This window comes from Leptodactylus fuscus, unplaced genomic scaffold (genome assembly GCF_031893055.1).
Source record: "Leptodactylus fuscus isolate aLepFus1 unplaced genomic scaffold, aLepFus1.hap2 HAP2_SCAFFOLD_112, whole genome shotgun sequence".
NCBI lineage: Eukaryota > Metazoa > Chordata > Amphibia > Anura > Leptodactylidae > Leptodactylus > Leptodactylus fuscus.
Genome location: NW_027439945.1, coordinates 187,569 through 302,500, shown reverse-complemented (window position 1 = coordinate 302,500; position 114,932 = coordinate 187,569). Strand labels below are relative to the sequence as shown.

General features: G+C 50.6%; 1 protein-coding gene across 3 annotated transcripts; it reads right to left on the bottom strand.

The window, feature by feature from the left end:
* Positions 1-10,820: 10,820 nt before the first annotated feature.
* On the bottom strand, positions 10,821-77,221 carry C2CD2 (C2 calcium dependent domain containing 2). 3 transcript variants are annotated; one of them, XM_075261328.1, is made up of 15 exons: positions 77,206-77,221; positions 47,937-48,654; positions 39,841-39,939; positions 35,435-35,554; positions 34,629-34,736; positions 34,371-34,487; positions 34,035-34,152; positions 33,684-33,786; positions 28,813-28,877; positions 26,478-26,593; positions 26,106-26,286; positions 25,446-25,559; positions 25,229-25,356; positions 22,524-22,827; positions 10,821-13,249 (listed from the first exon to the last, which is right to left on the bottom strand). In XM_075261328.1, the coding sequence occupies exons 2-15, from the start codon at positions 48,186-48,188 to the stop codon at positions 13,029-13,031; spliced, it is 2,046 nt and encodes a 681-aa protein (XP_075117429.1). In that variant the 5' UTR covers positions 48,189-48,654; positions 77,206-77,221; the 3' UTR covers positions 10,821-13,028. The 3 variants fall into 3 exon arrangements, with proteins under 3 accessions (XP_075117429.1, XP_075117427.1, XP_075117428.1); XM_075261326.1 differs by lacking the exon at positions 77,206-77,221 and adding an exon at positions 76,499-76,580; XM_075261327.1 differs by lacking the exon at positions 77,206-77,221 and adding an exon at positions 76,423-76,461.
* Between the last annotated feature and the right edge of the window lie 37,711 nt (positions 77,222-114,932).

Here is a 114,932-nt window from a genome sequence, read left to right as displayed (position 1 = left end):
TATATATATATACACACTGCGGGGGAGGGGGCCTGTACCTATACTATCTATACTGTGCCCTGACTGACGCTCATATATATATATATACACACACTGCGGGGGAGGGGGCCTGTACCTATACTATCTATACTGTGCCCTGACTGACGCTCATATATATATACACACACTGCGGGGGAGGGGGCCTGTACCTATACTATCTATACTGTGCGGTTACTCTGACGCTCATATATATATATACACACTGCGGGGGAGGGGGGCCTGTACCTATACTATCTATACTGTGCGCTGACTGACGCTCATATATATATACACACTGCGGGGGAGGGGGCCTGTACCTATACTATCTATACTGTGCGCTGACTCTGACGCTCATATATATATATATATATATATATATATATATATATACACACTGCGGGGGAGGGGGCCTGTACCTATACTATCTATACTGTGCGCTGACTGACGCTCATATATATATATATATATATATATATATATATATACACACTGCGGGGGAGGGGGCCTGTACCTATACTATCTATACTGTGCCCTGACTGACGCTCATATATATATATATACACACTGCGGGGGAGGGGGCCTGTACCTATACTATCTATACTGTGCGCTGACTGACGCTCATATATATATACACACTGCGGGGGAGGGGGCCTGTACCTATACTATCTATACTGCACGCTGACTCTGACGCTCATATATATATATATATACACACACTCCGGGGGAGGGGGCCTGTACCTATACTATCTATACTGTGCCCTGACTGACGCTCATATATATATATATATACACACTGCGGGGGAGGGGGCCTGTACCTATACTATCTATACTGTGCGCTGACTGACGCTCATATATATATATATATACACACACTGCGGGGGAGGGGGCCTGTACCTATACTATCTATACTGTGCGCTGACTGACGCTCATATATATATATATATACACACTGCGGGGGAGGGGGCCTGTACCTATACTATCTATAATGTGCCCTTACTGACGCTCATATATATATATATATATATATACACACACTGCGGGGGAGGGGGCCTGTACCTATACTATCTATACTGTGCGCTGACTCTGCCGCTCATATATATATATATATATACACACTGTGGGGGAGGGGGCCTGTACCTATACTATCTATACTGTGCGCTGACTGACGCTCATATATATACACACACTGCGGGGGAGGGGGCCTGTACCTATACTATCTGTACTGTGCGCTGACTGATGCTCATATATATATATACACACACTGCGGGGGAGGGGGCCTGTACCTATACTATCTATACTGTGCCCTGACTGACGCTCATATATATATATACACTGCGGGGGAGGGGGCCTGTACCTATACTATCTATACTGTGCCCTGACTGACGCTCATATATATATATACACACTGCGGGGGAGGGGGCCTGTACCTATACTATCTATACTGTGCGCTGACTGACGCTCATATATATATATATACACACTGCGGGGGAGGGGGCCTGTACCTATACTATCTATACTGTGCGCTGACTGACGCTCATATATATATATACACACACTGCAGGGGAGGGGGCCTGTACCTATACTATCTATACTGTGCCCTGACTGACGCTCATATATATATATACACACTGTGGGGGAGGGGGCCTGAACCTATACTATCTATACTGTGCCCTGACTGACGCTCATATATATATATACACACACTGCGGGGGAGGGGGCCTGTACCTATACTATCTATACTGTGCGCTGACTGACGCTCATATATATATACACACTGCGGGGGAGGGGGCCTGTACCTATACTATCTATACTGTGCCCTGACTGACGCTCATATATATATATACACACACTGCGGGGGAGGGGGCCTGAACCTATACTATCTATACTGTGCCCTGACTGACGCTCATATATATATACACACACTGCAGGGGGAGGGGGCCTGTACCTATACTATCTATACTGTGCCCTGACTGACGCTCATATATATATATATACACACACTGCGGGGGAGGGGGCCTGTACCTATACTATCTATACTGTGCCCTGACTGACGCTCATATATATATATATACACACTGTGGGGGAGGGGGCCTGAACCTATACTATCTATACTGTGCCCTGACTGACGCTCATATATATATACACACACTGCAGGGGGAGGGGGCCTGTACCTATACTATCTATACTGTGCCCTGACTGACGCTCATATATATATATACACACACTGCGGGGGAGGGGGCCTGTACCTATACTATCTATACTGTGCGCTGACTGACGCTCATATATATATACACACTGCGGGGGAGGGGGCCTGTACCTATACTATCTATACTGTGCCCTGACTGACGCTCATATATATATATACACACACTGCGGGGGAGGGGGCCTGAACCTATACTATCTATACTGTGCCCTGACTGACGCTCATATATATATATATACACACACTGCGGGGGAGGGGGCCTGTACCTATACTATCTATACTGTGCCCTGACTGACGCTCATATATATATATATACACTGTGGGGGAGGGGGCCTGTACCTATACTATCTATACTGTGCCCTGACTGACGCTCATATATATATATATACACACACTGCGGGGGAGGGGGGCCTGTACCTATACTATCTATACTGTGCCCTGACTGACGCTCATATATATATATACACACTGTGGGGGAGGGGGCCTGTACCTATACTATCTATACTGTGCGCTGACTGACGCTCATATATATATATATACACACACTGCAGGGGAGGGGGCCTGTACCTATACTATCTATACTGTGCCCTGACTGACGCTCATATATATATATACACACTGTGGGGGAGGGGGCCTGTACCTATACTATCTATACTGTGCCCTGACTGACGCTCATATATATATATATACACACTGCGGGGGAGGGGGCCTGTACCTATACTATCTATACTGTGCCCTGACTGACGCTCATATATATATATACACACTGTGGGGGAGGGGGCCTGTACCTATACTATCTATACTGTGCCCTGACTGACGCTCATATATATATATATACACACACTGCGGGGGAGGGGGCCTGTACCTATACTATCTATACTGTGCCCTGACTGACGCTCATATATATATATACACACTGCGGGGGAGGGGGCCTGTACCTATACTATCTATACTGTGCCCTGACTGACGCTCATATATATATATACACACTGTGGGGGAGGGGGCCTGTACCTATACTATCTATACTGTGCCCTGACTGACGCTCATATATATATATACACACTGTGGGGGAGGGGGCCTGTACCTATACTATCTATACTGTGCCCTGACTGACGCTCATATATATATATACACACTGCGGGGGAGGGGGCCTGTACCTATACTATCTATACTGTGCGCTGACTGACGCTCATATATATATATATACACACTGCGGGGGAGGGGGCCTGTACCTATACTATCTATACTGTGCGCTGACTGACGCTCATATATATATACACACACTGCGGGGGGAGGGGGCCTGTACCTATACTATCTATACTGTGCCCTGACTGACGCTCATATATATATATACACACTGTGGGGGAGGGGGCCTGTACCTATACTATCTATACTGTGCGCTGACTGCCGCTCATATATATATACACACACTGCGGGGGAGGGGGCCTGTACCTATACTATCTATACTGTGCGCTGACTGACGCTCATATATATATATACACACTGCGGGGGAGGGCGCCTGTACCTATACTATCTATACTGTGCGCTGACTGACGCTCATATATATATACACACTGCGGGGGAGGGGGGCCTGTACCTATACTATCTATACTGTGCGCTGACTGACGCTCATATATATATACACACACTGCGGGGGAGGGGGCCTGTACCTATACTATCTATACTGTGCGCTGACTGACGCTCATATATATATATATACACACACTGCGGGGGAGGGGGCCTGTATCTATACTATCTATACTGTGCCCTGACTGACGCTCATATATATATATATATATATATATATATATATATATATATATATATATACACACTGCGGGGGAGGGGGCCTGTACCTATACTATCTATACTGTGCCCTGACTGACGCTCATATATATATATATACACACTGCGGGGGAGGGGGCCTGTACCTATACTATCTATACTGTGCCCTGACTGACGCTCATATATATATACACACTGCGGGGGAGGGGGCCTGTACCTATACTATCTATACTGTGCCCTGACTGACGCTCATATATATATATATATATATATATATACACACTGCGGGGGAGGGGGCCTGTACCTATACTATCTATACTGTGCCCTGACTGACGCTCATATATATATACACACACTGCAGGGGAGGGGGCCTGTACCTATACTATCTATACTGTGCACTGACTGACGCTCATATATATATATATATATATATATATATATATATATACACTGCGGGGGAGGGGGCCTGTACCTATACTATCTATACTGTGCGCTGACTGACGCTCATATATATATATATACACACTGCGGGGGAGGGGGCCTGTACCTATACTATCTATACTGTGCCCTGACTGACGCTCATATATATATACACACTGCGGGGGAGGGGGCCTGTACCTATACTATCTATACTGTGCCCTGACTGACGCTCATATATATATATATATATATATACACACTGCGGGGGAGGGGGCCTGTACCTATACTATCTATACTGTGCCCTGACTGACGCTCATATATATATACACACACTGCAGGGGAGGGGGCCTGTACCTATACTATCTATACTGTGCCCTGACTGACGCTCATATATATATACACACTGCGGGGGAGGGGGCCTGTACCTATACTATCTATACTGTGCCCTGACTGCCGCTCATATATATATACACACTGCGGGGGAGGGGGCCTGTATCTATACTATCTATACTGTGCCCTGACTGACGCTCATATATATATATATATACACATTGCGGGGGAGGGGGCCTGTACCTATACTATCTATACTGTGCCCTGACTGACGCTCATATATATATATACACACACTGCGGGGGAGGGGGCCTGTACCTATACTATCTATACTGTGCGCTGACTGACGCTCATATATATATATACACACTGCGGGGGAGGGGGCCTGTACCTATACTATCTATACTGTGCCCTGACTGACGCTCATATATATATATATATATATATATATACACACTGCGGGGGAGGGGGCCTGTACCTATACTATCTATACTGTGCCCTGACTGACGCTCATATATATATATATACACACTGCGGGGGAGGGGGCCTGTACCTATACTATCTGTACCTATACTATCTATACTGTGCCCTGACTCTAGGCCAGGCCATTTAACCCTTTTGACGCCGCTGTCCATAGAAATCGCAGCATCTGAGTGTTACTGTGTGTACGGGGTCCTAGACAGAGAGGGGGAGGGGTTGCTATGGCAGTGCGCCTGACCACTTAGTGCAGTGACCAGGCCCTGCCCGGGGTCTTAGTGGCAGCCATGACACCACAATACAGAAGTGCTGGGCTCAGGCCTGACTATAGGCCGACCATAATGACTGTGCCGGATCCCCCGCGGCCGCCCCTGACCTGTCTGTAGTGTGACCTGAGCCCACTGCTCTGACCGTCTCTCCAGACTCCTCTATCCACAGGCGAGGGGGGGCAGCTGGTCCCATCGAAATCAGTAGCCCCCCCCCTGACAAGAGGCTCCGGCAGACATCATTGGCACCGCTTATCCGTCAGATGGTCCAGTCCCAATCTAGTGCCTAGACATGATCTGCAGTACCGGGCCCCGCCTTTATACAATGAGGCGCTGTGGCCCCCAACAATCTGCGGCTCGAGGCGATGTCCGTGTTGGGGTGAGCGCCATTTCTGCTTCACAGGCGGCCGGTGACGTCACATTTCTTGTTTGTAGCTCAGTCCCACTGAAGTGAATGGGGCTGAGGTGTAATATTAGGCACAGCCATGCTATAATGTGTGGCGCTGTGCGTGATACTCAGCGCGGAGGTCGCAGGGGTCACTAGATGTGTTGGGGTCACTAGATGTGTTGGGGTCCCGGCTGTCAGATCCCCCCCCCCCCCCCCCCCTCAGATATTGATGACCCCTCGGTGAACCATAGAAGTTTAAGAAGGAGAGAAATAGTAAAAAAATAATAAAATGCTGAAAAATTTATATAAAAAACAATAGTCCCAGATCCCTTTAAGGCTGCGGCGCCTCCTTGTGGAAACCATGAGGATTGATTTATTTATTTGCAGCAGATTTTGTTGCAGTTTTTGAGGAAAAGATCAGGAAATGGAATAAAAAGGGAAACGTAAAGGAAATTCGCTGCCGGAGCGCAAAATCTGCACCCAGGAAAGCGGAGTACCCGCAGCGAGGCGCCGCAGCCTTAAAGGGGTATACACTACAGGTTGTGCTGTGGGGTTTTGGTTTGTGATAGAAGTGTAAAAAAATAATCCACAAAAAATGGTGAAAAATGTATACAGAAAAAAATGATTTAAAAAAGTTCATCAATGTTTTATTCCTGGAAAGCCCATCCCCCGCTCTGCAATGCGCTGATCCGTCCGGCACTTGTCCGTCATACAGAACCGGGCCCTGGCGGGAGATCAGAGGGTGCACCACCATGTGTGGAGAGCGTCAGACAAACGAAACAGCGGCATCAATAATAAAAGGGGAACCGGGCCCAGAAATAAGGAGCCCCGACCACAACACTGAATACGGAGACCCCAGGAAAGTGTAATATACCCATCTCAATCTGGGGTCGCCGTCATCGTAACGTCCGGCCGGGCAAAGCTGTCGCGTACAATGCAGAGGGAACGCAGACAATGAGGATGGAGTCTGGGTCAGGTCACTCGGAGCCCCAAAATGGCGGCAACTGAAAGTACAAGGAACGAGCCGTCACGTAGCGATGGGACAGGGCTAGGACAAAGGCAGAGAAGTCCGGGAATAGCACAAGAATTTTTTTTTTTTTCTGTGATTAAAAATTAAAGAAACAAAAAAAACTAAATTTAAATAGAAAAAAAAAAACTAAAAATAATAAACAAATCTAAAGATAAATGCAGGTCAGTAAGTGTCAGTGCGCATTGCCGCAGAGGCCGCGCGCAGCGGTGACGGATTCTTTATTACAGAACATTTATCATCTTATCATGAGAGAATCGTTAGAAACAGAGAATAAAAAACATGTGAATGTAAACGAGACGGCCGCGGCCTGGCTGAGCCGAGAATGGACGCCATGTTTTGCATATTCATCTCATATGGCTATTAGAACAAGTTCACCCAGCAGGAGCGTTAACCCCTTCTTAGTGAGCGCCAGCAGCTGAGGGGTTAACCAGTGCCGTCTCCTTCCTGTTCCCAGAAGTCGATACCCGCTTTATAAGAAGATCTCTCACCCACCTCACTCATCAGTCATTCACACGTCAATCACTACAGAACGCCAAACTCGCCGGCGCTCTAATGCCCCAGGGCCGGCGCACGGGCGCTGCCTTTACACATTGCGGGCAAAATTCTCAAATTCCTGTCATGTAAAAAATGATCCCAAGTGATTGGTTGTGATCTGTCCGGAAACTTGGTGGTAAGTGCTCAATGTCCCCACAGCGCTCCCGCAGGTGAAATGGAGTAGTGCAGTGAGCTGCCTGCTCTCATCTAGTGTATGGACGTGTATACGTCCAGTCTATAGGAAGGGGTCCACTATGTAAGGGGGCACTCTAGTAGGTGGGGTGTGGCGTAGACATTGGCCGTCCTTCCAGAGAGGAGACTTCACGCTCACACAATGCAACATCAACTAGACAATAGTAGACGGAGTTCCCCTTAAAGTGCAGTAGTCTGAAATGTAGTGTGACAGGGACCATCCATTCACCCCCCGCAATGAGTAACGCGCACGTGCTGCCACCTCGAGGGTCCGGGCGCACTATTTTATCATCACACCTAGCTGCTTTTTTTTTTTCCTAAGAAAATACCCAGTAGTGATGCAGCTTCCTGCAAGTGTGAACGCGCCCCTTTAAGAGAAGCCGCCCCTTTAAGAGAAGCCGCCCCTTTAAGAGAAGCCTCCCCTTTAAGAGAAGCCTCCCCTTTGGCCAAGCGTCAAATCCAGCATGTGTGTAAGCTATGGTATTCCCTTCTGTGCTTCACCTCTGCTGTAGAGAGATGGAGACCATCAGCATGGAGGGCCGCGGCCACATCAGCGCCGTTTTAGCATTTGAATTCATTTTTTTTTTTTTCGGATAAGCACAAGGCCTTTACGGCGGTCACCTGGAAACTGTCAGCAAGAGAACAAGAGAAGAGCTCGCCGACGGCTTCAGGTAGCAAGAGTCTGCTTAGTCACTAAAATCAGGACAGGCGTGGCTCTAGCGCCCCCCGGGTCACATGGGCATGCTCAGTATTGGCGGGGTCACCTGGATTTACACCCCATGGGCACCAGCTCTCACAAATCCTTCAGACCTCTGACTGTCGTGAGGGATCTGTGAGAAGGGACAACATGGTCTGCTGGTGTGAATGGCGCCCAATCACAGACCGCGAATAGAATACGGCCATTAAATATCTATAAAACATAAGCCCCGAGCTGCCAAATCAAAAAAACAAACCCTAAATCTAAAGAGAACTCTGGGTAACAACATCAAACTAAAACCTTCTCCTGCCGCCGCCACCGCCGGGAAACCGTCAGCAAGGAGACAGACTGAGAACAGCAGGAAAGTCACAGAAATAGATTGGAAAGTTGCTGGATTTGATCTTAAAGGTGGAGCTTCCCTTTAATACGCCGAGCGCAGGAAGTTCCTATAAAAGCAGCGAACGCGACGTCACATGTGCACTTGTTATTGTTCCCACAGATCCATTGTCTGTCCACACAGAGCCCAGGCGGCCATCTTGTAGGGAGAAAGCGCCGTAGGCCTCAGTGTTGTCTCCAGGTTCTAGGAAAGAACCCAAGAAATGGAGGCCGAGGAGGTGACGGGGTCTACGGAGGAGGTGACGGGGTCTGCGGAGGAGGTGCCGGGGTCTGCGGAGGAGGTGACGGGGTCTGCGGAGGAGGTGACGGGGTCTGCGGAGGAGGTGACGGGGTCTGCGGAGGAGGTGCCGGGGTCTACGGAGGAGGTGCCGGGGTCTGCGGAGGAGGTGCCGGGGTCTGCGGAGGAGGTGACGGGGTCTACGGAGGAGGTGCCGGGGTCTGCGGAGGAGGTGCCGGGGTCTGCGGAGGAGGTGACGGGGTCTACGGAGGAGGTGCCGGGGTCTAAAGAGGAGGTGACGGGGTCTGCGGAGGAGGTGCCGGGGTCTAAGGAGGAGGTGACGGGGTCTGCGGAGGAGGTGACTGGGTCTGCGGAGGAGGTGCCGGGGTCTGCGGAGGAGGTGCCGGGGTCTGCGGAGGAGGTGACGGGGTCTGCGGAGGAGGTGACGGGGTCTGCGGAGGAGGTGACGGGGTCTGCGGAGGAGGTGCCGGGGTCTGCGGAGGAGGTGACTGGGTCTACGGAGGAGGTGCCGGGGTCTGCGGAGGAGGTGCCGGGGTCTGCGGAGGAGGTGACGGGGTCTACGGAGGAGGTGACGGGGCCTGCGGAGGAGGTGCCGGGGCCTGCGGAGGAGGTGACGGGGTCTGCGGAGGAGGTGCCGGGGTCTGCGGAGGAGGTGACGGGGTCTGCGGAGGAGGTGACGGGGTCTGCGGAGGAGGTGCCGGGGTCTGCGGAGGAGGTGACTGGGTCTACGGAGGAGGTGCCGGGGTCTGCGGAGGAGGTGCCGGGGTCTGCGGAGGAGGTGACGGGGTCTACGGAGGAGGTGCCGGGGTCTAAAGAGGAGGTGACGGGGTCTGCGGAGGAGGTGACGGGGTCTGCGGAGGAGGTGACGGGGTCTGCGGAGGAGGTGACGGGGTCTGCGGAGGAGGTGACGGGGTCTGCTGACGAGGTGCCGGGGTCTAAAGAGGAGGTGACGGGGTCTGCGGAGGAGGTGCCGGGGCCTGCGGAGGAGGTGACGGGGTCTGCGGAGGAGGTGACGGGGCCTGCGGAGGAGGTGACGGGGCCTGCGGAGGAGGTGACGGGGCCTGCGGAGGAGGTGCCGGGGCCTGCGGAGGAGGTGACGGGGTCTGCGGAGGAGGTGACGGGGTCTGCGGAGGAGGTGACGGGGCCTGCGGAGGAGGTGACGGGGCCTGCGGAGGAGGTGCCGGGGCCTGCGGAGGAGGTGCCGGGGCCTGCGGAGGAGGTGCCGGGGCCTGCGGAGGAGGTGCCGGGGTCTGCCGAGGAGGTGACGGGGTCTGCGGAGGAGGTGCCGGGGTCTGCCGAGGAGGTGCCGGGGTCTGCCGAGGAGGTGCCGGGGTCTGCGGAGGAGGTGCCGGGGCCTGCGGAGGAGGTGCCGGGGCCTGCGGAGGAGGTGCCGGGGTCTGCGGAGGAGGTGACGGGGTCTGCTGACGAGGTGACGGGGTCTGCGGAGGAGGTGACGGGGTCTGCTGACGAGGTGACGGGGTCTGCGGAGGAGGTGCCGGGGTCTAAAGAGGAGGTGACGGGGTCTGCGGAGGAGGTGACGGGGTCTGCGGAGGAGGTGACGGGGTCTGCGGAGGAGGTGACGGGGCCTGCGGAGGAGGTGACGGGGCCTGCGGAGGAGGTGACGGGGTCTGCGGAGGAGGTGCCGGGGCCTGCGGAGGAGGTGCCGGGGCCTGCGGAGGAGGTGCCGGGGCCTGCGGAGGAGGTGACGGGGTCTGCGGAGGAGGTGACGGGGCCTGCGGAGGAGGTGACGGGGTCTGCGGAGGAGGTGCCGGGGTCTGCGGAGGAGGTGCCGGGGCCGTCATGCAGTCGCCATCTTAAAGTGCAGGCAGGGCTACAGGCAGTGCTTTGGTGTAAACTACATGTGGGGTAAAGCTGGGGGTGCAGCCGGGACTTACCTAATGGCTGCGCTATAGGGGGGCAGAGGTAGAAGCCAGGGCCGCAACAAACTTACAGAAACCCACATTTTTGGCACATTTGCATAGCCCCGCCCCTTTGGGCGGAGCACACGGAGGTTATGACCTTATACGTGGCCTAGTTGCCCCAGGAGTCTGCGGCTGAGCCTGGGTGCACTGGTCAGTCGGGCTACAATGGCGGCTACAATGGCGGCCATGCTGGTGGTCACCGGACTGCACCAATTACATCAGGCCGCAATGCAATGGTCGCTATCGGCAACACTGACAGGTTTAGAAAGCTGTGCCCATAGCAACCAATCACAGCGCAGCTTTAGCTCCTATATAATGACAGGGATGGGTTGCTATGGGTAACAAGGCCTAGTGTCCATAGCAACCGCTCCAATCACCAGTGGAATTAGCGCCATATTTACTGACTGGTTGCTATGGGTAACACGCACTACGTAGCAGATCCCATTGTGTGCACAGGGCCCTACACGAGGACACGCGGTAACCCCGGAGATACAGGAAGATCCATCCCATAATCCCATCATGGAGGCCGATCATCCCGCGATCCTGCGGAAAGGAACGAGAGGCGGGAAATTCACCTGAACACAGAAGATGGGAGTGGCCCTGCCCACGAGAGGCGAAACGTGGCGCAAAAAACGAAAATCTGCTTCAAAGTTTTTCTGCTTCACCAATTCCTCCTCAGATTTGCGCGTCGGGATTCGGTTCAGAGTTTGCGGATTCCACCGGCAACCAAACTAAGCGCCATGTTGGATCCTCGGGCAGATGTCGCCTGATCACTGGTATTAGGCAGAAAATACCGCCAGACTGGCGCAGAATGGACAAGAGGAAAAATCAGCTTCAAATTCCGGAAATTTTCCGCCGTGTGAACAATCCCTTGGGCCGGGATCACACGGAGATCTTTGGACTGGATTGTGACGCAGAATCTGCTCCAACAAAAACCGCCTCCCATAGACTTCCCTGAGAGCCGGACACTTCTTCTTTGCGGCGGATTCTGCGGTGCGACACCTCCCTGCTGACTAGGCTCATGGCTTGGGGCCTAACCCGGAGCAGAATGCCGCACATCGCGCCCCGCACCGGCATCCAGGCACAGCTAGCGGGTTTTTTGGACCGGATTCTGAGGCGGCCTCCACGTCCAAAAATCTGTGTGTGGCCCCGGCCTTACAGTGACGCACTTACGGGTGAGGTCGGGCTCACCTCTGCGCCATCTGCTCGCGGCCAAGGGTTCGGTCACATGTCTGACAACAGGAAGAATAAACGGTTGTCTGTTTCTAGGGGCAACCAGCAAGATTCTGGAAGAAGTTCTGTCAGTGAATGGAGGGAATGGCCGACGCTTTATAAGGAGTAACTGTAAGCTCTTGGGCCCAGGTACAAAGTCTCTCATGTGCTGGAAGGACTTTGGGGCCCTCGCGCGGCTTCCACCTCTGCACCCCAATCGCTGCACCCCTGGTTTCCTATAGTAACGTGGGGCCCAGTTACTTGCCGCTTGCTTGGTAACTGGAATTAGCGCAAATCTTTAAGATGACATCATAACTCTATAAAACGTCCGTTATATACAGGATTAGTGTTGAGGGCGGTCTCGTGCTGTGCGGTATACGTATACATGGCACTAACGGATATCGTAGGAACTGCGGCCCCCACGCGGAGGTAGCGCCCACAAAACCATCCGCTCCCAGTGGCTCCAGCGCTAGACCGAGACTTTTACCATAGAAATGCATCGAGTGGCTCAGAGATACATGCGACTCCATGACAAAGCGCACATGTCAAGGCAAACCTACAATTCGTGGGCAACAGCGGACGCCATTTTGTAGAAAAATACACATACCCCGAGAAGCAGTAATACCACCGAGGGATGAGGTACACGGCCAGCAATGGCCACCTTAGTCTTGCACACGTATTGGTGTACTTCACAAAATGGCCGCCTCTATTTCCATGAGTATTGCATTAGCTGATAAAATGGCCGCCTCCATTGTGCATTAGTCAGGAAACCTTAAAGGACTCCTCCGACAATCTCACAGTGTTGAGCTATAAGACAGATAAGCAGGACTTTACAAGTTCTGGTGGTCCATGAGGACCTTCACGTAGGCCGTACGCCATATTGGCCGCGCAGGACTCTCCTCCCGCGCCGTCTTGGCCAATTATTCCTTTTCAGTTTCTGGTTTATTTTTGTGTTTAGTTTTGGGGAGAAACCTCTTGTTCTTGCTGAGGAGTCGGGAGAGCGTGGCGCCCTTCTTGCGATGCTCCGTCGTCCTTTGGTTCTCCAGGTAGGACAGGTCGTTGTGGGACTGACTCATGCTGGGGTCTTTCTGCTGGTGTCTCCGCCGGAAAAATAGCTTGGCCCCTTTGTGTAAAAGTCCACCTGCCAGAAAATGGAGGAGGGTTATAAAGGGCGGCAGTGAGACAGAGAACTGATGGGATCAGCGAGGGTCTACACGGAGTCGCCAATCTCTCAAGATCATGATGGGGTGTAGAAGTGGCGCAAACATCTCTGTACATGAGACCTAAAGAATCTTCATCCGCCCCTGCTGCCCCTTTCTTCATTCTAGACCCCCGTTTGATCCCTTATAAGATGGCCGCCATCCTCTCAGACTTCCCCAGTGTCACAAAGGTCCATCCGACTACCAGAGGATCCAGCGGTGAGCCGAGGCTCAAACACAATAATGGTCCAACAGAAGAGTATTACGGTGTCCTAGGGGTTAATGGCGGACTTTTATCTGGTGGACCCAAGGAGCCTCAGACTGGCACTACCTTCTCCCCCCAACCTTGGATGGACCAGTGACCACCATTGGGTGGTGTCATAGACATTAGTACGGTGCTTGGGGTGGGGAAGCCTAAGACTGTGGAGGCCATCTTAAAGGAGGACCAGAATGGAGGCATCAGGGATGTGGACTATCGAGGTGGTAGAGTCCTATTTCCTGGAAACTCTTCTCTACCAGCTCGTCCCAAAAAATAAAATTCTCTATTGTCCTACAAGTTCCCCAACCCTTAATACTCATCTCATTAAAGGGGTCCTAGCATTTAAACACTTTTTTCTAGTTGACACGTCGGAATAGCCTTAAGAAAGTCTATTGCTCTCCTTCCTTTATAAGTCGCCTCCGGCTCGCCATTCGGTAGAAATACTGGTTTTTACTGGAATGCAAATGAGTTCTTTCACAGCACTGAGGGCGGGCCCCAGCGCACAGACAGCACTGGGGGCGTCCCCAATGCTGCCAGAGAACTCTCTCCAGCGACGCCTCCATCCTCAACAGCAACCGCCTCTTCTGCGTCTTCTTCCAGTTGGGGTCACACTCTGGCGCCTGCGCAGTCAGCTCTATCATCGGGATGCCGGCAGGAGCAGAGTGCACAGGCCAGCGGCCATTTTTTTGGAGGCCGCTATGCGCGCATGCACTGTACGCTCCTGTAGTTCTATAGAGACCAGGAGCATACTGCGCATGTGCAAGTAAGCTGCCTCCATAAAAAATGGCCGCGGGCCGGCCTGTGCACTCTGTTTTGCCTGGATCCCGATGACAGAGCCGACTGCGCAGGCGCACAAGTCTGACCCCAGCTGGAGAAAGAAGATGAAGAGGTGGTTGCTGCAGAAGATGGAGGCGTCACTGGAGAGAGTTCTCTTGCAGTTTTAGGCCCGCCCCCACTGCTGCTTGAGTGTTGGGTCCCGCCCCCAGTGCTGTGAGAGAACTAATTTGCATACCGACAAAAAACGGATTTTTCGACGTGCGGCGGCACGGAGAAGACTGATAAAGGTAGGAGACGAATAGAGTTAAGGCTATTCCGACGTGTCAGCTAGAAAAAAAAAAAAAGTTCAAATGAGAGGATCCCTTTAACCCCTTCAACATCTAATATAGAAGGTCCAAAAATACTGATGACCAACAAAATCCAGGAACCTGCAAAACCCAACTGGAAATCCCCCAACTACAATCCCGCCCGTCGGTGCAGGGCTCGGGCGTAAGGAACGGAGACAGTCAGCAATACACAAGTCACACTCCATGTAATATGATCCTGATGATGTCACCACGCCAGGCAGTGACATCACCAACCCCCTTAACCCACAAAGACAGAGGAATGGAAAGGTCTGGACTTACTGTGAGAGCAATGAATGGAAGGTGGTGAAAAGATCCTCGGAAGGTGACAGAAGAGATGGAGAGAAAGACGGTGAGAAAGAGACAAACAGGAAAATGGCCAATGAGAGGCGATCGCACAGACAAGAGGGAGGAGCCACATCACAGGGGCTCCTATTACATCACTCCCAGCACCACCGAGAACATTTTTTTTTTACATTTTTCGGGTATTTTTTTGTAAAATTCTTTTTGTTTTAAAATGAATGTGTCAGAAAGGAAAAAAAAAGAAAAAATTCTAGAAAAATGACAAATCCGAGCATGCCGGCTCCAATCTTATTATTTGCCCCAACACTTTCCACAGCAGCCTGTAGTCGAGAAAGAGAGAGAGAAGAGGCAATGCAAGCGATGTAAGAAACCTCGGAAGAAGACGGTGCGACTTGTTGGCTCCTACCTCCAGGGGACCAGCGGCCAAGGATATCGGGGGGCTCCTGACCGGATGGCGGATTTATTGTGGACAGATGACCTGGATGGAGAAGGCAGGAAAAGCCTCCAACTATGGGAACCCCGAGGCTTATACAGCCTCCAACTATGGGAACCCCGAGGCTTATACCTGTGGGGGGGGGGGGGGGGGGGCAGCGGGTCCACATGAAGGCAAATACAGCCTCCAACTATGGGAACCCCGAGGCTTATACCTGTGGGGGGGCAGCGGGTCCACATGAAGGCAAATACAGCCTCCAACTATGGGAACCCCGAGGCTTATACAGCCTCCAACTATGGGAACCCCGAGGCTTATACAGCCTCCAACTATGGGAACCCCGAGGCTTATACCTGTGGGGGGGCAGCGGGTCCACATGAAGGCAAATACAGCCTCCAACTATGGGAACCCCGAGGCTTATACAGCCTCCAACTATGGGAACCCCGAGGCTTATACCTGGGGGGGGCAGCGGGTCCACATGAAGGCAAATACAGCCTCCAACTATGGGAACCCCGAGGCTTATACAGCCTCCAACTATGGGAACCCCGAGGCTTATACAGCCTCCAACTATGGGAACCCCGAGGCTTATACCTGTGGGGGGGCAGCGGGTCCACATGAAGGCAAATACAGCCTCCAACTATGGGAACCCCGAGGCTTATACCTGTGGGGGGCAGCGGGTCCACAGGGAGATTAACCCTTCACATGACAAGAGCTATGTCCATAGTGAACAGGATTATGGGGCATTGGACAAGACCATAGTATTTGGGGGGAACTGTTGGTGCCCACTTGGTATTGGGTAGGACTCAGTATTGGGAGTCAGTGGTGTAACGCGGGGGCCATATTGCTGGTTACAGGCTGAGCTGCAGCGTTGGTCTAGCAATGTTCTGATTTCCTCCAGGCAGGACCACACGTGAGCTCCACTGAGGACCTACTGGACCCTGAACATCCCAATAACAGATCCTCTCTGGCCTATCCCCCCACCATGTGTAGGCCGACCATCGTACGGTCACAATGCTACATGCACACCAGTCAGACCAGTAGCCGGAGCTTTGCTCTTCCTGGCCATGCCGGTCGCTGCCCCCGTGCTCCTGCCACAGCCCAAATTGCTCTTCCACTACCCTGTTAGTCTGGTTAGCGGCGCTCGGGAAGATTACCAGATCTGCAGCGTATCGGCAGAGCCTGAAAAAACTAAATGTAATATTTTTGCCATCAGAGAATAAAAACACTACAAAGACCTGTAATGTCGGGTGACCTAAGGGTGCAAGTACCACAGAGGAGACCATGGGGTCAGAGATGGGGCCTATGATGGGAGGGAAGCTCAAGCCTGTCCTTCTACCCCGGAACCTTCTCCATAATCACTGGAACCATTGCAAGGAAAGCAACGTATAGCCCTTCAGCAGTGACCGGCCGACATGTTCCCCGGCAGTAGCCACAGCAGAGGTGTAACGTGACAGGTCCCTATAGTTATGGCTGACCTCCATGGACAACAGGGACCTTCTGGGTGTCTATACACTGACTGTCTGCCGACAGCTGCTCCTCCGGACTCCCCTCAGACATATCACCCCTGGCGGCTGTTTATCTCCTCTGCGGGCAAGCTGGATCCAGGTGTGGACACTCCACAGGCCCAATCCTCCCCCGCTCTCACTTCTGGAGGCCCCTATAGTCATCGCACAGGATCACTGGGTCTGATGTATTTGGGGGCCTTTACTCCCTCGACCTAAAGTATATTCTCCTGCCCCGAACCAGACTGGTCCTCACTTGGCTCAACCCACAAACTTAGGGATTTACCAACCATCATGTGGGTGTCCTGACCCTCGCCCGATGACAGATGAGGAAGGAGAGAAGGATGGGGATGAATGGATTTCAACACATTGAGCCGTTCACCAAAAACACATGACAAATCGATTGTATATGGGGGGCCATTATGGGTGTGTATTGTGACCGATCACCGGGGTCAGACTGGTCCACCAGAGGATCCTGTGATGAGCCCAGGCGCTAATACAATAATGGTCCAGGGGGAGACACCCAAACCTGAAGGGTAACACGGTCTGTTTATTGTATAGTGGCCCCAAGAATCATCTGGTGGGCCCCAGGAATCATCTGGTGGACCCCAAGAATCATCTGGTGGGTTCCAAGAATCATCTGGTGGGCTCCAAGAATCATCTGGTGGGCCCCAGGAATCATCTGGTGGGCCCCAAGAATCATCTGGTGGGCTCCAAGAATCATCTGGTGGGCTCCAAGAATCATCTGGTGGGCCCCAAGAATCATCTGGTGGGCCCCAAGAATCATCTGGTGGGCTCCAAGAATCATCTGGTGGGCTCCAAGAATCATCTGGTGGGCCCCAGGAATCATCTGGTGGGCCCCAAGAATCATCTGGTGGGCCCCAGGAATCATCTGGTGGGCCCCAGGAATCATCTGGTGGGCCCCAGGAATCATCTGGTGGGCTCCGAGAATCATCTGGTGGGCCCCAGGAATCATCTGGTGGGCCCCGAGAATCATCTGGTGGGCCCCGAGAATCATCTGGTGGGCCCCGAGAATCATCTGGTGGGCCCCGAGAATCATCTGGTGGGCTCCAAGAATCATCTGGTGGGCTCCAAGAATCATCTGGTGGGCTCCAAGAATCATCTGGTGGGCTCCAAGAATCATCTGGTGGGCTCCAAGAATCATCTGGTGGGCTCCAAGAATCATCTGATGGGCCCCAAGAATCATCTGGTGGGTCCCAAGAATCATCTGGTGGGCCCCAAGAATCATCTGGTGGGCCCCAAGAATCATCTGGTGGGTCCCAAGAATCATCTGGTGGGCCCCAAGAATCATCTGGTGGCCCTAAGAATCATCTGGTGGGCCCCAAGAATCATCTGGTGGGCTCCAGGAATCATCTGGTGGGCCCCGAGAATCATCTGGTGGGCCCCGAGAATCATCTGGTGGGCCCCGAGAATCATCTGGTGGGCTCCAGGAATCATCTGGTGGGCCCCAAGAATCATCTGGTGGGCCCCGAGAATCATCTGGTGGGCTCCAGGAATCATCTGGTGGGCCCCGAGAATCATCTGGTGGGCTCTGAGAATCATCTGGTGGGCCCCGAGAATCATCTGGTGGGCTCTGAGAATCATCTGGTGGCCCCGAGAATCATCTGGTGGGCCCCGAGAATCATCTGGTGGGCCCCGAGAATCATCTGGTGGGCCCCGAGAATCATCTGGTGGGCCCGAGAATCATCTGGTGGGCTCCAGGAATCATCTGGTGGGCCCCGAGAATCATCTGGTGGGCCCCGAGAATCATCTGGTGGCCCCGAGAATCATCTGGTGGGCCCCGAGAATCATCTGGTGGGCTCCAGGAATCATCTGGTGGGCCCCGAGAATCATCTGGTGGGCCCCGAGAATCATCTGGTGGGCCCCGAGAATCATCTGGTGGGCCCCGAGAATCATCTGGTGGGCCCCGAGAATCATCTGGTGGGCCCCGAGAATCATCTGGTGGGCCCCGAGAATCATCTGGTGGGCCCCGAGAATCATCTGGTGGGCCCCAGGAATCATCTGGTGGGCCCCGAGAATCATCTGGTGGGCCCCAAGAATCATCTGGTGGGCCCCAAGAATCATCTGGTGGGCTCCAGGAATCATCTGGTGGGCCCCAAGAATCATCTGGTGGGCTCCAAGAATCATCTGGTGGGCCCCGAGAATCATCTGGTGGGCCCCAAGAATCATCTGGTGGGCTCCGAGAATCATCTGGTGGGCTCCAGGAATCATCTGGTGGGCCCCGAGAATCATCTGGTGGGCCCCGAGAATCATCTGGTGGGCCCCGAGAATCATCTGGTGGGCTCCAGGAATCATCTGGTGGGCCCCGAGAATCATCTGGTGGGCTCCAGGAATCATCTGGTGGGCCCCGAGAATCATCTGGTGGGCTCCAGGAATCATCTGGTGGGCTCCAGGAATCATCTGGTGGGCTCCAGGAATCATTTGGTGGGTCCCAAGAATCATCTGGTGGGCTCCAGGAATCATCTGGTGGCCCTAAGAATCATCTGGTGGGCCCCAAGAATCATCTGGTGGGCTCTGAGAATCATCTGGTGGGTCCCGAGAATCATCTGGTGGGCTCTGAGAATCATCTGGTGGGCTCTGAGAATCATCTGGTGGGCCCCGAGAATCATCTGGTGGGCTCTGAGAATCATCTGGTGGGTCCCGAGAATCATCTGGTGGGCCCCGAGAATCATCTGGTGGGCCCCGAGAATCATCTGGTGGGCACCGAGAATCATCTGGTGGGCTCCAGGAATCATCTGGTGGGCCCCAAGAATCATCTGGTGGGCTCCAAGAATCATCTGGTGGGCTCTGAGAATCATCTGGTGGGCTCTGAGAATCATCTGGTGGGCCCCAAGAATCATCTGGTGGGCTCTGAGAATCATCTGGTGGGTCCCGAGAATCATCTGGTGGGCCCCGAGAATCATCTGGTGGGCTCTGAGAATCATCTGGTGGGTCCCGAGAATCATCTGGTGGGCCCCGAGAATCATCTGGTGGGCCCCGAGAATCATCTGGTGGGCACCGAGAATCATCTGGTGGGCTCCAGGAATCATCTGGTGGGCCCCAAGAATCATCTGGTGGGCTCCAGGAATCATCTGGTGGGTCCCAGGAATCATCTGGTGGGTCCCAGGAATCATCTGGTGGGCCCCAGGAATCATCTGGTGGGCCCTGAGAATCATCTGGTGGGCTCCAGGAATCATCTGGTGGGCTCCAAGAATCATCTGGTGGGCTCCAAGAATCATCTGGTGGGTCCCAGGAATCATCTGGTGGGCCCTGAGAATCATCTGGTGGGCCCTGAGAATCATCTGGTGGGCCCCAGGAATCATCTGGTGGGTCCCAAGAATCATCTGGTGGGCCCCGAGAATCATCTGGTGGGCCCCGAGAATCATCTGGTGGGCTCCAGGAATCATCTGGTGGGTCCCGAGAATCATCTGGTGGGCTCTGAGAATCATCTGGTGGGCCCCAGGAATCATCTGGTGGGCCCTGAGAATCATCTGGTGGCCCCGAGAATCATCTGGTGGGCTCTGAGAATCATCTGGTGGGTCCCGAGAATCATCTGGTGGGCCCCGAGAATCATCTGGTGGGCCCCGAGAATCATCTGGTGGGCACCGAGAATCATCTGGTGGGCTCCAGGAATCATCTGGTGGGCCCCAAGAATCATCTGGTGGGCTCCAAGAATCATCTGGTGGGCCCCAAGAATCATCTGGTGGGCTCTGAGAATCATCTGGTGGGCTCTGAGAATCATCTGGTGGGCCCCAAGAATCATCTGGTGGGCTCTGAGAATCATCTGGTGGGTCCCGAGAATCATCTGGTGGGCCCCGAGAATCATCTGGTGGGCTCTGAGAATCATCTGGTGGGCTCCAGGAATCATCTGGTGGGTCCCGAGAATCATCTGGTGGGCTCTGAGAATCATCTGGTGGGCCCCAGGAATCATCTGGTGGGCCCTGAGAATCATCTGGTGGCCCCGAGAATCATCTGGTGGGCTCTGAGAATCATCTGGTGGGTCCCGAGAATCATCTGGTGGGCCCCGAGAATCATCTGGTGGGCCCCGAGAATCATCTGGTGGGCACCGAGAATCATCTGGTGGGCTCCAGGAATCATCTGGTGGGCCCCAAGAATCATCTGGTGGGCTCCAAGAATCATCTGGTGGGCCCCAAGAATCATCTGGTGGGCTCTGAGAATCATCTGGTGGGCTCTGAGAATCATCTGGTGGGCCCCAAGAATCATCTGGTGGGCTCTGAGAATCATCTGGTGGGTCCCGAGAATCATCTGGTGGGCCCCAAGAATCATCTGGTGGGCCCCAAGAATCATCTGGTGGGCCCCAAGAATCATCTGGTGGGCCCCGAGAATCATCTGGTGGGCTCTGAGAATCATCTGGTGGGCTCTGAGAATCATCTGGTGGGCCCCAAGAATCATCTGGTGGGCTCTGAGAATCATCTGGTGGGTCCCGAGAATCATCTGGTGGGCCCCGAGAATCATCTGGTGGGCTCTGAGAATCATCTGGTGGGTCCCGAGAATCATCTGGTGGGCCCCGAGAATCATCTGGTGGGCCCCGAGAATCATCTGGTGGGCACCGAGAATCATCTGGTGGGCACCGAGAATCATCTGGTGGGCCCCAAGAATCATCTGGTGGGCCCCAGGAATCATCTGGTGGGTCCCAGGAATCATCTGGTGGGTCCCAGGAATCATCTGGTGGGCCCCAGGAATCATCTGGTGGGCCCTGAGAATCATCTGGTGGGCTCCAGGAATCATCTGGTGGGCTCCAAGAATCATCTGGTGGGCTCCAAGAATCATCTGGTGGGTCCCAGGAATCATCTGGTGGGCCCTGAGAATCATCTGGTGGGCCCTGAGAATCATCTGGTGGGCCCCAGGAATCATCTGGTGGGTCCCAAGAATCATCTGGTGGGCCCCGAGAATCATCTGGTGGGCCCCGAGAATCATCTGGTGGGCTCCAGGAATCATCTGGTGGGTCCCGAGAATCATCTGGTGGGCTCTGAGAATCATCTGGTGGGTCCCAGGAATCATCTGGTGGGCCCTGAGAATCATCTGGTGGGCTCCAAGAATCATCTGGTGGGTCCCAGGAATCATCTGGTGGGCCCTGAGAATCATCTGGTGGGCCCTGAGAATCATCTGGTGGGCTCCAAGAATCATCTGGTGGGTCCCAGGAATCATCTGGTGGGCCCTGAGAATCATCTGGTGGGCTCCAAGAATCATCTGGTGGGTCCCAGGAATCATCTGGTGGGCCCTGAGAATCATCTGGTGGGCCCTGAGAATCATCTGGTGGGCCCCAGGAATCATCTGGTGGGTCCCAAGAATCATCTGGTGGGCCCCGAGAATCATCTGGTGGGCTCCGAGAATCATCTGGTGGGCTCCAGGAATCATCTGGTGGGTCCCGAGAATCATCTGGTGGCCCCGGCACCTCAGCCAGACACTGCTGATCCCCGTGTCAGTCACATGGATGCTCCTAATATAGAAGGGCTCCGCTCACACTGACGACGTCTCGCAGACTATCACTTCCAACCAGTAATGAGATGCGTCAGATTATCGCCCCATAATTAGGGCCCGCGCTCTCTATCATTAACCCTGCAGGTTCCGAGCACAGACCTTTGGATTTGCGGATGCTCCCGGTCTCCGACATGCTCAGGTTACTGACGGACACCAGTTCGGAGTCGGGCTCGTCCAATCCGTTTGCGTTCCACTCCCCTGATTGGCTGCCCTGGTCCCAGGCGTCATGGAGATCGTCCTCGGAGCTCATGGCCGCTCCGGTGGTCGTCAGTTCCAGTGTCAGACCTTTATCATTGGTGGTCACGTCATGGTAGGTGAGGGGCGAGTTATTGGCTATTGTGCTGTCCATGGAGGCGGCGTAATTCATCATGAGGGAAACCTCGTCATCCTGAGTCAGCAACGTCTGCCGAAACACAAGACACCAGTGTTATATCCCCTCCCCCGGCCTGGACAGGGGGACAATGTATTCCTTCTCCTTACAGGGTGGGAGGTCGCACACGGCGCTCTGGAAGCTTCACCTATAGAAGTCTATGCAGGGAGGTCGCCCGAGTACATTCCCATAGCAAGGGGATACGGGTGACTGCTGGGGTGGATTATAAGAGTCCGAAAGTGCACTGTGGTGAATAGAGAACATGTCTGACCCCACGGGTGCACCGAGGAGACGCAGCAGTGGTTATAGGGCCAGCAACTAAGGGGTCAATCATACTGACATCATTAGAATTACATTCATCATATACTGTGATGTCATACTGCACCAGGGGTCTATGTGTGTGTATTATCCTGTACTGTGACATCACTGTGTGTATTATCCTGTACTGTGACATCACTGTGTGTATTATCTCTGTACTGTGACATCACTGTGTGTATTATCCTGTACTGTGACATCACTGTGTGTATTATCCTGTACTGTGACATCACTGTGTGTATTATCCTGTACTGTGACATCACTGTGTGTATTATCCTGTACTGTGACATCACTGTGTGTATTATCCTGTACTGTGACATCACTGTGTGTATTATCCTGTACTGTGACATCACTGTGTGTATTATCCTGTACTGTGACATCACTGTGTGTATTATCCTGTACTGTGACATCACTGTGTGTATTATCCTGTACTGTGACATCACTGTGTGTATTATCTCTGTACTGTGACATCACTGTGTGTATTATCCTGTACTGTGACATCACTGTGTGTATTATCCTGTACTGTGACATCACTGTGTGTATTATCCTGTACTGTGACATCACTGTGTGTATTATCCTGTACTGTGACATCACTGTGTGTATTATCCTGTACTGTGACATCACTGTGTGTATTATCTCTGTACTGTGACATCACTGTGTGTATTATCCTGTACTGTGACATCACTGTGTGTATTATCCTGTACTGTGACATCACTGTGTGTATTATCCTGTACTGTGACATCACTGTGTGTATTATCCTGTACTGTGACATCACTGTGTGTATTATCCTGTACTGTGACATCACTATGTGTATTATCTCTGTACTGTGACATCACTGTGTGTATTATCCTGTACTGTGACATCACTGTGTGTATTATCCTGTACTGTGACATCACTGTGTGTATTATCCTGTACTGTGACATCACTGTGTGTATTATCTCTGTACTGTGACATCACTGTGTGTATTATCCTGTACTGTGACATCACTGTGTGTATTATCCCTGTACTGTGACATCACTGTGTGTATTATCCCTGTACTGTGACATCACTGTGTGTATTATCCTGTACTGTGACATCACTGTGTGTATTATCCTGTACTGTGACATCACTGTGTATTATCCCTGTACTGTGACATCACTGTGTGTATTATCCTGTACTGTGACATCACTGTGTGTATTATCCTGTACTGTGACATCACTGTGTGTATTATCCTGTACTGTGACATCACTGTGTGTATTATCTCTGTACTGTGACATCACTGTGTATTATCCCTGTACTGTGACATCACTGTGTGTATTATCCTGTACTGTGACATCACTGTGTGTATTATCTCTGTACTGTGACATCACTGTGTGTATTATCTCCGTACTGTGACATCACTGTGTGTATTATCCCTGTACTGTGACATCACTGTGTGTATTATCTCCGTACTGTGACATCACTGTGTGTATTATCCTGTACTGTGACATCACTGTGTGTATTATCTCTGTACTGTGACATCACTGTGTGTATTATCTCCGTACTGTGACATCACTGTGTGTATTATCCTGTACTGTGACATCACTGTGTGTATTATCCTGTACTGTGACATCACTGTGTGTATTATCTCTGTACTGTGACATCACTGTGTATTATCCCTGTACTGTGACATCACTGTGTGTATTATCCTGTACTGTGACATCACTGTGTGTATTATCTCTGTACTGTGACATCACTGTGTGTATTATCTCCGTACTGTGACATCACTGTGTGTATTATCCCTGTACTGTGACATCACTGTGTGTATTATCTCCGTACTGTGACATCACTGTGTGTATTATCCTGTACTGTGACATCACTGTGTGTATTATCTCTGTACTGTGACATCACTGTGTGTATTATCTCCGTACTGTGACATCACTGTGTGTATTATCCTGTACTGTGACATCACTGTGTGTATTACCCTGTACGGCCCATGACTATTATGGCTTTAGGGGCCCGGACCGTCCTGAGTCCCGCGTTCAGACAACCATCTGTATGGAGAGAAGCTGTAGGTCCGCACCAGACTCCGGTCACCTATGTGGCTCAGGTGGGTGTGGACGCCATTTACGTTGCGTAGACCCGAGCAGCAGGCGCTCACCTTGGAGATTCCTGATATAATGAGCGTGCTCTTCTTCCGAGGAGACTTCAGGGACTGTCTAGAGGACTCTCTCAGTTGTCTTATGGCAACTTCTGCAACTGGGTCGGAGCCGTTCAGCATCAGGAGCTCTGGATCCGAGACAACAACAAAGAACATGAGAAACTTTGTGGAAAACATAAGAAGTCGGAAAGAGGAGGGCAGGACTGTGAAGGGTTACCTGTGTCGGAGGAGGAGAGCGCCTTGCTGACCACACCAGTCTGGGAAGGAATGGCTTGTACTGAGAAGTCCCGCTCAATGACTTTTATTTTAGGGGGAGTCCTTGCGGGTGAATCTGTGAAGATAAAGGGGGAGGGGGGGGTTACAGGCTGATCTGCAGGGGGGCCGGGCGTCAGACCCTTCCATCAATTCATCTGTTCTAAGGAAAGCTTGTCCATTGCTAAAGCCGGAAGAACCTGCGACTGTCCTGAGGAGACGGGACTAGGACCCCTTAATACAAACCCTGCGACTGTCCTGAGGAGACGGGACCAGGACCCCTTAATACAAACCCTGCGAATGTCCTGAGACGGGACTAGGAGAACCCCTTAATACAAACCCTGCGAATGTCCTGAGACGGGACCAGGAGAACCCCTTAATACAAACCCTGCGAATGTCCTGAGACGGGACCAGGAGAACTCCTCAATACAAAACCCTGCGACTCTCCGGGGAACTACAACTCCCAGCATGCCTGAGCGCCCTGTGCCTATGGAGGAATGCTGCCTGTTATATGCGGACAGGAGTGTCTGTGCTCGGCCTCTTCTGATTGGCCGCTGTGTACGAGCCCCGGACACTCGCCGTCAGCGCAGACAAGCGCTACCTAATTATTATATGGGCGACGTACCCGAGGCCTTGTCCGTGTAGGCGGCCGCCAGGCCCTTGCCCTCTCCCCGTGGTTTGGAGGTGACAGAGGTGACGGTGGTGACGACGGTCCCACAAGGCATCACCGTCCGGTCCTTCTCCACTTTCTTGGCAGGGACCGGGACTGACCAGGACTTCAGTTCATTCGGCTCCACAAACAGGAACTGGAATGGATAATACGGATCGTAAGTCACCGGCGGCACGTCACCATGGCAACGCCCGGGCCTTTAAATCACCAAAGTCCAAACTTAAAGGGCTAGTCCTCCTTGGATGACACCAGGGAACCTCTGCTAGAAGGTCCCGCAGGGTGATCCAGGGGTGAATATAGTTATTGGGGTCACTACCAGGTACCTACCTGAGCGCTGATGGACCCAGACAAGGGGCTGTTAGGGGTCAGCGGGTAACTCTGCCTCCCTGAGGGGTTCTTCCTGAATAGATCCAGGGGCACCGTAGCGCAGGCCAATGGAGGACCTATAGTGAGAACAAAGCCATTAGGGGAGGGCTGCTCGGGGATGTCGGCCATGACCCGGGTAGCCCTGGCCTTATAGGAAGGGTTTAGGACTAAGGTACAGTTAGGTTTGTGCTGCTGTCACACAATGGCGGTGATGGGCTGGGGTTTGTGCCTGGAAGGGGAAGCTCACAGGCTGCAGATATGCTATAGAAGTTTCTAGGACTGTCTTATTCCTGGGGGCAGAGGCTGGGGACTCAGGGGATGCGGGGGGGGGGGCAGAGGCTGGGGACTCAGGGGATGGGGGGGCAGAGGCTGGGGACTCGGGATGGGGGGGGCAGGGGCTGGGGACTCGGGGGATGCGGGGGGGGGGGCAGGTGCTGGGGACTCAGGGGATGCGGGGGGGGGGGGGGCAGAGGCTGGGGACTCAGGGGATGCGGGGGGGGGGGGGCAGAGGCTGGGGACTCGGGAAGGGGGGGGCAGAGGCTGGGGACTCGGGGGATGCGGGGGGGGGGGCAGGGGCTGGGGACTCGGGGGATGCGGGGGGGGGGCAGAGGCTGGGGACTCGGGGGATGCGGGGGGGGGGGGGCAGAGGCTGGGGACTCGGGGGATGCGGGGGGGGGGCAGGGGCTGGGGACTCGGGGGATGCGGGGGGGGGGCAGGGGCTGGGGACTCAGGGGATGGGGGGGCAGAGGCTGGGGACTCAGGGGATGCGGGGGGGGGGCAGAGGCTGGGGACTCGGGGGATGCGGGGGGGGGGCAGAGGCTGGGGACTCAGGGGATGGGGGGGCAGAGGCTGGGGACTCGGGAAGGGGGGGGCAGAGGCTGGGGACTCAGGGGATGCGGGGGGGGGGGGGGGGCAGAGGCTGGGGACTCAGGGGATGCGGGGGGGGGGGGGCAGAGGCTGGGGACTCGGGAAGGGGGGGGCAGAGGCTGGGGACTCGGGAAGGGGGGGGCAGAGGCTGGAGACTCAGGGGATGGGGGGGGCAGAGGCTGGGGACTCGGGGGATGCGGGGGGGGGCAGAGGCTGGGGACTCAGGGGATGCGGGGGGGGGGCAGAGGCTGGGGACTCAGGGGATGCGGGGGGGCAGAGGCTGGGGACTCAGGGGATGCGGGGGGGGGGCAGAGGCTGGGGACTCAGGGGATGCGGGGGGGGGGGCAGAGGCTGGGGACTCGGGGGATGCGGGGGGGGGGGGCAGAGGCTGGGGACTCGGGGGATGCGGGGGGGGGGCAGAGGCTGGGGACTCGGGGGATGCGGGGGGGGTGGGGCAGAGGCTGGGGACTCGGGGGATGCGGGGGGGGCAGAGGCTGGGGACTCGGGGGATGCGGGGGGGTGGGGCAGAGGCTGGGGACTCGGGGGATGCGGGGGGGGGGGCAGAGGCTGGGGACTCGGGGGATGCGGGGGGGGTGGGGCAGAGGCTGGGGACTCGGGGGATGCGGGGGGGGGGGGCAGAGGCTGGGGACTCGGGGGATGCGGGGGGGGGCAGAGGCTGGGGACTCGGGGGATGCGGGGGGGTGGGGCAGAGGCTGGGGACTCGGGGGATGCGGGGGGGGCAGAGGCTGGGGACTCGGGGGATGCGGGGGGGGGGGCAGAGGCTGGGGACTCGGGGGATGCGGGGGGGGTGGGGCAGAGGCTGGGGACTCGGGGGATGCGGGGGGGGGGGCAGAGGCTGGGGACTCAGGGGATGCGGGGGGGGGGGCAGAGGCTGGGGACTCAGGGGATGCGGGGGGGGGGGGGGAGGGGGCAGAGGCTGGAGACTCGGGAAGGGGGGGGGGGAGGGGGCAGAGGCTGGAGACTCGGGAAGGGGGGGGGCAGAGGCTGGGGACTCGGGGGATGCGGGGGGGGGGGGCAGAGGCTGGGGACTCAGGGGATGGGGGGGCAGAGGCTGGGGACTCGGGAAGGGGGGGGACAGAGGCTGGGGACTCAGGGGATGCGGGGGGGGGCAGAGGCTGGGGACTCAGGGGATTCGGGAAGGGGGGGGGGGCAGAGGCTGGAGACTTGGGAAGGGGGGGGGGAGGGGGGCAGAGGCCGGGGACTCGGGAAGGGGGGGGCAGAGGCTGGGGACTCAGGAAGGTGGGGGGGGAGGGGGGCAGAGGCCGGGGACTCGGGAAGGGGGGGGGCAGAGGCTGGGGACTCAGGAAGGTGGGGGGGGAGGGGGGCAGAGGCCGGGGACTCAGGGGATTCGGGAGGGGGGGCAGAGGCTGGAGACTTGGGAAGGGGGGGGCAGAGGCCCGGGACTTACTCCCATCAGGTCTCCCAGGGTCAGAGATCAGCAGCTGCAGTTCTCGGGATTTTGCATTCAGTTCACTGCAAGAAAAGAGAAAAAGATGGAGGAGATAATGAGCGAGTGCAGAGCGATAACACGGAGGCGGCCATACTGCTGGACTAATAGCAAGTGAGCGATCCTCAACAACCCGCAGCAGGTTACAGGATGGTTTACACAACCTGGGGTACGGACTGCACCGGCTGACCCCATAAAGGGAGTGAGCTGGGACTGAGCTGTTATATGGACACTAGTATACAGTATATGGTAGTATATGGACACTAGTATACAGTATATGGTATTATATGGACACTAGTATACAGTATATGGTAGTATATGGACACTAGTATACAGTATATGGTAGTATATGGACACTAGTATACAGTATATGGTAGTATATGGACACTAGTATACAGTATATGGTAGTATATGGACACTAGTATACAGTATATGGTAGTATATGGACACTAGTATACAGTATATGGTAGTATATGGACACTAGTATACAGTATATGGTAGTATATGGACACTAGTATACAGTATATGGTAGTATATGGACACTAGTATACAGTATATGGTAGTATATGGACACTAGTATACAGTATATGGTAGTATATGGACACTAGTATACAGTATATGGTAGTACATGGACACTAGTATACAGTATATGGTAGTACATGGACACTAGTATACAGTATATGGTATTACATGGACACTAGTATACAGTATATGGTATTACATGGACACTAGTATACAGTATATGGTAGTATATGGACACTAGTATACAGTATATGGTAGTATATGGACACTAGTATACAGTATATGGTAGTATATGGACACTAGTATACAGTATATGGTAGTATATGGACACTAGTATACAGTATATGGTATTATATGGACACTAGTATACAGTATATGGTATTATATGGACACTAGTATACAGTATATGGTAGTATATGGGCACTAGTATACAGTATATGGTAGTATATGGGCACTAGTATACAGTATATGGTATTATATGGACACTAGTATACAGTATATGGTAGTATATGGACACTAGTATACAGTATATGGTATTATATGGACACTAGTATACAGTATATGGTAGTATATGGGCACTAGTATACAGTATATGGTATTATATGGACACTAGTATACAGTATATGGTAGTATATGGACACTAGTATACAGTATATGGCAGTACATGGACACTAGTATACAGTATATGGTATTACATGGACACTAGTATACAGTATATGGTATTACATGGACACTAGTATACAGTATATGGTATTACATGGACACTAGTATACAGTATATGGTAGTATATGGACACTAGTATACAGTATATGGTATTATATGGACACTAGTATACAGTATATGGTAGTATATGGACACTAGTATACAGTATATGGTAGTACATGGACACTAGTATACAGTATATGGTAGTATATGGACACTAGTATACAGTATATGGTAGTATATGGACACTAGTATACAGTATATGGTAGTATATGGACACTAGTATACAGTATATGGTAGTATATGGACACTAGTATACAGTATATGGTAGTATATGGACACTAGTATACAGTATATGGTAGTATATGGACACTAGTATACAGTATATGGTAGTATATGGACACTAGTATACAGTATATGGTAGTATATGGACACTAGTATACAGTATATGGTATTACATGGACACTAGTATACAGTATATGGTATTACATGGACACTAGTATACAGTATATGGTAGTATATGGACACTAGTATACAGTATATGGTAGTATATGGACACTAGTATACAGTATATGGTAGTATATGGACACTAGTATACAGTATATGGTAGTATATGGACACTAGTATACAGTATATGGTATTACATGGACACTAGTATACAGTATATGGTATTACATGGACACTAGTATACAGTATATGGTAGTATATGGGCACTAGTATACAGTATATGGTATTACATGGACACTAGTATACAGTATATGGTATTACATGGACACTAGTATACAGTATATGGTATTATATGGGCACTAGTATACAGTATATGGTATTACATGGACACTAGTATACAGTATATGGTATTACATGGACACTAGTATACAGTATATGGTATTACATGGACACTAGTATACAGTATATGGTAGTATATGGACACTAGTATACAGTATATGGTATTACATGGACACTAGTATACAGTATATGGTATTACATGGACACTAGTATACAGTATATGGTATTACATGGACACTAGTATACAGTATATGGTAGTATATGGACACTAGTATACAGTATATGGTATTACATGGACACTAGTATACAGTATATGGTATTACATGGACACTAGTATACAGTATATGGTATTACATGGACACTAGTATACAGTATATGGTATTACATGGACACTAGTATACAGTATATGGTAGTACATGGACACTAGTATACAGTATATGGTATTATATGGGCACTAGTATACAGTATATGGTATTATATGGGCACTAGTATACAGTATATGGTATTACATGGACACTAGTATACAGTATATGGTATTACATGGACACTAGTATACAGTATATGGTATTACATGGACACTAGTATACAGTATATGGTATTATATGGACACTAGTATACAGTATATGGTATTATATGGGCACTAGTATACAGTATATGGTATTACATGGACACTAGTATACAGTATATGGTATTACATGGACACTAGTATACAGTATATGGTATTACATGGACACTAGTATACAGTATATGGTATTACATGGACACTAGTATACAGTATATGGTAGTACATGGACACTAGTATACAGTATATGGTATTATATGGGCACTAGTATACAGTATATGGGCCCAGATATACATGATATTATTATTATACGGACCCCGTTCTGCACCCCCATGTATACACTTCTCTCCAGAGACCCCTCCCCCCTGTATAATTCTACAGCCGCAGTGTTATAGTGACAGACTGGCAATCCCAGACAGGTGACGTCAGCGGGAACACTCCAGCTATTATATATCCAGCGAGACCCCCCCCCCCCCCCCCCAATCCATATACAGTCCTATACTGAACGTGCCGACATGAGCATCAAAGCGGAGGTCACACATGGACGGGCAGACTCTATATGTAACCGGATTACGAGAGATTACCAATACCATGGGGGCTATTTGTAGAAGGCGGCCTCCATTGTGCGGCTCTGCCCTCCTACAGTGCTGGCCTGAAATACTCTGTGCTGCTGTTTGAGAGGTTCTGGGCGTGCAGGGGATAATCCTGACTGTAGTGAGGTGCTCAGACAGGCCGGACATGTCTGTGACTGGACTGTCAGCAATGCCATGGGGTCTATTTGTAGAAGGCGGCCTCCATTGTGCGGCTCTGCCCTCGCTCACAGCTTTGGGGTGTCACATACAGTCAGCGGAGCACCGGCGCGGCACACAAAGTGTTAACCATGGTCCAGACACAAAATCTGAACAAACCAAAGAGCTGACGCTTCGTCCAGGTCAGTGACATCCATCAGCGGCACAAACCTCCTGAGCTGTGGGATCGTTACAATGTGTCAGGGCAGGGATGGATACTTAAAGGAATATTCCTGTCTGGCTCAGTGTATAACTCCGCCCTCATCAGCTGTGGGTGTGGCTATACACTGGACAGCCAATCGGTGCTTAGGGGAGCTGGCAGTGGGACAGGAGTGGACAGAACATCGATTAATAAGCCTGGACAATCCCTTTAAGGGCCAGGCTCGCCTGTCGCAGGATCGCTTCGCCTTTGTTGCTATAACTATATTACAGTTGGGGACTATGAAATGGGGTTTTAGGCCCCCAGAATATCCCTTTAAGCTCACATCGACCGGACGCAATTGTACCAAACCCTCAGCTGTGACAAGTATTAGGTCTGCGGAGGTTTCCAGGATCTGGATTTTCCTATTCTATAGGGCTGTCAGTCACCCCGACCCCAAAAAGTACTTAGAAGAAACTTGTATGGTTAGAGTCCCCCCTAATGCGGCCCGTGGAGGGAGAAACGTTCCTGACTTTTCCCTCTTTCCATCCAAAACTTTGTCTCAACGGAAACCTTAAAGGGATGAGACTCCTAGAAGTGACCCCACACCGGGCCTGGTGGGAACCATTAGTACGGCCTTATGTATTATTCAGATTCCTGGGATGTTGCCGCTACCCCCCCGAGACCCCCACACATATCTGTCATGTCCTATATACGGTGCCGGTCCCGGGGGGGGGGGTCTGGACTGCGCCTCTGTCCTACACAACGACCATAGACCGGCCCAGCTGGCTGATAACAGCGAGCAATAGACGCAGACACGCGGCCCCACTCATTATCTGCTGCAGACATTAATAGGATTCATCAGTAAAGTGTCGGGCCCCCCGATTATAGTGGGGGGCACTTACTGGATCCTTCCTCCTGCTGCTGACAGACTCCTCCCTACTACTGTCAATCAGTGACAAGTGGGCGGAGTCTGAGCAGAGCACAGTGCACTATGAGGCACCTGATTAAAGGGGTTTTACAGTCAATGTCCAGGAGTAGAGTAAAATAAAAGGCAACCCTCTCCCCCCCGCGGCCCCCGCTGCATCGTCACTCACCCCATCCCGTGTCTGTACTGACTGCTCCAGAAGTGATGTCACCGCTGTGATGTCACCAGGAATATGTCACCAGTACCCGACATGTGGCCCCTGAGGCCAGTGACTGGTCAGAGCGGTCACTTCTGGGGCAGTCCGGTCCTGTATATTATTAGTCAGACCTCGCTCTGTATGACCCCCATCTATCCCAATAACACGGGCGAGCGTTTCGGAAGCGCCATCACCCCCGTTATACTTACAAGACAAAGTCCTCCTCCCAGCTGGGGCTCGCGCCCTGTTGTATGGCCGCCGTTGTGAACCTCTGGACGGGGTCATTGAGCTGCGCCAAGCAAATCACCATCCCTGCCAGGAGATCAAAGACATAAAGGGACACTCTAGGCATAGGTTATATGTCCGGCCTAGTGCGGGGCCTGAGGGGGCAGAGCATGACAAGTATCGGGGGATGGACAAGGCTGCACTACTGAGACAGTGATGACATCACACACTAGGGATGTACACACATACACCGATACCTATGGGGGATATATTATATAGGGGGTCTGAGGTCGGGGCACCTCCTTAGCCTGTGCTATGAGCCTTCTAATAATTACCTGAGGTGTCGAGATTTCCTGTCAGCGCTGCTTTGACGTTGCGAACTTGAAGCTTTAGCTCATGGGCTCGGGGTGGCTTCGGAGGGCAGATGACTGGAGAATGGACACCAGGAATATTCTAGAAATGGAGAATAATGAGAGTTTTACCATAAGTGTTTGTTTGGATGGGGCTCCTGAGTCTCCTATTACAAGAAGGATCCTCATGGGCGGTCTATAATGGAGAGCTTGCCCCGCCCCTGCTTAGTCATAGTCTCAGAGAGATGGGCGGGTCTACAGTGGATCAGCTGGCCCGCTGCTGGACAATACCCTGAGCTAGGCCCCATGTATATAAAGTACCTGATACTCCTTCACATCCGTAGGTTTACTGCTCAGGTCTACTTGAGGCCGCACACAACCCATGAGGTTCTTCAGTATGTCCTCCAGAGTCTCCTTGATGGCACTCGCTCCGGGGCTCTGCCAACATGACACATATATGAGAGGGCGTCAAACATACAGACATACAAGTTTATAGTCTCCCGATTCTGCATCTGAACTTGGTTTAGTCATCGGAGGAAACAGTCAGCATGGAGGAGATAAGACAACTTACTGACTGACCTCCAGCTTAGTTTTTGGTTGAACCTGAAGATCGAGATCACAGAAGTTTCCCATGGACCACGTGACCTGGACGTCTTTCTCGTCTCCTTCTTTTACACGCAGCTCCAGCTGGGCGGAGAGATAGAAGATGGCGTCAGGACACAAACACTCATGTACTGTATGTATCCTATAGGGGGCGCTGCCGAGGAAGTTCTGCCGCTCTGCAGACAGGGGGCGTCAGTTTTGCCGCAGTCTGTGTCGGTTTAATTTGCACCAAATTGATGAAATGTTTATGTAAATTAGATGCAACACTTTGTGACTTTTTATAAAGTTGCGGTTGATAAATCTGGGCACGGGCCGGACTAACCCCGCCCACTACTGAAACCCCGCCCACTACTGAGAAACAGAGCAAGTGGTGCAGAAATCAAAAAGTTGCTCAAGTTTTGCACAAATTAACTAAAAGTTGGAAATCCTTGCTGTCTCGGAGTGCAGGCAGAGATTTCTTGCATCATGTACGCCAGATTTGACTTGAATGGGACTGAGCTGTAACCAGGTGACCTGTGAGCCCCATGGGTTAGCTGTCTGAGGCCGCAGCCGTGTACCATGAATACACTTCTGAGTCATAGGCCATGAGACGTCACATTCATCAGTCATACGGCCCGACTGCAGCTCAGTCCCAATCAAATGAATAGGCTGAGCAGCAATACCAAGCACAACCACTATACACTGAACGGCGCTGTGCTCACCCAAAAGTTGTGGCCTCCTCAAAAAGCTGATGGGGGGGGGGGGGATGTCAGAAAGATGTGACGGGCCCCATGCAGACTTACGTTTATATGTAGAGGGGTGATGCGCACACCGTACACCTGGCATCCTGAGTTGGCTGGAAGGGTCCGGGTAACCCGCACGGCAAATTGTAGACAGTCACCGACTACACTGCAGCAGACAACCTGGGAACCAATCACAGACCGGCTTATAGGACATCAAAAGAATAATAAAAGTATTAAAAAAATCATCATTAGAATTCTGCCTGCAGGCGGCCACCACAAGGGGGAGCTCTCCGGTATATAGAGGATGACTGGACCTGTATACATATATATGCAGCCTGCGCCCCCTAGTGGCAGCGACCAGCAGCCGTTCTGAGACTTGGGAGATGTTTGGACGATCCAGGCAAGTCGTCCAATAATGTAGAAGCCCTCTAAGCAGGGGAGCCAGAGCCGGCTTCAGATGAGGCCTTGTATTGCCGATCCTCATGGGCGGGGTTAGAGCAAGGCCTAGGCACTTAGCTACGACCTGGGACCACTGCTTGGTGACCACGAGCAGATCTTGGGGGCAATAAGAAATACAAAGTGTCCAGGGTCATACATAGATTAGGGGGAGTCCACAACAAAATGGTGCTCCCCCCCCAAGAGAAGAATGGTAGGAGCCCTTTCTCCGAGCTTAATACAGTGCATATGGATCAAACCAATTATGAGGAAGGGAGAGTGGGAGGCAAACCATGGCAGTCTCTCGGGGCCCCACATACCGCACAGTCCTCAGCCGTATCGCGGTACATGACGTGGTTGCAGGCCTAGTTTGTGGCCCCGCACGGCCCTTGGCGCACGGCCATTCACAGGGACAACAGATGTTGGGATCTCACATCTGAGAAGTTGCTGGTGATGGTCGCTGTCTCGGGAGGTCGTGAGAATTTTATTTCGGAGGGCAAAGAACATGTTTGAGGCCCTGATAAAAAACATCTAGAAAAACAAACCGCCACATATACTCCAGCCCTGACTGCGGCACCACAGACACATCACTCTACTAAATTTATCTAATCTCCCCCGATCCCACATGACAGCCGATCCCTGGGTCTGCACCTGCAAGCAAAGCTCAATCCTAAATAGTCTGCTCTGGGAATAGAATACAAGAATGACAGTAAAGACTGACACTTAAACAAACCAGACTGGGATTACATAAACCTACTCGTTCCAAGTCTCGGAGTGACGTCTTCTCCCACCGCTGACACGTACATGGACACAGGGTACGGGCAGTACCTGCAGCTGCCACTAAGGGGAGCTCAGTGCGTGCCTATACTAGCTGTATACATCCCAATGTAGGGGCTCCCCCTAGTGGGGGCTCCAGAACTCCCCCGTGTCAAACACTTGGTACAGCTCCAGTACAAACTAAAGCAACTCGGAGGATAGTCCGGAGGTAAGAGACCGTCCAGCCTTGTGAATAAGCCCCTGCTCACATCTACGTGTCTCCATGCCTAGAGGGCGGAGTCAGACTACACGGAGCACGTATGTAGTCAGCACCATGGAAACACATCAGTGTGCAGAGGAGACGTGTCCCGGGGTCACGCCCTTTAAGCTTCTACATCAGGCCGGAGAACAATGTGCGCGGCCCCCGCTCAGGATATCCTGGCCCTGTCTATAAGGGAAGGCGACCCTATAGGACACGCAGATATAGAAGACATATGTAAGGGGGGGGGGGGGGGGGGCGAGTAGTGCGCACCGCCATAGCAGGAGGGAGAAGACTAATGGACAGATGTATGGGGGGCCTGGAAGCCGCAGATATGGCAGCATTATATACCAGTACTGTCATGTCTACTTACACACGGCTACATGGCCCAGACTAACATGCAGGTCTCTACTACAACACACTTGGTTGGGGGCAGTATAGCGCTTACTGGGATTCCCTATTAGATAGTCCTGAGCTCATAAGGGGGACCTCTGCTCACCAGTGTGCAGTGCGGTTATAAAGAGGGTCTCGCTCTGGAGGACCCGACCTGTCCGACAACCCATTGACATGAATGGACATGGTGTAATGCCTCAGGTCACCTGTGGGGGCGCCGACTACCAGATGTCTATACAAGTGGGGAGACTCTCTACGAGAAAACGGAAGCGAAAAACCAGGACGAGAAATTCAGGTCAGTAATAAATGCGATAAATTCTCTTCAGGTTCCGGATTCTTCTTTCTGATGGAAAATCTTTGGCTTCAAAAGGAAAAACTAATCAACAGATCAGATGGGAAAAGCCGGAGCCAAGAGGAAGAGGGACGGGCGGGGGAGACGGGGCGACGGGCGGGGGAGACGGGGCGACAGTCAAGGATGGGAAAAAGGGGTTATAAAAAAGCAATGAAAAAATATAGAAAGAAAAAATTCTTTAATTCAAATTCTTCAAAAAATAAATAAATAAATATGGGGGGGGGGGGGGTGTTATAGAATAAAATGACTGCGGACACTGATACTATATGGACATACGCTGCCGTGCCGCCATATTGACCTGCTATCAGGACACCTGGGACCTAAAGAGTTAATGAATTCTGGGTAAATCAATAATCAGCATAATTAGGGTTAATAGGATTTTTGTCGAAGGATGTTCTGGCGCTTCAGAAACTCCACGTAATCCACTTACCGGGGTCTGACTGAGAGGCGGTGTGTTTTTAGGAACAGATGGGCGATTAGTATGGGGGGGGGGGGGCTCGGTGCTCTCCTGACTGTGCGGATATGGGCACCTTGCCAGACACTCAGCGCCATATACACAGCACACTGGTCACACACAAAGACCTGCCACAATGCAGGGTGGATAGTGCCATACAGTAATACTGCCATACTGTGCCCACAGAATACTGCCACACTGTGCGCCCAGAATACTGCCACACTGTGCGCCCGGAACACTGCCACACTGTGCCCACGGAATACTGCTACACTGTGCCCCCAGAATACTGCCACACTGTGCCCACAGAATACTGCCACACTGTGCACCCAGAATACTGCCACACTGTGCCCACAGAATACTGCCACACTGTGCCCACAGAATACTGCCATACTGTACGCCCAGAATACTGCCACACTGTGCCCACAGAATACTGCCATACTGTGCCCACAGAATACTGCCATACTGTGCCCACAGAATACTGCCATACTGTGCCCGCAGAATACTGCCACACTGTGCCCGCAGAATACTGCCACACTGTGCCCACAGAATACTGCCATACTGTGCCCCCAGAATACTGCCATATTGTGCCCGCAGAATACTGCCACACTGTGCCCGCAGAATACTGCCACACTGTGCCCACAGAATACTGCTACACTGTGCCCCCAGAATACTGCCATACTGTGCCCGCAGAATACTGCCACACTGTGCCCACAGAATACTGCCACACTGTACGCCCAGAATACTGCCACACTGTACGCCCAGAATACTGCCACACTGTGCCCACAGAATACTGCCATACTGTGCCCACAGAATACTGCCATACTGTGCCCACAGAATACTGCCATACTGTGCCCACAGAATACTGCCATACTGTGCCCGCAGAATACTGCCACACTGTGCCCACAGAATACTGCCACACTGTGCCCACAGAATACTGCCATACTGTGCCCGCAGAATACTGCCACACTGTGCCCACAGAATACTGCTACACTGTGCCCACAGAATACTGCCACACTGTGCCCACAGAATACTGCCACACTGTGCCCACAGAATACTGCCACACTGTGCCCACAGAATACTGCCACACTGTGCCCACAGAATACTGCCACACTGTACGCCCAGAATACTGCCACACTGTGCCCACAGAATACTGCCATACTGTGCCCACAGAATACTGCCATACTGTGCCCCCAGAATACTGCCATACTGTGCCCGCAGAATACTGCCATACTGTGCCCACAGAATACTGCCACACTGTGCCCACAGAATCCTGCCATACTGTGCCCCCAGAATACTGCCACACTGTGCGCCCAGAACACTGCCATACTGTGCCCACAGAATACTGCCATACTGTGCCCACAGAATACTGCCATACTGTGCCCACAGAATACTGCCATACTGTGCCCACAGAATCCTGCCATACTGTGCCCGCAGAATACTGCTACACTGTGCCCACAGAATCCTGCCATACTGTGCCCCCAGAATACTGCCACACTGTGCGCCCAGAACACTGCCATACTGTGCCCACAGAATACTGCCATACTGTGCCCACAGAATACTGCCATACTGTACGCCCAGAATACTGCCACACTGTGCCCACAGAATACTGCCATACTATAAGCATATACCAGTGCCATACTGTGCACCCATAGCAGCATAATACAGCAAACATATAACCCTACCATCCTGTGCCCACATAGTATAGCTATAACATAAAGCTGCTAGCACATGATCCCCTGGCCGGGGCAGGATGGCGGCCATTACAGGGCACTTGCCCCCTTGGTGCCTCCTCTAGCCCGGCCCTCCCGGCCGCTCACCTTATCATTGTGGGACTTGACCACGCTCTCCACTTGCTTCACGGACAGCTCTAGAGGTCGGGGTCCATTGTCATCTTCAAAGGCCAGCCGCAGAGAACCCTACAAGGCAGAGAAGATCTGATAAGTAATACCGCCATATATGCGTCCTGTCATGTGCCATTCATGTTAGACCAGAACTTAAAGGGAACCAAGAACTAAATTTAGATCTCAAGTCTACAAAATACAGATAAAACAATGGCAGAAATATTCGTCTACAAGTCACTGATATACCGAGATCTCACCGGGCCTGAGGCTGCACTACTGCAAGGACTACAAGTGACTGATATACCGAGACCTCACCAGGCCTGAGGCTGCACTACTGCAAGGACTACAAGTCACTGATATACCGAGATCTCACCAGGCCTGAGGCTGCACTACTGCAAGGACTATAAGTGACTGATATACCGAGACTTCACCAGGCCTGAGGCTGCACTACTGCAAGGACTACAAGTGACTGATATACCGAGACCTCACCAGGCCTGAGGCTGCACTACTGCAAGGACTACAAGTCACTGATATACCGAGATCTCACCAGGCCTGAGGCTGCACTACTGCAAGGACTATAAGTGACTGATATACCGAGACTTCACCAGGCCTGAGGCTGCACTACTGCAAGGACTACAAGTGACTGATATACCGAGACCTCACCAGGCCTGAGGCTGCACTACTGCAAGGACTATAAGTGACTGATATACCGAGACTTCACCAGGCCTGAGGCTGCACTACTGCAAGGACTACAAGTGACTGATATACCGAGACCTCACCAGGCCTGAGGCTGCACTACTGCAAGGACTACAAGTGACTGATATACCGAGATCTCACCAGGCCTGAGGCTGCACTACTGCAATGACTACAAGTGACTGATATACCGAGACCTCACCGGGCCTGAGGCTGCACTACTGCAAGGACTACAAGTGACTGATATACCGAGATCTCACCGGGCCTGAGGCTGCACTACTGCAATGACTACAAGTGACTGATATACCGAGACCTCACCAGGCCTGAGGCTGCACTACTGCAATGACTACAAGTGACTGATATACCGAGACCTCACCAGGCCTGAGGCTGCACTACTGCAAGGACTACAAGTGACTGATATACCGAGACCTCACCAGGCCTGAGGCTGCACTACTGCAAGGACTACAAGTGACTGATATACCGAGACCTCACCGGGCCCGAGGCTGCACTACTGCAAGGACTACAAGTCACTGATATACCGAGACCTCACCAGGCCTGAGGCTGCACTACTGCAAGGACTACAAGTGACTGATATACCGAGACCTCACCGGACCTGAGGCTGCACTACTGCAAGGACTACAAGTGACTGATATACCGAGACCTCACCAGGCCTGAGGCTGCACTACTGCAATGACTACAAGTGACTGATATACCGAGACCTCACCGGGCCTGAGGCTGCACTACTGCAATGACTACAAGTGACTGATATACCGAGACCTCACCAGGCCTGAGGCTGCACTACTGCAAGGACTACAAGTCAGCGTCTGATTCTGTCAGGCCCTGCACCGTCATGGAGACCGCAGCCTAATAGATCAGATCCTCACACTTACCCCTGCGCTGGGGGTGACCAGAGAGAGAGAGCCGCCATCTTGGGGGACGTTCCAAACCAACTTTTTGTGACTCAATCATGTGACTGTGCCCCATTTTGTGACATGAGCAGGACATGCTGTGCCCCCGAACCACAGAGATTAAAGGGGAACCCCTAGGCCACGGAGATTTGCCCACTCGTCCCGGGAGGACTCTGCTTATTTTAGGAACGTCACGCCACGGGTTCTACAACTAAACCAGCCGCGGAATCCACAGAAAGATCCAGAAGATTCAGGAGAGAAGCGGCCCCGATTGTGAGGCAGAATCCGCCTGTGTGTGAATAGACTCATAGCGGTCACAGTAAGGCCTCACAAGGTCTCCATGACAACACCAGAGAGGGCCATGTGATGAGAGCGGCTCAGTACTGCAGCCTCAGGCTTCGGGCCTACAACTTCAAGTGATTGTCTCTCAGCCTAGAAGTCATTTATTTAAAACCAGTTTTCACATTTTTATTTCATATATTTTTCCTTAAGTGGACGCAACAACCATCGAAACCGTCGTCACAGAATATCGGATTATAATAGGCCAGGAGTATTGCGGACACCTTTGTAACGCGGCCGGCGCGCCCTCACAGCTGCACAATCCTCCGCACTGCTGATGTGTGAACAGAACAAGCCCAGGGAGATGGCTGACCTAATTGGAGACGCTCAATAGAGCGCTGGCAAAAAGTATTTGCCCCCTTCCAGATGTCGGAGGATTTCATAGCGGCCACACTGAATGGAGCTGGAGCAGGACAGGAAGGTTATGGACACAGGTAGTGAAGGGTTAAAGGGGTGCACTAAAGCCCTCCTGGATTGGGGGTGACCCCGGCCATGACTGGATTGGCAGCACAGACAGTGATAACAATCTCGGCTCTGCTACATCTGCGCTATATAACACCCACACACCTTGACAGTAAATCCCCGCGAGCCCACACAAGGTAAACCCTCAGCCAAACTCCAGAGAAATTCCATCGATTCATTGCCCGTAACAAGGCGTCATTAACCCCTTCAGGGGGGCCGGCACAGACCCCAAAGGGGCCGAAACTACATACAAGGACATTATTAAGGGGGTGCTCATATCATAGAGGATACATAGAGAAGGCCGGCCGGGGCCTATAACTGGGGGGGGTCTCACCAAAGGTGGTGAATGGGGCCGTATGGCAAGGACCCTCCCCCTCCATTAGTCATGTGGGCGATAATCTACATCCAGCATGTGAGGGGGTGTCGGGGCATTTCTGCCAAGATCCCTGCTGGTCTAGAGGAGGGTAGGTCTGCAGTGATGAAGGGGTTAATAACGAGTCGTCATGCTGTTCCAGGGTGGTGAAGGGTTAATACCAAATATCCCTGGTGATCTAGTGTGGTTTATTGGTTATTACACTAACACATCTGGTGGTCTAGGTGGTGAAAGGGTTAATACCCAATATCTCTAGGGGTCTAGGGCAGTAAAGGGAGAACTGGATTTATAAAGATTGGAGGATTTATGCCAGTCTTCATATCCTGCGCACTGACCGACCGGGGGCGCACTGACCGACCGGGGGGGGGGGCGCACTGACTGACTGGGAGTGCACTGAGCGACCGGGGGCGCCTGCACTGAAATCTACGCCAGCTCACAGAAGAGATTTCCAGAATATGACTGTCTAGTATAAATGATAATAAAATGGGGTGCTGAGGCCGCAGCCCCCCCTTCTCCCCCAACATGCCCTTGTCACACCATTTCAAGGTGGCGCGGTCGATATAAAGTTTATGCCACAGCTGGTGTTTAAATCTGGCGTAGAATAATAATGATAAATCTCCACCAATATCACTGGTGGTCTAGGGCGGTGAAGGGGCTGATCACAAAGGTTCCTGATCATCTAGGGCGGTGAAGGGGCTGATCACAAGGGTTCCTGGTGGTCTAGGGCGGTGAAGGGGATGATCACAAGGGTTCCTGGCGGTCCAGGGCGGTGAAGGGGCTGATTACAATGGTTCCTGTTGGTCTAGGGTGGTGAAGCGGCTGATCACAAGGGTTCCAGGTGGTCTAGGGCGGTGAAGGGGCTGATCACAATGGTTCCTGTTGGTCCAGGGTGGTGAAGGGGCTGATCACAAGGGTTCCTGATGGTCTACGGCAGTGAAGGGGCTGATCACAATGGTTCCTGATGGTCTAGGGTGGTGAAGGGGCTGATCACAATGGTTCCTGATGGTCTAGGGTGGTGAAGGGGCTGATCACAAGGGTTCCTGATGGTCTATGGCAGTGAAGGGGCTGATTGCAAAGGTTCCTGATGGTCTAGGGTGGTGAAGGGGCTGATCACAAGGGTTCCTGGTGGTATAGAGCGGTGAAGGGGCTGATCACAAGGGTTCCTGGTGGTCTATGGCAGTGAAGGGGCTGATTACAAGGGTTCCTGGTGGTCTAGGGTGCTGAAGGGGCTGATCACAAGGGTTCCTGGTGGTCTCAGGTTTTCTAATATAGCACACCACATCCCCTGCATAGTCATAGAGTGAAGTGATAGAATTTTGGTTTTCATGCAGCCACCACTAGAGGGAGCTCTGTAACTCATAAGGAGCTCCCCATAGATCGGGGCAGTGGGGGGTTTGCGGCATTAAGTGCCCCCAGTGCAGGTGCTTCTGGATGTGAGAACAGATATAGCGGCAGAGTCAGCCAATGGCGGACACGCGGCGGCGTTACGTCATCCTGCTGCGGACACGGGACAGAGAAGGACGGCTGTGTAATCCCAACGCTTGGCTGAACAGCTGCGGCTCTGCTATACACAACACATCAGTCACCCCCTACCAAGGCCAAGACCACCCGGGGCGGGAAAAAACAACCTCCGCCATTGATTTCTTTTTTTCTCACTTTAATTCCATTTTCTCTCTCTTAAATATTCAATTTAGGCGACAGCGGATCAATGGCCGCCCCTCCTGTCCGGGCTGTCTGGCCGCAGGCTCGCCTTCTGTACAGACGCAATCATGTAGGAATCATCGCACGGCCGACGCTCGCCATAAATCTCGCCGGATCGCCGCGGCCTTTACATTTAACCTGACACTCAATCTCTGCTGCTAAATAAAAGCTCCATAAAAGAGGCGGCGGCGCTGCGTCCTGCGATCTGTCATTATAATGGAGTCCGCAGACGGCGGGGCCGCAGGATGGGACACACACCGGTCACAGGCTCTGATTTAGGAGCAGTCACCCCCAAAAAATGAAAAAAAAGTCTTTGTTGCCCACAGCAACCAATCACAGCGCAGCTTTCATCTCTCTTTGTGCTAAGGAAAAATATAAGCTGCGCTGTGATTGGTTGCTATAGTCGTAAGCCGCCATGTGACCCATAGCAACCTATCACAGCGCAGCTTTCAGTTTCCAACAGCACAAAGAGAGATGAAAGCTGCGCTGTGATTGGCTGCTATGGGCAACAGTTTTCCTTCTAAGTATTACCTATTCTATCCCTTTACTAATTGGAAGGCCCTGGAGGGGTCACCCAGCTTTCCCAGACTCGGAATGGCCAAGCTATGTCGCACTTTGTGTATAGATTATTGTAGAGTTGGGCTGAGCTGTAGTGTGGTTGTTGTTCTGAAGCCCAGGAAAGCTGAGTGAGCGCCGGGGAGGGGTTTGTCAGCAGCTCAGCTCAGATTTCCTAGGAGTTCTCACCCAGCTCTTCTTACATAGACAGCCATATTGGCCACCACTCAGCTTTCCAAGACTAAGATAATGTTAAGTTGTTAAAAGTTCTCTCCAGAATTCTTATAGATCTATCCGTTTCTGAAAAAGCTGGGTGACGAGCCATAGAGGCCGAGGCGCCGACTCCACAGCCTCACCTTACACTGCCCCCCGCCCAAAACTAATGTAAGTGTAAGGGTGTAACATGAACCTCCTGGGTCCGAATGCAAAATCTGTAACAGGATGCCCCACCCAACATGTACCATTCATAATACTACTGCCTTCTTAAAGGGAGTGTGTGACCAAAACCCTGCTCTGCATATGATATGCTGGTTCTGGTGACAGTAACCTATCTATCTGCAGGGCTGGGGTGATATGCTGGTTCTGGTGACAGTAACCTATCTATCTGCAGGGCTGGGGTGATACGCTGGTTCTGGTGACAGTAACCTATCTATCTGCAGGGCTGGGGTGATATGCTGGGTCTGGTGACAGTAACCTATCTATCTGCAGGGCTGGGGTGATATACTGGGTCTGGTGACAGTAACCTATCTATCTGCAGGGCTGGGGTGATACGCTGGTTCTGGTGACAGTAACCTATCTATCTGCAGGGCTGGGGTGATACGCTGGTTCTGGTGACAGTAACCTATCTATCTGCAGGACTGGGGTGATACGCTGGGTCTGGTGACAGTAACCTATCTATCTGCAGGGCTGGGGTGATACGCTGGTTCTGGTGACAGTAACCTATCTATCTGCAGGGCTGGGGTGATATACTGGTTCTGGTGACAGTAACCTATCTATCTGCAGGGCTGGGGTGATATGCTGGTTCTGGTGACAGTAACCTATCTATCTGCAGGGCTGGGGTGATATACTGGTTCTGGTGACAGTAACCTATCTATCTGCAGGGCTGGGGTGATATGCTGGTTCTGGTGACAGTAACCTATCTATCTGCAGGGCTGGAGTGATATGCTGGTTCTGGTGACAGTAACCTATCTATCTGCAGGGCTGGGGTGATATACTGGTTCTGGTGACAGTAACCTATCTATCTGCAGGGCTGGGGTGATATGCTGGGTCTGGTGACAGTAACCTATCTATCTGCAGGACTGGGGTGATATGCTGGTTCTGGTGACAGTAACCTATCTATGTGCAGGGCTGGGGTGATATGCTGGGTCTGGTGACAGTAACCTATCTATCTGCAGGGCTGGGGTGATATGCTGGGTCTGGTGACAGTAACCTATCTATCTGCAGGGCTGTGATGATATGCTGGTTCTGGTGACAGTAACCTATCTATCTGCAGGGCTGGGGTGATATGCTGGTTCTGGTGACAGTAACCTATCTATCTGCAGGACTGGGGTGATACGCTGGTTCTGGTGACAGTAACCTATCTATCTGCAGCGCTGGGGTGATACGCTGGGTCTGGTGACAGTAACCTATCTATCTGCAGGACTGGGGTGATATGCTGGGTCTGGTGACAGTAACCTATCTATCTGCAGGACTGGGGTGATACGCTGGTTCTGGTGACAGTAACCTATCTATCTGCAGGGCTGGGGTGATACGCTGGTTCTGGTGACAGTAACCTATCTATCTGCAGGGCTGGGGTGATACGCTGGTTCTGGTGACAGTAACCTATCTATCTGCAGGGCTGGGGTGATACGCTGGTTCTGGTGACAGTAACCTATCTATCTGCAGGGCTGGGGTGATACGCTGGTTCTGGTGACAGTAACCTATCTATCTGCAGGGCTGGGGTGATACGCTGGTTCTGGTGACACTAACCTATCTATCTGCAGGGCTGGGGTGATATGCTGGTTCTGGTGACAGTAACCTATCTATCTGCAGGACTGGGGTGATATACTGGTTCTGGTGACAGTAACCTATCTATCTGCAGGGCTGGGGTGATATGCTGGTTCTGGTGTCAGTAACCTATCTATCTGCAGGGCTGGGGTGATATGCTCGGTCTGGTGACAGTAACCTATCTATCTGCAGGACTGGGGTGATATACTGGTTCTGGTGACAGTAACCTATCTATCTGCAGGGCTGGGGTGATATGCTGGTTCTGGTGACAGTAACCTATCTATCTGCAGCGCTGGGGTGATATGCTGGGTCTGGTGACAGTAACCTATCTATCTGCAGGGCTGGGGTGATATGCTGGTTCTGGTGACAGTAACCTATCTATCTGCAGCGCTGGGGTGATATGCTGGGTCTGGTGACAGTAACCTATCTATCTGCAGGACTGGGGTGATATACTGGTTCTGGTGACAGTAACCTATCTATCTGCAGGGCTGGGGTGATATGCTGGTTCTGGTGACAGTAACCTATCTATCTGCAGGGCTGGGGTGATATGCTGGTTCTGGTGACAGTAACCTATCTATCTGCAGCGCTGGGGTGATATGCTGGTTCTGGTGACAGTAACCTATCTATCTGCAGGGCTGGGGTGATATGCTGGTTCTGGTGACAGTAACCTATCTATCTGCAGCGCTGGGGTGATATGCTGGGTCTGGTGACAGTAACCTATCTATCTGCAGGACTGGGGTGATATACTGGTTCTGGTGACAGTAACCTATCTATCTGCAGGACTGGGGTGATATGCTGGTTCTGGTGACAGTAACCTATCTATCTGCAGCGCTGGGGTGATATGCTGGGTCTGGTGACAGTAACCTATCTATCTGCAGGGCTGGGGTGATATGCTGGTTCTGGTGACAGTAACCTATCTATCTGCAGGGCTGGGGTGATATTTCCTGGGGGGGGGGGGGGTGTTTGCTCCTACAATCCTAAGACTCTTCCGCCACCTCCTGGCATTGAGCGTTTCGTATTCCCGCGAGTCTTCTCCGTGTTCCTTCGCCACTTACCCCTCTCTTCCCGGCCTCCTCGTTGAGCGCTGCGATCCAGGCCTTCAGCCATTGACTCCTCCAACTATTCAGTGATAAGATCCAGGACAGTAGGGCGTCGGCCTCGCTCCGCGCTCCGGTAAAAGGCGACTTCGCTTTACGTTTCCACCAGCCGTTCCAGACGTACTGGACAAGATATACAGCAATGGTCGCCAAGGAGGCGAAGAAGAGGGTCACCAGACCCAACCACTGAACTTCTCCAAACCAAGACATGGCTCCGCGCGGTCACAAGACTCCGAGCTTCATGAAGTCAAATATCCCAAGAGAGTCTCAGCGTCCGGCGGGGGGGCTCAGAAGGGGCCAAAATTATAAAACAGAAAGTGGGGAAGGTCCTCCATGTCCCATCTACTCGGCCGGGGATCTGAGGCAGCGTCACCTCAACTCTAAGACTCCACCGTGGACAGAAACGGGAATTCCCAGGCGGAAGGAGCCGGAAGAAGAGAAGAATTCATCGGAGTGATTCCCGGCATCCCCGGCCCCAGGAGGAGGAAGAGGAAGAGGAGGAAGAGGAGCGCTGGCAGAGACCTCACACCTGCGGGCTGAACATGGCCGCCTCCTGTCTGCTCGCTTCTGGGACCTATCCGGACAATAAACCTTCTTCCTGGAGTAGCGGAGTTCCCCTCTAGTTCCTGCGGAGGTGGCAGCTCGGGGCCTTCATTCTTAAAGTCACAGCAACGCCCTGAAGGGAGAGATCACATCATTAGAAGAGATTCCCAAGATGTCGGCTGAGTAGGATTTGGCAGGAGACCATGAGATGTCTGAGCGCACACCCCGACAACTCGCAATATACACAATATACACAATACACACAATATACACACTGCACTGACAAACAGGTTGTACAGGATCAGGAAAACATGGCCACCTCCTTCCAGAACAGCGCCACCCCTGTCTACAGGTTGTGTGAGGTATTGTGGCTCAGCGCCAAGGTTTTGGCAGGAGACCATGAGATGTCTGAGCGCACACCCGACAACTCGCAATATACACACAATATACACAATATACACACTGCACTGACAAACAGGTTGTGCAGGATCAGGAAAACATGGCCGCTCCCTTCCAAAACAGCGCCACCCCTGTCCACAGGTTGTGTGAGGTATTGTGGCTCGGCGCCAAGGAAGCCGATAGACAATGCCAGACACCGCCATTGGAAAGTGCAGCACTGAATGTGCAAGAGAAACCTCGTCAACCCCTTTAAGTAGGAGACAATAGAAGTCTTAAAGGGGCTCTCCAGACTTTATCATCTGCCTGAAGAGACCGCACTGCGCTAACAACCCAATCAGAGCGCCACACACTGTATAGTGACTGAGCTGGGACTGAACTGCGAACAGGCCACGTGACCAACGACCAGGACGCCACATGGGCTGCTCAGAGGAATCCGCTTCAGCTGATCTGTAGGGTCCTGGGTGTCGGACTCATCTGTTAAAGCTCAGAAACCCCTTTAAGAGCCATAAACCGTTTGCGCCCCCCGTTACCCTCTGCGCCCTCAGGGGACTTTCTCTTTGTTTCGCTTTCGGATGTGAGTTTCTGACCTGACCCCCCGATCCCCGCCCCGTCCGCCTGCCCCCCCACCCCGCCGATCCCCGCCCCCGCACCGTCCGCCTGCCCCCCCACCCCGCCCCCCCCGGACACCGCACCGTCCGCCTGCCCCCCCACCCCCCCGATCCCCGCCCCTGCACCGTCCGCCTGCCCCCCCACCCCGCCGATCCCCGCCCCCGCACCGTCCGCCTGCCCCCCCACCCCGCCCCCGGACACCGCACCGTCCGCCTGCCCCCCCCCCCCCGCTAGCCCCCCCCACCCCGCCCCCGGACACTGCACCGTCCGCCTGCCCCCCCCCCCCCCGCTAGCCCCCCCACCCCCGCCCCCGGACACCGCACCGTCCGCCTGCCCCCCCCCCCCCCGCTAGCCCCCCCACCCCGCCCCCGGACACCGCACCGTCCGCCTGCCCCCCCCCCCCGCCCCGTCCGCTAGCCCCCCCACCCCGCCCCCGCACCGTCCGCCTGCCCCCCCACCCCACCCCCCCGATCCCCGCCCCGTCCGCTTTTGTTTATTCAGCGGCGCTCTATTTATACAGAAATACAGATCGCTAATGTGCGTCTTGTGCCTCTGGTCACCATGGCAACCCCGTAATCGGCACCGCACCGTCACCTAGGCTTGGGGGGGGGGGTCACTTATTTATTTGTAGATTTGTCTTAGTTTATGGGGAGATCTATGGACAATCCCTTTAAGGCCTATGGGGCAGATTTATCACGACGCTCGTCCAGTCACCGTGCGGTTGCTATGGCCCGGTCCTTACACACCCACGTACGGCGCGCAGTGTAAATAGCGGCGACACCCTGATATATACACAGCTGCCGTATACTGTCCGGCCCCTGAAGACCCTCCCCATAAACAAATACTACCCCGGCCCTTTAAGGCCCACTTAAAGGGATAGTCTGAAGCCGATCAGGTCTAGAGATTAGCCCGCACAGCGACATCAGGGGTTAATCCTCGTGCTAATCCACGGCCTTAGGCTTCTGCCACAGAAAGTACACAGACTGTAATCCATGGTGTGAACGTGGCCTTAGAAGACTGCGCAGTAATCCCACACCTCATGGCGGCCGCGCTGACAGAGGTGATGAACAAACAATGCTTAATGGAAGTCTCGGGGAACTCCGCAAATAAGTGTCTATAGAGGAAACGGCGGCCTCCGAGGAAAGTACAAGAATGGCCGCGCGCCAAATCTGCGGAGAGTACAAGCAGAAGAGACGGACTTATCGAGAGACCCGACATGGGAGGACGGAGTAAAGCGCATGGCGGTCATATACTGCAGCGATAAGGCGCCATTCACACACTCAGCTATAAGGTGGACCTCCGCACACACAGACACAGGGTAGAGCTCAGCTATAAGGAGGACCTCCGCACACACATACACAGGGTGGAGCTCAGCTATAAGGAGGACCTCCGCACACACATACACAGGGTAGAGCTCAGCTATAAGGTGGACCTCCGCACACACATACACAGGGTAGAGCTCAGCTATAAGGTGGACCTCCGCACACACAGACACAGGGTGGAGCTCAGCTATAAGGTGGACCTCCGCACACACAGACACAGAGTGGACCTCAGCTATAAGGAGGACCTCCGCACACACATACACAGGGTGGAGCTCAGCTATAAGGAGGACCTCCGCACACACAGACACAGGGTGGAGCTCAGCTATAAGGTGGACCTCCGCACACACAGACACAGGGTAGAGCTCAGCTATAAGGAGGACCTCCGCACACACAGACACAGGGTAGAGCTCAGCTATAAGGAGGACCTCCGCACACACAGACACAGGGTGGAGCTCAGCTATCAGGTGGACCTCCGCACACACAGACACAGGGTAGAGCTCAGCTATAAGGAGGACCTCCGCACACACAGACACAGGGTGGAGCTCAGCTATAAGGAGGACCTCCGCACACACAGACACAGGGTGGAGCTCAGCTATAAGGAGGACCTCCGCACACACAGACACAGGGTGGAGCTCAGCTATAAGGTGGACCTCCGCACACACAGACACAGGGTAGAGCTCTGCTATAAGGTGGACCTCCGCACACACATACACAGGGTAGAGCTCAGCTATAAGGTGGACCTCCGCACACACAGGGTAGAGCTCAGCTATAAGGTGGACCTCCACACACACAGACACAGGGTGGAGCTCAGCTATAAGGTGGACCTCCGCACACACAGACACAGGGTAGAGCTCAGCTATAAGGTGGACCTCCGCACACACAGACACAGGGTAGAGCTCAGCTATAAGGTGGACCTCCGCACACACAGACACAGGGTGGAGCTCAGCTATAAGGAGGACCTCCGCACACACAGACACAGGGTAGAGCTCAGCTATAAGGTGGACCTCCGCACACACATACACAGGGTGGAGCTCAGCTATAAGGTGGACCTCCGCACACACAGACACAGGGTGGAGCTCAGCTATAAGGTGGACCTCCGCACACACAGACACAGGGTGGAGCTCAGCTATAAGGTGGACCTCCGCACACACAGACACAGGGTGGAGCTCAGCTATAAGGAGGACCTCCGCACACACAGACACAGGGTGGAGCTCAGCTATAAGGTGGACCTCCGCACACACAGACACAGAGTGGACCTCAGCTATAAGGAGGACCTCCGCACACACATACACAGGGTGGAGCTCAGCTATAAGGTGGACCTCCGCACACACAGACACAGGGTGGAGCTCAGCTATAAGGTGGACCTCCGCACACACAGACACAGGGTGGAGCTCAGCTATAAGGTGGACCTCCGCACACACAGACACAGGGTGGACCTCCGCTATAAGGAGGACCTCCGCACACACAGACACAGGGTGGAGCTCCGCCATAAGGTGGACCTCCGCACACACAGACACAGGGTGGAGCTCAGCTATAAGGTGGACCTCCGCACACACAGACACAGGGTGGAGCTCAGCTATAAGGTGGACCTCCGCACACACAGACACAGGGTGGAGCTCCGCTATAAGGTGGACCTCCGCACACACAGACAGAGGGTAGAGCTCAGCTATAAGGTGGACCTCCGCACACACAGACACAGGGTGGAGCTCAGCTATAAGGTGGACCTCCGCACACACAGACACAGGGTGGAGCTCAGCTATAAGGAGGACCTCCGCACACACAGACACAGGGTGGAGCTCAGCTATAAGGAGGACCTCCGCACACACAGACACAGGGTGGAGCTCAGCTATAAGGTGGACCTCCGCACACACATACACAGGGTGGAGCTCAGCTATAAGGTGGACCTCCGCACACACATAAACAGGGTAGAGCTCAGCTATAAGGTGGACCTCCGCACACACAGACAGAGGGTAGACCTCAGCTATAAGGTGGACCTCCGCACACACAGACAGAGGGTAGACCTCAGCTATAAGGTGGACCTCCGCACACACAGACAGAGGGTAGAGCTCAGCTATAAGGTGGACCTCCGCACACACAGACACAGGGTGGAGCTCAGCTATAAGGAGGACCTCCGCACACACATACACAGGGCGGAGCTCAGCTATAAGGTGGACCTCCGCACACACAGACACAGGGTGGAGCTCCGCTATAAGGAGGACCTCCGCACACACAGACACAGGGTGGAGCTCAGCTATAAGGAGGACCTCCGCACACACAGACACAGGGTGGAGCTCAGCTATAAGGTGGACCTCCGCACACACAGACACAGGGTGGAGCTCAGCTATAAGGAGGACCTCCGCACGCACAGACACAGGGTAGAGCTCAGCTATAAGGTGGACCTCCGCACACACAGACACAGGGTGGAGCTCAGCTATCAGGTGGACCTCCGCACACACAGACACAGGGTGGAGCTCCGCTATAAGGAGGACCTCCGCACACACATACACAGGGTGGAGCTCATATATAAGGTGGACCTCCGCACACACATACACAGGGTGGAGCTCCGCTATAAGGTGGACCTCCGCACGCACAGACACAGGGTAGAGCTCAGCTATAAGGAGGACCTCCGCACACACAGACACAGGGTGGAGCTCAGCTATAAGGAGGACCTCCACACACACAGACACAGGGTAGAGCTCAGCTATAAGGTGGACCTCCGCACACACAGACACAGGGTGGAGCTCAGCTATAAGGTGGACCTCCGCACACACAGACACAGGGTGGAGCTCAGCTATAAGGTGGACCTCCGCACACACAGACACAGGGTGGAGCTCAGCTATAAGGAGGACCTCCGCACACACAGACACAGGGTGGAGCTCAGCTATAAGGTGGACCTCCGCACACACAGACACAGAGTGGACCTCAGCTATAAGGAGGACCTCCGCACACACATACACAGGGTGGAGCTCAGCTATAAGGTGGACCTCCGCACACACAGACACAGGGTGGAGCTCAGCTATAAGGTGGACCTCCGCACACACAGACACAGGGTGGAGCTCAGCTATAAGGTGGACCTCCGCACACACAGACACAGGGTGGACCTCCGCTATAAGGAGGACCTCCGCACACACAGACACAGGGTGGAGCTCCGCCATAAGGTGGACCTCCGCACACACAGACACAGGGTGGAGCTCAGCTATAAGGTGGACCTCCGCACACACAGACACAGGGTGGAGCTCAGCTATAAGGTGGACCTCCGCACACACAGACACAGGGTGGAGCTCAGCTATAAGGTGGACCTCCGCACACACAGACACAGGGTGGAGCTCAGCTATAAGGAGGACCTCCGCACACACAGACACAGGGTGGAGCTCAGCTATAAGGAGGACCTCCGCACACACAGACACAGGGTGGAGCTCAGCTATAAGGTGGACCTCCGCACACACATACACAGGGTGGAGCTCAGCTATAAGGTGGACCTCCGCACACACATAAACAGGGTAGAGCTCAGCTATAAGGTGGACCTCCGCACACACAGACAGAGGGTAGACCTCAGCTATAAGGTGGACCTCCGCACACACAGACAGAGGGTAGACCTCAGCTATAAGGTGGACCTCCGCACACACAGACAGAGGGTAGAGCTCAGCTATAAGGTGGACCTCCGCACACACAGACACAGGGTGGAGCTCAGCTATAAGGAGGACCTCCGCACACACATACACAGGGCGGAGCTCAGCTATAAGGTGGACCTCCGCACACACAGACACAGGGTGGAGCTCCGCTATAAGGAGGACCTCCGCACACACAGACACAGGGTGGAGCTCAGCTATAAGGAGGACCTCCGCACACACAGACACAGGGTGGAGCTCAGCTATAAGGTGGACCTCCGCACACACAGACACAGGGTGGAGCTCAGCTATAAGGAGGACCTCCGCACGCACAGACACAGGGTAGAGCTCAGCTATAAGGTGGACCTCCGCACACACAGACACAGGGTGGAGCTCAGCTATCAGGTGGACCTCCGCACACACAGACACAGGGTGGAGCTCCGCTATAAGGAGGACCTCCGCACACACATACACAGGGTGGAGCTCATATATAAGGTGGACCTCCGCACACACATACACAGGGTGGAGCTCCGCTATAAGGTGGACCTCCGCACGCACAGACACAGGGTAGAGCTCAGCTATAAGGAGGACCTCCGCACACACAGACACAGGGTGGAGCTCAGCTATAAGGAGGACCTCCGCACACACAGACACAGGGTGGAGCTCAGCTATAAGGTGGACCTCCGCACACACAGACACAGGGTGGAGCTCAGCTATAAGGTGGACCTCCGCACGCACAGACACAGGGTGGAGCTCAGCTATAAGGTGGACCTCCGCACGCACAGACACAGGGTAGAGCTCAGCTATAAGGTGGACCTCCGCACACTCAGACACAGGGTGGAGCTCAGCTATCAGGTGGACCTCCGCACACACAGACACAGGGTGGAGCTCCGCTATAAGGAGGACCTCCGCACACACAGACACAGGGTGGAGCTCCGCTATAAGGAGGACCTCCGCACACACAGACACAGGGTGGAGCTCAGCTATAAGGAGGACCTCCGCACACACATACACAGGGTGGAGCTCCGCTATAAGGAGGACCTCCGCACACACAGACAGAGGGTAGAGCTCAGCTATAAGGTGGACCTCCGCACACTCAGACACAGGGTGGAGCTCAGCTATCAGGTGGACCTCCGCACACACAGACACAGGGTGGAGCTCCGCTATAAGGAGGACCTCCGCACACACAGACACAGGGTGGAGCTCCGCTATAAGGAGGACCTCCGCACACACAGACACAGGGTGGAGCTCAGCTATAAGGTGGACCTCCGCACACACAGACACAGGGTGGAGCTCAGCTATAAGGTGGACCTCCGCACACACAGACACAGGGTAGAGCTCAGCTATAAGGAGGACCTCCGCACACACAGACACAGGGTGGAGCTCCGCTATAAGGAGGACCTCCGCACACACAGACACAGGGTGGAGCTCAGCTATAAGGAGGACCTCCGCACACACATACACAGGGTGGAGCTCCGCTATAAGGAGGACCTCCGCACACACATACACAGGGTGGAGCTCAGCTATAAGGAGGACCTCCGAACACACAGACACAGGGTGGAGCTCCGCTATAAGGAGGACCTCCGCACACACATACACAGGGTGGAGCTCAGCTATAAGGAGGACCTCCGCACACACATACACAGGGTGGAGCTCAGCTATAAGGAGGACCTCCGCACACACATACACAGGGTGGAGCTCAGCTATAAGGAGGACCTCCGAACACACAGACACAGGGTGGAGCTCCGCTATAAGGAGGACCTCCGCACACACATACACAGGGTGGAGCTCAGCTATAAGGAGGACCTCCGCACACACAGGGTGGAGCTCAGCTATAAGGAGGACCTCCGCACACACAGGGTGGAGCTCCGCTATAAGGTGGACCTCCGCACACAGCAGCTAGAGATAGCTATAACGCTCTACCTTTCCCCCACAGCTGACACCTCCCTACACTGCGGATAAAGGTGAAGGCGGCGCAGTATTGTAAGATAATACGGGGGATGGGCAGAGCCATTACATAAGCAGGTGGAGGAGCCGAGTGTATAATATGAAGGAACTCCGGATATCAGCCACCTATTCATTACCAGACAGGTATATATCGCTGTCAGCCATGAATTATCTCCTCCCTCTATAAGATCCGAGTAATAAAACGCCGTCTGCCGCTCCCGGGCGCCATAACCCAGTGCTCAGTAAGAATACACCGAAGGGGGACTTAAAGGGGAGCTCCAGCTTATAAACACAAGTCCTTGTGAATACAAGTCCCGCGCAGGCTTCTACTCATTTCTTACAGTAACTTGGAGGAAACCTCAGCGACCACCAAGTGACCCCGCACCGCCGCAACGTCAGGAGTAGTCACCGGGCAAGATAGTGAGACTGAGCCATCCAAGCCGGCCATACAGAGGACTAGAGGAACTCTACCACTACTGCACAACCTATAGGGGGCAATAAGGTCACACTCAGGGCCGAGGACTAGAATAAGAGGGACTGTGGTAGAACAGTATAGTATAAGGGCCGGCAGCAGTGCGGTCACATATATGTATATACAGCTTGTAGTACAGTCACATATATGTATATACAGCATGTAGTACAGTCACATATATACAGCTTGTAGTACAGTCACATATACGTATATACAGCTTGTAGTACAGTCACATATATGTATATACAGCTTGTAGTACAGTCACATATATACAGCTTGTAGTACAGTCACATATATGTATATACAGCTTGTAGTACAGTCACATATACGTATATACAGCTTGTAGTACAGTCACATATATGTATATACAGCTTGTAGTACAGTCACATATATGTATATACAGCTTGTAGTACAGTCACATATATACAGCTTGTAGTACAGTCACATATATGTATATACAGCTTGTAGTACAGTCACATATATGTATATACAGCTTGTAGTACAGTCACATATACGTATATACAGCATGTAGTACAGTCACATATACGTATATACAGCTTGTAGTACAGTCACATATATGTATATACAGCTTGTAGTACAGTCACATATACATATATACAGCTTGTAGTACAGTCACATATACATATATACAGCTTGTAGTACAGTCACATATACGTATATACAGCTTGTAGTACAGTCACATATACGTATATACAGCTTGTAGTACAGTCACATATACGTATATACAGCTTGTAGTACAGTCACATATACGTATATACAGCTTGTAGTACAGTCACATATACGTATATACAGCTTGTAGTACAGTCACATATACGTATATACAGCTTGTAGTACAGTCACATATACGTATATACAGCTTGTAGTACAGTCACATATACGTATATACAGCTTGTAGTACAGTCACATATACATATACAGCTTGTAGTACAGTCACATATACGTATATACAGCTTGTAGTACAGTCACATATACGTATATACAGCTTGTAGTACAGTCACATATACGTATATACAGCTTGTAGTACAGTCACATATACGTATATACAGCTTGTAGTACAGTCACATATACATATATACAGCTTGTAGTACAGTCACATATACGTATATACAGCTTGTAGTACAGTCACATATATGTATATACAGCTTGTAGTACAGTCACATATATACATATATACAGCATGTAGTACAGTCACATATATACAGCTTGTAGTACAGTCACATATATACATATATACAGCATGTAGTACAGTCACATATATACAGCTTGTAGTACAGTCACATATATACAGCTTGTAGTACAGTCACATATATGTATATACAGCTTGTAGTACAGTCACATATATGTATATACAGCTTGTAGTACAGTCACATATATACAGCTTGTAGTACAGTCACATATATGTATATACAGCATGTAGTACAGTCACATATATGTATATACAGCTTGTAGTACAGTCACATATACATATATACAGCTTGTAGTACGGTCACATATATGTATATACAGCTTGTAGTACAGTCACATATATGTATATACAGCTTGTAGTACAGTCACATATATGTATATACAGCTTGTAGTACAGTCACATATATACAGCTTGTAGTACAGTCACATATATGTATATACAGCATGTAGTACAGTCACATATATGTATATACAGCTTGTAGTACAGTCACATATACATATATACAGCTTGTAGTACGGTCACATATATGTATATACAGCTTGTAGTACAGTCACATATACGTATATACAGCTTGTAGTACAGTCACATATACGTATATACAGCTTGTAGTACGGTCACATATACGTATATACAGCTTGTAGTACAGTCACATATACATATATACAGCTTGTAGTACAGTCACATATACGTATATACAGCTTGTAGTACAGTCACATATATGTATATACAGCTTGTAGTACAGTCACATATATACAGCTTGTAGTACAGTCACATATATACATATATACAGCATGTAGTACAGTCACATATATACAGCTTGTAGTACAGTCACATATATACAGCTTGTAGTACAGTCACATATACGTATATACAGCTTGTAGTACAGTCACATATATACAGCTTGTAGTACAGTCACATATATACATATATACAGCATGTAGTACAGTCACATATATACAGCTTGTAGTACAGTCACATATATACAGCTTGTAGTACAGTCACATATACGTATATACAGCATGTAGTACAGTCACATATACGTATATACAGCTTGTAGTACAGTCACATATACGTATATACAGCTTGTAGTACAGTCACATATACGTATATACAGCTTGTAGTACAGTCACATATACATATATACAGCTTGTAGTACAGTCACATATACATATATACAGCTTGTAGTACAGTCACATATACATATATACAGCTTGTAGTACAGTCACATATACGTATATACAGCTTGTAGTACAGTCACATATACGTATATACAGCTTGTAGTACAGTCACATATACATATATACAGCTTGTAGTACAGTCACATATACGTATATACAGCTTGTAGTACAGTCACATATACGTATATACAGCTTGTAGTACAGTCACATATACGTATATACAGCTTGTAGTACAGTCACATATATGTATATACAGCTTGTAGTACAGTCACATATACATATATACAGCTTGTAGTACAGTCACATATATACAGCTTGTAGTACAGTCACATATACGTATATACAGCTTGTAGTACAGTCACATATATACAGCTTGTAGTACAGTCACATATACGTATATACAGCTTGTAGTACAGTCACATATACGTATATACAGCTTGTAGTACAGTCACATATACGTATATACAGCTTGTAGTACAGTCACATATATACAGCTTGTAGTACAGTCACATATACGTATATACAGCTTGTAGTACAGTCACATATACGTATATACAGCTTGTAGTACAGTCACATATACATATATACAGCTTGTAGTACAGTCACATATACGTATATACAGCTTGTAGTACAGTCACATATACGTATATACAGCTTGTAGTACAGTCACATATACGTATATACAGCTTGTAGTACAGTCACATATACGTATATACAGCTTGTAGTACAGTCACATATACATATATACAGCTTGTAGTACAGTCACATATACGTATATACAGCTTGTAGTACAGTCACATATATACAGCTTGTAGTACAGTCACATATACGTATATACAGCTTGTAGTACAGTCACATATACGTATATACAGCTTGTAGTACAGTCACATATATACAGCTTGTAGTACAGTCACATATACGTATATACAGCTTGTAGTACAGTCACATATACAGTCCTATGAAAAAGTTTGGACACCCCTATTAATCTTAATCATTTTTAGTTCTAAATATTTTGGTGTTTGCAGCAGCCATTTCAGTTTGATATATCTAATAACTGATGGACACAGTAATATTTCAGGATTGAAATGAGGTTTATTGTACTAACAGAAAATGTGCAATATGCATTAAACCAAAATTTGACCGGTGCAAAAGTATGGGCACCTCAACAGAAAAGTGACATTAATATTTAGTAGATCCTCCTTTTGCAAAGATAACAGCCTCTAGTCGCTTCCTGTAGCTTTTAATCAGTTCCTGGATCCTGGATGAAGGGATTTTGGACAAACAATTCAAGTTCAGTTAAGTTAGATGGTGGCCGAGCATGGACAGCCCGCTTCCAATCATCCCACAGATGTTCAATGATATTCAGGTCTGGGGACTGGGATGGCCATTCCAGAACATTGTAATTGTTCCTCTGCATGAATGCCTGAGGATTTGGAGCTTTGGTGTTTTGGATCATTGTCTTGCTGAAATCTCCATCCCCGGCGTAACTTCAACTTCGTCACTGATTCTTGAACATTATTCTCAAGAATCTGCTGATACTGAGTGGAATCCATGCGACCCTCAACTATAACAAGATTCCCGATGCCGGCATTGGCCACACAGCCCCAAAGCATGATGGAACCTCCACCAAATTTTACAGTGGGTAGCATGTGTTTTTCTTGGAATGCTGTTTCTTTTTGGACGCTGTCACGGGATGGTTAGAGTCCGGCAATAGGCAATGTGTAATATATATTTCATGTGGAATGTATTCTCTAACCTGTTATATACATCAATGTGTAGTTGGCTGATTGGGGTCTAGTGTGTTAGCACATTGTATGCAAATCCCTCTAACTAGTGAGGACCAGTGAGGACAATGGGTGGAGATAATCTGATCAGTGTCTCCAAGAAGATGTTGGATGGTGCATTGTCCATAGTAGACAGGGAGTCTGCTCTCCTTGGTATAGGTGAGGGGGAAGGATCTGTGACTCAGCCCTCCCCACCCACAGATATAGGTGTAACAGTCTTAGTATATAGTATATAGCTAGGAGTTAGTATGTGTTAGCCGGCCTGTGCACAGCTCTGCAGAGAGCCAGGATTTAGTTACAGGACCAAGGAGCCAAAGCTATCATTGGATTGTGACTTCTGTGGACTTATTGTTATTACGGTTGATGTGACCGCCGCCGGCTACTAACTTTGTGGATTACAATAAATTGCTGTTGTCTCCCGACCTCTTGCGTCCGTGTTGATTCAAAAGACCATCCGGAGGAAGACGTATACCTTCGCTCCGTAACAACTGGTTGGCAGCGGTGGGATCAACAGCGGACAGCGAGATGGACTACAGCAGCCCAGCGATTAATGGAGCCACAACCTCAGAATACAGGAACTGGACTATGGCAAGTCTACTTGTAAGGGCCTGGGAACTAAACCTGAGTTACCAGGGAAGAACGAAAGATCAACTGATCGAGGCACTGGAGGAGATGACCCTGCAAAGCGACCATGAGGAGGGCTGCCCCCAGGAGACAGTAGAGATACAGGAGTGGCAGGTACAGACCCAAAAGAGCAGATGGGTTGTTTTGTATGAGGAGGAATTGGCAGTGCTGGGGCTAGGAGCAACTGCAGAGCAAAGGAGTAGAGCATTACAGAGGGCTCAGGAAACGGAGAAGGAGGAACAGAGAATGGCGCATGAAAAGGAAAGAATGGCGCATGAAATGCGAATGGCTGAGATAACTGCGCGGAATTATAATCAAACGTCGACCCCCAGCCCAACAGTGAGAGAACCACCATATGTCTCCCATAAACACTTCAAGACCTTTGATGAAGCGGCTGGGGATGTTGATGGATATTTTCAGGACTTCGAACACCAGTGCCGCCTGATGGAAGTCCCAGAGAAGGATTGGGTCCGGTATCTGGTGGGGCACCTACGAGATGGGGCTGCGGAAGCTCTCAGAGCCATGGACCCTAGTGATCAGCGGGACTATGAGGCCATTAAAAGAGCGGTGCAGAAGTATTATGCAGTCACTCCAGAGACCTACCGAGTTCAGTTCCGCTCTTTGTCTTACAATGGGGGAAGCTCCTTCCACATGTTCGCCCACAAGTTGAAGCAAGCATGCAAGCGCTGGCTAGAAGGAGAGGAGGCTGTCACAGTCGATAAGATCCTCCAAGTCATACTTAAGGAACAGTTCTTTTCCCAGTGCCCCGCTGAGATCCGTGAGTGGGTGCTGGAACGGAACCCAGCCACAGTGGAGCAAGCTGCTTCCCTTGCAGATGAGGGCCTGACCATCAAGCCGCAGTGGAAGAGGTTGTTTGCAGAGGAGCGGAAAACTACCACAGTCCGCCAGACACCCTTCAGCCAGCCACCCACCTTTCGTGTCCGGCCTCAGGATTACAATTCCCCCTCTACCCCTGCCCCAGCCCATCGGCCTCCAGCTATGAACAACCCTGTCCCTAGACAACGACCTACTGGAAGAATGCTAGAGCGCAGATGTTTTGGGTGCGGGCGGCCTGGATATTTGCAAGCTAGTTGCCCTGCTAACATGGGGGCACGGGCCACCGTGGCATCCCGGCCTATTCACTACCTGGGAACCACCCCTAGGACAGAAAGTTTGGCCCCATTTCCAGATGACTCCATGAATGACCCATCTGTTCCACCTCCAGGGGTCTATGGGATTCAGCCTTCCGCCACACATCCCGCAAACCTTCAGCGGAAGCACTTGCAGGAGGTCCTACTGGATGGCCGAACAGTTGTTGGATTCCGGGACTCGGGAGCTTTCCTAACGGTAGCGGACCCCCGAGTTGTGCGACCCGAGGCCCTAGAGGAGGGCCCTGGCCTTTCTATCGAGTTGGCAGGAGGTACTCGGAAACGTATTCCTAAAGCTACCGTGGAACTTGACTATGGTTATGGACCAAAACGATGCACAATTGGTGTGATGAGCGGGCTGCCGGCCGATGTTCTGTTAGGCAACGATGTTGGAAATCTACAGTGCCACTTTGTGGGAGCAGTGACCCGAAGCCAAGCTCAGAGAGACGCCAACATGGATCGACCGGATTTTCTGACAGATGCCAGCCCTTCAAACCTACAACTTTACCATTCAGTACCGCCGAGGGAACCAACACCAGAACGCAGATGGGTTATCCCGGCAGGAGGACATATGAGCTATAGAGACTGATGTGCATTCCCCAATTTACCTGTGTAGGCCAATTGTGTCATGCACATGTTTTGAGAGGGGGAGGGGTTGTCACGGGATGGTTAGAGTCTATACTATAGGCAATGTGTAATATATATTTCATGTGGAATGTATTCTCTAACCTGTTATATACATCAGTGTGTAGTTGGCTGATTGGGGTCTAGTGTGTTAGCACATTGTATGCAAATACCTCTAACTAGTGAGGACAATGGGTGGAGATAATCTGCTTGGTGTCTCCAAGAAGATGTTGGACTGTGCATTGTCCATAGTAGACAGGGAGTCTGCTCTCCTTGGTATAGGTGAGGGGGGAAGGATCTGTGACTCAGCCCTTCCCACCCACAGATATAGGTGTAACAGTCTTAGTATATAGTATATAGCTAGCAGTTAGTATGTGTTAGCCGGCCTGTGCACAGCTCTGCAGAGAGCCAGGATTTAGTTACAGGACCAAGGAGCCAAAGCTATCATTGGATTGTGACTTCTGTGGACTTATTGTTATTACGGTTGATGTGACCGCCGCCGGCTACTAACTTTGTGGATTACAATAAATTGCTGTTGTCTCCTGACCTCTTGCGTCCATGTTGATTCAAAAGACCATCCGGATCGCTCCGTGACAGACGCCATGCATAACGCCTTTTTTTTTATAACCAAACAACTCAATTTTTGTTTCCAAAATGAAGCTGCCTTGTCCAAATGTGCTTTTTCATACCTCAGGCAACTCTATTTGTGGCGTACGTGCAGAAACGGCTTCTTTCTCATCACTCTCCCATACAGCTTCTATTTGTGCAAAGTGCGCTGTATTGCTGACCGATGCACAGTGACACCATCTGCAGCAAGATGATGCTGCAGCTCTTTGGAGGTGTCTGTGGATTGTCCTTGACTCTTCTCACCATTCTTCTTCTCTGCCTTTCTGATATTTTTCTTGGCCTGCCACTTCTGGGCTTAACAAAACTGTCCCTGTGGTCTTCCATTTCCTTACTATGTTCCTCACAGTGGAAACTGACAGGTTAAATCTCTGAGACAACGTTTTGTATCCTTCCCCTGAACAACTATGTTGAACAATCTTTGTTTTCAGATCATTTGAGAGTTGTTTTGAGTAGCCCATGATGCCACTCTTCAGAGGAGATTCAAATAGGAGATCAACTTGCAATTGGCCACCTTAAATACCTTTTCTTATGATTGGATACAACTGGCTATGAAGTTCAAAGCTCACTGAGGTTACAAAACCAATTTTGTGCTTCAGTAAGTCAGTAAAAAGTAGTTAGGGGAATTCAAATCAATAAAATGATAAGGGTGCCCATACTTTTGCACCGGTCAAATTTTGGTTTAATGCATATTGCACATTTTCTGTTAGTACAATAAACCTCATTTCAATCCTGAAATATTACTGTGTCCATCAGTTATTAGATATATCAAACTGAAATGGCTGCTGCAAACACCAAAATATTTAGAACAAAAAATGATTAAGATTAATAGGGGTACCCAAACTTTTTCATAGGACTGTATGTATATACAGCTTGTAGTACAGTCACATATATGTATATACAGCTTGTAGTACGGTCACATATACGTATATACAGCTTGTAGTACAGTCACATATATACAGCTTGTAGTGCGGTCACATATATGTATATACAGCTTGTAGTACAGTCACATATACGTATATACAGCTTGTAGTACAGTCACATATACGTATATACAGCTTGTAGTACAGTCACATATACATATATACAGCTTGTAGTACAGTCACATATACGTATATACAGCTTGTAGTACAGTCACATATATACAGCTTGTAGTACAGTCACATATACGTATATACAGCTTGTAGTACAGTCACATATACGTATATACAGCTTGTAGTACAGTCACATATACATATATACAGCATGTAGTACAGTCACATATACGTATATACAGCTTGTAGTACAGTCACATATACATACATATATACAGGTTGTAGTACAGTCACATATATACAGCTTGTAGTACAGTCACATATACGTATATACAGCTTGTAGTACAGTCACATATATGTATATACAGCTTGTAGTACAGTCACATATATGTATATACAGCTTGTAGTACAGTCACATATACGTATATACAGCTTGTAGTACAGTCACATATACGTATATACAGCTTGTAGTACAGTCACATATACGTATATACAGCTTGTAGTACAGTCACATATATACAGCTTGTAGTACAGTCACATATATACAGCTTGTAGTACGGTCACATATACGTATATACAGCTTGTAGTACAGTCACATATATGTATATACAGCTTGTAGTACAGTCACATATACGTATATACAGCATGTAGTACAGTCACATATACGTATATACAGCTTGTAGTACAGTCACATATACGTATATACAGCTTGTAGTACAGTCACATATACGTATATACAGCTTGTAGTACAGTCACATACGTATATACAGCTTGTAGTACAGTCACATATACGTATATACAGCTTGTAGTACGGTCACATATACGTATATACAGCTTGTAGTACAGTCACATATACGTATATACAGCTTGTAGTACAGTCACATATACGTATATACAGCTTGTAGTACAGTCACATATACGTATATACAGCTTGTAGTACAGTCACATATACGTATATACAGCTTGTAGTACAGTCACATATACGTATATACAGCTTGTAGTACAGTCACATATATACAGCTTGTAGTACAGTCACATATACGTATATACAGCTTGTAGTACGGTCACATATACGTATATACAGCTTGTAGTACAGTCACATATACGTATATACAGCTTGTAGTACAGTCACATATACATATATACAGCATGTAGTACAGTCACATATACGTATATACAGCTTGTAGTACAGTCACATATACGTATATACAGCTTGTAGTAGTCACATATACATATATACAGCATGTAGTACAGTCACATATACGTATATACAGCTTGTAGTACAGTCACATATATACAGCTTGTAGTACAGTCACATATACGTATATACAGCTTGTAGTACAGTCACATATACGTATATACAGCTTGTAGTACAGTCACATATACGTATATACAGCTTGTAGTACAGTCACATATATGTATATACAGCTTGTAGTACAGTCACATATACGTATATACAGCTTGTAGTACAGTCACATATACGTATATACAGCTTGTAGTACAGTCACATATATACAGCTTGTAGTACAGTCACATATATGTATATACAGCTTGTAGTACAGTCACATATATGTATATACAGCTTGTAGTACAGTCACATATACGTATATACAGCTTGTAGTACAGTCACATATATACAGCTTGTAGTACAGTCACATATACGTATATACAGCTTGTAGTACAGTCACATATACGTATATACAGCTTGTAGTACAGTCACATATATGTATATACAGCTTGTAGTACAGTCACATATATGTATATACAGCTTGTAGTACAGTCACATATACGTATATACAGCTTGTAGTACAGTCACATATACGTATATACAGCTTGTAGTACAGTCACATATATACAGCTTGTAGTACAGTCACATATATGTATATACAGCTTGTAGTACAGTCACATATATGTATATACAGCTTGTAGTACAGTCACATATACGTATATACAGCTTGTAGTACAGTCACATATATACAGCTTGTAGTACAGTCACATATACGTATATACAGCTTGTAGTACAGTCACATATACATATATACAGCTTGTAGTACAGTCACATATACATATATACAGCTTGTAGTACAGTCACATATACGTATATACAGCTTGTAGTACAGTCACATATATACAGCTTGTAGTACAGTCACATATATGTATATACAGCTTGTAGTACAGTCACATATACGTATATACAGCTTGTAGTACAGTCACATATATGTATATACAGCTTGTAGTACGGTCACATATACGTATATACAGCTTGTAGTACAGTCACATATATACAGCTTGTAGTGCGGTCACATATATGTATATACAGCTTGTAGTACAGTCACATATACGTATATACAGCTTGTAGTACAGTCACATATACGTATATACAGCTTGTAGTACAGTCACATATACATATATACAGCTTGTAGTACAGTCACATATACGTATATACAGCATGTAGTACAGTCACATATACGTATATACAGCTTGTAGTACAGTCACATATATGTATATACAGCTTGTAGTACAGTCACATATATGTATATACAGCTTGTAGTACAGTCACATATACGTATATACAGCTTGTAGTACAGTCACATATATGTATATACAGCTTGTAGTACGGTCACATATACGTATATACAGCTTGTAGTACAGTCACATATATACAGCTTGTAGTGCGGTCACATATATGTATATACAGCTTGTAGTACAGTCACATATACGTATATACAGCTTGTAGTACAGTCACATATACGTATATACAGCTTGTAGTACAGTCACATATACATATATACAGCTTGTAGTACAGTCACATATACGTATATACAGCTTGTAGTACAGTCACATATATACAGCTTGTAGTACAGTCACATATACGTATATACAGCTTGTAGTACAGTCACATATACGTATATACAGCTTGTAGTACAGTCACATATACATATATACAGCATGTAGTACAGTCACATATACGTATATACAGCTTGTAGTACAGTCACATATACGTATATACAGCTTGTAGTACAGTCACATATACATATATACAGCTTGTAGTACAGTCACATATACATACATATATACAGGTTGTAGTACAGTCACATATATACAGCTTGTAGTACAGTCACATATACGTATATACAGCTTGTAGTACAGTCACATATATGTATATACAGCTTGTAGTACAGTCACATATACGTATATACAGCTTGTAGTACAGTCACATATACGTATATACAGCTTGTAGTACAGTCACATATACGTATATACAGCTTGTAGTACAGTCACATATACGTATATACAGCTTGTAGTACAGTCACATATACGTATATACAGCTTGTAGTACAGTCACATATATACAGCTTGTAGTACAGTCACATATATACAGCTTGTAGTACGGTCACATATACGTATATACAGCTTGTAGTACAGTCACATATATGTATATACAGCTTGTAGTACAGTCACATATACGTATATACAGCATGTAGTACAGTCACATATACGTATATACAGCTTGTAGTACAGTCACATATACGTATATACAGCTTGTAGTACAGTCACATATACGTATATACAGCTTGTAGTACAGTCACATATACGTATATACAGCTTGTAGTACAGTCACATATACGTATATACAGCTTGTAGTACAGTCACATATACGTATATACAGCTTGTAGTACGGTCACATATACGTATATACAGCTTGTAGTACAGTCACATATACGTATATACAGCTTGTAGTACAGTCACATATACGTATATACAGCTTGTAGTACAGTCACATATACGTATATACAGCTTGTAGTACAGTCACATATACGTATATACAGCTTGTAGTACAGTCACATATACGTATATACAGCTTGTAGTACAGTCACATATATACAGCTTGTAGTACAGTCACATATATGTATATACAGCTTGTAGTACAGTCACATATATGTATATACAGCTTGTAGTACAGTCACATATACGTATATACAGCTTGTAGTACAGTCACATATACGTATATACAGCTTGTAGTACAGTCACATATATACAGCTTGTAGTACAGTCACATATATGTATATACAGCTTGTAGTACAGTCACATATATGTATATACAGCTTGTAGTACAGTCACATATACGTATATACAGCTTGTAGTACAGTCACATATACATATATACAGCTTGTAGTACAGTCACATATACGTATATACAGCTTGTAGTACAGTCACATATATACAGCTTGTAGTACAGTCACATATACGTATATACAGCTTGTAGTACAGTCACATATACGTATATACAGCTTGTAGTACAGTCACATATACATATATACAGCATGTAGTACAGTCACATATACGTATATACAGCTTGTAGTACAGTCACATATACATACATATATACAGGTTGTAGTACAGTCACATATATACAGCTTGTAGTACAGTCACATATACGTATATACAGCTTGTAGTACAGTCACATATATGTATATACAGCTTGTAGTACAGTCACATATACGTATATACAGCTTGTAGTACAGTCACATATACGTATATACAGCTTGTAGTACAGTCACATATACGTATATACAGCTTGTAGTACAGTCACATATACGTATATACAGCTTGTAGTACAGTCACATATATACAGCTTGTAGTACAGTCACATATATACAGCTTGTAGTACGGTCACATATACGTATATACAGCTTGTAGTACAGTCACATATATGTATATACAGCTTGTAGTACAGTCACATATACGTATATACAGCATGTAGTACAGTCACATATACGTATATACAGCTTGTAGTACAGTCACATATACGTATATACAGCTTGTAGTACAGTCACATATACGTATATACAGCTTGTAGTACAGTCACATATACGTATATACAGCTTGTAGTACAGTCACATATACGTATATACAGCTTGTAGTACAGTCACATATACGTATATACAGCTTGTAGTACGGTCACATATACGTATATACAGCTTGTAGTACAGTCACATATACGTATATACAGCTTGTAGTACAGTCACATATACGTATATACAGCTTGTAGTACAGTCACATATACGTATATACAGCTTGTAGTACAGTCACATATATACAGCTTGTAGTACAGTCACATATATGTATATACAGCTTGTAGTACAGTCACATATATGTATATACAGCTTGTAGTACAGTCACATATACGTATATACAGCTTGTAGTACAGTCACATATACGTATATACAGCTTGTAGTACAGTCACATATATACAGCTTGTAGTACAGTCACATATATGTATATACAGCTTGTAGTACAGTCACATATATGTATATACAGCTTGTAGTACAGTCACATATACGTATATACAGCTTGTAGTACAGTCACATATATACAGCTTGTAGTACAGTCACATATACGTATATACAGCTTGTAGTACAGTCACATATACATATATACAGCTTGTAGTACAGTCACATATACATATATACAGCTTGTAGTACAGTCACATATACGTATATACAGCTTGTAGTACAGTCACATATATACAGCTTGTAGTACAGTCACATATATGTATATACAGCTTGTAGTACAGTCACATATATGTATATACAGCTTGTAGTACAGTCACATATACGTATATACAGCTTGTAGTACAGTCACATATACGTATATACAGCTTGTAGTACAGTCACATATATACAGCTTGTAGTACAGTCACATATACGTATATACAGCTTGTAGTACAGTCACATATACGTATATACAGCTTGTAGTACAGTCACATATACATATATACAGCTTGTAGTACAGTCACATATACGTATATACAGCTTGTAGTACAGTCACATATATGTATATACAGCTTGTAGTACAGTCACATATACGTATATACAGCATGTAGTACAGTCACATATACGTATATACAGCTTGTAGTACAGTCACATATACGTATATACAGCTTGTAGTACAGTCACATATACGTATATACAGCTTGTAGTACAGTCACATATACGTATATACAGCTTGTAGTACAGTCACATATACGTATATACAGCTTGTAGTACAGTCACATATACGTATATACAGCTTGTAGTACGGTCACATATACGTATATACAGCTTGTAGTACAGTCACATATACGTATATACAGCTTGTAGTACAGTCACATATACGTATATACAGCTTGTAGTACAGTCACATATACGTATATACAGCTTGTAGTACAGTCACATATATACAGCTTGTAGTACAGTCACATATACGTATATACAGCTTGTAGTACAGTCACATATACATATATACAGCTTGTAGTACAGTCACATATACATATATACAGCTTGTAGTACAGTCACATATACGTATATACAGCTTGTAGTACAGTCACATATATACAGCTTGTAGTACAGTCACATATATGTATATACAGCTTGTAGTACAGTCACATATATGTATATACAGCTTGTAGTACAGTCACATATACGTATATACAGCTTGTAGTACAGTCACATATACGTATATACAGCTTGTAGTACAGTCACATATATACAGCTTGTAGTACAGTCACATATACGTATATACAGCTTGTAGTACAGTCACATATATACAGCATGTAGTACAGTCACATATATGTATATACAGCATGTAGTACGGTCACATATATGTATATACAGCTTGTAGTACAGTCACATATACATATATACAGCTTGTAGTACAGTCACATATACATATATACAGCTTGTAGTACAGTCACATATACATATATACAGCTTGTAGTACAGTCACATATACGTATATACAGCTTGTAGTACAGTCACATATATACAGCTTGTAGTACAGTCACATATATGTATATACAGCTTGTAGTACGGTCACATATATGTATATACAGCTTGTAGTACAGTCACATATACGTATATACAGCTTGTAGTACAGTCACATATACATATATACAGCTTGTAGTACAGTCACATATACATATATACAGCTTGTAGTACAGTCACATATACGTATATACAGCTTGTAGTACAGTCACATATATGTATATACAGCTTGTAGTACAGTCACATATACGTATATACAGCTTGTAGTACAGTCACATATACGTATATACAGCTTGTAGTACAGTCACATATATACAGCTTGTAGTACAGTCACATATATGTATATACAGCTTGTAGTACAGTCACATATATGTATATACAGCTTGTAGTACAGTCACATATACGTATATACAGCTTGTAGTACAGTCACATATATACAGCTTGTAGTACAGTCACATATACGTATATACAGCTTGTAGTACAGTCACATATACATATATACAGCTTGTAGTACAGTCACATATACATATATACAGCTTGTAGTACAGTCACATATACGTATATACAGCTTGTAGTACAGTCACATATATACAGCTTGTAGTACAGTCACATATATGTATATACAGCTTGTAGTACAGTCACATATATGTATATACAGCTTGTAGTACAGTCACATATACGTATATACAGCTTGTAGTACAGTCACATATACGTATATACAGCTTGTAGTACAGTCACATATATACAGCTTGTAGTACAGTCACATATACGTATATACAGCTTGTAGTACAGTCACATATATACAGCATGTAGTACAGTCACATATATGTATATACAGCATGTAGTACGGTCACATATATGTATATACAGCTTGTAGTACAGTCACATATACATATATACAGCTTGTAGTACAGTCACATATACATATATACAGCTTGTAGTACAGTCACATATACATATATACAGCTTGTAGTACAGTCACATATACGTATATACAGCTTGTAGTACAGTCACATATATACAGCTTGTAGTACAGTCACATATATGTATATACAGCTTGTAGTACGGTCACATATATGTATATACAGCTTGTAGTACAGTCACATATACGTATATACAGCTTGTAGTACAGTCACATATACATATATACAGCTTGTAGTACAGTCACATATACATATATACAGCTTGTAGTACAGTCACATATACGTATATACAGCTTGTAGTACAGTCACATATATACAGCTTGTAGTACAGTCACATATATACAGCATGTAGTACAGTCACATATATGTATATACAGCATGTAGTACGGTCACATATATGTATATACAGCATGTAGTACGGTCACATATACGTATATACAGCTTGTAGTACAGTCACATATATACAGCTTGTAGTACAGTCACATATATACAGCTTGTAGTACAGTCACATATATACATATATACAGCATGTAGTACAGTCACATATATACAGCTTGTAGTACAGTCACATATATGTATATACAGCTTGTAGTACAGTCACATATACGTATATACAGCATGTAGTACAGTCACATATATACAGCTTGTAGTACAGTCACATATACGTATATACAGCTTGTAGTACAGTCACATATACGTATATACAGCTTGTAGTACAGTCACATATACGTATATACAGCTTGTAGTACAGTCACATATATACAGCTTGTAGTACAGTCACATATATGTATATACAGCATGTAGTACAGTCACATATATACAGCTTGTAGTACAGTCACATATACGTATATACAGCATGTAGTACAGTCACATATATACAGCTTGTAGTACAGTCACATATACGTATATACAGCTTGTAGTACAGTCACATATACGTATATACAGCTTGTAGTACAGTCACATATACGTATATACAGCTTGTAGTACAGTCACATATACGTATATACAGCTTGTAGTACAGTCACATATACATATATACAGCTTGTAGTACAGTCACATATACGTATATACAGCTTGTAGTACAGTCACATATATGTATATACAGCATGTAGTACGGTCACATATATGTATATACAGCTTGTAGTACAGTCACATATATGTATATACAGCATGTAGTACAGTCACATATATACAGCTTGTAGTACAGTCACATATATGTATATACAGCTTGTAGTACAGTCACATATATACAGCTTGTAGTACAGTCACATATATGTATATACAGCATGTAGTACAGTCACATATATACAGCTTGTAGTACAGTCACATATATGTATATACAGCATGTAGTACGGTCACATATATGTATATACAGCATGTAGTACAGTCACATATATACAGCTTGTAGTACAGTCACATATATGTATATACAGCATGTAGTACGGTCACATATATGTATATACAGCATGTAGTACGGTCACATATATGTATATACAGCTTGTAGTACAGTCACATATACGTATATACAGCATGTAGTACAGTCACATATATACAGCTTGTAGTACAGTCACATATATGTATATACAGCTTGTAGTACAGTCACATATACGTATATACAGCATGTAGTACAGTCACATATATACAGCTTGTAGTACAGTCACATATATGTATATACAGCATGTAGTACGGTCACATATATGTATATACAGCATGTAGTACGGTCACTTATACACTTCTGTTTCTGGGAAAGCTGGGTGAAAGCCAATATGGCCGTCATTCAGTCTTAGGAGAGTCCAGTACGGCAGAATTGGCTATAAACCATCTATAGGTGACAACGTCTGGCGGCATTGAAGGACGGCCATACTGGTGGTCACCCAGCTTTCCCAGAAACAGATAGAACTTATAAAATAATCGCCAAACAATGGTCACAACTAAATCTGCCAGGCGGGAATCACAACCCTCCAGCAGACAGCCATACTGGTCACCCAGCTTTCCCAGGAGCAGAGAGAACTGAGAGACAGGGTCAGTATTATACAGATGGCAGAAAGCCAGTGATGGAGAGTGCAAGAAGGGGCAGCGGGTGAGGGGGGCAGCAGGTGAGGGGGGCAGCAGGTGAGGGGGGCAGCAGGTGAGGGGGGCAGCAGGGGCAGCGGGTGAGGAGGCAGCAGGTGAGGGGGGCAGCAGGGGCAGCGGGTGAGGGGGGCAGCAGGTGAGGGGGGCAGCAGGGGCAGCAGGTGAGGGGGGCAGTGGGTGAGGGGGGCAGCGGGGGCAGCGGGTGAGGGGGCAGCAGGGGCAGCAGGTGAGGGGGGCAGCAGGTGAGGGGGGCAGCGGGGGCAGCAGGTGAGGGGGGCAGCAGGTGAGGGGGGCAGCAGGGGCAGCGGGTAGGGGGGCAGCAGGGGCAGCGGGTGAGGGGGGCAGCAGGGGCAGCGGGTGAGGGGGGCAGCAGGGGCAGCAGGTGAGGGGGGCAGCAGGTGAGGGGGGCAGCAGGGGCAGCAGGTGAGGGGGGCAGCAGGGGCAGCGGGTGAGGGGGCAGCAGGGGCAGCGGGTGAGGGGGGCAGCAGGGGCAGCAGGTGAGGGGGGCAGCAGGTGAGGGGGGCAGCAGGGGGCAGCGGGTAGGGGGGCAGCAGGGGCAGCGGGTGAGGGGGGCAGCAGGGGCAGCGGGTGAGGGGGGCAGCAGGGGCAGCAGGTGAGGGGGGCAGCAGGTGAGGGGGGCAGCAGGGGCAGCAGGTGAGGGGGGCAGCAGGGGCAGCGGGTGAGGGGGCAGCAGGGGCAGCGGGTGAGGGGGGCAGCAGGTGAGGGGGGCAGCAGGTGAGGGGGGCAGCAGGGGCAGCAGGTGAGGGGGGCAGCGGGGGCAGCGGGTGAGGGGGGCAGCAGGTGAGGGGGGCAGCAGGGGCAGCAGGTGAGGGGGGCAATGGGTGAGGGGGCAGCAGGGGCAGCGGGGTGAGGGGGCAGCGGGTAGCGGGTGAGGGGGGCAATGGGTGAGGGGGGCAGCGGGTGAGGGGGCAGCAGCAGGGGCAGCGGGTGAGGGGGCAGAGGGTGAGGGGGCAGCAGGGGCAGCGGGTGAGGGGGCAGCAGGGGCAGCGGGTGAGGGTAGCAGGGGCAGCAGCAGGGGCAGCGGGTGAGGGGGCAGCAGCAGGGGCAGCGGGTGAGGGGGCAGCAGGGGCAGCGGGTGAGGGGGCAGCAGGGGCAGCGGGTGAGGGGGCAGCGGGTAGCGGGTGAGGGTAGCAGGGGCAGCAGCAGGGGCAGCGGGTGAGGGGGCAGCAGGGGCAGCGGGTGAGGGGGCAGCAGGAGGGTGAGGGGGGGGTCACTACGGTGCCAGTCTCTTCCCTCTCCCCGCACTTCCTGGTGTGTCAGGCAGGATCTGAGCTGTCATTGTTCCGGAGCCGCAGCAGTCAGCGGTCGGCCAATGCCGGGACTGTCAGTAACCCCTTGTGTGCCGCCGCTGATCTCCGAGGTGCCGCCGCTGATCCGCGCCTCACTGTTGTCGGATTCAAGTCAAGTAACGGAACTTTTTATAATCCCCATCGTCCCGCAGACCGCCGACTTGTACACAATACAGACAGTGCGACCAAAGTCACCGACCAGCCCCGACCTGCTGCCGCAGAGTGCGGAAAAGTGCCTAGAAGTGTCGGTCGGGCGGCGGCTCACGGCTCCTCCTCCGGTCCTACCTGCTCCTGTGACTCAGCAGAGCCCGGCTCCGAGGCCTTGTGATCCGTCACTGCAGGCGCCCCACACCCGCTGCTGCCCACAGGAAAGCCCAATACCTGGGGGAGTGGCCGGGATGGGGAGATTTGCATAATGAGGACCGCCCATAATCCTCTGCATTGAGTGTGACTGGAGGAGGCTGCAGGGGGCGGGGCACAGTGCGCACTTAACCCTATCGTAGCCGCACTCACCAGCAGCCCCATAGAGTGGCGCCTTATAAGCCGTGCAGGCCGGGAGTGACGGGGTTAACCACAGCCGAGCCGGAATTACCCCAACCATTAACTCCTTCCTGCCCGCAGCTCAGAGAGAAGCCGACTGCCCCCCCACACACATCAGCTGATCTACTGCAGAGGACTACAAGTCCCATCATGCACCACGGCACAGGCTGGTGTGAGCCAAGACAGACTGCTGCAGAGGAGCGCTGGTGACCTTGTGTGACAATAACAGGAAACTAGGGATGAAGCGCCCCCCTCAGGGCTATAACGGCAGCAGATACCGGCGGCTCATATATGGATCTGTCCTATATATCTATAGGAGCAGGGGGGCGACCCAAACACAGACGGGGACACGAAATGCAGCGAAGCGGATTATAGAGAAAAACAGGAAAACCGTCACATCAGGCAAAACAACATAACGCCCTGCTCGTCCGAGACCTGATACCTCACTATACCTGGGGCTTATTACCAGCCACACCGAGACAGGAGCAGTATAGTGTCACCGGCCTCAGGGTTACAGGACAGACCCGGCGCCTCCTCTCACCTCATGGACCTGCCCTGTAATGTAAGAGCTGCAGCCTCTATGGGTCAGTAATGAGCCCGGGATCTGCCCCTGTGCTGAGGCTCCTCCAGATCTGCCCCTGTGCTGAGGCTCCTCCAGATCTTCCCCTGTGCTGAGGCTCCTCCAGATCTGCCCCTGTGCTGAGGCTCCTCCAGATCTTCCCCTGTGCTGAGGCTCCTCCAGATCTGCCCCTGGACTGAGGCTCCTCCAGATCCGCCCCTGTGCTGAGGCTCCTCCAGACCTGCCCCTGTGCTGAGGCTCCTCCAGACCTGCCCCTGTGCTGAGGCTCCTCCAGATCTGCCCCTGTGCTGAGGCTCCTCCAGACCTGCCCCTGTGCTGAGGCTCCTCCAGACCTGCCCCTGTGCTGAGGCTCCTCCAGATCTGCCCCTGTGCTGAGGCTTCTCCAGATCTGCCCCTGTGCTGAGACTCCTCCAGATCTGCCCCTGTGCTGAGGCTCCTCCAGATCTGCCCCTGTGCTGAGGCTCCTCCAGATCTGCCCCTGTGCTGAGGCTCCTCCAGATCTGCCCCTGTGCTGAGGCTTCTCCAGATCTGCCCCTGTGCTGAGGCTCCTCCAGATCTGCCCCTGTGCTGAGGCTCCTCCAGACCTGCCCCTGTGCTGAGGCTCCTCCAGATCTGCCCCTGGACTGAGGCTCCTCCAGACCTGCCCCTGTGCTGAGGCTCCTCCAGATCTGCCCCTGTGCTGAGGCTCCTCCAGACCTGCCCCTGTGCTGAGGCTCCTCCAGATCTGCCCCTGTGCTGAGGCTCCTCCAGATCTTCCCCTGTGCTGAGGCTCCTCCAGATCCGCCCCTGTGCTGAGGCTCCTCCAGACCTGCCCCTGTGCTGAGGCTCCTCCAGATCTGCCCCTGTGCTGAGGCTCCTCCAGATCTGCCCCTGTGCTGAGGCTCCTCCAGATCTGCCCCTGTGCTGAGACTCCTCCAATCCTGCCCCTGTGCTGAGGCTACTCCAGATCTGCCCCTGTGCTGAGGCTCCTCCAGATTTGCCCCTGTGCTGAGACTCCTCCAGATCTGCCCCTGTGCTGAGGCTCCTCCAGATCCGCCCCTGTGCTGAGGCTCCTCCAGATCTGCCCCTGTGCTGAGGCTCCTCCAGATCTGCCCCTCTGCTGAGGCTCCTCCAGATCCGCCCCTGTGCTGAGGCTCCTCCAGATCTGCCCCTGTGCTGAGGCTCCTCCAGATCTGCCCCTGTGCTGAGGCTGCTCCAGATCTGCCCCTGTGCTGAGGCTCCTCCAGATCTGCCCCTGTGCTGAGGCTCCTCCAGATCTGCCCCTGTGCTGAGGCTCCTCCAGATCTGCCCCTGTGCTGAGGCTGCTCCAGATCTGCCCCTGGGCTGAGGCTCCTCCAGATCTGACCCTGTGCTGAGACTCCTCCAATCCTGCCCCTGTGCTGAGGCTCCTCCAGACCTGCCCCTGTGCTGAGGCTCCTCCAGATCCGCCCCTGTGCTGAGGCTCCTCCAGATCTGCCCCTGTGCTGAGGCTCCTCCAGACCTGCCCCTGTGCTGAGGCTCCTCCAGACCTGCCCCTGTGCTGAGGCTCCTCCAGATCTGCCCCTGTGCTGAGGCTCCTCCAGATCTGCCCCTGTGCTGAGACTCCTCCAATCCTGCCCCTGTGCTGAGGCTACTCCAGATCCGCCCCTGTGCTGAGGCTCCTCCAGATCCGCCCCTGGGCTGAGGCTACTCCAGATCTGCCCCTGTGCTGAGGCTCCTCCAGATCCGCCCCTGGGCTGAGGCTACTCCAGATCTGCCCCTGTGCTGAGGCTACTCCAGATCTGCCCCTGTGCTGAGGCTCCTCCAGACCTGCCCCTGTGCTGAGGCTCCTCCAGATCTGCCCCTGTGCTGAGACTCCTCCAATCCTGTCCCTGTGCTGAGGCTCCTCCAGATCTGCCCCTGTGCTGAGGCTCCTCCAGACCTGCCCCTGTGCTGAGGCTCCTCCAGACCTGCCCCTGTGCTGAGGCTCCTCCAGATCTGCCCCTGTGCTGAGACTCCTCCAATCCTGCCCCTGTGCTGAGGCTCCTCCAGATCCGCCCCTGTGCTGAGGCTCCTCCAGATCCGCCCCTGTGCTGAGGCTGCTCCAGATCTGCCCCTGGGCTGAGGCTCCTCCAGATCTGCCCCTGTGCTGAGGCTCCTCCAGATCTTCCCCTGTGCTGAGGCTCCTCCAGATCCGCCCCTGTGCTGAGGCTCCTCCAGACCTGCCCCTGTGCTGAGGCTCCTCCAGATCTGCCCCTGTGCTGAGGCTCCTCCAGATCTGCCCCTGTGCTGAGGCTCCTCCAGATCTGCCCCTGTGCTGAGACTCCTCCAATCCTGCCCCTGTGCTGAGGCTACTCCAGATCTGCCCCTGTGCTGAGGCTCCTCCAGATTTGCCCCTGTGCTGAGACTCCTCCAGATCTGCCCCTGTGCTGAGGCTCCTCCAGATCCGCCCCTGTGCTGAGGCTCCTCCAGATCTGCCCCTGTGCTGAGGCTCCTCCAGATCTGCCCCTCTGCTGAGGCTCCTCCAGATCCGCCCCTGTGCTGAGGCTCCTCCAGATCTGCCCCTGTGCTGAGGCTCCTCCAGATCTGCCCCTGTGCTGAGGCTGCTCCAGATCTGCCCCTGTGCTGAGGCTCCTCCAGATCTGCCCCTGTGCTGAGGCTCCTCCAGATCTGCCCCTGTGCTGAGGCTCCTCCAGATCTGCCCCTGTGCTGAGGCTGCTCCAGATCTGCCCCTGGGCTGAGGCTCCTCCAGATCTGACCCTGTGCTGAGACTCCTCCAATCCTGCCCCTGTGCTGAGGCTCCTCCAGACCTGCCCCTGTGCTGAGGCTCCTCCAGATCCGCCCCTGTGCTGAGGCTCCTCCAGATCTGCCCCTGTGCTGAGGCTCCTCCAGACCTGCCCCTGTGCTGAGGCTCCTCCAGACCTGCCCCTGTGCTGAGGCTCCTCCAGATCTGCCCCTGTGCTGAGGCTCCTCCAGATCTGCCCCTGTGCTGAGACTCCTCCAATCCTGCCCCTGTGCTGAGGCTACTCCAGATCTGCCCCTGTGCTGAGGCTCCTCCAGATCCGCCCCTGGGCTGAGGCTACTCCAGATCTGCCCCTGTGCTGAGGCTCCTCCAGATCCGCCCCTGGGCTGAGGCTACTCCAGATCTGCCCCTGTGCTGAGGCTACTCCAGATCTGCCCCTGTGCTGAGGCTCCTCCAGACCTGCCCCTGTGCTGAGGCTCCTCCAGATCTGCCCCTGTGCTGAGACTCCTCCAATCCTGTCCCTGTGCTGAGGCTCCTCCAGATCTGCCCCTGTGCTGAGGCTCCTCCAGACCTGCCCCTGTGCTGAGGCTCCTCCAGACCTGCCCCTGTGCTGAGGCTCCTCCAGATCTGCCCCTGTGCTGAGACTCCTCCAATCCTGCCCCTGTGCTGAGGCTCCTCCAGATCCGCCCCTGTGCTGAGGCTCCTCCAGATCCGCCCCTGTGCTGAGGCTGCTCCAGATCTGCCCCTGGGCTGAGGCTCCTCCAGATCTGACCCTGTGCTGAGACTCCTCCAATCCTGCCCCTGTGCTGAGGCTCCTCCAGACCTGCCCCTGTGCTGAGGCTCCTCCAGATCCGCCCCTGTGCTGAGGCTCCTCCAGATCTGCCCCTGTGCTGAGGCTCCTCCAGATCTGCCCCTGTGCTGAGGCTCCTCCAGACCTGCCCCTGTGCTGAGGCTCCTCCAGATCCGCCCCTGTGCTGAGGCTGCTCCAGATCTGCCCCTGGGCTGAGGCTCCTCCAGATCTGCCCCTGTGCTGAGACTCCTCCAATCCTGCCCCTGTGCTGAGGCTACTCCAGATCTGCCCCTGTGCTGAGGCTCCTCCAGACCTGCCCCTGTGCTGAGGCTCCTCCAGACCTGCCCCTGTGCTGAGGCTCCTCCAGATCTGCCCCTGTGCTGAGGTTCCTCCAGATCTGCCCCTGTGCTGAGGCTTCTCCAGACCTGCCCCTGTGCTGAGGCTCCTCCAGATCTGCCCCTGTGCTGAGGCTACTCCAGATCTGCCCCTGTGCTGAGGCTTCTCCAGATCTGCCCCTGTGCTGAGGCTCCTCCAGATCTGCCCCTGTGCTGAGGCTTCTCCAGACCTGCCCCTGTGCTGAGGCTTCTCCAGATCTGCCCCTGTGCTGAGGCTCCTCCAGATCTGCCCCTGTGCTGAGGCTCCTCCAGATCTACCCCTGTGCTGAGGCTTCTCCAGATCTGCCCCTGTGCTGAGGCTTCTCCAGATCTGCCCCTGTGCTGAGGCTCCTCCAGATCTGCCCCTGTGCTGAGGCTCCTCCAGATCTGCCCCAGTGCTGAGGCTCCTCCAGATCTGCCCCTGTGCTGAGGCTCCTCCAGATCTGCCCCTGTGCTGAGGCTCCTCCAGATCTGCCCCTGTGCTGAGGCTCCTCCAGATCTACCCCTGTGCTGAGGCTTCTCCAGATCTGCCCCTGTGCTGAGGCTTCTCCAGATCTGCCCCTGTGCTGAGGCTCCTCCAGATCTGCCCCTGTGCTGAGGCTCCTCCAGATCTGCCCCAGTGCTGAGGCTCCTCCAGATCTGCCCCTGTGCTGAGGCTCCTCCAGATCTGCCCCTGTGCTGAGGCTCCTCCAGATCTGCCCCTGTGCTGAGGCTCCTCCAGATCTGCCCCAGTGCTGAGGCTCCTCCAGATCTGCCCCTGTGCTGAGGCTCCTCCAGATCTGCCCCTGGGCTGAGGCTCCTCCAGATCCGCCCCTGTGCTGAGGCTCCTCCAGATCTGCCCCTGTGCTGAGGCTCCTCCAGATCCGCCCCTGGGCTGAGGCTCCTCCAGATCCGCCCCTGTGCTGAGGCTCCTCTAGATCTGCCCCTGTGCTGAGGCTTCTCCAGATCTGCCCCTGTGCTGAGGCTTCTCCAGATCTGCCCCTGTGCTGAGGCTTCTCCAGATCTGCCCCTGTGCTGAGGCTCCTCCAGATCTGCCCCTGTGCTGAGGCTCCTCCAGATCTGCCCCTGTGCTGAGGCTCCTCCAGATCTGCCCCTGTGCTGAGGCTCCTCCAGATCTGCCCCTGTGCTGAGGCTCCTCCAGATCTGCCCCTGTGCTGAGGCTTCTCCAGATCTGCCCCTGTGCTGAGGCTCCTCCAGATCTGCCCCTGTGCTGAGGCTCCTCCAGATCTGCCCCTGTGCTGAGGCTCCTCCAGATCTGCCCCTGTGCTGAGGCTCCTCCAGATCTGCCCCTGTGCTGAGGCTCCTCCAGATCTGCCCCTGTGCTGAGGCTCCTCCAGATCCGCCCCTGGGCTGAGGCTACTCCAGATCTGCCCCTGTGCTGAGGCTCCTCCAGACCTGCCCCTGTGCTGAGGCTCCTCCAGATCTGCCCCTGTGCTGAGACTCCTCCAATCCTGCCCCTGTGCTGAGGCTCCTCCAGATCTGCCCCTGTGCTGAGGCTCCTCCAGATCTGCCCCTGTGCTGAGGCTCCTCCAGACCTGCCCCTGTGCTGAGGCTCCTCCAGATCTGCCCCTGTGCTGAGACTCCTCCAATCCTGCCCCTGTGCTGAGGCTCCTCCAGATCCGCCCCTGTGCTGAGGCTCCTCCAGATCCGCCCCTGTGCTGAGGCTGCTCCAGATCTGCCCCTGGGCTGAGGCTCCTCCAGATCTGCCCCTATGCTGAGGCTCCTCCAATCCTGCCCCTGTGCTGAGGCTCCTCCAGACCTGCCCCTGTGCTGAGGCTCCTCCAGATCCGCCCCTGTGCTGAGGCTCCTCCAGATCTGCCCCTGTGCTGAGGCTCCTCCAGATCTGCCCCTGTGCTGAGGCTCCTCCAGACCTGCCCCTGTGCTGAGGCTCCTCCAGATCCGCCCCTGTGCTGAGGCTGCTCCAGATCTGCCCCTGTGCTGAGGCTCCTCCAGATCTGCCCCTGTGGTGAGGCTTCTCCAGATCTGCCCCTGTGCTGAGGCTCCTCCAGATCTGCCCCTGTGCTGAGGCTCCTCCAGATCTGCCCCTGTGCTGAGGCTCCTCCAGATCTGCCCCTGGGCTGAGGCTCCTCCAGATCCGCCCCTGTGCTGAGGCTCCTCCAGATCTGCCCCTGTGCTGAGGCTCCTCCAGATCCGCCCCTGGGCTGAGGCTCCTCCAGATCCGCCCCTGTGCTGAGGCTCCTCTAGATCTGCCCCTGTGCTGAGGCTTCTCCAGATCTGCCCCTGTGCTGAGGCTTCTCCAGATCTGCCCCTGTGCTGAGGCTCCTCCAGATCTGCCCCTGTGCTGAGGCTCCTCCAGATCTGCCCCTGTGCTGAGGCTCCTCCAGATCTGCCCCTGTGCTGAGGCTCCTCCAGATCTGCCCCTGTGCTGAGGCTTCTCCAGATCTGCCCCTGTGCTGAGGCTCCTCCAGATCTGCCCCTGTGCTGAGGCTCCTCCAGATCTGCCCCTGTGCTGAGGCTCCTCCAGATCTGCCCCTGTGCTGAGGCTCCTCCAGATCTGCCCCTGTGCTGAGGCTCCTCCAGATCTGCCCCTGTGCTGAGGCTTCTCCAGATCTGCCCCTGTGCTGAGGCTTCTCCAGATCCGCCCCTGTGCTGAGGCTCCTCCAGATCTGCCCCTATGCTGAGGCTCCTCCAGATCCGCCCCTGTGCTGAGGCTCCTCCAGATCTGCCCCTGTGCTGAGGCTCCTCCAGATCCGCCCCTGTGCTGAGGCTCCTCTAGATCTGCCCCTGTGCTGAGGCTTCTCCAGATCTGCCCCTGTGCTGAGGCTTCTCCAGATCTGCCCCTGTGCTGAGGCTCCTCCAGATCTGCCCCTGTGCTGAGGCTCCTCCAGATCTGCCCCTGTGCTGAGGCTCCTCCAGATCTGCCCCTGTGCTGAGGCTCCTCCAGATCTGCCCCAGTGCTGAGGCTCCTCCAGATCTGCCCCAGTGCTGAGGCTCCTCCAGACCTGCCCCTGTGCTGAGGCTCCTCCAGATCTGCCCCTGTGCTGAGGCTCCTCCAGATCTGCCCCTGTGCTGAGGCTCCTCCAGATCTGCCCCTGTGCTGAGGCTACTCCAGATCTGCCCCTGTGCTGAGGCTCCTCCAGATCTGCCCCTGTGCTGAGGCTCCTCCAGATCCGCCCCTGTGCTGAGGCTTCTCCAGATCTGCCCCTGTGCTGAGGCTCCTCCAGATCTGCCCCTGTGCTGAGGCTACTCCAGATCTGCCCCTGTGCTGAGGCTCCTCCAGATCTGCCCCTGTGCTGAGGCTCCTCCAGATCCGCCCCTGTGCTGAGGCTCCTCCAGATCTGCCCCTGTGCTGAGGCTCCTCCAGATCTGACCCTGTGCTGAGGCTCCTCCAGATCTGCCCCTGTGCTGAGGCTACTCCAGATCTGCCCCAGTGCTGAGGCTCCTCCAGATCTGCCCCTGTGCTGAGGCTCCTCCAGATCCGCCCCTGGGCTGAGGCTTCTCCAGATCTGCCCCTGTGCTGAGACTCCTCCAGATCTGCCCCTGTGCTGAGGCTCCTCCAGATCTGCCCCTGTGCTGAGGCTCCTCCAGATCCGCCCCTGGGCTGAGGCTTCTCCAGATCTGCCCCTGTGCTGAGACTCCTCCAGATCTGCCCCTGTGCTGAGGCTCCTCCAGATCTGCCCCTGTGCTGAGGCTCCTCCAGATCTGCCCCTGTGCTGAGGCTACTCCAGATCTGCCCCTGTGCTGAGGCTCCTCCAGATCTGCCCCTGTGCTGAGGCTCCTCCAGACCTGCCCCTGTGCTGAGGCTCCTCCAGATCTGCCCCAGTGCTGAGGCTCCTCCAGATCTGCCCCTGTGCTGAGGCTCCTCCAGATCTGCCCCTGTGCTGAGGCTACTCCAGACCTGCCCCTGTGCTGAGGCTCCTCCAGATCTGCCCCTGTGCTGAGGCTCCTCCAGATCTGCCCTGGACCACACATAGGTCAGAGACCTGAGGGAGATATACCGGGACCCCAGCCCTCTGCCTGTCACCTCCTCACCCCACCCCCATGTTCGGACCTGTAAGGGCGGACACTATTGCCCCACATACAATGGCTCCTGGATAGGACATGGGCATTCTCCTGCAGCTCTCCTGCCTTGTGTTCCTCAGGGTCAGAGACCTCCTGGTGACTCCGGGGTTCCTCTCCTTAGTGCGGCACATCCATGTTAGAGGGGAGTAGTCAGTGACCGGCTTATATGGCGGCCAGGAGGTTGTACCTTAGGGATTCCCGGGCCCACTTATGGCTGAGCCCTCCCTCTCCACAATGCTATCATGTCTCTCCGGGGGTGTAAGCTTCCTACTCAGGTCAGTGACTGGGGGTCTTCACCACCCACCATTTGGGACAGCGCTGCCCCTAACCCTACATCAGAGGGGTCAGTCTGAACCACAAACTCTATGGTAAAGTCAGGTGTCACCAAAACCGAGGCCTGACCCCAACTCCTGGATGTCCCCTCGGCCTCTTCACCCCATGTGACCAGGACAGAAATCATTACAGAACCTTCTGGAACTGTCTGGCTTAGGGATCAGAACAATGGGATTGGACCGGTCAGTCTTGGACTTCTCAGTTACCCCCGGTGCCTCCATGTCTCTGCCCCCCTCAGATATGACTTGTCTAGGAGCTTCAGATACCCTGTATGGTGTTAGATTACCCCGCACCCCCGGCTCGGTGACAATCTCATGTTCTATCACACGGGGGCGTCCTGGAGACTCAGACAACACGTCAGTAATTCTCTGCACCTTCTCTTCTGTCTCCTGTGTCTGGGCCTTAGCCGGGGTCTCTGTGCCCCTCAGGTGAAGCCCTGCCAGGAGTAGTGACCTTATAGGGGCACCTAGTGACGCCAGCACCTCCCTGTCCTTCCAGGGTGTAGTACATGTATATGCGACTAGTCTCCGCCCGCGACTTCGTCTGCGTCTTGTTGGAGTCGATGGTTGGCCTTCTCTGGTGTTTCAGCAGCTCTTAAAGGAACACGTAGGATTACCCTTAAGAAAGCATCTCCTTCTCCTACCTTTAGATGTCTTCTCCGCGCCGCCGTTCAGTATAAATCCCGGTTTTTGTTGGTATGCAAATGAGTTCTCTCGCAGCACTGGAGGCGTCCCCAATGCTGCCAGAGAACTCTCCAGCGCCGCCTCCATCTTCTTCAGGAACGTCCTCTTCACGTGTCTTCTTCCGGCGCAGGCTTCAAACTTCTAAGTCTCGGGCCTAGGGCAAAGTCGACTGCACATGCCTGCTGGCCACAAGAAAATGGCGGCTTACAATACTGAAGTGTGACCCCCGGGGCGGGTAGCTGACACTCGGGGCAGGAGTTACAATACTGAAGTGTGACCCCCGGGGCGGGTAGCTGACACTCGGGGCAGGAGTTACAATACTGAAGTGTGACCCCCGGGACGGGTAGCTGACACTCGGGGCAGGAGTTACAATACTGAAGTGTGACCCCCGGGGCGGGTAGCTGACACTCGGGGCAGGAGTTACAATACTGAAGTGTGACCCCGGGGCGGGTAGCTGACACTCGGGGCAGGAGTTACAATACTGAAGTGTGACCCCGGGACGGGTAGCTGACACTCGGGGCAGGAGTTACAATACTGAAGTGTGACCCCCGGGGCGGGTAGCTGACACTCGGGGCAGGAGTTACAATACTGAAGTGTGACCCCCGGGGCGGGTAGCTGACACTCGGGGCAGGAGTTACAATACTGAAGTGTGACCCCCGGGACGGGTAGCTGACACTCGGGGCAGGAGTTACAATACTGAAGTGTGACCCCCGGGGCGGGTAGCTGACACTCGGGGCAGGAGTTACAATACTGAAGTGTGACCCCCGGGGCGGGTAGCTGACACTCGGGGCAGGAGTTACAATACTGAAGTGTGACCCCGGGGCGGGTAGCTGACACTCGGGGCAGGAGTTACAATACTGAAGTGTGACCCCCGGGGCGGGTAGCTGACACTCGGGGCAGGAGTTACAATACTGAAGTGTGACCCCCGGGGCGGGTAGCTGACACTCGGGGCAGGAGTTACAATACTGAAGTGTGACCCCGGGGCGGGTAGCTGACACTCGGGGCAGGAGTTACAATACTGAAGTGTGACCCCCGGGGCGGGTAGCTGACACTCGGGGCAGGAGTTACAATACTGAAGTGTGACCCCCGGGGCGGGTAGCTGACACTCGGGGCAGGAGTTACAATACTGAAGTGTGACCCCCGGGGCGGGTAGCTGACACTCGGGGCAGGAGTTACAATACTGAAGTGTGACCCCCGGGGCGGGTAGCTGACACTCGGGGCAGGAGTTACAATACTGAAGTGTGACCCCCGGGGCGGGTAGCTGACACTCAGGGCAGGAGTTATAATACTGAAGTGTGACCCCCGGGGCGGGTAGCTGACACTCGGGGCAGGAGTTACAATACTGAAGTGTGACCCCCGGGGCGGGTAGCTGACACTCGGGGCAGGAGTTACAATACTGAAGTGTGACCCCCGGGGCGGGTAGCTGACACTCGGGGCAGGAGTTACAATACTGAAGTGTGACCCCCGGGGCGGGTAGCTGACACTCGGGGCAGGAGTTACAATACTGAAGTGTGACCCCCGGGGCGGGTAGCTGACACTCGGGGCAGGAGTTACAATACTGAAGTGTGACCCCCGGGGCGGGTAGCTGACACTCGGGGCAGGAGTTACAATACTGAAGTGTGACCCCCGGGGCGGGTAGCTGACACTCAGGGCAGGAGTTACAATACTGAAGTGTGACCCCCGGGGCGGGTAGCTGACACTCGGGGCAGGAGTTACAATACTGAAGTGTGACCCCCGGGGCGGGTAGCTGACACTCAGGGCAGGAGTTACAATACTGAAGTGTGACCCCCGGGGCGGGTAGCTGACACTCAGGGCAGGAGTTACAATACTGAAGTGTGACCCCCGGGGCGGGTAGCTGACACTCGGGGCAGGAGTTACAATACTGAAGTGTGACCCCCGGGGCGGGTAGCTGACACTCGGGGCAGGAGTTACAATACTGAAGTGTGACCCCCGGGGCGGGTAGCTGACACTCGGGGCAGGAGTTACAATACTGAAGTGTGACCCCCGGGGCGGGTAGCTGACACTCGGGGCAGGAGTTACAATACTGAAGTGTGACCCCCGGGGCGGGTAGCTGACACTCGGGGCAGGAGTTACAATACTGAAGTGTGACCCCCGGGACGGGTAGCTGACACTCGGGGCAGGAGTTACAATACTGAAGTGTGACCCCCGGGGCGGGTAGCTGACACTCGGGGCAGGAGTTACAATACTGAAGTGTGACCCCGGGGCGGGTAGCTGACACTCGGGGCAGGAGTTACAATACTGAAGTGTGACCCCCGGGGCGGGTAGCTGACACTCGGGGCAGGAGTTACAATACTGAAGTGTGACCCCGGGGCGGGTAGCTGACACTCGGGGCAGGAGTTACAATACTGAAGTGTGACCCCCGGGGCGGGTAGCTGACACTCGGGGCAGGAGTTACAATACTGAAGTGTGACCCCCGGGGCGGGTAGCTGACACTCGGGGCAGGAGTTACAATACTGAAGTGTGACCCCCGGGGCGGGTAGCTGACACTCGGGGCAGGAGTTACAATACTGAAGTGTGACCCCCGGGGCGGGTAGCTGACACTCGGGGCAGGAGTTACAATACTGAAGTGTGACCCCCGGGGCGGGTAGCTGACACTCAGGGCAGGAGTTATAATACTGAAGTGTGACCCCCGGGGCGGGTAGCTGACACTCGGGGCAGGAGTTACAATACTGAAGTGTGACCCCCGGGGCGGGTAGCTGACACTCGGGGCAGGAGTTACAATACTGAAGTGTGACCCCCGGGGCGGGTAGCTGACACTCGGGGCAGGAGTTACAATACTGAAGTGTGACCCCCGGGGCGGGTAGCTGACACTCGGGGCAGGAGTTACAATACTGAAGTGTGACCCCCGGGGCGGGTAGCTGACACTCGGGGCAGGAGTTACAATACTGAAGTGTGACCCCGGGGCGGGTAGCTGACACTCGGGGCAGGAGTTACAATACTGAAGTGTGACCCCGGGGCGGGTAGCTGACACTCGGGGCAGGAGTTACAATACTGAAGTGTGACCCCGGGGCGGGTAGCTGACACTCGGGGCAGGAGTTACAATACTGAAGTGTGACCCCCGGGGCGGGTAGCTGACACTCGGGGCAGGAGTTACAATACTGAAGTGTGACCCCCGGGGCGGGTAGCTGACACTCGGGGCAGGAGTTACAATACTGAAGTGTGACCCCCGGGGCGGGTAGCTGACACTCAGGGCAGGAGTTACAATACTGAAGTGTGACCCCGGGGCGGGTAGCTGACACTCGGGGCAGGAGTTACAATACTGAAGTGTGACCCCGGGGCGGGTAGCTGACACTCGGGGCAGGAGTTACAATACTGAAGTGTGACCCCCGGGGCGGGTAGCTGACACTCAGGGCAGGAGTTATAATACTGAAGTGTTACCCCCGGGGCGGGTAGCTGACACTCAGGGCAGGAGTTACAATACTGAAGTGTGACCCCCGGGGCGGGTAGCTGACACTCGGGGCAGGAGTTACAATACTGAAGTGTGACCCCCGGGGCGGGTAGCTGACACTCGGGGCAGGAGTTACAATACTGAAGTGTGACCCCCGGGGCGGGTAGCTGACACTCAGGGCAGGAGTTATAATACTGAAGTGTTACCCCCGGGGCGGGTAGCTGACACTCAGGGCAGGAGTTACAATACTGAAGTGTTACCCCCGGGGCGGGTAGCTGACACTCGGGGCAGGAGTTATAATACTGAAGTGTGACCCCCGGGGCGGGTAGCTGACACTCGGGGCAGGAGTTATAATACTGAAGTGTGACCCCGGGGCGGGTAGCTGACACTCAGGGCAGGAGTTACAATACTGAAGTGTGACCCCCGGGGCGGGTAGCTGACACTCAGGGCAGGAGTTACAATACTGAAGTGTGACCCCCGGGGCGGGTAGCTGACACTCGGGGCAGGAGTTACAATACTGAAGTGTGACCCCGGGGCGGGTAGCTGACACTCAGGGCAGGAGTTACAATACTGAAGTGTGACCCCCGGGGCGGGTAGCTGACACTCAGGGCAGGAGTTACAATACTGAAGTGTGACCCCGGGGCGGGTAGCTGACACTCGGGGCAGGAGTTATAATACTGAAGTGTGACCCCGGGGCGGGTAGCTGACACTCAGGGCAGGAGTTACAATACTGAAGTGTGACCCCCGGGGCGGGTAGCTGACACTCAGGGCAGGAGTTACAATACTGAAGTGTGACCCCCGGGGCGGGTAGCTGACACTCGGGGCAGGAGTTACAATACTGAAGTGTGACCCCTGGGGCGGGTAGCTGACACTCGGGGCAGGAGTTACAATACTGAAGTGTGACCCCTGGGGCGGGTAGCTGACACTCGGGGCAGGAGTTACAATACTGAAGTGTGACCCCCGGGGCGGGTAGCTGACACTCGGGGCAGGAGTTACAATACTCTTGGCTATAGTTATGGATCCCCGGCCAATAGAAACGCTGTAGATTTCGCTCTTTGGTCCTCTCGTACCCCAGGTGTCCTCCTAACACAGGCTCATGTACCACATCTAACACCCCCCTCTGATAGGGCCGGGGCACCTCCAATGGCTCCACAATCTCTCCCCGTATTTGGTATCTGGGATGGGGGTGGGAGACTCTCGGAGACAGTCCAGTGGTGCCCCCTACCAGCACATACGTGCATGTTCACACCCAGATGTGGCAGGATCTCACCTCTCAGTCTGGGGTAGTTCTTAGCCTCCTGTTCACACAGGTCATACTAGGTCTTCTGAGGTTCCCAGTGAGGTAAAGGCCTAATAAAGAAACAATAATAATAAATCTGCGGCGGGGCCCCCTGATGTCCTGGGCCCTGTGGCCGCCTCCACCACTGCTACCCCGATAGTTACACCCCTGCCCACACAGATATCGCCCTGATCTCATCATCGCCCAGTCTGTCTGGGGTCACCTGAAGAGACGGACGGATTGGAGCGACATCCACACAATACCTGGGCTTAGCTCTCCAAGATGGCGGCGGGAACGACCTCCCTGCCAAAAACTGTCTACAAGTACCGAGAAGAAGGCAAAGGGTAAAGGTCACCTCGAATATTGATGGGATTTACATTTCTCTTTTCTTCATTCACTTCATTTTGTTAATTGACAAAAACTAAGGATTAACCCTTCTGTTTCTGGATTGATTCTCACGTTGCAGGATTTTCCTCCGCCTGCCTTCTGTCTATTATTCACCATTTACCCCCATACAAGTTCCAGCAGATTACACCGCCCCCGTGTGGAGTCAGAGTGTCGCACCCCACAGATCACACGCTCAAGTGTATGAAAACTCAATTGTGGGGCCAGAAATCCTGCGTTTCTGCAACGTGTGGCCCCGGATCTGATGGAGAGCCCCGACCATACAGTATGTGCAGCCTCCTGGCCATAGGGTCTGCGGAACGTGCCGGGCTATCTGATCTCACAGGGCAGGAACACAAGACCTCCGATCTACAGATTGGTGGGGGCCACACACACCCCTTCTCCCAAATCCTGGAAATCCCTGACCGTGACCATGGGAGGAACATAAGGATCATAGACAAGAGAGACAGGGGAGACAGGTCAGACTCCAAACTAAGAGAGAGGGGCCAAATATCTGAGAGGGGCCAAATATCTGAGAGGGGCCAAATATCCGAGAGGGCTAAATATCTGAGAGGGGCCAAATATCCGAGAGGGCCAAATATCCGAGAGGGGCCAAATATCTGAGAGGGCCAAATATCTGAGAGGGGCCAAATATCTGAGAGGGCCAAATATCCGAGAGGGGCCAAATATCTGAGAGGGCCAAATATCTGAGAGGGGCCAAATATCTGAGAGGGGCCAAATATCTGAGAGGGGCCAAATATCTGAGAGGGGCCAAATATCCGAGAGGGCCAAATATCCGAGAGGGGCCAAATATCCGAGAGGGACAAATATCCGAGAGGGACAAATATCTGAGAGGGCCAAATATCCGAGAGGGGCCAAATATCTGAGAGGGGCCAAATATCTGAGAGGGGCCAAATATCTGAGAGGGCCAAATATCTGAGAGGGGCCAAATATCCGAGAGGGACAAATATCCGAGAGGGACAAATATCTGAGAGGGCCAAATATCCGAGAGGGGCCAAATATCTGAGAGGGGCCAAATATCCAAGAGGGCCAAATATCTGAGAGGGGCCAAATATCCAAGAGGGGCCAAATATCTGAGAGGGCCAAATATCTGAGAGGGGCCAAATATCCGAGAGGGCCAAATATCTGAGAGGGGCCAAATATCCAAGAGGGGCCAAATATCTGAGAGGGCCAAATATCTGAGAGGGCCAAATATCCGAGATGGGCCAAATATCTGAGAAGGCCAAATATCTGAGAGGGCCAAATATCTGAGAGGGCCAAATATCTGAGAGGGCCAAATATATGAGAGGGCCAAATATCCAAGAGGGGCCAAATATCCGAGAGGGCCAAATATCTGAGAGGGCCAAATATCTGAGAGGGCCAAATATCTGAGAGGGGCCAAATATCCGAGAGGGCCAAATATCTGAGAGGGGCCAAATATCTGAGAGGGCCAAATATCTGAGAGGGGCCAAATATCCGAGAGGGCCAAATATCTGAGAGGGCCAAATATCCGAGAGGGGCCAAATATCTGAGAGGGCCAAATATCTGAGAGGGCCAAATATATGAGAGAGGCCAAATATCCAAGAGGGGCCAAATATCTGAGAGGGCCAAATATCTGAGAGGGCCAAATATTCAAGAGGGGCCAAATATCTGAGAGGGCCAAATATCCGAGAGGGGCCAAATATCTGAGAGGGCCAAATATCTGAGAGGGCCAAATATATGAGAGAGGCCAAATATCTGAGAGGGCCAAATATCTGAGAGAGGCCAAATATCTGAGAGGGCCAAATATATGAGAGAGGCCACATATCTGAGAGGGGCCAAATATCCGAGAGGGACAAATATCTGAGAGAGGCCAAATATCCAAGAGGGGCCAAATATCTGAGAGGGCCAAATATCTGAGAGGGCCAAATATCTGAGAGGGGCCAAATATCTGAGAGGGCCAAATATCTGAGAGGGGCCAAATATCCGAGAGGGGTCAAATATCTGAGAGGGCCAAATATCTGAGAGGGGCCAAATATCTGAGAGGGCCAAATATCTGAGAGAGGCCAAATATCCAAGAGGGGCCAAATATCTGAGAGGGCCAAATATTCAAGAGGGGCCAAATATCTGAGAGGGCCAAATATTCAAGAGGGGCCAAATATCTGAGAGGGCCAAATATCTGAGAGAGCCAAATATCTGAGAGGGGCCAAATATCTGAGAGGGCCAAATATCTGAGAGGGCCAAATATCTGAGAGGGTCAAATATCCGAGAGGGGCCAAATATCTGAGAGGGCCAAATATCTGAGAGGGCCAAATATCTGAGAGGGTCAAATATCCGAGAGGGGCCAAATATCTGAGAGGGCCAAATATCTGAGAGGGCCAAATATATGAGAGAGGCCAAATATCCAAGAGGGGCCAAATATCTGAGAGGGCCAAATATCTGAGAGAGGCCAAATATCCGAGAGGGCCAAATATCTGAGAGGGGCCAAATATCTGAGAGGGCCAAATATTCAAGAGGGGCCAAATATCTGAGAGGGCCAAATATCCGAGAGGGGCCAAATATCTGAGAGGGCCAAATATCTGAGAGGGCCATATATATGAGAGAGGCCAAATATCTGAGAGGGACAAATATCTGAGAGAGGCCAAATATCCGAGAGGGGCCAAATATCTGAGAGGGGCCAAATATCCGAGAGGGCCAAATATCTGAGAGGGGCCAAATATCCAAGAGGGGCCAAATATCTGAGAGGGCCAAATATCTGAGAGGGGCCAAATATCCGAGAGGGCCAAATATCTGAGAGGGGCCAAATATCCAAGAGGGGCCAAATATCTGAGAGGGCCAAATATCCGAGAGGGCCAAATATCCGAGAGGGGCCAAATATCTGAGAAGACCAAATATCTGAGAGGGCCAAATATCTGAGAGGGCCAAATATCTGAGAGGGCCAAATATCTGAGAGGGGCCAAATATCTGAGAGGGGCCAAATATCCGAGAGGGCCAAATATCCGAGAGGGGCCAAATATCCGAGAGGGACAAATATCCGAGAGGGACAAATATCTGAGAGGGCCAAATATCCGAGAGGGGCCAAATATCTGAGAGGGGCCAAATATCTGAGAGGGGCCAAATATCTGAGAGGGCCAAATATCTGAGAGGGGCCAAATATCCGAGAGGGACAAATATCCGAGAGGGACAAATATCTGAGAGGGCCAAATATCCGAGAGGGGCCAAATATCTGAGAGGGGCCAAATATCCAAGAGGGCCAAATATCTGAGAGGGGCCAAATATCCAAGAGGGGCCAAATATCTGAGAGGGGCCAAATATCCGAGAGGGCCAAATATCTGAGAGGGGCCAAATATCCAAGAGAGGCCAAATATCTGAGAGGGCCAAATATCTGAGAGGGCCAAATATCCGAGATGGGCCAAATATCTGAGAAGGCCAAATATCTGAGAGGGCCAAATATCTGAGAGGGCCAAATATCTGAGAGGGCCAAATATATGAGAGGGCCAAATATCCAAGAGGGGCCAAATATCCGAGAGGGCCAAATATCTGAGAGGGCCAAATATCTGAGAGGGCCAAATATCTGAGAGGGGCCAAATATCCGAGAGGGCCAAATATCTGAGAGGGGCCAAATATCTGAGAGGGCCAAATATCTGAGAGGGGCCAAATATCCGAGAGGGCCAAATATCTGAGAGGGCCAAATATCCGAGAGGGGCCAAATATCTGAGAGGGCCAAATATCTGAGAGGGCCAAATATATGAGAGAGGCCAAATATCCAAGAGGGGCCAAATATCTGAGAGGGCCAAATATCTGAGAGGGCCAAATATTCAAGAGGGGCCAAATATCTGAGAGGGCCAAATATCCGAGAGGGGCCAAATATCTGAGAGGGCCAAATATCTGAGAGGGCCAAATATATGAGAGAGGCCAAATATCTGAGAGGGCCAAATATCTGAGAGGGCCAAATATATGAGAGAGGCCAAATATCTGAGAGGGCCAAATATCTGAGAGGGCCAAATATTCAAGAGGGGCCAAATATCTGAGAGGGCCAAATATATGAGAGAGGCCACATATCTGAGAGGGGCCAAATATCCGAGAGGGACAAATATCTGAGAGAGGCCAAATATCCAAGAGGGGCCAAATATCTGAGAGGGCCAAATATCTGAGAGGGCCAAATATCTGAGAGGGGCCAAATATCTGAGAGGGCCAAATATCTGAGAGGGGCCAAATATCCGAGAGGGGTCAAATATCTGAGAGGGCCAAATATCTGAGAGGGGCCAAATATCTGAGAGGGCCAAATATCTGAGAGAGGCCAAATATCCAAGAGGGGCCAAATATCTGAGAGGGCCAAATATTCAAGAGGGGCCAAATATCTGAGAGGGCCAAATATTCAAGAGGGGCCAAATATCTGAGAGGGCCAAATATCTGAGAGAGCCAAATATCTGAGAGGGGCCAAATATCTGAGAGGGCCAAATATCTGAGAGGGCCAAATATCTGAGAGGGTCAAATATCCGAGAGGGGCCAAATATCTGAGAGGGCCAAATATCTGAGAGGGCCAAATATCTGAGAGGGTCAAATATCCGAGAGGGGCCAAATATCTGAGAGGGCCAAATATCTGAGAGGGCCAAATATATGAGAGAGGCCAAATATCCAAGAGGGGCCAAATATCTGAGAGGGCCAAATATCTGAGAGAGGCCAAATATCCGAGAGGGCCAAATATCTGAGAGGGGCCAAATATCTGAGAGGGCCAAATATTCAAGAGGGGCCAAATATCTGAGAGGGCCAAATATCCGAGAGGGGCCAAATATCTGAGAGGGACAAATATCTGAGAGGGCCAAATATATGAGAGAGGCCAAATATCTGAGAGGGACAAATATCTGAGAGAGGCCAAATATCCAAGAGGGGCCAAATATCTGAGAGGGCCAAATATCTGAGAGGGGCCAAATATCCGAGAGGGCCAAATATCTGAGAGGGGCCAAATATCCAAGAGGGGCCAAATATCTGAGAGGGCCAAATATCTGAGAGGGGCCAAATATCCGAGAGGGCCAAATATCTGAGAGGGGCCAAATATCCAAGAGGGGCCAAATATCTGAGAGGGCCAAATATCCGAGAGGGCCAAATATCCGAGAGGGGCCAAATATCTGAGAAGACCAAATATCTGAGAGGGCCAAATATCTGAGAGGGCCAAATATCTGAGAGGGCCAAATATCTGAGAGGGGCCAAATATCTGAGAGGGCCAAATATCTGAGAGGGCCAAATATCTGAGAGGGGCCAAATATCCGAGAGGGCCAAATATCTGAGAGGGGCCAAATATCCAAGAGGGGCCAAATATCTGAGAGGGCCAAATATCCGAGAGGGGCCAAATATCTGAGAGGGCCAAATATCTGAGAGGGCCAAATATATGAGAGAGGCCAAATATCCAAGAGGGGCCAAATATCTGAGAGGGGCCAAATATCTGAGAGGGCCAAATATCTGAGAGAGGCCAAATATCCGAGAGGGCCAAATATCTGAGAGGGGCCAAATATCTGAGAGGGCCAAATATTCAAGAGGGGCCAAATATCTGAGAGGGCCAAATATCCGAGAGGGGCCAAATATCTGAGAGGGCCAAATATCTGAGAGGGCCAAATATATGAGAGAGGCCAAATATCTGAGAGGGCCAAATATCTGAGAGAGGCCAAATATCCGAGAGGGGTCAAATATCCAAGAGGGGCCAAATATCTGAGAGGGCCAAATATTCAAGAGGGGCCAAATATCTGAGAGGGCCAAATATTCAAGAGGGGCCAAATATCTGAGAGGGCCAAATATCTGAGAGAGCCAAATATCTGAGAGGGGCCAAATATCTGAGAGGGCCAAATATCTGAGAGGGCCAAATATTTGAGAGGGCCAAATATCCGAGAGGGGCCAAATATCTGAGAGGGCCAAATATCTGAGAGGGCCAAATATATGAGAGAGGCCAAATATCTGAGAGGGCCAAATATCTGAGAGGGCCAAATATATGAGAGAGGCCAAATATCCAAGAGGGGCCAAATATCTGAGAGGGCCAAATATCTGAGAGAGGCCAAATATCCGAGAGGGGCCAAATATCCAAGAGGGGCCAAATATCTGAGAGGGCCAAATATTCAAGAGGGGCCAAATATCTGAGAGGGCCAAATATCTGAGAGGGCCAAATATATGAGAGAGGCCAAATATCCAAGAGGGGCCAAATATCTGAGAGGGGCCAAATATCTGAGAGGGCCAAATATCTGAGAGAGGCCAAATATCCGAGAGGGCCAAATATCTGAGAGGGGCCAAATATCTGAGAGGGCCAAATATTCAAGAGGGGCCAAATATCTGAGAGGGCCAAATATCCGAGAGGGGCCAAATATCTGAGACGGCCAAATATCTGAGAGGGCCAAATATATGAGAGAGGCCAAATATCTGAGAGGGCCAAATATCTGAGAGAGGCCAAATATCCGAGAGGGGTCAAATATCCAAGAGGGGCCAAATATCTGAGAGGGCCAAATATTCAAGAGGGGCCAAATATCTGAGAGGGCCAAATATTCAAGAGGGGCCAAATATCTGAGAGGGCCAAATATCTGAGAGAGCCAAATATCTGAGAGGGGCCAAATATCTGAGAGGGCCAAATATCTGAGAGGGCCAAATATTTGAGAGGGCCAAATATCCGAGAGGGGCCAAATATCTGAGAGGGCCAAATATCTGAGAGGGCCAAATATATGAGAGAGGCCAAATATCTGAGAGGGCCAAATATCTGAGAGGGCCAAATATATGAGAGAGGCCAAATATCCAAGAGGGGCCAAATATCTGAGAGGGCCAAATATCTGAGAGAGGCCAAATATCCGAGAGGGGCCAAATATCCAAGAGGGGCCAAATATCTGAGAGGGCCAAATATTCAAGAGGGGCCAAATATCTGAGAGGGCCAAATATCTGAGAGGGCCAAATATCCGAGAGGGGCCAAATATCCGAGAGGGACAAATATCTGAGAGGGGCCAAATATCCGAGAGGGACAAATATCTGAGAGGGGCCAAATATCCAAGAGGGGCCAAATATCTGAGAGGGCCAAATATTCAAGAGGGGCCAAATATCTGAGAGGGCCAAATATCTGAGAGGGCCAAATATCTGAGAGGGGCCAAATATCTGAGAGGGCCAAATATTCAAGAGGGGCCAAATATCTGAGAGGGGCCAAATATCCGAGAGGGGCCAAATATCTGAGAGGGCCAAATATCTGAGAGGGCCAAATATATGAGAGGGCCAAATATCTGAGAGGGCCAAATATCCGAGAGGGCCAAATATATGAGAGAGGCCAAATATCCAAGAGAGGCCAAATATCTGAGAGGGCCAAATATCTGAGAGAGGCTAAATATCCGAGAGGGGCCAAATATCTGAGAGGGCCAAATATTCAAGAGGGGCCAAATATCTGAGAGGGCCAAATATCTGAGAGGGGCCAAATATCCGAGAGGGGCCAAATATCTGAGATGGCCAAATATCCGAGAGGGCCAAATATCCAAGAGGGGCCAAATATCCGAGACACCCAAATATCCAAGAGGGGCCAAATATCTGAGAGGGCCAAATATCTGAGAGAGCCAAATATCTGAGAGGGCCAAATATCTGAGAGGGCCAAATATTTGAGAGGGCCAAATATCCGAGAGGGGCCAAATATCTGAGAGGGCCAAATATCTGAGAGGGCCAAATATATGAGAGAGGCCAAATATCTGAGAGGGCCAAATATCTGAGAGGGCCAAATATATGAGAGAGGCCAAATATCCAAGAGGGGCCAAATATCTGAGAGGGGCCAAATATCTGAGAGAGGCCAAATATCCGAGAGGGGCCAAATATCCAAGAGGGGCCAAATATCTGAGAGGGCCAAATATTCAAGAGGGGCCAAATATCTGAGAGGGCCAAATATCTGAGAGGGCCAAATATCCGAGAGGGGCCAAATATCCGAGAGGGACAAATATCTGAGAGGGGCCAAATATCCGAGAGGGACAAATATCTGAGAGGGGCCAAATATCCAAGAGGGGCCAAATATCTGAGAGGGCCAAATATCCGAGAGGGCCAAATATTCAAGAGGGGCCAAATATCTGAGAGGGCCAAATATCTGAGAGGGCCAAATATCTGAGAGGGGCCAAATATCTGAGAGGGCCAAATATTCAAGAGGGGCCAAATATCTGAGAGGGGCCAAATATCCGAGAGGGGCCAAATATCTGAGAGGGCCAAATATCTGAGAGGGCCAAATATATGAGAGGGCCAAATATCTGAGAGGGCCAAATATCCGAGAGGGCCAAATATATGAGAGAGGCCAAATATCCAAGAGGGGCCAAATATCTGAGAGGGCCAAATATCTGAGAGAGGCCAAATATCCGAGAGGGGCCAAATATCCAAGAGGGGCCAAATATCTGAGAGGGCCAAATATTCAAGAGGGGCCAAATATCTGAGAGGGCCAAATATCTGAGAGGGGCCAAATATCCGAGAGGGGCCAAATATCTGAGATGGCCAAATATCCGAGAGGGCCAAATATCCAAGAGGGGCCAAATATCCGAGACACCCAAATATCCAAGAGGGGCCAAATATCCAAGAGAGGGCAAATATCCAAGGGGGCAAAACATCTGAGAGGGGCCAAATATCCAAGAGGGGCCAAATATCTGAGAGGGCCAAATATCTGAGAGAGGCCAAATATCCGAGAGGGCCAAATATCCAAGAGGGGCCAAATATCCGAGAGGGGCCAAATATCCAAGAGGACCAAATATCTGAGAGGGCCAAATATCTGAGAGGGCCAAATATCCAAGAGAGGCCAAATATCTGAGAGGGCCAAATATCCAAGAGAGGCCAAATATCTGAGAGGGCCAAATATCCGAGAGGGGCCAAATATCCGAGACAGCCAAATATCCGAGAGGGGCCAAATATCCAAGAGGGGCCAAATATCCAAGGGGGCAAAACATCTGAGAGGGGCCAAATATCGAGAGGGGCCAAATATCCGAGAGGGGCCAAATATCTGAGAGGGGCCAAATATCTGAGAGGGCCAAATATCTGAGAGGGGCCAAATATCCGAGAGGGCCAAATATCCAAGAGGGCCAAATATCCAAGAGGGGCCAAATATCCAAGAGGGGCCAAATATCCAAAAGGGCCAAATATCTGAGAGGGCCAAATATCCAAGAGGGCCACATATCTGAGAGGGCCAAATATCCAAGAGGGCCAAATATCTGAGAGGGCCAAATATCTGAGAGGGGCCAATAAATCCGAGAGGGCCAAATATCCGAGAGGGGCCAAATATCTGAGAGGGCCAAATATCTGAGAGGGGCCAAATATCTGAGAGGGCCAAATATCCAAGAGGGGCCAAATATCTGAGAGGGCCAAATATCTGAGAGGGCCAAATATCCGAGAGGGGCCAAATATCTGAGAGGGCCAAATATCTGAGAGGGCCAAATATCTGAGAGGGGCCAAATATCCAAGAGGGGCCAAATATCTGAGAGGGGCCAAATATCCGAGAGGGCCAAATATCTGAGAGGGCCAAATATCCAAGAGGGGCCAAATATCTGAGAGGGGCCAAATATCCTAGAGGGCCAAATATCTGAGAGGGCCAAATATCTGAGAGGGCCAAATATCTGAGAGGGGCCAAATATCTGAGAGGGCCAAATATCTGAGAGGGCCAAATATCCGAGAAGGGCTAAACATCTGAGAGGGGCCAAATATCAGAGAGGGCCAAATATTTGAGAGGGCCAAATGTCTGAGAGGGCCAAATATCAGAGAGGGCCAAATATTTGAGAGGGCCAAATGTCTGAGAGGGCCAAATATCTGAGAGGGCCAAATATCCAAGAGGGGCCAAATATCTGAGAGGGCCAAATGTCTAAGGGCCAAATATCCAAGAGGGCCAAATATCAGAGAGGGCCAAATATCCGAGAGGGCCAAATGTCTGAGAGGGCCAAATATCTGAGAGGGCCAAATATCCAAGAGGGGCCAAATATCTGAGAGGGCCAAATGTCTAAGGGCCAAATATCCAAGAGGGCCAAATATCTGAGAGGGCCAAATATCTGAGAGGGCCAAATATCTGAGAGGGCCAAATGTCTGAGAGGGCCAAATATATGAGAGGGCCAAATGTCTAAGAGGGCCAAATATCCGAGGGGGCCAAATATCTGAGAGGGCCAAATATCTGAGAGGGCCAAATATATGAGAGGGCCAAATATCTGAGAGGGGCCAAATATCCAAGAGGGGCCAAATATCTGAGAGGGGCCAAATATCCGAGAGGGCCAAATATCTGAGAGGGCCAAATATCCAAGAGGGGCCAAATATCTGAGAGGGGCCAAATATCCTAGAGGGCCAAATATCTGAGAGGGCCAAATATCTGAGAGGGCCAAATATCTGAGAGGGGCCAAATATCTGAGAGGGCCAAATATCTGAGAGGGCCAAATATCCGAGAAGGGCTAAACATCTGAGAGGGGCCAAATATCAGAGAGGGCCAAATATTTGAGAGGGCCAAATGTCTGAGAGGGCCAAATATCAGAGAGGGCCAAATATTTGAGAGGGCCAAATGTCTGAGAGGGCCAAATATCTGAGAGGGCCAAATATCCAAGAGGGGCCAAATATCTGAGAGGGCCAAATGTCTAAGGGCCAAATATCCAAGAGGGCCAAATATCAGAGAGGGCCAAATATCCGAGAGGGCCAAATGTCTGAGAGGGCCAAATATCTGAGAGGGCCAAATATCCAAGAGGGGCCAAATATCTGAGAGGGCCAAATGTCTAAGGGCCAAATATCCAAGAGGGCCAAATATCTGAGAGGGCCAAATATCTGAGAGGGCCAAATATCTGAGAGGGCCAAATGTCTGAGAGGGCCAAATATATGAGAGGGCCAAATGTCTAAGAGGGCCAAATATCCGAGGGGGCCAAATATCTGAGAGGGCCAAATATCTGAGAGGGCCAAATATATGAGAGGGCCAAATGTCTAAGAGGGCCAAATATCCGAGAGGGCCAAATATCTGAGAGGGGCCAAATATCTGAGAGGGCCAAATATCTGAGAGGGCCAAATATCCGAGAAGGGCTAAACATCTGAGAGGGGCCAAATATCAGAGAGGGCCAAATATTTGAGAGGGCCAAATGTCTGAGAGGGCCAAATATCAGAGAGGGCCAAATATTTGAGAGGGCCAAATGTCTGAGAGGGCCAAATATCTGAGAGGGCCAAATATCCAAGAGGGGCCAAATATCTGAGAGGGCCAAATGTCTAAGGGCCAAATATCCAAGAGGGCCAAATATCAGAGAGGGCCAAATATCCGAGAGGGCCAAATGTTTGAGAGGGCCAAATATCTGAGAGGGCCAAATATCCAAGAGGGGCCAAATATCTGAGAGGGCCAAATGTCTAAGGGCCAAATATCCAAGAGGGCCAAATATCTGAGAGGGCCAAATATCTGAGAGGGCCAAATATCTGAGAGGGCCAAATGTCTGAGAGGGCCAAATATATGAGAGGGCCAAATGTCTAAGAGGGCCAAATATCCGAGAGGGCCAAATATCTGAGAGGGCCAAATATCTGAGAGGGCCAAATATATGAGAGGGCCAAATGTCTAAGAGGGCCAAATATCCGAGAGGGCCAAATATCTGAGAGGGCCAAATATCTGAGAGGGGCCAAATGTCTAAGAGGGCCAAATGTCTGAGAGGGCCAAATATCTAAGAGGGGCCAAATGTCTGAGAGGGCCAAATAGTGACTATATGGTTGGTTCACGTTGCAGCAGAATGCCCATGTGCCGCGCACAGACCCTCAGTAGTGACTGTTTTAGAAGCTTGCACTATATCAGTCTGTCTTGTGGAGGACACAGACTCGGAGTCCGTCTCCTGCGCCCAGCGCTCCACAAGGGCGAGAAGCTCTGATCATATTTCTTAGCTTTCTGTGGACCTGACCTGGGATGAATTTCCACATGGCTGATATTCTGCAGAGATTTTGTTGAATGAACATCAATTCCTCCCATCTGAGGGTTTTTGCGGCAAACACATTCATGTCGGCAACCCCAATTCTGACCCTTATAGAAAACGTCCGACAGCAGAACCTCACCTAGTGCCGGCCATACTTACTGGAGCTTGTCGGCCAAAATACTCGATTCTGCTATTTCAGTGTTCACCAGACAATATGTGTAAAGATATATATATAAAAAAAAAACCTGCCCCCTATAGGACAGTTTAGTTGTTACAGCAGTGGTGGCATCATGCAGGTGAACAGCCAGAATGTAAAGGGTAACGCCGGCCTTAGAATAAAGCCAAATCTTCTCTCATCTCCACCGATCGTCCCTTAGTGAGGAGCTGCTCAATATCCCTGCAGTGCCTCTACAGGAGAGATGTGGAATGACATGATGTGACCAGGTAATATGTGATCTTATTGGTCCTCCAGAGCAGAAGGCCCCAGCAAGGATCTCAGGGCCGGGTGCTGGCTCACTGGTTAGCAAGGTCGCCTTATGGTCTGGGGTCTTGGTTTCAAATTTGGCCAAGGCCCCCACTGCATGAAGTGAACAGGACAGCGCCCCCTCATGGTAAACATTTGTAACTACAACTGGTCAAATGAGAATCTTTGGACAGAATTTTTGAAAAGAGAGAAATAAAATCTTTGTGTTAAATGTTTTATTCAGACGAGTCAATTACAAAATAGGAAATTGATTCAAGGAGATTCGGAAGAATAAGATTAATATAAACCGATCAATCAATATCTGCACAATCATATATATATATATATACAGTCCTATGAAAAAGTTTGTGCCCCCCCTCTTAATCTTAATCATTTTTAGTTCTAAATATTTTGGTGTTTGCAGCAGCCATTTCAGTTTGATATATCTAATAACTGATGGACACAGTAATATTTCAGGATTGAAATGAGGTTTATTGTACTAACAGAAAATGTGCAATATGCATTAAACCAAAATTTGACCGGTGCAAAAGTATGGGCACCTCAACAGAAAAGTGACATTAATATTTAGTAGATCCTCCTTTTGCAAAGATAACAGCCTCTAGTCGCTTCCTGTAGCTTTTAATCAGTTCCTGGATCCTGGATAAAGGGATTTTGGACAAACAATTCAAGTTCAGTTAAGTTAGATGGTGGCCGAGCATGGACAGCCCGCTTCCAATCATCCCACAGATGTTCAATGATATTCAGGTCTGGGGACTGGGATGGCCATTCCAGAACATTGTAATTGTTCCTCTGCATGAATGCCTGAGGATTTGGAGCTTTGGTGTTTTGGATCATTGTCTTGCTGAAATCTCCATCCCCGGCGTAACTTCAACTTCGTCACTGATTCTTGAACATTATTCTCAAGAATCTGCTGATACTGAGTGGAATCCATGCGACCCTCAACTTTACCAAGATTCCCGATGCCGGCATTGGCCACACAGCCCCAAAGCATGATGGAACCTCCACCAAATTTTACAGTGGGTAGCAAGTGTTTTTCTTGGAATGCTGTTTCTTTTTGGACGCCATGCATAACGCCTTTTTTTATAACCAAACAACTCAATTTTTGTTTCCAAAATGAAGCTGCCTTGTCCAAATGTGCTTTTTCATACCTCAGGCAACTCTATTTGTGGCGTACGTGCAGAAACGGCTTCTTTCTCATCACTCTCCCATACAGCTTCTATTTGTGCAAAGTGCGCTGTATAGTTACCGATGCACAGTGACACCATCTGCAGCAAGATGATGCTGCAGCTCTTTGGAGGTGTCTGTGGATTGTCCTTGACTCTTCTCACCATTCTTCTTCTCTGCCTTTCTGATATTTTTCTTGGCCTGCCACTTCTGGGCTTAACAAGAACTGTCCCTGTGCTCTTCCATTTCCTTACTATGTTCCTCACAGTGGAAACTGACAGGTTAAATCTCTGAGACAACGTTTTGTCTCCTTCCCCTGAACAACTATGTTGAACAATCTTTGTTTTCAGATCATTTGAGAGTTGTTTTGAGTAGCCCATGATGCCACTCTTCAGAGGAGATTCAAATAGGAGATCAACTTGCAATTGGCCACCTTAAATACCTTTTCTTATGATTGGATACACCTGGCTATGAAGGTCAAAGCTCACTGAGGTTACAAAACCAATTTTGTGCTTCAGTAAGTCAGTAAAAAGTAGTTAGGGGAATTCAAATCAATAAAATGATAAGGGTGCCCATACTTTTGCACCGGTCAAATTTTGGTTTAATGCATATTGCACATTTTCTGTTAGTACAATAAACCTCATTTCAATCCTGAAATATTACTGTGTCCATCAGTTATTAGATATATCAAACTGAAATGGCTGTTGCAAACACCAAAATATTTAGAACAAAAAATGATTAAGATTAATAGGGGTGCCCAAACTTTTTCATAGGACTGTATATATATATATATATATATATATATATATATATATATATATATATATATCATCAGCACCGTACAGATCATCCAGAGCCATTCACAAGGGATTTTTTAGTTTTGGTAACTTTTTGCTGCTGCTTTATGATCGTACAAGGTCGTCGGCTCCGGTTATCACTGATCCAGTGGTCACACAATAACCGAACCTCGCCCCTCACCCCTCCTGCTTCAGTCATCGAGTCTGGGCATGGAACTGCCTGTAAGATTATGTTTTTTGCAGCCGCCGCTCTTAGACGTCATACACACAAGTTTAGTAGCCTGCGGGTCCATGAAAAGCAGGACGGAGGGGAAACAGAAGGAGGGCGTCCATGTACACTTTGTGTTTTCTACAGATGGACCCACAACATCGCACAGGAATGGGACCTGCTCTATATGTTGTCGCTGGGTCCTACGGCCGCCACTCGGACCTTTAAAGACTATAGATGGGTATATAGGGCCATAGGAATGAAGAGGCCCGTGTACTGTGAATTATTATAGATCCGTCAGAACAGATAGCACACGGACCAAAAACATGACGATGGACACGGGGGCCTTACTGGCTGAAGAAGCGACTGAGGATATTAGTCATTTCTACGCTACAAGTCGTCCTCTTGGCTCGCCTCTCATTGAATTCGCTGTGTACGTGTCAGTCCTCACTTTTTGGGATTATTTTTTTGGTTTGCTGGAAGAAAGTCCATTAGGAAAACGTATTTAGAAGGCGCTCACATCGGGTCTGAAGGAGCATGAAACAGCGGAGTCCACCTATATACATGAAGGAGGCAACGCCAAGAACCAAGGTCTTTTCTTCTTTTGTAAGTTTCCCAAAAACATTACACGGATGCAATTTATCCCTCATTCAGCAGTTAGACCGTCTGATCTGCAATTTCTCCTAGGATGTTTGCTCTGTGCTCAGCAGGGGCCGTCCTATAATGCTTGTTGTGCTCAGTGGGGGCCGTCCTATGTTTGCTGTGCTCAGCAGGGGTCATCCTAGAATGCTTGCTGTGCTCAGTGGGTGCCGTCCAAGAATGCTTGCTGTGCTCAGTAGGGGCTGTCCTATGATGTTTGCTGTGCTCAGTGGGGGCCATCCTATGATATTTGCTGTGCTCAGCAGGGGCCGTCCTAGAATGCTTGCTGTGCTCAATGGGGGCCGTCCTATGATGTTTGCTCTGTGCTCAGCAGGGGCTGTCCTGGAATGCTTGCTGTGCTCAATGGGGGCCGTCCTATGATGTTTGCTGTGCTCAGCAGGGGCCGTCCTAGAATGCTTGCTGTGCTCAGTGGGTGCCGTCCTAGAATGCTTGCTGTGCTCAATGGGGGCCGTCCTATGATGTTTGCTGTGCTCAGCAGTGGCCATCCTAGAATGCTTGCTGTGCTCAGTGGGTGCCGTCCTAGAATGCTTGCTGTGCTCAGTGGGTGCCGTCCTAGAATGCTTGCTGTGCTCAATGGGGGCCGTCCTATGATGTTTGCACTGTTATCCTATGATATTTGCTCTGTGCTCAGTAGGGGCCTCCCTATGATGTTTGCTCTGTGCTCAGCAGGGGCCGTCCTATGATGTTTGCTTTGTGCTCAGCAGGGGCCGTCCTATGATGTTTGCTTTGTGCTCAGCGGGGGCCATCCTATGATGTTTGCACTGTTATCCTATGGTTTGCTTTGAGCTCAGCAGGGACTATCCTATGATATTTGCTCTGTGCTCAGCAGGGGCCGTCCTATGATGTTTGCTTTGTGCTCAGCAGGGGCCGTCCTATGATGTTTGCTTTGTGCTCAGCAGGGGCCGTCCTATGGTGTTTGCTTTGTGCTCAGCAGGGGCCGTCCTATGATGTTTGCTCTGTGCTCAGCAGGGATTATCCTATGATGTTTGCTCTGTGCTCAGAAGGGGCCGCCCTATGATGTTTGCTGTGCTCAGAAGGGGCCGCCCTATGATGTTTGCTTTGTGCTCAGCGGGGGCCGTCCTATGATGTTTGCTCTGTGCTCAGCGGGGGCCATCCATTGGTCAAAATTGTCACTGTTTTGGGTAGAAGCGGCCCCTTGTAATCTCATCCGCCGTCCATGTGAGTATAACTGCTAGATATAGTGATGTCAGCTCCGGAGTCGTCCTCATATGTTATCGGTGATCGTAATAAGCTTTGTGCAGTGACATCTCCTGTATCTGTCAGTAATATCTCCTGTATGTATTGGTGACATCTCCTGTATCTATCGGTGACATCTCCTGTATCTATCGGTGACATCTCCTGTATCTATCGGTGACATCTCCTGTATCTATCGGTGACATCTCCTGTATCTATCGGTGACATCTCCTGTATGTATCGGTGACATCTCCTGTATCTATCAATGACATCTCCTGTATCTATCGGTGACACCTCCTGTATTTTTCGTTGACATCTCCTGTATGTATCGGTGACATCTCCTGTATCTATCGGTGACATCTCCTGTATCTATCGGTGACATCTCCTGTATCTATCGGTGACATCTCCTGTATGTATCGGTGACATCTCCTGTATCTATCAATGACATCTCCTGTATCTATCGGTGACACCTCCTGTATTTTTCGGTGACATCTCCTGTATCTATCGGTGACATCTCCTGTATCTATCGGTGACACCTCCTGTATGTTTCGGTGACATCTCCTGTATGTATCGGTGACATCTCCTGTATCTATCGGTGACATCTCCTGTATCTATTGGTGACATCTCCTGTATCTATCGGTGAATCCTCCTGTATGTTTCGGTGACATCTCCTGTATGCATCGGTGACATCTCCTGTATGTATCGGTGACATCTCCTGTATCTATCGGTGACATCTCCTGTATGTATTGGTGACATCTCCTGTATCTATCAATGACATCTCCTGTATCTATCAATGACATCTCCTGTATCTATCGGTGACATCTCCTGTATCTATCAATGACATCTCCTGTATGTATGGGTGACATCTCCTGTATCTATCAATGACATCTCCTGTATCTATCGGTGACATCTCCTGTATCTATCGGTGACACCTCCTGTATGTATCGGTGACATCTCCTGTATCTATCGGTGACATCTCCTGTATGTATCGGTGACATCTCCTGTATCTATCAATGTCATCTCCTGTATCTATCAATGTCATCTCCTGTATCTATCAATGACATCTCCTGTATCTATCAATGACATCTCCTGTATCTATCGGTGACACCTCCTGTATCTATCAATGACATCTCCTGTATCTATCGGTGACATCTCCTGTATCTATCGGTGACATCTCCTGTATCTATCAATGACATCTCTTATATCTATCAATGACATCTCCTGTATGTATGGGTGACACGTCCTGTATCTATCAGTGAGGATCTCCTGTATGTATCAGTGACATCTCCTGTATCTATCGGTGACATCTCCTGTATCTATCGGTGACACCTCCTGTATCTATCGGTGACACCTCCTGTATCTATCAATGACATCTCCTGTATGTATCGGTGACATCTCCTGTATCTATCGGTGACACCTCCTGTATCTATCGGTGACACCTCCTGTATCTATCAATGACATCTCCTGTATCTATCGGTGACATCTCCTGTATCTATCGGTGACACCTCCTGTATCTATCAATGACATCTCCTGTATCTATCGGTGACATCTCCTGTATCTATCGGTGACATCTCATGTATCTATCAATGACATCTCCTGTATCTATCGGTGACATCTCCTGTATCTATCGGTGACATCTCCTGTATCTATCGGTGACACCTCCTGTATCTATCAATGACATCTCCTGTATCTATCGGTGACATCTCCTGTATCTATCGGTGACATCTCCTGTATCTATCAATGACATCTCCTGTATCTATCGGTGACACCTCCTGTATCTATCGGTGACACCTCCTGTATCTATCAATGACATCTCCTGTATCTATCGGTGACATCTCCTGTATCTATCGGTGACATCTCATGTATCTATCAATGACATCTCCTGTATCTATCGGTGACACCTCCTGTATGTATTGGTGACATCTCCTGTATCTATCAGTAATATCTCCTGTATCTATCGGTGACACCTCCTGTATCTATCAATGACATCTCCTGTATCTATCGGTGACACCTCTTGTATGTATCGGTGACATCTCCTGTATCTATCAATGACACCTCCTGTATCTATCGGTGACACCTCCTGTATCTATCAATGACATCTCCTGTATCTATCGGTGACACCTCTTGTATGTATCGGTGACATCTCCTGTATCTATCAATGACACCTCCTGTATCTATCAATGACACCTCCTGTATCTATCGGTGACATCTCCTGTATCTATCGGTGACACCTCCTGTATGTATTGGTGACATCTCCTGTATCTATCGGTGACACCTCCTGTATCTATCAATGACATCTCCTGTATCTATCGGTGACATCTCCTGTATCTATCAATGACATCTCCTGTATCTATCGGTGACACCTCCTGTATGCTTCGGTGACATCTCCTGTATGTATCGGTGACATCTCCTGTATCTATCGGTGACACCTCTTGTATCTATCAATGACACCTCCTGTATCTATCGGTGACATCTCCTGTATGTATCGGTGACATCTCCTGTATCTGTCAATGACATCTCCTGTATCTATCGGTGACATCTCCTGTATCTATCGGTGACACCTCCTGTATGTTTCGGCGACATCTCCTGTATGTATCGGTGACATCTCCTGTATGTATCGGTGACATCTCCTGTTTGTATCGGTGACATCTCCTGTATCTATCGGTGACATCTCCTGTATCTATCAATGACACCTCCTGTATCTATCAATGACACCTCCTGTATCTATCGGTGACATCTCCTGTATGTATCGGTGACATCTCCTGTATGTATCGGTGACACCTCCTGTATGTTTCGGTGACATCTCCTGTATCTATCGGTGACATCTCCTGTATCTATCAATGACATCTCCTGTATCTATCGGTGACACCTCCTGTATGTATCGGTGACATCTCCTGTATCTATCAATGACATCTCCTGTATCTATCGGTGACATCTCCTGTATCTATCGGTGACACCTCCTGTATGTTTCGGTGACATCTCCTGTATGTATGGGTGACATCTCCTGTATCTATCGGTGACACCTCCTGTATGTTTCGGTGACACCTCCTGTATGTATTGGTGACATCTCCTGTATCTATCAATGACATCTCCTGTATCTATCGGTGACACCTCTTGTATCTATCAATGACACCTCCTGTATCTATCGGTGACATCTCCTGTATGTATCGGTGACATCTCCTGTATCTATCAATGACACCTCCTGTATCTATCGGTGACATCTCCTGTATCTATCGGTGACATCTCCTGTATCTATCGGTGACACCTCCTGTATGTTTCGGCGACATCTCCTGTATGTATCGGTGACATCTCCTGTATGTATCGGTGACATCTCCTGTATCTGTCAATGACATCTCCTGTATCTATCGGTGACATCTCCTGTATCTATCGGTGACACCTCCTGTATGTTTCGGCGACATCTCCTGTATGTATCGGTGACATCTCCTGTATGTATCGGTGACATCTCCTGTATCTATCGGTGACATCTCCTGTATCTATCAATGACATCTCCTGTATCTATCGGTGACATCTCCTGTATGTATCGGTGACATCTCCTGTATCTATCGGTGACATCTCATTTATCTATCAATGACATCTCCTGTATCTATCGGTGACACCTCCTGTATCTATCAATGACATCTCCTGTATCTATCGGTGACATCTCCTGTATGTATCGGTGACATCTCCTGTATCTATTAATGACATCTCCTGTATCTATCGGTGACATCTCCTGTATCTATCGGTGACACCTCCTGTATGTATCGGTGACATCTCCTGTATCTATCAATGACATCTCCTGTATCTATCGGTGACATCTCCTGTATCTATCGGTGACACCTCCTGTATGTTTCGGTGACATCTCCTGTATGTATCGGTGACATCTCCTGTATCTATCGGTGACACCTCCTGTATGTTTCGGTGACATCTCCTGTATCTATCGGTGACATCTCCTGTATCTATCAATGACATCTCCTGTATCTATCGGTGACATCTCCTGTATCTATCAATGTCATCTCCTGTATCTATCAATGACATCTCCTGTATCTATCGGTGACATCTCCTGTATCTATCAATGACATCTCCTGTATCTATCGGTGACATTTCTTGTATCTATCAATGACATCTCCTGTATCTATCGGTGACATCTCCTGTATCTATCGGTGACACCTCCTGTATGTTTCGGCGACATCTCCTGTATGTATCGGTGACATCTCCTGTATGTATCGGTGACATCTCCTGTATCTATCGGTGACATCTCCTGTATCTATCAATGACATCTCCTGTATCTATCGGTGACATCTCCTGTATCTATCAATGACATCTCCTGTATCTATCGGTGACACCTCCTGTATGTTTCGGCGACATCTCCTGTATGTATCGGTGACATCTCCTGTATGTATCAGTGACATCTCCTGTATGTATCGGTGACATCTCCTGTATCTATCAGTGACATCTCCTGTATCTATCAATGACATCTCCTGTATCTATCGGTGACTTCTCCCGTATGTATCGGTAACATCTCCTGTATCTATCAGTGACATCTCCTGTATCTATCGGTGACATCTCCTGTATCTATCGGTGACACCTCCTGTATCTATCAATGACATCTCCTGTATCTATCGGTGACATCTCCTGTATCTATCAATGACATCTCCTGTATCTATCGGTGACATCTCCTGTATCTATCGGTGACATCTCCTGTATCTATCGGTGACACCTCCTGTATGTATCGGTGACATCTCCTGTATCTATCAATGACATCTCCTGTATCTATCAATGACATCTCCTGTATCTATCGGTGACTTCTCCCGTATGTATCGGTAACATCTCCTGTATCTATCGGTGACATCTCCTGTATCTATCGGTGACATCTCCTGTATCTATCGGTGACACCTCCTGTATCTATCAATGACATCTCCTGTATCTATCAATGACATCTCCTGTATCTATCGGTGACATCTCCTGTATCTATCAATGACATCTCCTGTATCTATCGGTGACATCTCCTGTATCTATCGGTGACATCTCCTGTATCTATCGGTGACACCTCCTGTATGTATCGGTGACATCTCCTGTATCTATCAATGACATCTCCTGTATCTATCGGTGACATCTCCTGTATCTATCGGTGACACCTCCTGTATCTATCGGTTACATCTCCTGTATCTATCGGTGACACCTCCTGTATGTTTCGGTGACATCTCCTGTATGTATCGGTGACATCTCCTGTATCTATCGGTGACACCTCCTGTATCTATCGGTGACACCTCCTGTATCTATCAGTGACACCTCCTGTATGTATCGGTGACATCTCCTGTATCTATCAATGACATCTCCTGTATCTATCGGTGACACCTCCTGTATGTATCGGTGACATCTCCTGTATCTATCAATGACATCTCCTGTATCTATCGGTGACATCTCCTGTATCTATCGGTGACACCTCCTGTATGTTTCGGTGACATCTCCTGTATGTATGGGTGACATCTCCTGTATGTATCGGTGACACCTCCTGTATGTTTCGGTGACATCTCCTGTATCTATCGGTGACATCTCCTGTATGTATCGGTGACATCTCCTGTATCTATCAATGACATCTCCTGTATCTATCGGTGACATCTCCTGTATCTATCGGTGACATCTCCTGTATCTATCGGTGACACCTCCTGTATGTATCGGTGACATCTCCTGTATCTATCAATGACATCTCCTGTATCTATCGGTGACATCTCCTATATCTATCGGTGACATCTCCTGTATCTATCGGTGACACCTCCTGTATGTTTCGGTGACATCTCCTGTATGTATCGGTGACATCTCCTGTATGTATCGGTGACATCTCCTGTATCTATCGGTGACACCTCCTGTATCTATCGGTGACACCTCCTGTATCTATCAGTGACACCTCCTGTATGTATCGGTGACATCTCCTGTATCTATCAATGACATCTCCTGTATCTATCGGTGACACCTCCTGTATGTATCGGTGACATCTCCTGTATCTATCAATGACATCTCCTGTATCTATCGGTGACATCTCCTGTATCTATCGGTGACACCTCCTGTATGTTTCGGTGACATCTCCTGTATGTATGGGTGACATCTCCTGTATGTATCGGTGACACCTCCTGTATGTTTCGGTGACATCTCCTGTATCTATCGGTGACATCTCCTGTATCTATCAATGACATCTCCTGTATCTATCGGTGACACCTCCTGTATGTATCGGTGACATCTCCTGTATCTATCAATGACATCTCCTGTATCTATCGGTGACATCTCCTGTATCTATCGGTGACACCTCCTGTATGTTTCGGTGACATCTCCTGTATGTATGGGTGACATCTCCTGTATCTATCGGTGACACCTCCTGTATGTTTCGGTGACATCTCCTGTATCTATCGGTGACATCTCCTGTATCTATCAATGACATCTCCTGTATCTATCGGTGACATCTCCTGTATCTATCAATGACATCTCCTGTATCTATCGGTGACATCTCTTGTATCTATCAATGACATCTCCTGTATGTATGGGTGACACGTCCTGTATCTATCAGTGAGGATCTCCTGTATGTATCGGTGACATCTCCTGTATCTATCAATGACATCTCCTGTATCTATCGGTGACACCTCCTGTATCTATCAATGACATCTCCTGTATCTATCAATGACATCTCCTGTATCTATCGGTGACATCTCCTGTATCTATCAATGACATCTCCTGTATGTATGGGTGACATCTCCTGGATCTATCAGTGAGGATCTACTGTATGTATTGGTGACATCTCCTGTATCTATCGGTGACATCTTTCGTATCTATCGGTGACATCTCCCGTATCCATCGGTGACATCTAATGTTTCTGGACATAATTGTGCGATATCTACCAGACAGCAGAAACAGAAGTGGGACCGAAAGTCTATTGGAATTGTAAGGCCACCATTATAGCTTATAGGATCCACTGGAATCCATTTGTGACTATCGTAAGCCAGATCCATCCCCTAGAACAGAACAAAAACCAGATCCTTACAGAAATGTGAACTCCGCCTTACGAGGCTCTGATGAAATGTTGTAATCTGCTGGTTAGAGATGAGCGAGTAGTATTCGATCGGATATCTCGCTGCCATAGGAATGTGTGTAAAGCGGCCGAACACCAAGGGGTTAAGCGCATCCAATATTCAATGCTTACATGTATTCCTACGGCGGCGAGGTATTTGATCGAATACTACTCAGTTATCTCTACTAGTGGTCTCAGGCG

What these genes read in the sequence shown, in the direction of transcription:
- C2CD2 (XM_075261328.1), bottom strand. Translation starts at nt 48,188, where the DNA reads ATGTCTTGGTTTGGAGAAGTTCAGTGGTTGGGTCTGGTGACCCTCTTC. An exon ending in TTATATCAGGAATCTCCAAG is followed by an intron (nt 22,828 to 25,228) that starts GTGAGCGCCTGC and finishes GTGTTTCGGCAG; the next exon opens with ACGTTGCTGACTCAGGATGA. An exon ending in GAGCATCCGCAAATCCAAAG is followed by an intron (nt 13,250 to 22,523) that starts GTCTGTGCTCGG and finishes ATTTTCTGGCAG; the next exon opens with GTGGACTTTTACACAAAGGG.